The 138331-nt window shown below is 50.1% G+C and overlaps 7 protein-coding genes and 1 long non-coding RNA gene across 29 annotated transcripts in view; 4 read left to right on the forward strand and 4 right to left on the reverse strand.

Moving 5' to 3' along the window:
• The first annotated feature begins 32429 nt into the window (after positions 1-32429).
• On the forward strand, positions 32430-42194 carry ZNF683 (zinc finger protein 683). The gene is given in 8 exon segments (XM_004266645.3): positions 32430-32456; positions 36494-36621; positions 37262-37466; positions 38854-39548; positions 40659-40787; positions 41804-41838; positions 41840-42096; positions 42099-42194. Coding segments are annotated over 7 exon segments (1512 nt in total). The 5' UTR covers positions 32430-32456; positions 36494-36507; the 3' UTR covers positions 42176-42194.
• Positions 33986-40115, reverse strand: LOC125961457 (uncharacterized). The gene is made up of 3 exons (XR_007472197.1): positions 39974-40115; positions 36159-36274; positions 33986-34520 (listed from the first exon to the last, which is right to left on the reverse strand). It is a non-coding gene; the product is annotated as an uncharacterized LOC125961457 (long non-coding RNA).
• Positions 42195-42278: 84 nt separating the features above from the next.
• Positions 42279-47972, forward strand: LOC125961447 (uncharacterized). Of its 3 annotated transcripts, none has more exons than XM_049699373.1 (3): positions 42279-42884; positions 45935-46004; positions 47645-47972. In XM_049699373.1, exons 1-3 carry the CDS (start codon positions 42413-42415, stop codon positions 47832-47834), a joined length of 732 nt encoding a protein of 243 aa, XP_049555330.1. In that variant the 5' UTR covers positions 42279-42412; the 3' UTR covers positions 47835-47972. The 3 variants fall into 3 exon arrangements, with proteins under 3 accessions (XP_049555330.1, XP_049555337.1, XP_049555333.1); XM_049699380.1 differs by lacking the exon at positions 42279-42884 and adding an exon at positions 42895-43884; XM_049699376.1 differs by lacking the exons at positions 42279-42884; positions 45935-46004 and adding an exon at positions 42895-43884.
• A 121-nt stretch (positions 47973-48093) lies between these two features.
• Positions 48094-71758, forward strand: CRYBG2 (crystallin beta-gamma domain containing 2). Of its 3 annotated transcripts, none has more exons than XM_033422509.2 (20): positions 48094-48369; positions 54804-57393; positions 57805-57852; positions 57938-58050; positions 58221-58350; positions 60232-60371; positions 61196-61322; positions 61563-61598; positions 61952-62088; positions 62249-62375; positions 62655-62794; positions 62892-63018; positions 63267-63299; positions 63427-63539; positions 66610-66739; positions 68012-68151; positions 68515-68638; positions 70170-70328; positions 71325-71484; positions 71579-71758. In XM_033422509.2, exons 1-20 carry the CDS (start codon positions 48347-48349, stop codon positions 71665-71667), a joined length of 4686 nt encoding a protein of 1561 aa, XP_033278400.1. In that variant the 5' UTR covers positions 48094-48346; the 3' UTR covers positions 71668-71758. The 3 variants fall into 3 exon arrangements, with proteins under 3 accessions (XP_033278400.1, XP_033278397.1, XP_033278399.1); XM_033422506.2 differs by having other exon boundaries at positions 48243-48369; positions 54559-57393; XM_033422508.2 differs by lacking the exon at positions 71579-71758 and adding an exon at positions 70987-71039 and having other exon boundaries at positions 48243-48369; positions 54559-57393; positions 71325-71486.
• Positions 71759-73144: 1386 nt separating this feature from the next.
• On the reverse strand, positions 73145-74751 carry CD52 (CD52 molecule). The gene is made up of 2 exons (NM_001368856.1): positions 74651-74751; positions 73145-73514 (listed from the first exon to the last, which is right to left on the reverse strand). Exons 1-2 carry the CDS (start codon positions 74702-74704, stop codon positions 73377-73379), a joined length of 192 nt encoding a protein of 63 aa, NP_001355785.1. The 5' UTR covers positions 74705-74751; the 3' UTR covers positions 73145-73376.
• An 8662-nt stretch (positions 74752-83413) lies between these two features.
• UBXN11 (UBX domain protein 11) lies at positions 83414-106591 on the forward strand. Of its 15 annotated transcripts, none has more exons than XM_049699299.1 (15): positions 83418-83647; positions 87808-87913; positions 88659-88687; positions 89261-89359; positions 91806-91906; positions 92354-92408; positions 92875-92951; positions 94851-94959; positions 102134-102348; positions 102646-102723; positions 103656-103773; positions 103898-104001; positions 105250-105299; positions 105374-105488; positions 105595-105783. In XM_049699299.1, exons 2-15 carry the CDS (start codon positions 87843-87845, stop codon positions 105655-105657), a joined length of 1284 nt encoding a protein of 427 aa, XP_049555256.1. In that variant the 5' UTR covers positions 83418-83647; positions 87808-87842; the 3' UTR covers positions 105658-105783. The 15 variants fall into 15 exon arrangements, with proteins under 15 accessions (XP_049555262.1, XP_049555237.1, XP_049555227.1 ...); XM_049699288.1 differs by having other exon boundaries at positions 83420-83647; positions 105374-105514; positions 105595-106591; XM_049699280.1 differs by having other exon boundaries at positions 83416-83647; positions 89261-89346; positions 91829-91906; positions 105374-106591.
• On the reverse strand, positions 106420-108001 carry SH3BGRL3 (SH3 domain binding glutamate rich protein like 3). The gene is made up of 3 exons (XM_004266647.4): positions 107741-108001; positions 107002-107169; positions 106420-106888 (listed from the first exon to the last, which is right to left on the reverse strand). Exons 1-3 carry the CDS (start codon positions 107906-107908, stop codon positions 106823-106825), a joined length of 402 nt encoding a protein of 133 aa, XP_004266695.2. The 5' UTR covers positions 107909-108001; the 3' UTR covers positions 106420-106822.
• Positions 108002-109117: 1116 nt separating this feature from the next.
• Positions 109118-138331, reverse strand: part of CEP85 (centrosomal protein 85) — a 32845-nt gene continuing 3631 nt past the window's right edge. The window contains exons 2-14 of one of the 4 annotated variants that reach the window (XM_004266648.4): positions 135108-135181; positions 131358-131510; positions 125039-125730; positions 124083-124216; positions 123553-123670; positions 122308-122493; positions 117952-118104; positions 117574-117728; positions 116321-116435; positions 115340-115390; positions 112608-112715; positions 111228-111453; positions 109118-110836 (exon numbers count right to left, since the gene is read on the reverse strand). In XM_004266648.4, the coding sequence (XP_004266696.1) occupies positions 110676-110836; positions 111228-111453; positions 112608-112715; positions 115340-115390; positions 116321-116435; positions 117574-117728; positions 117952-118104; positions 122308-122493; positions 123553-123670; positions 124083-124216; positions 125039-125730; positions 131358-131510; positions 135108-135162 (2307 nt within the window). In that variant the 5' untranslated portion in view covers positions 135163-135181 and the 3' untranslated portion in view covers positions 109118-110675. Of the gene's footprint in view, positions 110837-111227; positions 111454-112607; positions 112716-115339; positions 115391-116320; positions 116436-117573; positions 117729-117951; positions 118105-122307; positions 122494-123552; positions 123671-124082; positions 124217-125038; positions 125731-126043; positions 126252-131357; positions 131511-135107; positions 135257-138331 lie in introns of those variants that run through there. The other 3 variants (XM_033422510.2, XM_033422511.2, XM_049699261.1) reach the window with 3 other exon arrangements.

The following is a 138331-nucleotide window of genomic DNA, read 5'->3' on the forward strand; positions in this document are numbered from 1 at the left end:
AGTCTTGAGTACCCGGGAATTGGGGATCCTGCACTTTAAGGACTCAGTAGGGGTCCCCAAAGCAGCATACAGGTGGGGGGCCTGTGGGGGGGTAGTTTTAAAACCACGTGACTGCTCCCACACACACTCACACACCACCCCCACCCCCCTTGCAGATAATTATACATTCCAGAGAGTTGGGGGAGGGAGGTGTGAGCCTGGCAGCGCTGGCCAATCAGAGACACAAACCACCTGTCAAGGGAGAAATGGATGAGCCCTCCCCCTCCCCCAGCCCTTGAGCGCCCCTCCCCCTCCCTTCCCCTTCAGGTCTCAGAGCTGACCCGGCAGCTCAGCGCTGACCCGCTCTCACCCCCACCCCCGTGTGCTTAGATAGACCTGGAGTTCAGGACACTAGGAAGCCTAGGATGGGGAAGCAGGGGGGAGGTTGGAGACCCAACAGGGCTGATCTCCACTCCTGACCTAGGTGCAGCCTCTCAAAGTCTGTCTCTGACTAACTGAATGTCTCTGTCTCCCTGCGTTTCCGACTGAGTTTTTCTGGATCTCTCAAAGCGCTCCTAAATTGATTCTTCGTAAAGAATCCTTCCTTGTTGCCTGTGTCTAAAACTGACCCCACGTGGAGTTCCCTGAGAGAACAGGAGGAACCCAAAGAGGCTTGAAGGGTGTTCCTCTCTCCACCAGCTGCCCTCATCCTGCCCCCATTCCCATCCTATCCCTATCCGTTGCTGGGATCCCGACACTCTCAGGTTCCCAGACCCTCCTCGTTTGAGCCCCATCCTGAAGTGCGCTCTCTTCCCTATCGTGAGGTTGGTGGGGGAACTGGAGTAGCGGCTCTCCTCATTTGAAGAGTTAGCCTCCCCTTCTAGAAGATAAAGAGGGTTGGCCAGGGGGGTGGCTAGTGCCCTGGTCGGAGATGGACAATGGCCCGGGGCTCAGTGCACGGCCCTGGCCCTGCCCCTTCACTTCCGGTGCTCAGTTCAAACTGGACAATGCCAGCTCCGGCCAGTTCCCCTCCCCCACTGCTACAACCCATTTAAAGAGACAGAGCCTGCTTTCGGGGGCATCCGCTCGCTCGGAATTCAGTCGTCTCCACTAAGTGTGCAGGAAGCTCTCGTGTTTCTCACCCTGCACCCGCGCGCGTGCACGTGTGTGTGGGTGTGTGCGCACGCGCGCGCACGAGTATACTTGAGAAACAGAGAACGGGGATGAGTGGGGGTAGGGAACGGGAAGATGGGGAGGAGGGCAAGGGGCTGCGAAGAGATTATTTGTCTGTCTTTCCTGCCAGGAGTGCTCTCCAAGAGACTAAAACTTCAGTATGAGATGGGGGATAGGACTTTGGGATAAAAAGGACAACAGTGGCCCTTTGCTACTCAGCCTAAAAAAATACAAATCATTAAAAAATATCACTAACAATGCCACACTCCCATCTGAGGACCCTGATTTAGATCTTCCAAGAGTTGTGGGAGTACATCAGCGAAAGCCATTTTTTATATATATAATACTCCTCACCCAAGTCTTATCTCCTCCCGTTACTAGCCCCCTTAAAATATACTCACTCTCTGTACCCCTGTTCCTAAGATTCAGGAGCAGGTGACTGAGGTCTCGCTGAAGAAAAGAAGGAATACGGGAATTTAGCGCTCTGCTTTCCCTTGGTCTGCTCTCAAGTCAGACTTGTTCCCGGCAGGCTCGACCAGCTTCTCTGTCCAGGGTCCTGAAGGCGCACGGAGCTCTGTCCACGGTGCTGAATAGAGACCCGCTCTCCTGGCTCCCAGCTCCCAGCTTTGAGAATGCCTTCTTGAGTTCTCACCTCCAAGTCCTTCCCAGAAAACCTGGTTCTTCTCAACTCCCCAATGACCCTGACACATTTGAGACGAAGGAACAGACTTTTTTGAACGCTAAAGAGAGGGCATTTCCAGACGTACATGATTCTGTGAGAGCAGCGCAAGTATCTCAAGCTCCCCTTCAGAAAAATGGGTATAACTATGCAAGTAGCCCTAGAGAGTGAGGAAAGAGGAAATAATATTTTTGATTCAAATAAAATGAGACTAGAAGAGAGACTAATCTTTTTTCTTCAAATTATTTCTCTAATTATTAGCACTTTTCATGGGAACACAGACGTTGAAATCAGATTGTCTATGTTTGAATATCTATTTATAGCTCTGACACCTGGGGCAACTTCTTTATCTTTTTTATGCCTCAGTTTCCTCCTCTGCCCAATGGGGATAATGAGGATTTAACTCTCAGAGTTATTACGAGGATAAAGCTAGATCATCTAAGTAAAGCTTTTAAAATTGTGTCTGACATATAGTTAGTTCTTAACAATGAAAATTATTACTATTATTATAGCTATTGTGCACCTGATTCTGTGATCTAGAACTTGCTGAACCATTTGCCCCCTGAGGATTTGGACCATTCATGTGTTATTTCTTTCTGCATCTTCTCTCACATCTGCATCTTCTCTCACATCTCTCACAGTGGCTGGCCCACAGAAGACACCCAAGAAGAGTTTCCTGAATAGGTTTTTTTAAAATTTATTTTTTATTAAAGTATAGTTGAATTACAATGTTGTGTTAATTACTGCTGTACAGCAAAGTGATTCAGTTATACATATACATACATTCTTTTTCATATTCTTTTCCATTATGGTTTATCACAGGATATTGAATATAGTTCCCTGTTCTATACAGTAGGACCTTGTTGTTTATGCATTCTATATATACCAGTCTGAATAGGTTTTGATTGAAATAATGAACGTTGTTACAACAGTCATAATACTTATTCTTCTAGGCTGCCTCTCTCAAGTCTAAGCAATACAAACCCAGGAAGGCTCAGGACTCCATAAAGTTGCACATGTGGAGGCAGAGGATGATTTAGGAAGGGACACATGGCTCCCAACATAACTGTTTCCTCATCTGCATTGGGTTGTTTCCATGTGGGAGATGGAGGCTCCTGACTAAACTTTCTCCCTTTCTTGGGTCCCCATCTCAGTGAAAACTTATTAGGTAACCACTATGATCCAGTCATTGTGCTAGCTCACACATTTGGTGGAGGAATCAGATACATAATATGCACTAAGTAGTGTAATGACCAAAAATGTACCCCCAAAAGTAAAGAAGAAACATTTCCTGCCATCCAAGAAGTTACAGTCTAGTTAGCGGGACAAGACATGATATAGCTAAGTATTGCAAATTTCTTGTGTATTGGTTTCTGGGAATAATATTATCTAGGTAAAAGGAAGAAAAGGGAGCGCTTTAGAAAAGACAAAGTTGTCTAGTATCAACACAAAGAACATCTCCCCTTTATAGTACTTTGCTAAGTTTCTCTTGTGTAGGCTCATATCTCCATAAAAGGAAGAGTTGAAAGAGGTCTTAGTAATATTAATAACTCATCAACATTAAAAAATATTTATATTTATTGAGCACTTCCTCTGTGGCAGGCATTGTTCTAAGTGTTGGGAGTAAACAATGCAAACAAAAATCCCACCTTTGTGGAGCTTATATTCTGATAGGTAATAATAATAACAGCTATTATTTATCAAGAATACAGGCACTTTTCTTATCTAATTCAAGCCTGTCAATAACTCTAAGTAATAGGTATTAATGTTTCTACCTTACAGGGGAGGAAACAAGCCTAATGAATCAATACAGCTTGGCTAATGTAACTCAGCTAATACATGGCAGAGACATATTTGAACCCATATGTTTAACTCCAAAGCTCACATTCTTTCCACAGTCCCAGTATGTTGTTATCATGACTAGTACTGTCCCCATTTTACCAATGAAGAACAAGACATGTGCAAACAAAATGGCTGTGAGAGGAGACTATATGTTCTATATAATTAGTAAATAGGACCCAAGCTTGTGATTCCTCTTCCCTGGGCCAGAGCTCTAGTCTGCCATTTCTACTGATCACCCTCCCCCAAACTCCTTGACTTTCTAAATCAAAGAGCTGACAAGAGCCAAAACAGGTCCTCTTTTGGGCAATCATCCACATCCAGCTCACATTTCTGAAGTGTTTTGAGAACCCTGTGGTGAGGTCCAGGGTGGTTGCTTGGAATTAAAGCCTTGACCATATGCTAATATGAGTGATGGTGTGCATTTGAAAAAAGTATTTTCCGCAATGTGTCCCTCAGGATACTAGTTCCATGAGATCATTAATACATCTTACCATTTTAAAAAAGTCTCTATAGTGAAATCATTTGGAAAATGGTATGTTAAGTAGGTTTCTTATACAGGAATTTGTAAACCCTTTAGTATGGTAGTATGCTCTGTTATTCATGAGGAAGGGAATACGATGTGTGCAGTGTTTCCATTCATTCATCGGTTCATTCACTAAGTCATCTAACAAATATTTATTGAGCATCTATTATGAGTCAGGTGGCACTGTTTGCAACACTGGGGATACATCAGTAAACAAAACAGATGAAGTTCCTGCCCTCATAGAGCTTACATTCTAGAGGAGAGGGACAGATAATAAACAAATAATTAAGTAAAATGTATAATATATATAGTTCCAGCCTGTTAATTTGTCCTGTGATCTAAAGAAAGACACCTAGGTTTATGCTTTAAGGGTAAAATGAGGGAGATGGGTTAGCTCTTAGACAAATGTTTCTTCTGTTTCTGACATTCTAAAGTGATATGATGTGTGTGTGTGAGAGAGAGAGAGAGAGAGAGAGAGACAAAGAGAGAGAGAGACAGAGAGAGAGGGAGAGAGAGAGACCCCATTCTTAACTGCTCTGAGAAACAATCTGTTTTCACCCCATGCTGTCATCTTCATCCCTCTCCAAGGACCAGGGCTTCCTACATCAAGCAGGATTGTGCACCTCTCACCTCTTAGGCCTGTTGAATTGGCAGAAGGAGGATGAGCCAAGGGAGTCCCCTTCCTTCTTTCAGTCCTGCTCCCCATGTGGGCCTTGCTTCACAGAGCAAGACGCCAGGCACTTGCTTTCACCAATAATGGCTTCATTACTTTGAAAGGAGACTAGAGTGACCTCAGTGAAATAGACTTCCTGACCCCAGCTGACCTCTGACCCTCACCCTGACAGCCTCTAAATCTTTTCCTTCTGACATATCCCCCACAAAGTACAAGCAAGAGGAGGAAATAATGAGCCTGCTATAGCCCACTGTCCAGAGACTGTAACTCACCAGGTGTCCTCCTGCAGTGGAACTTGCCAAGCCAAACTGTAATTTCCCTCATGGCTGCTGATCGTTTCAATGTTCCTCACTGTGACTCTACTCTGGCCTGTGAATCACAACTCAGCCAGCTGTCTTTCACCTGGTGTCCATTTGTATGTGTCCAATGATTGTCACGTACCATGGAGGCAAAAGGCAGGGTATCTCACCAAGTGCTGTCATTTCCGCAAGACAACTTGAGCCTAGTCCTTAACTTATTCTTCCCTGATGCTGCAGTTACTGTTTGAGAGCTGATTATATACCAGGTATGAGCTGAATGCTTTGTGTATATTGTCTCTTTCTGGCCTCAACCATCCTACTATGATCCCATTTTACTGGAGAGGGAACTGAGACTCAGTGGAGTTAAGCGACTCACTCAAATATTCTTCCTCTTCTTCTTTTTTTTTTAGCAGTTAAAGTAATTAATGCATGTGGTTAAAAAAATCAATTCATATTGAAAGAATTATAATGAAAACCAACAGTACCCTGACTACCCTACCCCCTCCACTCCCACAGGTCATTTCTTCTGGAGGATATTTCCGTGTCTCTAAGTAATAGGCATGTACCTCTGTCCCTTGATTTATCAATTTTAGATATTATCTATTGATTTCCTGTTGTGGTGGTTGAGGACTTACCTTGTGTACAGGGCCTACCTCTCCTTTCCTCTTCTTCCCAGTACAGTTAAAACACCATTTTCAACTAGATTGATGACCAGTGTTTACATTGTCATGAGTATGGAAATGTTCACTGCATTGCCAAGTAGTATACTAGGACAACGTTTCTTTTCTTATACTCTGTTTTATTTTCCCTGGACTCTCTAACCTCCTCTCTCTCTCCACAATATTTGTCATTGAAATATCCTCAACTTTTTTCAAGGGCTCCATCATATTATCTTTTCCACTAAGCCCTTTCCTGAAGCCCTCCCTCCTGGTTGCTCTCCGGACTTGCTTCACAGCTGTCACCTTCACAACCTCTCACTACAGTGGATACAGCTACTCTTTCCTGGATCTTTTTTTCTTGCTTCACACTTGATGAGCATCCTCAAGCAACCACCTAAGAAAGGCTGCATGGGGGAATTCCCTGGTGAGCCAGTGTTTAGGACTCCGCTTCCAGTGCCAGGGGCCCGGGTTCGATCCCTGGTCAGGGAACTAAGATCCCGCAAGCTGCACAGCATGGCCAAAAAAAAACAAAAGGAAAAAAAGAAAGGAGATAAGGGAGGGGGATATTTTGGACCTTACAAGTCTGAGCCTACTGCTTTTTAACATTACTTTTTTGATTGTTTCAAAGCCATACTCCTTACCACTCTGCTCTGCTGACCCCTAGCAGAATGAAAAAAGACACTTGGCTTGCTTTGAGGATATCGAAGTTGGAGATGTCTTTTCTAGATGCTGAGGTTGTGAACCCAGCGGTATCAATGGGATAAAAATTACAACCGTTGGGGACTTCCCTGGTGGTCCAGTGGCTAAGATTGTACACTCCCAACGCAGGGGGCCTGGGTTTGATCCCTGGTCGGGGAACTAGATCCCACATGCCGCAACTAAGAAGTTCTCATGCTGCAATTAAAGATCCCACATTGCAGCAGCAAAGATCCCGCGTGTCTCAGCTAAGAACTGATGCAGACAAATAAGTAATAAATAAATACTAAAAAAAATTTAAAAAAAAATTACAACCGTTAACACTTTTCGAAGGTTCTCCATGTGCCAGGCACTGTGCTGAGTGTTTTACATAGATTAGCTCATTTATTTCTCACACCGAATATATGAGATAGACATGGTTATTGTTCCCATCTTACAGATGAAGCTGAGCACAGAGGGGTTAAGTAACTCCCTGAAGGTCACGGAGTAAGTGAGAGTCAGGATTAAAACCCTGGTAGGTTGACTCTGGAATTAGCATTCAGGTTCAATAATCTACACTTCACTTCTTCTATTAGAAGAGGCTTATAAGTTAGTATCTTCAGACTTTATCTTCTCCCAACCTATTTTGTAAATGTGGAAACAAGACCTAAAGTCCAAGTGACTTGTTCAAGTTCCATAGCTAGCTAATAATAAGAACTAGAAACTCAGGTTTCCTAGTATTCCCCTTTTCAGTCAGAGAATGGGGCTTCAAATTCAGGATTAGTTTCTGTACCTTGGTTTCCCTGTCTGTGTAGTGGGGAGAAAACTAGTGGAAAGGACGTGTAAAAGATATACTGGGTTGGCCAAAAAGTTTGTTCGGAAAACCCGAATGAACTTTTTGGCCAACCCAATATATCCCATTAGATTGTGGCTGGGACATATAATAGAGACATACGTAATGCACTGTGGAAACAATGAAAGCTGACTCATTTTATATGTTATGGAAGGCTTCCCGGGGGGAGGTGGCATTGCACTGGACCTTGCATAGGAATTTGAAAGCCAGGGGAGGGCAGGGCATTACAGAGAAGAGGAACAGCAGAAATGAAAACAAGGAGGCTTGAAAGTGAACAGCCACGGAGTTTGGTTCCCACGTCAGCAAGTCCTCCCCGTCCCTGTGAAGACATCTGGAGAGACCTATACTCCCTTCATTCAATCTTCAGTCACACATTCATTCAACATTTTGTCAATAATAGAGATAGAATTGTATGGTAAGAAAGTTCTGGTTCTAGTCCTAGATCTATCACTAACTCACTGTGCGACCTTGAGCAAATCTCTTCTTTTCTGGGCCTCAGTTTCCCCATCTATTAAATGGGAGTACAGATTTATGATTTCTAAGGCAATTTCGTACTTGCTGCATCTGTGATAATTACAGAGCAAGAATAGCACAAAAGGTGTCATAGTATCTTTGACTCCCGTCCATTAGTGGAAGGAAGGAAATAACATCTGTTAACTTCTGCTGTGTGCCGAACATAGCCCCCTCCAACCACCCTATAAGGGAGATGTTATCTCCTCACTTAACAGAAGAGAAAAATGAAGCTCTGACTGTTTGAATAACTTCCTCAAATTCTCCCAGCAAGTAACAACAACAAAATAAGAGCTAAAATGTTTGAGTGTTTACCACATGCCAGGTACTGTGTCAAGACCCTACATTAGCTCATGTAATCCCCCAACAACCTTCTTTTTTTTTTTTTTTTTTTTTTTTTTTGGCGGTACACGGGCCTCTCACTGCTGCGGCCTCTCCCGCTACGGAGCACAGGCTCCAGACGCGCAGGCCCAGTGGCCATGACCCACGGGTCCAGCCGCTCCACGGCACGTGGGATCCTCCCGGACCGGGGCACGAACCCGCGTCCCCTGCATCGGCAGGCGGACTCCCAACCACTGCGCCACCAGGGAAGCCCTATCTTCATTTTCAAATGGGGTAACAGGAGGTGTCTGATGCTGTAGGCTATGCTCCTAATTACTAAGCCACACTTCATGTCAGTGATGACGTCTGAGACAGAGCCAGACTCCATATAAGCTACTCTGGAGTCAAAGCCTCCAGATAACAGGGGACCACCTCTTCCCTCTCCTCACCACTGGGCTCCTGTGGTTTGGCCATGGTGGAAGACGGGCGAGAGAAGGACAGACGCATGGAAGCTGTCCCTTCTTTCCTCCAGCTTCTCGTGAATGCAAGCTGCACTTTGAGGTTTCTGCAAAGAGATGCCCCCACTGCTGTTCTGTTAAAGGATGGGGTGTGAGACAAAGAGAAAGGAGACCCAGGATCCTTGAGTGCATGTCTCTCAGAGCCAAAAGTAACCTTACAGATCGGCTGACTCCCTGCCAGATCCCAAGCTTGGTATCAACCATTTTCTAGACTCAGCTTACAAACCGCCAGCAGCAGAAAGCTTACTGCTTTTGGAAGCCTTCTCCATCCCCTGATACTTAGGGCGCTTAGAAAGTTCTTCCTTCCGTTGAATTGAAGCTGAGGTCGATAGCCTTTACCCACTGGGGTCTTTAGAACAAGTCCCCTCCCTCTTGGGCAGACTCTGGGGTCAAGCTTTCTCTTCAAACCCCAGTCCCACCCCTCCCCGGTTGCGTGACCTTGGACAAATTTACTGGAGGCTCAATGCCTCAGTTTTGGTGAATTTCCCACTGTTCCTGTGGAAGTTAGCCTAAAGCCAGATTTACCCAGCTTGATCCTCAGTGATCCATAGCTCCTTTCCATTGTCTGTGCGTTACTTTGCACAATGCTTTTCCAACCACAAAGTGTTTTCCCATGCATTATCTCACCAGACCCTGGAAAACAGGGCTGCTGGAAAGGAGGGAGGCATGACTGGCATGTGGTTATCTCAGTTTTGCAGGTGAGACAGGTCTCTGACCCCAATACCAGACTTACCTCCAAACTTAACGCTCCTCACTCCTCTCACAGTTAGCATTCCAGGGCCTCCGAATGCCTTGCTCTCTCCTCCCTGGCGTTTCCCATGCTTACCTTCTGCCAGCAGCACCATTTCTCCTACCTCACTTTGCTGATCACTATTCATTCTTTAGGCTCCAAAGATGTCACACTTTGTCCAGGGATCTCCTTGCTTCCACCCACTCACTTACCCAACACCACTCTCATGTGTTCTTTTTTTTTTTTTTTAAAGACCCAAACTCCCCGATGGCTTTTGGGGGAAGGGTTTTTATTTTTTATTTTATTTATTTATTTTTTGGCTGCGTTGGGTCTTTGTTGCTGCATATGGACTTTCTCTAGTTGCGGCAAGCGGGGGCTACTCTTCCTTGTGGTGTGTGGGCTTCTCATGGCGGTGGTTTCTCTTGTTGCGGAGCACGAGCTCTAGATGTGCTGGCTTCAGTAGTTGTGGCACGCAGGCTCAGTAGTTGTGGTTCGCGGGCTCAGTAGCTGTGGCTTGCGGGCTCTAGAGTGCAGGCTCAGTAGTTGTGGCACACGGGCTTAGTTGCTCCGCGGCATGTGGGATCTTCCCGGACCAGGGATCGAACCTGTGTCCCCTGCATTGGCAGGCGGATTCTTAACCACTGCGCCACCAGGGAAGTCCCTCATGTGTTCTTATAGTACCCTGCGCTTCTTTAACAGACTGTTTGCCCCCACTTTATTATATTTTTAAATTTATCTTTATCTCACACTGGCTACTAGAATGTAAACTCCATGAGGACTATGTCTGCCTTATTGTTGTGTGGCTAGCATACAGCACAAAACTTGGAATAGAGTAATTGCTTATTAAATGTTTGTTGAATGAATAAATGAATGACTTGCCCAGTATTCCATAGTTAATAATGGCCTAAATTAGAATCCAGGTTTTATTTCTAAGTCCAAGAATTCTTTTTACCATCTTCTGAACCTAACCTAATTCCTACCCTAACCCCTACTGTCCCTGTTCCCACTTAATCCCTTAGAATCTTAGATTGTTTATTTGGAAGGAATGCTAGCGCTCATCTGATTAAACCCCTTCATTTTATACATCAGAAAACTAAGATCCATCCATAGAGGTTAAGTGGTTTGCCTGAGGCCACACTGCAAATTGTGGCCATCCTTCCTGACTACCAGACTGGTGCTTTCCCGCTGAGTTCACTGATGCATTCATGGACTCCTAGGGCTTTGTCTTGGGGGTGGGATTAGTAGTAAACAATTCCATCCAAATCCCTGCTTTATACTCTCTAGTTATTCCAAAATCCAAACACAAAAAGTCTGAGACATCTCAGAGGCAGAAGTGTCAGACAGGACTGGATGGAGAAGGTATGAGAGAGTGTGTGTGTGTGTGTGTGTGTGTGTGTGTGTGTGTGTGTGTGTTGGGGGATCATGGGAAGCCAAGGATGCAGACATGGAAACCAGGCTGTGCAGCACAGCCCCACTGTTGCGGGGTCTCTGGAGGCTCCCACTGTGGCCACTCCACTCCCTCTGCCCCTGAAGCTGACCTTTGGGGCCAGAGATCAATAACCCTAGCTTTGGCTTCAGCCCCCTTTAGCCCTCCAGTGACCACAGGATGCTTAGAAGAGCAAGTGGGACTCAGGGTCCTTAAGTAACTGTCACTCTTCCCCAGCCCCACTTGGGGCACTGCTGGGGGAGGGGCCAGGGATGGGAACCGTTATGGAGAGACACAGGTGTGGTCGGTTCTCCCCTCCCCACCAGAGGAAGAACGAGACCTCTATCTCACCTCGACCCCCACCCTCTTCCCCTTCTTACCGTCACCCAAGATTTCCTCCTGCCCTCTCCGTCTCCTTCCATATTTTTAGCACTGAGCCCTGACTCCCCTCACTGAACCCCTAAACTCCTATCTGAGCCTCCATCTCGGTTGCTGAGCCCCATTCCTCCCTCAGTGGAACCCTATATTTCTCCTAGCCCAAACTCCTTGTGATTCCCTCCCCGACCCCCATGCTGTATAATCTGGAACAAGTTTTTTTCTTTTTCTTTTTTTTTTTGGCTGCACCCCGCAGGATCTTAGTTCCCCAACCAGGGATTGAACCTATGGCTCCTGCATTGGAGTGCGGAGTCCGAACCACTGGACAGCCAGGGAAGTCCCAATGTGGAGCAATTTTATGCTTTTTCAGTCAAGGCAGTCGATGGGAATTCCTCATTCACCATTTTCTAAATATCTCGTCCCAAGTACCTTCTCATCCCTCGCATCCCTCCAAGAACAACCCCATTGTTCTGGCCATAATATTAGCAGGACCCTGTTTCAGAAGCACACTCACCCACCCACGCCCCCCATCCCACCAACTTTCCATGCTCCCTGCCCACCATTCCTTTCCCACATCCATCCACCTCAGTGCCCTAGCCAATCACTTCTGATTGATTGATTAGGGAGGAGGAGAAAAAGGGATCGATGGAAGAATCTGGGCCTATTCTATTGGAAGCTAAAGGTACAGGAGGGAGGGATATTAATTTTGGGGAAGCTCAGGGGATGGTCCCTGTGGAGCTGTGTGGGCTGGTCTGCCGTGTCGGGGAGGATGGGTGCAGAGCTCAGACCCTGCTCTGAAGCTTGGGAGGAGAGCTGTGGTGGAGCTGATAGAAGTGAGAGGGAATAAATCTGTAGGAGTCTTCCCAAGACCACCCCACAGATAAGGAATTTACCGTCCCACTGTTCTTCCCAGTCCAGGGAGGAGTCCTGGGTCCCTGGTACTCCACGTGTCCAGTAGGGGGCGTTCCGTCCCCACATTTCCCCTTTCCTCACCCATCAGAGTCAAGTCCTTTCTTTCCTTCTCCCATTCAAAAATACTGTTTGAGCACCACTGTGTGCCAGGCACTGTGCACCCGACAGTACGCCATGGACTGCAAAAATACAGGCACCAACGGGACGGAAGGACAGACAAACAAGGTCCTAGGCTTCGTGGTGCTGGCAGGGTAGGATTACAGTGAATAATTATTGTGATTTAATTTAAGGGAAAGGGGATCAGACAAAGCCTTCCTGAGCAACTGCCTTTTAAACTGAGACTTAACAGTTGCCTAAGTCTTGACCAGGTGACAATGTGGAAAAGAGGTGAAGGTGGGGTGTGCAGGGGTTGTGCTTCAGACAAATGGAACAATGTGCTTCAGAAACCTGAAGCAGGAAAAATCAGGGCCCCTTCAGAAGGAAGGAAAGAAGCCTGCCTTGTGGCTATATCCAGCTTTGGTCAGAGGTTTAACCTCTTCTATTGTGGAACACGCACAGCTAGAGCCCTCAGCTTTCCAAGGCTCAGTTTTCTTGAGAATTGCATTTTTAGGGGAGAAGGGGAGGAGTGAGAGCCAGCAGGTCTCTGGGGCCTTTCTAGAGTAACCAAGCTTGGGAGGGAGAATTCCTGTTCATGCCCTCCCTAAGCTCAAAACTTTTTGTCCAGAAGGAGTGGAACAGAAGTCGATTTAGTTGAAAACTCAAGGCCCCTCCCAAGGCTGTGGAGGGAGCCAAGTCATATGCTGACATATTTTTATAAAATGTGAACAAATGAATTAATTTTTTTGTTTTGTTTTTTGGCCACACAGCTTGCAGGATCTCAGTTCCCCGACCAGGGATTGGAGACGCAAGCCTCCTGCAGTGGAAGTGCAGAGTCCTAACCACTGGACCTCTGGGGAATTCCCCACAAATGAGATATTTAATCACAGTTGGAAATCTGAAATGTGAAATACCAGCCACTAGTCTGTTAAAAAGTAGGATAGAGGAGTGCTAGACAATTAGTTAATACAAATATATTAGTTAATACAAATATAATACAAATATATTTTATGATGTTAAATAAAATTTATGATTCATCATGACTTCTTTTCTCATTCTAAATAAATGTTCACTTGGGTTATATATTTGATATTTATAATCTTTTATTTCTTTTCTTAAAGCGGGCCTCCTAAACTGCAAAAGCTCCAGGCCCAATAAGACCTGCATCTGCCTGAGTGGGACCCCAGAGCCTGACTGCTGGCTCCAGACCTTAACTGGCCCCAGGATCCTTCCTCTCCCTTTCATCAGTCTCCCTGTGGCCCACATTGGGTGGATGGCTCATGGGTTATAGGAATGCCAGGGAGGGGCCCTTTGGAAAGAGGGGTGGAGAAGCATGTTGAGGGCTACAGAGCGTTGGAGCTGCCCCTCCTCAGCCCTTCCTTAGCTGGTCCCCAGAAGAGGAGCCACCTTCAACTATCCGAGGTATTTAGGCTGAAATGAAAGTCTGTGTGCATGCCAATGTCCATTCACCCACTAGTTCATTCCTTCATTACGATGACCCATCCATCAGCTCTAAGGGCCTCAGTGGCTTTGATATCTACTTCATGGATGTGTGTTAGTCCCGAGTCAGACGTGTCTCCATGGACCCTTTCCCAGGTGGTGCTGTAGACAAAGGGTGCCCAGTCCACTTGAGTTGCTTAGGTATTTTGAGATGGGCGGGGAGAGGTGAGAATGCTTTGAATGTTGTAATTTCTTAGGATAGATAGAGCCTAAAAGAGGGGCACATCCCCATCGGTACTAGCTCATACTAATCCCTCAGACCCACATGCAAGAAGCTCTGAGGCATAGAGATCTGGGTTCAAACTCTGATTCACCACTAATTGAACAGCCTGAGCCAGTACGCTCAGTTCTCCAAACTCTTGTTACCCACATTTGTAAAATAAGGATGTAATAAGACCTGCGCTTTTAACTTCTACATGAAAAGCCAATGAGATAATTAATGGTAAAATGTTTTCTTTTAACTTTTTATTTTGAGATTGTTTCAGATTTATAGAAAAGTTGCAAGAAGAATCAAAGAATTCCTGTATACCCTTCACGGAGATTCCCCAACTGTTAAAAAGTTACCTCATTTGTTATCATTCTCTCTCCCTTCCCCATCTCTCTATGTATACTCAACTATTTCAGAGTAAATTGCAGACGTAATGTTCCTTCATCCCTAAACACATCAGAGAATGTTTTCTAAAAATACAACGGGGCTTCCCTGGTGGCGCAGTGGTTGAGAGTCCGCCTGCCGATGCAGGGAACACGGGTTCGTGCCCCGGTCCGGGAAGATCCCATATGCCGCGGAGCGGCTGGGCCCGTGAGCCATGGCCGCTGAGCCTGCGTGTCCAGAGCCTGTGCTCCGCAGCGGGAGAGGCCACAGCAGTGAGAGGCCGCGTAGCGCAAAAAGAAAAATTAAAAATAAAAAAATAAAAATACAAGGACATTCTCAAACATAATCATAGCATAATTATCAAAGCCAAGATGATACACTACAATCTACAGAACTTACTCGAGTTTTTTCAATTGTCCTGTTAAGGGTCTAATAATGTTATTTCTTGTCCAGAATCAATCCAGGATCATCCATTCCATTAAATTCTCACATCTCTGTCTTTTTAATCTGGAATCATTCCTTGATTTTTGTGTTTTGTGACATGACATGTAAAAAAATAATAGGTCAGTAATTTTTTTTATTAATTAGTTGATTTATTATTTATTTTTGCCTGTGTTGGGTCCTCATTGCTGTGCGCGTGCTTTCTCTAGATACGGTGAGCGGGCTTCAGTAGCTGTGGTGCACGGTTTTAGTTGCTCTGCAGCGTGTGGGATCTTCCCGGACCAGGGGCCGAACCCGTGTCTCCTGCATTGGCAGGCAGATTCTTAACCACTGCACCACCAGGGAAGTCCAGTAGGCCAGTTACTTTGTAGAATATCCTTCAGTTTGGGTTTGTCTGATGTTTCCTCATGATTAGATTGAAAATTTGCATTTTTGGCAGGAATATCACAGAAGTTGGTATATCTTTCTCAGTATATCATATCAGGGGATAAATGATATTAATTTGAACCATTGTATGTTGAACTTGAATCACTTCGTTGAGGTGTCAGTTTCCTCCATTGCCAAGTTGCTATTTTTTTTCCCTTTGTATTCAATGAGTATCTTGTAGGGACATACATTGTGATGACATAGATCCGGTTTCTCACAAACTTTCATCCCATAGTTTTAGCATCCATTGATTAATCCTTGGCTAAACTGACTATTATTTTGAAGTCTACCGAATGTGATTTTCTAATTACGTTATCTTTCTACATTTGTTAGAAGAGATTTTCCTTCTCCATTTATTCATTCATTTATTTATAATAGAATGGGGGACTTCCCTGGAGGTCCAGTGATTAAGACTTTGCCTTCCAATGCAGGGGGTGCGGGTTGGATCCTTGGTCAGGGAGCTAAGATCCCACATGCCTTGTGGCCAAAAAAACCAAAACATAAAACAGAAGCAATATTGTAACAAAATTCAATAAAGACTTTAAAAAAATAAATTTATTTATATCAGAATGGATTCATGGATTTCTCATTTTTCAATGGGCTATGATCAATTACCATCAGTTGTTCTGATGTTTAAATTGCCCCCAGTTTGGCCAGTGGGACCCCCTTCAAACTGGTTCCCAGGTCCTTGTGTCCTCATTTTGCTTTGAGTACTTCCTTGCTTTCTGGCAAAGCAAGCTGTCCCAGGCTTACCTGTACTTCCTCAGTCCAGCACTATATCAGCCATCTCTTCAAGTGTTTTATAAACTGAAAGTATTATGCAGAAGCCGGTTCCTATTAGTCTAGTGCTTTCAGTTTGTAAAGTCCAAAATCTCATGTTTCTTAAAAAACCTTCTGCCTTATAAAGGGCTGAGCTTGAGCATGGAGTCTGCTTACTGGCTTTCTTATCTTAGGTAATAGAAAATGGGAGCAAGGATGCCCACCCTTAGAGCTGCTGTGAGGATGTAAACTCCAGAAGGGCAAGGATCATTGTCTGCTTTTGACTGTAGTGTCTCCAGCACCTAGCAAGGGCTGGAGGACAATGGGAGCTCTGTAATAGTCTTGAAGGAAGGAATGACCTGAGATGCCAGGTGTGAAGTGTTAGCATTGTGCCTGGCAGACGCCCAGCCTGCAGTCAGGGGTGGCCACTGTTATCATTTACTGGATGCGGTCTGTTTTGTGGACCATTTGCATACGTTCAGAGTTAGAGCTAACTGTCAGGAGTACATTGATGATGGGTTAGCTAGAGGCCTCTGCCCCTCTCAGAGGAAGGAAGGATTCTGACTGAACAGATTAAACCAAACAGACAAACAAAACAAAAAAAAACAACTGGCCTATAAGTGTGCTGAGAAGGAGGCCAAAGTAAAGTCCAGTAAAGTCCAGAGGAAGTTGCGGCTGGAAATCAGTCAGTGGCTCTGGAAAGAGTGTGGTGGGGCTGGACCCCTGGGTGGAGGACGGGGCAGGGGGCAGATAAGAGGTGCGGGGCAGACTTCCGGGAGACAGGAAGAAGCTTTGTGCTAGGCTTGGGCAGACAAGTGGAAGAGGCTGCATTTCAGAGGCCCTGGCTGAGACTCCCTATCTCACGCAAGATACAGAGCCCACACTGTGGGGCCTCCTCATCTCAAGGGGAGACCAGGACGCAGCCTTCAAGGAACCCCTAGGCAGGTGGGGGAGACAGACCCTCCTCTTGGGGATCTCATACCCTGACCTTCTCACCACTAACCTTGCCCCCTCCTCCTAATTCTGCTCCCCGATCCTCCTCCAAATCTGGTTGGACTTCTAGATGCTTGGCTTGTCTCCCATCTGTCCAGAAAGGCTAAGGATCTGTCCACCAGGCTTTATTTCTTAAAAGCCCCTCCTTTGTTCAGCTTCTGGGGGTTTCCTGGAAACAGCGTGGTGATGAGAATCTGCTTCAAAGTGGCCACCAGTCTCTCCTCGGGGGTTATTTTGGAAGGTGACAGCTTCCCCCTGCCTACCACAGCTCCTCCCAGAGCCTCCCCCTTCCCAGCACCCACAGTTGCTATGACAGCTGACAGAGGGAAACCACAAGACCAGAAGTTGAGCCAGTCTGCTCAGGAGAAGCCAGGGGCAGAGGATGGTGGGGAACAAGGTCCCTGTTTGGCACGCCCATGGGGGCACAAGGTGCAGGTACATGACCAGCAGGTTTTAATGCCACAAAAGCAGCCACTTTGCTATAGAATCCTCTGTCCAGGAGTCTGTCTTTAAGGGACTCTGAACAGCAGGTTCCCAGGGACACATAGGAGCTCCTCTTCCTCGCACCCATTTTAAGGTGTGGAAACTAATGAAGTGACTTGAAGAAGCTCCAACAGCAAGTGAGTGACAGGATCAGGCTAGAACCCAGATCTCCCAGCTCTGTCCTGTGTCCTCTTTCCACAGTCTCGATTATCCCTTGGCCAGGAATTCACGGAATCCAGAATTTTCCAAAATGTTTCCTGAGACTTCATGGAGTATTCTGAAAACACAATTAAGGCTTGTGATATTTATTTCTCTTAAAATGTACTGGAAAAATACTTGCGTAATAAAAACCAAACACGTTGCTATGATTGGTCTTGCTGTGACATACTTATCACCTTTAATAAATGGTATGCCGTACCCAAGTGTCCTGTGTGCCCCAACCATAATGGCCGGAATCCTTCACCACAGAATCTCTGGGGCCACACTTCCAGTGGGTGGCTCCCAGGCAGTGACTGAGTCAACAAGGACAGGGAGGTAGGGCCATCCTGGGAGGCAAGGGAGTCCTGTGATGGGTAATTTTGCATTGAGGATTCCCCATTGGCTCTGCTGAAACTTTCTTAGAATTGCACTCCAGTCTAAGACGTTTCCTGCCCAGTCTTCCCTCCTTCCTCTGTCCTCCATGGGGATTTCACCTGCACTGTGGTCTGCTGGCTCTCCCAGCTTCCTCTGGTTCCTTGCACGTTTTCCCTCTTAGGTACTTTCCCCAATAAATCTCTCCCACATCTAATCCCCTCTTGACATTTGCTTCTTGGAGGACCTGAATGAACACCTCAAGAATTCCTATGAGTTTCACGAACTCATCTCCAATGCATAAATGCATTGTTTCATTTCAACAAATATTTTCGCTTCCATGTGAATGTATTCACCAACCACATATTAAGTTGCAGTCAAGACATTTGATCATTTTACTATGTCTTGCAACTTGTCTCATAATTTCGGCTTGTGACTGTGATACTCAGTGCTTACTGTCTATTCAAAATAGGAGTCAATTTTTGATCATTTCTTGTAGCAGTTAATTTGACACCTCTGCTGTTTTGTTAGAGACTGGGCTGTCTCCTTTAATCTGGAGGTCATGACCTCCTGGTAATGTTCTGCTAAAATATCCTTACTTTATAAGTGTTCCATGGGAAACTTTGGGAAGAGCTGGCCAGAACCCGTCTTGAATGAGCGTAACTTCTCAGCTCCTGATGCTGCTCCGGGCAATGGGCTTTACACAGCTCCTTCTGGCTGAGGGCAGAGCAGAGTCTGGTATTGCCATAATCCACAGGGAACAGTCTTCCAGAATCTGTGCCTGCCCACCCTGTCCAGAAAGGAGGACACTCAGTTTTGTAAGCCACCTCTTGTTGACCCCTTTGGTCTCCTTTGATGTCTTAAGAGTGACCAAATCTAGAGGTGATATTATCATTGGATTCCTTGAGGGTTTTGATCAAGATGAGGAAAATATTTTCAAGTTAACTCAAATGGTGTCTTTAATTTACTACGAATGGTGTCTTTAATTTCTCTTGTATGCTTTCCAAAGTGTTTTTACAAGTTGCTCATTTAGTTTTTAAAATGACTCTGTGGTTCTTAGAGCACAGGCTCTGGGGTTGGGTCTGGGTTCAAATTCTAGCTTGTTTTGTGACCTTGAGCAAATCATTTAAAATCTCTGAACCTCATTTCTTTTTCTGTGAAATAAAGCTGCAGGATGAAGTGAGGTCACATACACTTTGTGGTGGCCTGGGCAGGGGCTGTATCAGATAAGGCCTCATAGGCTAAACTGGGGGTCTGAGGAGCCATGGAAGCATTTTGAGTCATTAGTGACACAGTAAGATTGCCTTCCCTGGTCCAGACAGGAAAAAAAAAAAGACTCCCTGCTCTGTGCTCCTGCAACAGTTTCTCTCTTTGTCTCTTAAAGGCTTTCATCATTATCACTTATTGGAGTCTTTTCTACCCAGTCTGGGAGATTTTGTGTGGCCAGAAGCAGGTGTGGAGTCTGCTGAAGTTCAGACATTAGGGGCTGGCATGGACCCCTGAGGCCCACGGGTGTGAGGGCTGAGGAGTTCCCTGGGCAATGAAATGGCCGTGATGCTGAGCCAGAGCCACGGGGTCTGGATGATCAACAAGCCCACTTGTCAGAGTCCCAGGAGCTGCTACCATGATGGGCTCTGATGTATGGGAGAGCAAGAGGTGCCTTTTCAGCTCCCTCACCCTCTGCTGACAAAGCGGGACCTGGGACATGAGTGGAACACCCTTCTCATCACTGAGAGCAGAACACGTCCTAAGAGTGACTTGCTGGCCCAGTGCTGGAGGAGCTCCGGAGGCAGCCTCCTTGGCTTACCTTGGAGGCAGTTGCTAGTATCCCTCAGGTGGCATGATTGAGAGCCCACCAAGCCGTCCCCAGAACCTCTCAGAAAAATCCTCTTGGCAGCTCCATTCATCCTGCCCTTACTCTGGGCGAGGTGCTGGGTTAAGAACTTTCCATGCACTGTCTGCTACCATCTTCCTAACATCCCAAGACCTCGGTCTGTTACAATTCCTATTTTGTAAGTAGGTAAGCAAACAAACTGAGGCATGTCACAGAACTTGCTCAAGGTGCAAGCTAGAGTGGCAGAGACAGGATTTGAACTTAGTCTGGTTGACTTTAGGGTCTTGGTCTGTTAACCAAAATACTCAACTGCCACAGGAGAAATAATTGAGGGCGGTTTCAAGGTTGGGTTGGAGTGAAATTTAAGTCGTTTCTATTAACATGCCCTCATTTATTCCCAATAAATGGGGAAGCCTGGGTGTTTGGGTTACATTTACATCCCAGCTGTGCTTGGCACATAGGCATCTGTAAGTGTCTGTTGTGTGACAGCTATGGCAGCAGGAGAAGCTCTGTGTCAGAACCGTGGGCCTTCCTGGTACCGAAAGCCCTAGACTCTGCTGCCAGGAGAAAGCTGTCTGACCTTGGCAGTGCCTCCTGGCCAGGGCTCTGAGGTCCTCCTGGCCCCCAGCATGAATACAGCATCATAGCATCACACCTGTCCTATATCCTTTGCCCTTTGTAGATGAGCAAAGATGGTAAAAAGCTCAACAGACTTGGCTTATGATTCAACTCTACGACTTACTGGCTGTATGGCCTCAAACAAGTTAATTAACCTTTCTGAGCTCAGTTTTTTATCTGTTAAATAGGGGGAAGAATACCCACCTCACAGGGTTGCGGTGAGGAATAAATGAAAGAATAGTTGTCTAGCACTGAACTTACTAAAACAAAATGTATCATAACAATAGAAAAGTTCTACTTCTCCTCCTCCTCTTCATCATTACTATTATTATACCGTCTCCATTCTCAGGACCATGATCTTCCTCTACTGCCTGCTGAGGTCCCCTCTCTGGGTTTGAAGGTTGCGACACCGAGCTCAGCTGAGCACCGCAGCTTGCACTGAGTCCTGCCCTCGGGGAAGCAGGTTAGAGCCAGGTTTCAGAGCCAGGAGACCTGAGTTCTCCTCTCAGCAAGGCCACCAATTTGCCATGGGACCGTGAGCCAATCACTTTTTCTCTCCAAAGATCAGTTTCCCCATCGGTGAGTAGGGAGAGTTGTATCTGCCCTGCTCACCTCACTGGGCTATTGTGAAATGGACACAGGGATATGAGAGCCTTTGAGAGGAGCAGAGCCCTGTATGGGGTTATGGTGTCCCTTGAAAAAAGAGCAAGTGATGCAGGAGCCCAGAGGAGCCAAGCAGTCTCCTGCCTCCGAGCCTCTGAGCAAAACTCTTCTTCTTTGCCTGTTTCATGCATTCATTCACATGTACTGATCAAGCATCTGCTAGGTACCAGGTAGTCTTTCAGGTGCTGGGGACACAGCAGGGAACAAAACAAAAATCTCTGCCTCCATGGTACTTCCATTCTAATGGCTGGAGAGACACAGATACTAAATGAAGTCAGACAAGGCCCCACCTCCTCCAGGAAACTTCCCCTGACAACTTTGTCCCCACCTCCCCAGGTTAGACATTCCCCACTGGATGCCCCCAGCTCAGTGATCACACTGGACTATAATATCACGCATGTCTGTTTTATCATAGCCTGTGGGCCCCTCGGGTTTTATATCCTTGGCACCAAGCACAGGGCCTGGCACCTGGTTAAGACTCAAGACACTTTTGTTCAACAAACGAATGAATGAAACAAATGGAGTGGTGTAGACCATAAGCTTCTAGCTGTTGACTCATTTAACAGGTTTTGTCAGGCAACATCTGGGTGCGGGTGTGGCTGTGGATAAAGAGATAATAAGGTCCTGCCTCTGCCCTGAAGGATGGTGTAATCTGAAAGGAAAGAGCAGGAGAGGGGCCAGGAGGAAGGAACGACCATCTCCTGAACAGGAGCCCCAGTACATGCTTACCTCTCTTTACCTCTCCAGCAAAGTAGGTATTAGTAACCTTGTTTTACAGGTGAAGAAAGAGGTTCATAGAAGCTCAGTAACAGGCCAAGGCCACACAAGTACAGTGGGACTGATGTAGGTTTGAGGTCAGCCCAGACCCCCTGTTCTTCCCACTGTAATCATGACACAGGGCAGGATTTGTTGTGTCCCTGAGGAGCGGTCTGCCTGAAGTGAGGGCTGCAGACCCTCACAGGTGGGATAGGTTGCTGAACTGGGGTCCGGTCTTAGAGGAGGAAGTTGCCCACTGAACCTTAAAGGTGGGCAGTTGGCGGGATGGGGGTTGGGGGCCCTCTCTGAAGGTGTGAAAGTCCTGGGGCCCTGGGAACGGTGTCCTTGGGAAGGTCTGAGGCCTGCTGATGGGCAGGCAACTAACAGACCGTGCCTGGGCTCCCTGCTACAGCACACGCTCCCACAGCCACCGTGGCACCTCACGCATAGCACGTTTTAGGTCGACGTCAGCCGAGTGACTAGATCTTTCTCTCCTGACTCCTTGGGTGAGCACTTAGAGTTGTCATCTCAACTAGATCCTAGCGAAGGACCTGCTGCCTCCTGAATGCTCTTCGTGGTACCCAAATTGCCCCAGTTTCCTGGAGTCGTGTTCTTGCCCACAGGGGGCTGTCTCTCGAGGTAATTTCTCATTGAAATGAGGTTGCCACCTCCTTTCCTCAAACAGAGTGGAGAGTGGATCACGTGCCAAAAGTAACAGGTCTGTGTAGTGTGCTGCACAAAGGCCTCACTCTGCAGTCGGACAAAAGTGCCTTCAGATCCATCCTCTGCCTCTGTGGCTTGTTGATCTTAAGCAAGTCCTTTATCTTCCCTAAATGTCAGTCTTCTCATCTGTAAAAGAGGGCTACCGGCACCTAGATGGTCCAAGCCCCAATCTTGTGGTCTCTCCCCTGCCTTACTCTCTCATACCTGACACAACGGGACCTACACCACTTGGCTCTGAGTTTTAAGGATGCAGAGATAGGAAATGTCGGGGTGAACTTCTGGGAGGAAGGAGGGTGTAGCCTGAGTCTGTTTGTTACCTCACAGGAGTCCAAGCTATGAGGACCCCTGAACTGAACCAGAGAGCTTCAGTTCATGAAACTGTTGTCAAGTAGTATGCTAGCTTAAAATACTTCATATTTAATCCTCAGTGGGGTATTCTTACTTCCATTCTGAAGATGAGGATACAGAGGCTCAGAATGATTACATGTCTTCATGCAAGACAACATGGGCGAAGCCGGGGTATTCCTTAAGGCTAAGCTGCAAATAAATAAACTGCTATCGGGACTTTCCTGGCGGTGCAATGGTTAAGAATCCGCCTGCCAATGCAGGGGACACAGGTTCGATCCCTGGTCCGGGAAGATCCCACATGCCACGGAGCAACTAAGCCCATGCGCCTCAACTACTGAGCCTGCCCTCTAGAGCCCACAAGCCACAACTACTGAGCCCGCATGCCACAACTACTGAAGCCCGTGCACCTAGAGCCTGTGCTCTGCAACAAGAGAAGCCACTGGAATGAGAAACCTGCACACCACAATAAAGAGTAGCCCCCGCTCGCCGCAACTAGAGAAAGCCCGCGCGCAGCAACGAAGAAGCAAAGAAGCCAAAAATAAATAAATTTATTTTTTAAAAAAAGCATATGATGGTTTAAATAAATAAATAAATAAACTGCTATTGCCAATTGGAAAGGGGTGTCATACAGGGCATTAAATCTTCCAAAATAACAAGAAGGGACTGGGAGCTGGTTCTAGACTAGGCCTCCAGGAGTAATTCCAGAACAACTTTACAGAACTGACCAGGCTGGGGAGCTGCTCCCTTTGCTTCACTCAGAAAGGTGGAGAATCTGTAAGGGCTGGCTCCAGACCTATGCCAGATCCACAAGGAAAAAGAAAACAAAAGATGCTCCAAATTTTGACTCTGGTCCTGCTGCTGATACTGTTGTAAAAAAGGCTGACCTAGAGCCTTTGACCTCTTCACTTTCACCTTCCAAATCTCATCCAAATGTGTCTGGATTAGCACAACCATATTCATAATCAGTGTCCTAGCTGCAAGGGAGTTAGGGAAATGTAGTTTTTTCACGTTCCTCCCGTGCAGTACAGGAAGACATACTAGGAGGGAGCAAGGGATGTTGAGTGCCAAGCCACCATTTCCATCACCATTTCTGCCAAAGCAGAGCTTGTGTGTCGAAATACTCTGCTCTGGGCCTGCTCCTGTTCACATACCATTAAGTTGAAGCTGTGGGGAGCCTGACATACAAGGTCTGTTGGGGTTTTTTTTTGAATTTTTATTGGAGTATGGCTGCTTTACAATGTTGTGTTAGCCTCCACTGCACAACAAAATGAATCAGCCATATACACACAGATAACCCTTCCCTTTTGGACTCCCTCCCATTTAGGCTACCGTAGTGCATTCGGTAGAGTTTCCTGTGCTATACAGTACGTTCCCATCAGTTGTCTATTTTATACATAGTATCAAAAATATCAATCCCAGTCTCCCAGTTCCTCCCACCCCATCCCTTTCCCCCTTGGTATCCATACATTTGTTCTCTATGTCTGTGTCTCTATTTCTGCTTTGCATATAATATCACTATACCATTTTTCTAGATTCCGCATATATGCTATTTTTAAAAAATATTTATTTATTTGTTTTTGACTGTGTTGGGTCTTCGTTGCTGCGCGTGGGCTTTCTCTAGTTGCGGCGAGCGGGGGCTACTCTTCATTGTGGTGTGTGGGCTTCTCACTTGAGGTGGCTTCTCTTGTAGAGCACGGGCTCTAGGTGCACGGGCTTCAGTAGTTGTGGCTCGCGGGCTCTAGAGCACAAGCTCAGTAGTTGTGGCGCACGGGCTTATTTCCTCTGTGGCGTGTGGGATATTCCAGGACCAGGGCTTGAACCCATGTCCCCTGCATTGGCAGGCGGATTCTTTTTTTTTTTTTAACATCTTTATTGGGGTATAATTGCTTTACAATGGTGTGTTAGTTTCTGCTTTATAACAAAGTGAATCAGTTATACATATACATATGTTCTTATATGTCTTCCCTCTTGCATCTCCCTCCCTCCCACCCTCCCTATCCCACCCCTCCAGGCTGTCACAAAGCACCGAGCCAATATCCCTGGGCCATGCGGCTGCTTCCCACTAGCTATCTACCTTACTACGTTTGTTAGTGTGTATATGTCCATGACTCTCTCTCGCCCTGTCACAGCTCACCCTTCCCCCTCCCCATAACCTCAAGTCCGTTCTCTAGTAGGTCTGCGTCTTTATTCCTGCCTTACCCCTAGGTTCTTCATGACATTTTTTTTCTTAAATTCCATATATATGTGTTAGCATACGGTATTTGTCTTTTTCTTTCTGACTTACTTCACTCTGTATGACAGACTCTAGGTCTATCCACTTCATTACAAACAGCTCAATTTCGTTTCTTTTTATGGCTGAGTAATAGGCAGGCGGATTCTTAACCACTGTGCCACCAGGCAAGTCCCTAGATTCCACATATATACGTTATTATACGATATTTGCTTTTCTTTTTCTGACTTACTTCACTCTGTATGACACTCTCTAGGTCCATCCAGGTCTCTACAAATGACCCAATTTCATTCCTTTTTATGGCTGAGTAATATTCCATTGTATATATGTACCACATCTTCTTTATCCATTCATCTGTTGACGGACATTGCTTCCATGGTTGCTTCCATGTCCTGGCTATTGTAAATAGTGCTGCTATGGACATTGGGGTGCATGTGTTTTTTTGAATTATGGTTTTCTCTGGGTATATGCCCAGTAGTGTGATTGTTGGGTCATATGGTAGTTCTATTTTTTTTTTAGTTTTTTAAGGAACCTCCATACTGTTCTCCATAGTGGCTGTATCAATTTACATTCCCACCAACAGTGTAGGAGGGTTCCCTTTTATCCACACCCTCTCCAGCATTTACTGTTTGTAGATTTTTATTTATTTATTTATTTATTTTGCGGTACACGGGCCTCTCACTGCTGTGGCCTATCCCGTTGTGGAGCACAGGCTCCGGACGCGCAGGCTCAGCAGCCATGGCTCATGGGCCCAGCCGCTCTGCGGCATGTGGGATCTTCCCGGACCGGGGCACGAACCCGTGTCCCCTGCATCAGCAGGTGGACTCTCAACCACTGCGCCACCAGGGAAGCCCTGTCATTGTAGTTTTGATCTGCATTTCTCTAATGATTAGTGATGTTGAGCATCTTTTCATGCGTTTGTTGGCCATCTGTATGTCTTCTTTGGAGAAATGACATGTAGGTTTTGATGGATACTTCACTAGAGCCCTCATTTCATGGAGCTCCCATTCTAGCAGGAGGCATTTATGGAAACCCCAGGAAGGCATTCTAGTGTTAAGAAGGCAAGAATAGACTATCCCATTGTATGAATATACCACATTTTGTTTATCCATTCATCAACTGATGGACATTTGGGTTGTTTCTTTTTTTTTTAATTGAAGTATATTAGATTTATGTGTTGTTTCCACTTTTTAGCTATCACAACTAAAGCTGTTATGAACATTCATATAAAAGTTTTTATATGAACATATGTTTTCAATTCTCTGGAGTATATATTATCTAAGAATAGAATTGCTGAGTCATACGGTAACTGTTCAAATTTTTGAAGAACCACCAAATTATTTTCCACAGTGGCTGCAGCATTTTGCTTTCCTGCCCACAACGTATAAGGGTTCCAATTTCTCCATATTGTTACCAACACTTGTCTTTTATCATATTTTTAAAAAAATTATAACCATCCTAGTGGGTGTGAAATAGTAATTCATTGTGGTTTTGATTTGCATTTCTCTAATGACTTTTAATGTTGAGTTTTTTTTGCTGTTGTTGAGAATTTTTATATGTTTATTGTCCATTTATATGTCTTCTTTGGAGAAATGTCTGTTCATACCCTTCGCCAATTTTTTGATTTGGTTATTTGTTCTTTATTATTGAGTTGTAAGAGTTGTTTATATATTCTGGATACAAGTTCCTTATCAGATAAATGCTTTGAAAATATTTTCTCTCATTCTGTGAGTTGTTTTTTCACTTTCTTCTTTAAAAAATAATTTATTAAGGTAAAATTCACATAACATAAAATTAACCTTTTTTTTTTTTGCCATATGCGGGCCTCTCACTGCTGTGGCCTCTCCCGTTGTGGAGCACAGGCTCCAGACGCGCAGGCCCAGCGGCCATGGCTCACAGGCTTAGCCGCTCCGCGGCATGTGGGATCCTCCCGGACCGGGGCACGAACCCGTGTCCCCTGCATCGGCAGGCAGACTCTCAACCACTGCACCACCAGGGAAGCCCAAAATTAACCATTTTAAAGTGAACAATTCACTGTCATCAGAACGCTGTACAACCACCACGTGTATCTAGTTCCAAAAGACTTCCATAACTCCCAAGTAAAATCCCTTACCCTTTAAGCAATTTCTCTTCATTCCCTCTTCCCCTCAGCCCCTGGCAATGACCAATCTGCTATCTCTATGAATTTATCTATTCTAGACATTCATATAAATGGAATCATATAATATGTGACCTTTTGTGTCTGATTTCTTTCACTTAGCATAGTGGTTTGGAGGTTCATCCACATTGTGTAATATTCCATTGCATATATATATATAATATATATACATATATATAATTTATTTATCCATTCATCTGTTGATGGACATTCAGACTATTTCTACCTTTTAGCTACCGTGAACAGTGCTACTATGAACATGCGTGTACATGTACTTGCTTGAATACCTGTTTTCAATTCTTTTGGTATATGGCTAGGAGTGGGATTCCCGGCTCATATGGTAATTCTGTAACTTTTTGAGGAATCACGAAACTGTTTTCCACAGCAGCTGAACCATTTTGTATCCCTATCAACAATGGATGAGTGTTCCAATTTCTCTACAACTTTGCCAACACTTCTTTTTTAGATTACAGCCATCCTAGCCTTTTCATTTCTTGATGGAATCCTTTAAAGCACACAAGTTTTAAAGTCTAATTTACCTTTCTTTCCCATTTTTTGGCCTATGTTTTTGATGTTGTATCTAAGAAGGCTTTGACTAACCAAGGTCGCGAAGATTTGTTCCTAGATTTTCTTCCAAGAATTTTATGGTTTTAGCTCTTATCTTTAGGTCTATAACTCATTCTGAGTCAGTTTTGTACACAGTGTGAGAATTTTGTGTGCACACAGATATCCAGTTTTCTCAGCACCATTGGTTGATCTTGTGTCCTGCAACCTTGCTGAACTCGTTTACTAATTCCAATACGTTTTTGTGGATTCCTTAGGATTTTCTATATATAAGATCATGTCATGTGTGTATAGAAATAGTTTTACTTTTTCTTTCTAATCTGGATGACTTTTACTTCTTTTTCTTGCCTAAAATTGCCCTGGCTAGGGCCTCCAGGACAATGTTGAATAGAAGTCGTGAGAGTAGACATCCTTGTCTTGTTCCTGATCTGAGAGGGAAAGCAACAAGGCTTTCACCATTAAGTGTAATGTCGGTCACTTGCTTTTTGTAGACGTTCTTTGTTGGGATGGGGAAGTCCCTTATTCCTAGTTGAGTGAGTGTTTTTATCATGAAAGAGTGTTGGATTTTGTCAAGTGCTTTCTTTGCGTCTACTGAGATGATTGTGTGGTTTTTATCCTTTATTTTATCGATATAGTGTGTTACATTAATCAATTTTTGGATGTCAAACCACTTCTGGTATAAATCTTACTTGGTCATGGTGTATAATCATTCTCTTGTGGTGCTGGATTCTGTTTGCTTATATTTTGTTGTGGATGTTTGCATATATATCCATAAGAGATATTTCTCTGTAGTTGCGATGTCTTTGGTTTTGGTATCAGGGTAATATTAGCCTCATACAATGAGTTGGGAAGTGTTCCCTCCTTTTCTATTTTTTAGGAGATTTTGTCAAGAATTGATATTCTTTGAATGTTTGATGGAATGTGGGTCATATCCTTTGGAGACAGGAAAGAGCTAGGGCTCTGGGACCTTGGGACCTTGGACAGAGGCAGCTGAATCTGACACACAGATCTGTTCTGATTGGTGGGCCCATTATTTTAAAACACTTGAACCAAATTTAAAAAAAAAAATCTAGAGATTTCACATAAGAATCCTGATTTTCAGATTCTCGAGAAAAGTCAGAGCCTTTGGCAGCACTGGCCTCTAATATGCTGAGTCATGATGAATGGCCTAAGCTCTCTGGTTTACCTCAGTCTCCACCTTTCCTTGTTAATCCTGACACCAAGGCTGTGTGTCAGGTACCATTTGCATCATACTTATTCCTGGACCACTCTTTGTTAACTGCATGGCCACTGTAGGTATTTGAGTGGATGCTACCTGGTTTACCCTTGTTGAATCTTTGTTTGCTTGTCTATAAAATGGAGACATTAGAGTTCTTACCTTGGAAGATTTCAAGGAGGATTAAATGAGATGACTATAAAGAGGTTTACCACACAGGAGGCACTTAGTAGATTTACCCTTTGCTTTTTGCTGGCTGCATAGTATTCCATTGCATGTATGTACATAATAGGTACAATTCTTCTAATGGTGGGCATATAGGTAGACTTCAATTCTTCTCTGTTTCACACAAGGCTGGATAGGACATCCGTGTATATGGTAGGCAGTGCTATATGGTGGTTAAGAGTATATTAGCGCTACTGGATTTGAATCTCAGCTGTGTGACCTCTTTTTGTCTCCTATCCTCTTGAAATGGTTGAGATAAGGGGATGGGTGGGATGATCTCAGATGTCATTTGAAGATATATCTACAGTTTTGTCCACAGAAGGACTGGAAGTTTACGGGTGGGTGCAGGGGAAGATGCAAGAATCTCGAGGCCCTTTCTGCAAATGTGAGAGCTGATGAGCCCTATCTCAGGATCTCCCCGCCCTGGGGTGTGAAGCCAAAGGCCAACTCGTTGCATCTGACTGACAGCTGGGCTGTCTCGGGAGATGAGATAAGTGGGTGTCAGGCAGAGGGAGGGAGGTGTCAACAACAGAGCGGGGGCAGGTGAGTGCACTGTGGACTGGGCTGAGCTCTCCACCCTCAACCCTGTCAGAGTCACAGAGCTGCTTAACCCTCTGAAGCAATGATGGTCCCAGACCCCCCTCCTGACCTGGCTGATCTGATGCCCCCTCAAAATTATGCATGCAACAGAGTTCCAGGACCCTGGCACTGAGCCAGCCAGGAGCTCAGCTGACTGACCTCAAGGTGGGAGGTGGCAGTGGTTATGGACTGAAGAAGTTTTTGAGGATTTTGAAGAGGAAGTGGGGCTTTTGCTTGTGGTTCCACTGTGTTTCTCTTTGTACTGCACAAGCTAGCCCAACACTCCTGGCTCTACTTTGCTTCCCAAACTGTTTAATGATAATAAGCTTTGACAGTTGCATACAACTTTTTATTTCAGCAACATCCTGCAAGCCTTCTGATAAGTGGGCTGTAAATTGCAAGGTCTGTGTCATGTTCCTATGGGCTTTATTCCCAGCAACTAGTCCAATGCCTGATACATAGTTCACAATTAATAAATATGTGAATGAATATGTGAGTGAATGAATGAATGACAGGTTCTTGGGGAACTTGCACGGTGCCAGATGCTAATTCTGCAGCACATTTCCCCAGTCCTTTACTTGGATCTCCATCCATCTTTACTTTTCCGAGGGTCCTTTGGCCTCTGGAGGGAATCCAGACTCTACTGCACCACATTTGTGGCCCTTTTTGTCTGTTCACAGGTGCCCCTGAATTGCCCCAGGAATTCTTCCCTGAGGTCTCCTTCTCTTCTGGGACATCGCAGCCCCAACTTGGGTCACGTGATCTTGGGCCAGTCACTTTCCTTCTCTGAGTTTCAGTTTTCTTGTCTGTAAAACAGAAATAATAGCATGCATCTTACCATTGTGTTGATGGAGTTAGATAAAGCTGGTCAAAGTGCTTTGCAGGGTTCCTGGCACATGGGGAGGGCTCGAATGCCAGGAGCTACTGTTGCTGTGGTATGTGGACTGGTGTGAGGGCAAGACTGCATTGGAGGAGAGCAATGGTCTCCAACCAGGGCTTAATGAATAAAGCAATAAAACTGAATGTAGTTCATGTCTCCAAGTGTGCTGCCCAAATTCTGGTCTTCCGAAGTGAGCCAGGAACATTCATCATCAGCTTTTAGGAAGCTGACTTGCAGATACTTGCCTAACTAGGCAAAGATTGATATACAATATTAACAGTAACCCACATTTGTCAAGTGCTTGCATTGGGCCCGGCACTGTCCTCAGGGCTTTACATAAATTATCTTGAGGAATCATTGAAAGAACGCTGTGAGGCAAGTGCTATTATTATCCCCATTTGACAGATGAGGAAAGAGGGACAGAGGTTAAGTGACTTGCCCTAACGTCACAGAGCTGGGATTAAATCCAGCAGAGTTAACATTCTTTAAAAATATATATATATATATATATATTTATTCCAATTCTTTTCCATTATAGGTTATTACAAGATATTGAATACAGTTCCCTGTGCTATATGGTAAATCCTTGTTTATCTATTTTATATATAGTGGTGTGTATCTTTTAATCCTATGCTCCTAATTTATCCCTCCCCCTCCTCTTTCACGTTTCCTAACCGTAAGTTTGTTTTCTATGTCTGTGAGTCTGTTTCTGTTTTGTAAATAAGTTCGTTTGTATTATTTTTAGATTCCACATATAAGTGATAACATATAATATTTGTTTTTCTGTGTCTGAGAGCTAATATTCTTAAACACTCTGCATATTACCTCTGCATGGAGATCCTTTCCAGCCTTGTGTGGAACAGGGAAAAATTGGAGTGCACCAACAGAGAAATGCTACATATTATGTCCATCAGAGGACATATAGGTGGTCCTCTGCAATGGAACACTATACGGTCAGGAAAAAAACAGGAGGCAAATGATGTGTACATTCTGGCATGAAATGATGGCCACAGTAGGTTGTTGATAGAAAGAGCTTCAGAACAGTACTATCACATAATTCATTTGTGTATAAAAACAAAATTTTAAAGTCCATTTACTTGTTTGTAGGTTCATGGATAAATGTCTGGAAGGATGAACACCAAACAATTGACACTCACCACTGGGAAACCATGAAGGAGGGGAGCTTCCATTTTTTGTCTTTATATTCTATGTTGCTTGAATCGTTGACCACTCATCTGTATTATTTTGTAATTAACAGAAAGATGAAGAAAGCAACTGCACAGTGAGCCAGGAGCCTGAAGACCCCTGTCCACCCCTCCCGCCTTTCTGCTCCAGACGCTGATTCTTTTCTGAGGCCTCCCTGGTGTTTTCCGCTCAGCACTGAAGGCTCCTCAACCCTGCTTCCCCTCCACGATCATTTCTCAAGCCCCCTCTGGTCTCCAAGGACTTGCGTTGGCCTGGGTCTCTCATCTGGGTCCAGGCATTGGTCCAGGTTTCCCAGGAGGCCATGGTCCTACCCCTTGTGCTACCCCTCAGGGGGATGTGGGACATGGTGACATCACAGTTAAGCTGGTGACATCACAGTGGACCTGGAGGCTGACAAGACAGAGGACCTGGCAAGGCCCAAGAGAAAGGAGCAAGGAAGGGATTGGCAGGTAGAGGCTGTTTCCAGTGGGAACTTGAGGGATTGTGTCCCCAGCCCTCCTCCTGGGACACTCCTAACCAGGTCTTTCAGGGATTGGAGATCTGGAAATCTCCAAGGCCATTTTCCTTTTTGTTCCTAACCAAGAGGCTGTACACTTTTCTGTGAGCTGGGAGCAGAGTGTGATGCCAGGAGGGGGCGGAGTTGGCAGATGGAAGCCAAAGGTGTGTGTGAATCCTCCTTCGAGATGTGGGTGGGGCCTTCCACAGGTACCCAGTGAGGCTCTTGCACCCTTAGATTCCAGGCAAGGCTGGAGGGGAGGCAGGCTTTGTCCTGGGAGGCTGGGAGGGCTCCAGCTTTGGGGAGTGGCGTTCTGGTTGACCAAGATGGCAAGGAGTGCCATGGGAAGGGCTGCCCGCTAATCTGAAGGATGCTGAGAGGGCAACTGGTATGTGCAGGGTTGGTTGGGGGAGAGGATGGGGAGGGTGGTCTGGGCCTTGGGAATGGCACTTCGGAAGAGAGTATGGGGGGCACAAATGAAGCAGTGGGGGTGGCACTGGGGGTGGGCTGACATTGCCAAGAGACAGTGGAATCTGAGGGTTGGCACTAGAGAGCTCTTGGCTATTTGCTGTGTGACTCTGAGTGAGTTGCTTACTCTCTCTGAGCTTCTGTTCCGTCATCATGGGGATAATAAAACCAACCACACAGGCTTATTGTGAAGATTAAATAAGGTAATGTTTACGAAGCCCCTAGCACAGTGCCAGGCACATAGTAACCGTAAATGTAGCTATCTACTCTAACCCTCGGAGTATTCCAACCTGAGCAGCCTGGTGCTTCACCTATTCTGGACATGTATAGCGCAGGATTCTTGGTTGTAACCTACAGAAACCATTTCAGGAGGATTTAAGGAGAGAAGGAGGGAATTCCCTGTTGGTCCAGTAGTTAGGATTCTGTGCTCTCACTGCTGAGAGCCCAGGTTCAATCCCTGGTCAAGGAATACAAACCACGCAGTGTGGGCAAAGGAAAAAAAAAAGAAGAAGAGAGAGCGAAAGGAAGAATTCACTTAAAAGATGCTGGGGGGGCTTCCCTGGTGGCGCAGTGGTTGAGAGTCCGCCTGTCGATGCAGGGGACACGGGTTCGTGCCCCGGTCCGGGAAGATCCCACATGCCGCGGAGCGGCTGGGCCCATGAGCCATGGCCACTGAGCCTGCGCGTCCGGAGCCTGTGCTCCGCAACGGGAGAGGCCACAGCAGTGAGAGGCCCGCGTACCGCAAAAAAAAAAAAAGATGCTGGGGAAGCTCAGAGAAGGTTTGGGAAGGCTGCAGAGCCAGGCTTGGAAAGCAGGGCCAGGACCACACCCCCAGTACCAGCCCTGAGAGGACTGGTGACACCCTCTGAACCCCTTTCTTCCCTCGGCTGTCCTGGAGGCTGGGGCATCACCATCTACGTACAGAGTGGGCTCCACCGACCTGCCACCTCAAGGCCACTGGCTTCTTTTCCTTTTTCTTTAATTAAAAAAATTTTTTTAATTTATTTAGTTTATTTTTGGCTGCACTGGGTCTTTGTTGCTGTGCACGGGCTTTCTCTAGTTGCGGCGAGCGGGGGCTACTCTTCGTTGCGGTGCGCGGGCTTCCCATTGCAGTGGCTTCTCTTGTTGCAGAGCATGGGCTCTAGGCGGGCGGGCTTCAGTAGTTGTGGCACACGGGCTCAGTAGTCGTGGCTCGCAGACTCTAGAGCGTAGGCTCAGTAGTTGTTGTGCTCGGGCTTAGTTGCTCCACGGCATGTGGGATCTTCTCTGACCAGGGCTCGAACTCATGTCCCCTGCATTGGCAGGCGGATTCTTAACCACTGCACCAGCAGGGAAGCCCCAGGGCCACTGGCTTCTGATCACAGTCTGGATGGGCACATCTGGTCAGTCTGGTCCATGCCATGTGCCCGCACCACGCACTGGAGCAAGGAGGTAGGAATTCAGCATGCGGCCATTTTGGCTTTTATAGTGGAATGTGCCTTCTGCCTCCCTCCAGACTCATGTGGGAGAAAGTTCCAGATGCCAGGCATCCAAAAAACCTGGCAAATATCTACATGGGAAACAAGAATGAGTAAAGAGTGGTCCCTGACCTTGAGATACACACAGACACGTAAGGGTCAGTTTTATGGGCAAATGATTATGACAGGAAGTGACGGGGGCCAGAGTGGAAGTGAGTACTGACCAGGGGCTGAGCTGGCAGAGTAACATGCCCCTTGCCTACAATGGAGAGTTCGAGATGTCCCTGTGCATTCCATGCCACCTGGGTGGCATGGCCAGGTGGAGTTTGAGGCCTGGATGGGGCTGCCACACTGGGCCAGACACTGCGGACACACCAACCGGGCAGAATCTGTGTGAGGCCGGGGGGTGATGCACCTTCTGCTCACAGGAACGATGAAATTGCTCAGCCTAAAGCTGTTTCTGGCCTAAAGGGTCTCCCTTTTGATATCTAGTCATGCCTTACAAGCATTTTGCTGTGTCTTTGAATTATCTCTTGCCGGTGGCGGGGGGGGCCCTCAGCATTCTATCTAAATTAGAGAAAGGATTCCCCAGAACCGAGAAATCAGAGATGGGACAAAGAGGAGGAAGATGTACTCGTTGCCTCCTAGGTGACTGCTGTGTGAGATCGGATTCCTGCTTTCTCCCCTGCCTCACCCTACGTTGCCTGCTCTTGTCTCTGCCTGTTTCTGTCCCTGCCACCACCGTCACTGTCTTCCCTGTCAACATCATTGCCCGTCTCTGTCCCCGTTGGGCCCGCATCCCTGGAAGGACCCCAGCTCCAGCCTCTGAGCCCTGCTCTGTCCCCCTCCTGCTCAGCCATCTGAGTTCTCTGAGAACCAGAGTTAACCACACCCCACTCCATCCCAGCCCGCACACTGAAATCCCAGTAGCTCCAGTTTACTGTGGCCCCAAGCTCTGGCAGTGTTGTCTCAGGTAGGTAAAGGCAGGTGGGCGGCTCGCCCTTGTCAGGTCCCACAGGGCCCCCGCCTGCCTGCCTGCCCCCCCTTCCTATTTGTGGCAACTTCAAATGTAGCGCCTTCCTGTCACCTCTCACACCCACGGGGGCCGCAAACACAGACAGAGGCTGGCGGCCCACCTGCCCACCTGCTTCCTTCCCCAGCCAGAGGGGACTTCTGCCGAGCCAGGTGAAGAGCCTCACCCAGGCCGCCTCTCCTTCTAGGGTGTTCTGAGACCCGGGGCAGGTTGGGAGGAGTCAGGGAAGAGGGAGAGGAGACCGGGTTTTGGAGGAATGAGACACCCGCGTGAGGGTGCCAGGCTCCGAGGGGCACTGGGAGTTAAGGAGGGTTACTGGGGGGAAAGGGAAGGGCCTCGGGACACTTGCCGAGCTGCGTGGTCCCTGGGCTGCACAGGCCTCAGTGAAAGCAGCAGAGAAGTGAGGCGCTAGCCGAGCAGGCAGCTGGCACAGGGCAGCCTCCTGTCAGGCCAGTCAGGACTGGCGGACTCTGGGTCCGCTCGCTCAGACCACCCCTGCTGAGGAAGCTGAGCCCGGAAAGTCTGGGTGGCAGGACATTGGGGCTTCCTCAGAGGCCCAGAAAAGTTGTGTGGATGAGCTGGGGGACAGGGGCGCCCCTCAGTGAGGAGCCTGTGTTTGGTAGAGTCTTGGAATAGCTTCTCAATTCCCTGTGGCCCTGAGGAGGTCTGGAATGTTTCCTCAGATCTCTGAGCTTACCTGGAAGTACCTCCATGAGGACCTTCCTCTCTCCTCTCTTCCCCAGGGATGGGATTCAGGCCAGCTGGGCTCTTTGCCTCTGATTGGCCAGCCTCCATTCAATCCTCTTCTTGCCCCTACCAGGAAAGCATCATTGGCTTTCATGTCATCGCTGAGACAGTCCTTTCACATCAGCCAGTCCAACCCTCCCAGTTTGCAGATGGGGAAACTGAGGCCAGGAGGGGCAGTGACTGACTCAAGGTCACACAGTGGTTTCCTGGGAGAGCCAGTCCTCGAAGACAGGCTCTTATTTGGAGGAACTTCACTGCTCACCTGTGACTGACCTGTCTTCCCAGCAGGTAGTGGGGGCATGAAGGGGGAACCCGCTCCAGAGTTGGGTTGTTGCCACAAGACTAAGCCCCTGGGGAGCACAGGAGACTCCCTGTCCCCCCACTCGGACTCCCAGCTCTGCCAAGGCGATCAGGTAAGATGCGGTCCCATCCCCAATTTTGAGGCCAGGCTGCTTCTGGAAGGAGGGGATGTTAGGAAGAAGTAGGGGGAAAATCTGAAGGGACCTAGATTCCCCTGGTCCTGAGCACCCGCACCCCGGCACATCATGGGAATGTGCCTTTGGAAGCGCCAGAGACCCTCTCCCGTGCCCCAGGGGCCCGACTCTCCTGTGAGGCATGAGAAGGGACAGGGCCATGCAGGAAGCTTGGCTGTGTGACCGTGGCCTGGGCCTTAGAGGGAGGAAGCTCAGGGCCCTCCTGCGGGGTACACAGTCTTTGATGAGGATTTTCTCTAAGTTCACCTTGGCTCCATCCAGGTAGTTAGTCTGAGGGTGGTCAGGAAGGAAGGGGAGGAGGAAGAGCAGGGCTGAGTGAGGGGTTCTGGGGCAGGGGGAGGGTAACCCTGGGGGTGGACGTGTGAGTCCCTTGGGAACGCGGATGAGGGAAGGGGAAGCCATTTGAGTGACAGACAGGGTGGAGGCAGGTGTAGGTTGGGAGTTGGTCTTAGCTTCTCCTCCCCCTTTGGAACCCAAACTAGGGGTGGAACCATCCCAAGGGACTACCCCAGGGGGCTCCCAGTCCCTGGCCCCCAAGCCCCTTCCCCCTGCCTTCCAGGTCTTGCCAGGCTCCAGGCCACTTCCAGACACAGTGGATGCCCATGGCCCGTCCTGTGCCAGCTGGCTGTACCCCTTGCCACTGGCACTGGCCAGGTCTTCCCTGCTGGCCTGCCCTCAGGGCCCGGACGTATACCTGTGCACCCTGAAGTCGGCGCCCCCGGGCACAGCCCCGCAGGGTCTCAGAGAGGATGCCTCGAGCACAAGTAAGCCCAGGGCACGGGGCTGCACCTTGGTGGAGGCTGGAGGTGGGAAGCACTGTTAGGTTTGGGGATGAGAGACATTGCGGACCCAGTGTCACTCGTGAGGACAGTGCCTCAAGCACGTGTTACTGCCACATTCTGAGCTGGAGCTCTGCCTGGGGGTGCGAGGGGCTCTCAGGTGGTGACACGTGAGCAGAGGTGAGCAGAGGAAGTGGCCAGTGGTTCTCTCAGGCGTGGGTATGGGATCTGGTGTAGGCGTAGCTATTCCCGGCGGTTGAGAGTGGCGCTTTGTCTGCCTAGAGTGTTTGAGCTAGAGGGGCCTATTTTATAAGACAGGAGCCCTGACTGGGAGTCAGGGAGCCGTGGGTGGAGTCCTGGTTCTGCCCCTTCTGGCTCTATGACATCATGGAGGCCAGTTTCTTCTTCCACAAAAGTACAATCTCACTAACCTATGTTCTACGTTTATTGCTTACGATACCCCATTTCCTTATGCAACTCAACCTGGAGGGCAGGGACCATGCTGCTGTGTCCTTTATTTCCCCAGCACAGAGTAAAGCAGCTCAGTAAAGCTGGTTGAGTGAATAAATGAGGATCCAAGCAGACAATCCACTTTTTAATCTTTATACATATTTAATATTTTACTTTCTATCACTCCCAGTTTAACTCCTACCTCACTGGCTGTTGCACCTCAGTCTCCCTTGCTTGCTCTCCACTACGTACCTCCTAAGTCTCCCCCTGCTCAGGAACTCAGTCCAGAGCCGCCGCCTCATCCCTCCCCTCCCCCTCCTCCCATGTTCCCATCTCCTCTCTTCTCCTCTCCTCTCTCTTCTTTCCCCCCTTCTCTCCTGTTCTCTTTATCTAGAGTAGCAGTTTGATAGAACTTCCTGCAGTAATGGAAATGCTCTGTACTTGTGCTGTCTGATACCATACCTACTGAGTCTTTTAAGTGTGGCTAGTGCAAGTGAGGAACTGAAGTTTTTACTGTACTTATTTTAAGCAATTTAAATGTGTCTGGTGGCTACCATTTGGGACACAGCAGATCTAGGACCACCTTTTATGGGATCTCATTTGGGCCCATGGCACCCAGATTTATGTCTCCAGCTCAGGCTGCTCTGTTAATCTCCAAACCAATGCACCCAACTGCCCACTTGACTTCCCACCTGTATGTCTAATAGGTTTCTTGAATCGCTTTCACTCTCTGAAATTATTATGCGCTGCACAAATTCTAGCCTCTTTTATTGGCAAACGCAATTGCAGACCAGGAAAGCCCAGAGAGGGGAGGTGCCGCGCAGGCTAGAGCCCTCTCTCAGCTCTGAGCCAGGCAGGTTGATGAAGAGCAGAACTTTACCCAAGTCTGTGCGGCCCTGACCGTCTTCCCTTTCCTGCTCAGGGCACCAGCCACCAAGGCGGCCCGCCGGCTCCTCCAATGGCGAGAAACTCACAGCCAAGTACCCTCTGAGCAGGGACAAGATGGGAAGCCAGCGGGAAAGAGCTGGCGAGGGGTCCCCCGGCCCATCCTTCTCTCCTCACAACAGCTCTTTCCCAAACCCGTGGCAAGATAAAAAGAGCCCCAGCCCCTTGGCTTTCTGCTCCTGGCCCCCACCCACCCCCATTTCCAAAGAACTCCCATCCCACCTCTGCCCGTTCTATCCTGTGTACCCACTTCTCCTGCCCTCACCTTACCTGATCACCTGTGGGGGCCTACCTTCTGTGCAGTGTCCGCCCCTCTTCATGCTGCCCCAGAACACCTCCTACACTACCATGGCTGTGCCCACCTTGCTGATGAATGTCTATGAGGCCGGGCACTCCAGCACCCAGGGGGAGACCCTGCACCCCTACGCAGGGGCCTCTCAAGCCTCTGGCCAAACCCAACCCTCCCAGGCCCGGAATCCAGGCTCTGCAGCTGCCAGGACTGACTCCACAGGGCTGGAGCATGCTGGCCGGGTGGTTCCAGCAAAGTCGGCCCCGCCGGGCTCCCAGGCGGGCTCTTCGGCACTGCCTTATCCGCTGAAGAAAAAGAATGGCAAAATCCTGTACGAGTGCAACGTGTGCAGCAAGAGCTTTGGGCAGCTCTCCAACCTCAAGGTATCTGCCTCTGGGCTCCATGGCTCCCCTCGGCATCCTTCAATGACCCCGCTCCCATCCTGCTTCTAGAATCAAGGACCTTACAGCCAGAAGGAACTCCTGGGCAACCTCTAGGGCCTATGACCTTGGCTGGTTCATTTGGCCCCTCAGTTTCACATCCGTAGAGAGGAGTCCTCTCCACACTAAAAGACTGTCTATGAGATCGTCTCATTTAAGTTAAAAATAGGGAAACTGAGAAAAGATTTGCCCAAGGTTGCCTTGATTTCATGGTGCAGTCAGGTCTTGATCTCAGTCTCTCAACATCTAGGGCAAAGCCCTTTCTGGAACAACCATCCTCTCTGATTCCCAGTTAAGCCTCCTCTTGTTTACTTATTTGAAGTTCAGGTGGGGGAACAGGTAGATTTTAGTGAGTCTAGACCACAGACCTGACAACCAGCCTTTTTCATGTGGGATCCTGCACATCAGCGCCGTGCTGTAAGCATCATTATAGGCATCGTCCAGCAGGGGGCAACCATGGGCACATCTCTGTGTATCAGCAAAGACCGGAAGCTAGGCGCCAGTTGGCACCTGCTGAAGTTGAGGAAAAGTTACGGTTATTGGAGAACAGCCCTTCTGCATCCTCTAGGGCATGAATTCTTAAACTTTAACGAGCCTCAAACCACCTGGAGAGCTAGTAAACATGCATATTCCTAGGCTCAGCCCCAGAGATTTTAATTTAGCTGGTCTGGGGTGGGGCCTGAGAATCTGCATTTCTAACACCCTCCCAGGTGATGCTGATGCTGCGGGACAATACTTCGAGAAGCACTGCACAAGATACACACACACACACACACACACACACACACACACACACACACACACACACGGGGTACCCCTCACCTGGCCAGCTAACCACAGCCATCTCCCCTCTTGCAGGGCAGCAGAGAGAGAGAGGGGATCCTGGGGAATGGTAGATTGGCCTTCAGGGAGGTGATACAGATGCAGGGGGATTGAGAGGCCTTGATGCCAAAAGGGGGCCCTATGGGGATGTGGGTAGAGATTTGAAGAGGATCCCCGGCTCTGCTGGAGGGCTCTGGGCAGTTGGCAGCATTTCTCCCACACCTGGCTCAGGTCCATCTGCGTGTGCACAGCGGGGAGCGCCCGTTCCAGTGTGCCCTGTGCCAGAAGAGCTTCACCCAGCTCGCCCACCTGCAGAAGCACCACCTGGTGCATACTGGGAAGCGGCCCCACAAATGCCCGGTGAGACCATCCTCCCCCTCCCCTGTACTCCTGCAGGCTGCGGAAGAATTCTAGGCCCCTGGGGGATGGCACCCGTGGCCTCCATTCCCCAACCATCCTGAGCAAGTGGAGACAGGACAGGAGGCAAGGGTTGGGGGAAAGAGGGAGGTGGAAGGGAAGGGCCTGGACGTGATATTGGAGGTCACCCCCTGGGCCTGGAGGGGAGAAAAGAGATGTATGTCTGTGGGGGGAGAAGAATGAAGTTAGGAGTCCTGGGGATACCCATTGCCTACTTCCCAGCATAGTTGGAGGAGTTAATGCTATAGTGTGTGCAAAGTATATAAACACTACTTATAACATCAGCTCAATGTTAGCTCCCTCCCTCTTTGAGCCTCACCATGTCCCTTGGGAGGTCAGAAGGGCCCAGACTCTTTCCCTGTTTTAAAGAGGCAGAAATAAAAGCAGCATAGTGGTTATAGTCTGGGCTACCTGGGTTCAAATCCTAGCTCTGCCTCCAACTTGCTGTGTGAGCTTTGGCTAGTGGCTTCACTTCTCTGAGCCTCTGCGTTTTCACTGTAATATAGGAGTAGTACTTAGTCCTGCTTCTCCAGAGTCCTGGAGAAGACTAGTACACGAGACCAGTTCCTGGCATGTAGCAGCTCCCAGTAAATGTTAATTACGCCCACTGAAGCTGCAGCCCCACGCATAAGGGTTCTATGTGATTATCTTATTCAGTCCACCATACCTATGAGGTTAGGTATTAATACTCTCATGTTATCAATAAGGAGAGCAAGGATCAGAGAGGGGAAGTCACCTATACAAGGTCATGCAGGGAGTAAAAGAACCAAGATACCAACCCAGTCTGACTGGCTACAATCTGCCAGACACTGTGGGTCCCAGGGAGGAATCATGGGGGGAAAGCTTCCAGGCTTGCATTACAGGGAGGTGGTAGGGGGTATTTTCAAGATGGGGAGAGGGAGCAGAGATCCTGGGTCAACCAGGTGGGCAGAGCTGACGCCAGTGCCCATTCCCATCAGATGTGCCACAAACGCTTCAGCAGCTCCAGCAACCTCGACTCACCTGCGCCTGCACTCAGGGGCCCGGCCCTTCCAGTGCAGTGTCTGCCCAAGTCGCTTCACGCAGCACGTTCACCTGAAGCTGCACCATCGGCTGCACGCACCACGGCCCTGCAGCCTTCCTCACACCCACCTGCCCCTGGCGTCTCTTGCCTGCCTTGCCCGATGGCTCCAGGGGGCACTAGATCTTGTGGTGGCCCCATCAGAGAGGCAGATAGACTGGGACGTGGACAAGGTCAAGGTGTCCTCAGCATCCCGGGGAAAGCAAGGGCAGCCAGCCTGAGCAGTGGTGCCAGGACTGCCCTGGGGAGGGGGCAGGGGCAGAGCAATTAAAGGATTTTCTCTATGATGAGTTGAGGCCTCCTGAGCTTCAATAGTGGAGGGGGAGGTCACCATGTATTTGCCAGACTTCACACCCCACTCCACCTGGCAGTTCAGGGAACACAGCCAGGAAGAGACTATGCTGCCCACCGCGTGGGGTGGGTGCCTGCGGCCATCTACTCTGGCTGGGTTTGAGTTCCACTCTGTTTGGGACCTATCTGGGACCAGCCCCACCATCTCAGCTCGCCGATGGACAGTCCAGCCTTCCAGGTCGCTGCAAGGTGCAGACCGTGCTGCCAAGTACAGGACACACTGCCCTCTTTTCTGAACAGATGTTTCAGCACCTGCCCAGATGCCTGTCTGCTGCTTGCCGCAACATTCTTGTCTCACAGTTCCTACGTGCTCCCTCAGCTGGTACTCCCTGCCGTGGTCAGGTGCAGCATACTCCTCCCTCTGTACATGCCAGGATCTGAGCTCCCTGTGGGAGAGGCAGGAACACAAGGATATCAGTGTCCACTCATGACCCACAAGCAAGATGTCCCCCTGTGTGTCAGGACCAGTCATCACAGAGGACAAATGGCTAAGGAGGCACCAAGCTCGGTGAAGGGGTGGAGGTCCTACAAGGACTGCCGGCAGGGAAGAACTGGCAGAGAGCCTGGGGAACTGGGACCCTCTGATGGTCTTTCTTCCTGCAGTCCCAGAGGATCCCCCAATGTGCAAGGTACCCCGCCGAGAGTTAAGAGAGGTAGCATCAGGTGGGAAAGGGTACTGCCCTTTGGGGGTACAGGAGGCCCAGGTTATAGTCACAACAGTAGTAGTATTAGTAAATCATAATAGTTGGCCAACTTCCAGCAGGGGTCGCCGTTCCCATCCCTGTGGGTTTCGGATAGGCTTCCCCACCAGGGGAAGATTCCCCCACAGGCGAGATTCCCGCTGTGTCATAGGGTCTCCAGGACCGAGAGAGAGAACTCTCATAAGGGCCCACATGGCAGGGTAAGGGCAGGGTCGGCGTCGGTCCCCACCAGTATCGAGGTCTAGGTTCCAAGCCCACCCTGTCACCCTTTTGGCTCCGCCCAACATGCCAACCAATCAGGCTAGCCCCCCAATCACGCCCATTCCCGCTCCTGGCTCCGCCCCTGCGTTCTAGCCCCTCCTTCTCCGGGGGGGCGAGAAAGACGCTTGGCTCAGTCCAGCCTCCTGGCCCCTTCTAGCCCCAGGACCCTCCTCTCCGACCTACTTTGTGCAGGCCCAGCTTGAAGGCTTCCAGCACCGGGACCCGGTGGGCCCCTGGCGCTTCCGGGGGCCTAAAGAAGTAGCGCAGACAGGGCCGAGAGCTGGAGCGGGGCGGGGGTGGGGTGGGGAAAGCGGGGGGGGGGGGTGGCCCGGGTGGGGACGACCCCTGCAGAGCGCACCCCCTGCCCTGGGGCTTGGGCAGCATCTGGATCGGTCCTCACCCCGCGCCCGCACTGCGGGCCGGGCGCTGTTTGTTCAGGGGGGCGGGCCGGAGGAGGCGTTTCTCTGCAAATGAGCTGGATCCGGGAGGTCCCCGCGGCCCGGGTCCGGTCAGGTGTCCTGACGCCCCGAGCCTGGAACCTTGCCCTTGCCATCGCCGAGGGGCGCGGGGTCCTGGGGGCCCGCATGGCTCGCCGCCTGGCCGGGCTAGGGGTCCGGAGGGAGTGCAAGGGGAAGCCGATCCCGGAGGAGGCCAGATCCCGGGATAGGTGAGGGGTTTGGAGGAGGGCCGCTTGGGGCGCCCCTGGGCCCAGGGGTGTGGGTGTGCGTCTTGGAGTGTACCTGATGTTCAAATAAGCCTGTATGAGTGTCTGGGAGCATAAAAATATACCTGTCGGTGTACCACGATTTTGGTTATGTGGACTTTATATTATAAGGTTCCTGTGCTTTTATAAAACTTTACAACAAATTTGCAATTTCCTAAGTCTGGCAGGTGGCATGCCAGGGATCCCCTGATTTTTCTCTCCAGAGATAGTTGAAAGGCAAATATGGGGATAGGCAGTCCTCCTGCCCCTGTGGACTTTGATTCTCTCATCACAGGACAGTTCAGCTTTGGTCTTCACGTCCCTTTGTCATGAGTATGACAGGTTCCTGAGTTGGCTTAGACTGCACTGCATTCGCCCTTAAATGCCATGGAGAGGTTTCCCCCTGTCATCTCAGATTGTAATAACATTAAACTTTTATTTGTCACTTGCTTGGTGCTGTACCTGGATTATCTCATTTAATCCTCACAGCAGCCAGACAAGGTGGGTATTTTGTGTGAGTCAGATAAGGAAATGGAGGTCCAGAGAGGTGAAGTCACCGCCCCAGTCACACAGCTGGGAAGTGGTGGGGCTGGGACACAGGCTTAAGCAGTCTGACTCCAGGGCCGGCGTCCTGAAGCACTGGGCTGCTCTGTTGCTGGAGAGATTTCGGGACTGCAAGCCAGGGGGCCGGAGCTCTGTCCTAACCCTAGATGCCACTGGCCACGTGACCCTGAACAAATTGCTACATCTCTCCCAGCTGGTTCACTCTTACCTGATGTCTGAGAGAAAGGGAAAAGGCTCTGTGGGTGGCCAGGCTGAATGGCTGGGACAGGCATAGCGAAGAGGACCCCAGTAGCTCACAGGCCCTATATCTGCAAAGAACATGGCATGTGCTCTCAGGCACGGGGTGTTTGTGTCTCTGTGCAGTGACTGGGCACTTTGTTCTGATCTTATCATGACAGGGCTGTCTCCAGCCTACCCTGGGAGGAGTGGAGGCGGTCGTGGTGGGGCCAGAGTGAGGGGAGGAGTTTGTGCTGCTCTCTCACACCAAAGAGAGAAGGGAGGGGAGGGCCTAGCCACCCTATACCTGGAAGCCTGGGTGGCCGCGGGGGGTGCCCACACCCTGCCAGTGCCCTCTCTGGAAGTCACATCCCCTCCCTTTACCCTGTCTGGCAGGAACCTGCCCTATAGGCCCAGATGGAACTGCTCCTCCCTTTCTTTCCCCACTTGAGAGGAGGCAGGGCTGCGGGTGAGTCAGGGACAGGAAGGGCAGGGTAGGGACTTCACATGCTCCTGGGCCAGCGTGATGATACATCCCATGTGTGCACTTGGACTTGGTTCTCACTGGCTGTGGGAATGGGACTCTGGCCCTGAGGCACAGGCCTCCGCTCCCTGCTGATTGCCTGGGTGGGGGGCAGAGTGTACGGAGAGGGCAGCCAAGGCACTTCCTCATCTTGCCCCCATTAGCGTGGTGATGCCCAACCAACCTTTGGAGTGATACCATCCTAGTGTCTTAACTCCAAGGCTCACTAGCTGTGTGACTCCAGGCAAGTCACTTTACCACTCTGGACCTCAGTTCCTTACCTGAAGAATGAGGACAATAATATCTACCTTTTAGGATTATTTGTGAGGCTTAAAGGAGATTATGTAGGCCTGATACCTAGTGCTAAACCTGGCATAGGGTGGGCCTCAGCAAATGGCAAGCTTTTGAATTATTAGGGTACTGTCCTTTTTCTGTATTCTGGCCCTGATACAGGCCTAGTCCCCATTTTGGTCCCAGGCCCATCCCATCCCTGTCTCTCTGTCTCTGGAGGTGGAGTGGACAGCTGGGGGAGGGAGCAGAGAGGAGGCTGCTGCATAGACCTCCCCTGCCCGGCCCCCCCGCCCCCCAAGATTTCAGGTGCTCATCCTGCCTGTGTGGGCCCTGAGAGAAGGGGGGGAGAGCCACCAGGTCCAGTCTGGGGGTGGGAGAGGAGGAGACTACTTCATTCCTTTCCCAGTGCTTCCTTCCCAGGCCCTGGGGTGGCCAGAGCTGCCCTGACCTGGCCCAGGGCCAGGGCAGCACCAGCAGAGTCAGCCTCAAGGTAGGAGAGAATACAAGGGTGGGGGAGTGTAGGGGAGCAGAAGCTCTGGGACGGGCTGGGCCGGCCCTGAGAACCCTGACTTACAAGTTAGGCAACTGGAGTTCTCTCATCCCTCCTCTGCCACGGATTCACCGTGTGACCCTGAGCAGATCACTTCCCACTTCTGAACCTCAGCTTCCCCATCTGCAAAATGGGAACAGTAATGCCTCTTAGGGCTGTTGTGAGAAATAACGTAACAGATGTAGAACCTCTAGTGCAGGGCCTAGATGCTCAGAAAACAGCTTCCTAATGTCGGGGCCCCTGGGGGAGCCATGTAGGGGCAGTACCTGTTCTCAGGACCCCTTTCCACACTCCCTCCTTTAGCTTGACCTTCCCCATCTTTGACCCCTTTTCCCCACTTCCTGGCATTGCCCCCAGGGGTGACGCTGGGCCAGTGCCTTAACCTTCTGCCTGCAGTTTCCCCATCATCAGTGGGGACCTGAGCCATGGATTGGACAGAGACAAGGTCCCCCACGCCCCACCCCCTGGAGGAGCAGACGGCTTCCTCTGGAGGAGGCTCAAGCAGCCATGTGTCTCTCTGTGATCCTGAGTACTATCAATCGTTACTAGCATTTAACTGAGCACTGCTGGTACTCTGCATGGATTATCTCATACAGTCTTCACAGCACTCCCAGGAAGCAATAGTTTTATTATCACGCCCATTTACACATGGGGAAACTAAGATGCAAGAGGTATTGCAGCTAGAAAGTAACAGAGCTGAGAATCAAGCCCAGCTTGCCTTGCTCCGGGCCCCCAGATGAATCATCCAACCCTCCTGTTTCTTGAGATGTTCAGCCTCTGGGGAGTGAGAGGCTGCATCTATTTCATAGATGAGTAAATGAAGGCATTTGGGATCAAGGGCCCCTGCTAGGAGGAATTTGACCCCAGACTTGCCTCCTCTGTTGCCAGGGACACAAACCCATCCCTGAAAACTGGTGTTTTGGATGGCAGTGTCCATTTGGGTCTGTGGTCCTGAACCCTCTCCCCTCACACACACAGCTAGGCTGGGCCCCAGGGGAAGACAGTGGACAGAAGTCAGTGTTGCCCCACTTAGGCGAAACCTCTTTCCAGGCTCGCTCTTGTCCCAAGAACATCTCTATGCCCAAGTACCTCCTCCCAAGTGTGTTTGGGAATCTTGGGCTGGGAGGGTACTGGGGAGTTGGCTGCAGGCTCTCTGGAAGCCAGGAGCGGGCAGAGGCCACAGGCATTTGTGGCAGGCATGCTCACAAAGCCCCTAAGGCCCAGGGCAGCTGGTGCCAAAGGGCTGGAGGCCAGAGGATTCCTGGGAAATCAGCAGTTGGCCTGAGAATCAGGAGCCCTCACTGTGTGACTTAAGTCATGTCAGTGTCCACTCTGGGCCTCACTTTCCTCGTGTGTAGAATGGGAAGGGGTGAGTTAAATGCTGAAGGGCCTTTCCAGAGCTCTGCCTCTTGGTCCAGATCTTGTGGCTTAAGAGGCAGTCTCTCCTTAAGGCAGCTCTGCTTGGTGTCAGAGCTCTGCTCAGCTTCTTCTGTGACCAGGAGGGCAGCCGGGGTGTCAGGGGTACCCAGAAGGCAGGGGAGTGATGCTGTCACCCGGCCTCTGCCTCTGCTTTCCCTCAGGCCCAAGCCCAGAGCCTCTCAGAGTTGGACCTTTCGGCAGGGAGCCGTGGCTCCTGGCTTTGGAAGCGATGACACAGCTCAGGGCGGTCTGCTGAGCCACCGGGGCGCCTACAGAGGCCAGCAGTGGGCAGCGCCTCTGACCTGGCCAACTCTGCCTCTGTGGGGCCAGAGAGCCTGGCACTGGCGGTGACCTCAGCAGAGCCTGCTGGGACCAGGTGTCCCTCATGCCCACCACCAGCTCCTGCATGTTTGGAACAAGGATCTCCAGGCTGCACCTGCCTGCAACCCCCGTACACAGCCCAGGAGATTCCTCTGAGGCCTGAGCCACCCAGCAACCCGGAAGACGTGCGGCCCCGCCCAGCATCCTCCCCTAGGGCAGAGGGGGCAAAAGGGTGAGCCTACCAGCGCAGGGCCAGCCCTGCCCGAGCCAGCCCAGACTCTACGTGAGTGTCCCTCTGCTACCACATCACCAGCACCCTGCAGGGGCGTGGGCAAGCACCTGGGGAGGAGACTCAGGAGCCCAAACTGGCCCAACCAGCTCCCCACGCCTGCGGCCCTGAGGAATCCAGTGGCTGGCAGGAGCCTCCCCAGGGCCCCCGCCCCATCACAGGGTGCCTGGTGGACCTGCCTCAGGAGCCCCGGCTGAGAGCCCCACCACATCAGGGGAGCACGGCCCAGCGGCAGGAGCTCCAGGCTGGCGAGATGCCTGGGTCTCCGCATAGATGGTGAGTCGACTTCGCGCCACATGAGGCAACGCGGGGAGGGGAAACCGGCAAGGCTGCCCCCTCTTGGGTCTCTATCTTGTCTCCGGGCTTCTCCAACTCAAGGCCCATTCATTCAGTTCCCTGGGGGAGAGCTGACTCTGCCATCCCCTCCCCTTCCCAACTCTGCCCTCCTTTCCCTCCCCTCATCCAAAGGCTACATCCTGGGGCCCAGTGCTTCCCTATTCCTCTGTCCAACTGAGGAGGGGGATATCCTGTCATGGAGAGGATGGGGGAGGGGTCACCTTATCCTCAGCAACACACCCTCATTCCCTCGTTCTGTTCCGGAGACCACATTCCCGGCCTGAGAAGAGGCTCTCAGCCAAAGTGCTGTATGTCCTGGGGCAAGTTGCTTAACTTCTCTGGGCCTTGAGTTGTCAGGTAGATTTGGTAGCGGGAGATGAGGAAGGAGGAGGTGGTTACAGGAAAATACTTTGAACTCTAGAGAGTTGGGCTGCTGAAATAGCACGGATGATTTTTTTTTATAAATTTATTTATTTATTTATTTTTGGTTGCTTTGGGTCTTTGTTGCTGCACGCGGACTTTCTCTAGTTGCGGGGAGCGGGGGCTACTCTTCGTTGCGGTGCGCGGGCTTCCCATTGTCGTGGCTTCTCTTGTTGCGGAGCACGGGCTCTAGGAGCGCAGGCTTCAGTAATTGTGGCATGTGGGCTCAGTAGTTGTGGCTTGCAGGCTCTAGAGCTCAGGCTCAGTAGTTGTGGCGCACGGGCTTAGTTGCTCCGCGGCATGTGGGATCTTCCCGGGCCAGGGCTCGAACCTGTGTCCCTTGCATTGGCAGGCAGATTCTTAACCACTGCGCCACCAGGGAAGCTCAGGGCTGCTTATTAATAAAGCTTCAGTCGCAGCAATAATTACCCCACATGGTTCTGTGTTGGCAGCCACGGAAACAGGCACTGAGTTTCCCAAGCCTCCGTTTTTAATTTGTGTTGAAATTACTCTCCTGAATCTGCCTGGTGGGCTCAGAGGTGGAAGGATGTGTCCCCTAAAACTCACTGAAGAGGGGATGAACATGGGATCTCTCTAGAACCACCAGGAAGGGCACTGGGCCTCAAACAGGGCTCTGAAAATTTCCTAACGATGATGGTGGCGGCTGTCACTTATGGTTCGTTTTCTAAGCATAATTCTATTTAATCCTCACAACAGCCCCATGAAGTTGGACTAATCCTGCTCTCCACCTTTCCACCCCAATTACAATAGGGAAACTAAGGCTCAGAGAGGTTTCATCACCTGCTCAAAGTCAACTAGAAAGTGAAGGGGCCAGAATTTGAACCCGAGTACCTGTGTTCTAACTACTTCTCTCTCCTGCCTCTAACGGAGGCCTCGGTGGCCCTGTGCAAGCAGTGGAGTGTTAAGTGTGGACTGCAGAGCTTTCTGTAACCTCGTGGAGCAGATTTGGCAGTACTGTGTCAGCAGAGGCAGCATCAGGGATGACCAGGCCTCTGGGCAGGAGTCAGGGTAATGATTCTGTGACAAGGAAGAGGGACATGTGCGACCCAGGCTGGCTCAGAGACCTGCTGCCGGGGGAGGTTGTGCTCCAGCTGGGGGAGAAGGGCTGCAGAGAGAGGGAGGGTGAGTGGGAGGGGCAGTCCTTGGAGAGGGGAAAGGAAGGAGCAGGCGGTTCATCTGGGGGACTTAGGCTCCATCTTCTACTCCGACTATTTTGGGCACAGGTGGATAATGACAGACTCGCAGGAGGCAAGCGCTCACTTAGAAAGGAAGGAAGAGGACCTCCAGGGCTGTCATCCTTCTCTGTTCCCTTTCTGGGGGAGGGTTCTCTGGGCCAGGATTGGCAAATGTGGGGGGTGGGGAGGCACAACGCAATTGGGTCTGGAAATGTAAGATGTGTATGCATCCAAGTGTGCGCATCTGTTCAAATAAGGGTGAATTTCAAGGGGAGGAGGGCTGGGGGCTGTGAATTGACTCTGTGTGTGTGTGTGTGTGTACTGTTAATGTGTGTGCATGTGTCACTGTGTTTGTGTGTTTCTGTGTATGTGTGTGACTTGTGTGTCTGCTGTGTCCCTGTGTGTGTATCCCCGAGTGTCTGTGACTGCCTCTCTGTTTGTGTGTCTGACTGCGTACGTTGGAGTAAGCATCTATGTGCGTTTTTGTGCCTGTGTGACTCTGTGCGTCTGTGCCGTGTGTGTCTGTGTGTGACGCAGCACGAGCTTGTACGCCTGTGGGCTGGTTTGACCTAGTTTGTGGGTGACTCACAGGTAAGCGGGGAGAATCCAGGACGTGTCGGGTTAGATGAGGCTCTTTCCCACACTCCCCTCGCCCCCTCCTCAGCCTCTCCCTTTCCCAGCCCCACACACCTGATTTGGAAGGCACAGGTTAACCTGTGACAAATCCACCTATGGTCCTGGGCCCTGAAGAAGAGAGGGCTCTGGAAATGGGCATCTCTGCTGGCCTGGGAGAGGCATCCTGGGTCATTGGGGTGTGTCTTCAGAGGAAGGACAATATGGGGGAGGGCTATAGGCAGGCAGATTCCTGCATAGTTTGAACAACATTCTAGCCATCACAACTATTCAGGGATGGGACAGGTCAGCTGTCAAATTGCAACCTCCCTGTCGCTGGCTAGAGGTATGCAAGCAGAAACAAATGATCACATGCTTGTGGAATGAATGACTATCGGGGGTGTTGTCCAGGGGCTGGGTTGAGAGAAGCATAGAATCATAGGTCACTGATATATCTGATCTGATTACCAATGGCTTCCTCTGAAGCTGCTCTCCTGTTGCTTTGCCAAAGCCTATGGAGGCTTTCCAAATGTGGTTCCTGTTTTTATGTCTAATTCTTTGACTTCTGGACTCCTAGGATACCACCTCCAAGAGAAAATTGGCTTTGGATGAACCTAACCAGGGCCTAGCGCATCACGTGTCACGATTAGTGCTGAATGAATGAATGAATAAATGACTTAGAACCCAGGCTTTGACCCTTACTATCTGCCGTCACGGACAGGGAATCTCAGCGAATGGTAGTTGTTATTGTTCTTCAGAAATGGAGATTAGACTTGGGACAGGGGCTCGTCAAGGGGTGAAGCTCCATGTGCGGGGGAGTCTCAGCAAGGAGGACAGGGGAGAGGGTCAGGCCTCAGGGAAGGGCTGCAATCCAGGGCCTCAGGTGTCTGAGTGTGTCGCTCTCAGGAATTCTGGCCCGGGGAAAGGATTGGGCATCCATCTCAGCCCCTCACCTCCCCCATACACAAGGCTTTTCTGGGGCCACTCAGACCCCGTCCTGGGCCAGGCCACATGTTGTCACGGCCACCAGTGGTCCCCAAGTCAGGTCAGGCTTCCCTGGGCCTCATCCCCATTCATCTCTGCCCATCATAAAACCTGAGTCACTGCTGGGGCCACAAGACAGGGCCAAAGTTCTGGGTTCTACCAGCCTCTCAGGAGGGAGGAAAATAGAGAGGGAGGAGGGAAGTTGGGGGCATGGGTCCATTTCTGGCCTTAACTGCCCTTATAATGGTCTGGGGGCTGCCTCACAGAAAGGAGGAGCTGAAGACAGGCTGGTACTGAGGCTGATGTGGAACAAGCTGACCTTTTGGGTCCTTGAGGCCTGAGAATAGGATTGCCCTGCTCAGTGCAGCCTGGAAGTCTTAGTAGCTGACTGGCCCCTCCAGTCACTGTATGGCCTCCTTTAAAAGTAAACCCCCAGGGGCTTCCCTGGTGGCACAGTGGTTGAGAGTCCGCCTGCCGATGCAGGGGACACGGGTTCGTGCCCCGGTCCGGGAGGATCCCACATGCCACGGAGCAGCTGGGCCCGTGGGTCATGGTCGCTGAGCCTGGGCATCCGGAGCCTATGCTCCGCAACAGGAGAGGCCACAACAGTGAGAGGCCTGCGTACTGCAAAAAAAAAAAAAAAGAGGTGAAATAAAAGTAAACCCCCAAACCACAGAGTCTAAGTTTACCAGATACATCAGGGAATTTGATTTGGTGGTTAAGCACTTAGGATTGGGTTTAACTCTTGCCTCTGCTACTGTGTGACTCTGGGCAAGTTTCCTAACCTCTCTGAGCCTTCCCCCCTTCATGTGCAAAGTGGGAATGTTTGTTTATAACTTTTTAAATTATTTATTTATTTGGCTGCGCTGGGTCTTAGTTGTGGCACGTGGGATCTTTTAGTTGCAGCATGCACATGGGATCTTGTTCCCTGACCAGGGATCAAATCCAGGCCCCTGGAATTGGGAGCACAGAGTTAACCACCAGACCACCAGGGAAGTCCCTTGTTTATAATTTATAAATAATTTATTCTGTTTTTTTAAATTGAAGTGTAGTTAATTAATAACAATTTATAATTGTTAGTTTCAGGTGTACAGCAAAGTGATTCAGTTATATGTATCTTCAGATTATTTTCCACTATAGGTTATTACAAGATATTGAATATAGTCCCCTTTGCTATACAGTAAATCTTTGTTGCTTATCTATTTTTTTTTTGGCTTATCTATTTTATATATAGTAGTTTGTATCTGTTAATACCATACTCCTAATTTATCTCCTCCCCTTCCCCTTTGGTAACCATAAGTTTGTTTTCGATGTATGTGAGTCTGTTTTGCATATAGATTCATTTGTATTATTTATTTATTTATGTATTTATTTATGGCTGCATTGGACCTTCGTTGCTGTGCGCGGGCTTTCTCTAGTGGCGAGCAGGGGCTACTCTCCATTGCGGTGTGTGGGCTTCTCATTGCAGTGGCTTCTCTTGTTGCGGAGCACAGGCTCTAGGCGCGTGGGCTTCAGTAGTTGTGGCTCATGGGCTCAGTAGTTGTGGCACACGGGCTTAGTTGCTCCGCGGCATGTGGGATCTTCCCCGGCCAGGGCTTGAACCTGTGTCCCCTGCATTGGCAGGCGGATTCTTAACCCCTGTGCCACCAGGGAAGCCCCTGTATTATTTTTTAGATTTCATATTCAAGTGATATCATATAATGTTTGTCTTTCTCTGTCTGACTTACTTCACTAAGTATAATACTCCATGTTGCTGCAAATGGCAATATTTCATTCTTTTTTACGGTTGAGTAATATTCCATTGTATTTACGTATCACATCTTCTTAAGCCAGTCATCTGTAGCTAGGCAATTGGGTTGCTTCCATGTCTTGGCTATTGTTAAGAGTACTGCTATGAACATTGGGATGCATGTATCTTTTTGAATTAGAGTTTTCGTCTTTTCTGAGTGGGATTGCTGGATCATATGGTAGCTCTATTTTTAGTTTTTTAAGAAACCTCCATACTGTTTTCCATAGTGAATAATTTGTTCTTTATGAGGAAGCTTATGAGCCAGTGTTTTAGTTTATAAAGTGAGTTTTTTTCTTTTAACATCCATTTCTTTTTTTAAAATTTTAATTGGGGTATAGTTGCTTTACAATGTTGTGACAGTTTCTGCTGTACAACAAAGTGAATCAGCTATATGTATACATATATCCCCTCCTTCTTAGACCTCCGTCCCCGCCATCCCACCCATCTAGGTCACCACAGAGCACTGAGCTGAGCTCCCTGTTCTATATAGCAGTTTCCCACTAGCTATCTATTTTACACTCGGCAGTGTATATATGTCAATCCCAATCTCCCAATTCATCCCACTTCCCCTTCCCCCCTCCACCGTGTCCACACGTCCGTTCTCTACGTCTGTGTCTCTATTCTTGCCCTGCAAATAGGTTCATCTGTACCATTTTTCTAGATTCCACATATATGCGTTAATATACGATATCTGTTTTTCTCATAGAGTGAGTTTTTATTCTTTCTCTCTTGCTGGATGCTGACAATAACCCTGTGAACCCAGCACATACTCTTGTTATTCCAGTTTTGTGGCTGGGGGCCTTGAAGCTTGCCGGAGAGAAGTGGCTGCCCAAGGTCATCCTGCTATTGAGTGACAGGGCCAGGGGGAACCCAACTTTGCTGGAGGCCAAAGCTGTCTTTCCTTACCTTCCTTCCTTTCCTTCCTTACCTTTCCTTACCTACCTTCCTTTATAGTGATCAGAAGCACGGTCAGACGTCACTTGCCTAATTCTCAGTTTTTCGGTTTTCTAGTTTTCAGCTCCTGGAGGACTAGCCCCAGGGCTCCTTGGGCAGAGTCCCAGCCCCATCCACAGACCAGTGGGTCAGACCCATATGCCTTTCTGCTCTCTCCCTTCTCTCTCCTTCTAGGCTTAGTCCTTAGCTTCACCCCTTGAAGGACCCTGGCAAAGGAGAACACCTGAAAGTAGGGAGAGGGGTGGGAGATCTGAGAGTATCGTGCCCAGTTTACAGATGAAGAAACAAAGGCTCCAAAGCTCACATGATTTGCCTGCGGTTACTCAGCCTGACCTTGGCAGGGGGAGTGATTCTGCACTGCAGACAGCCACCCTGACCACGCCCGACCCTGTCTCTCCTCTTCCCGGCACCCTCTGCAGTGAGCTGGACCACAGTGAGCCAAGGACACCTCAGGATCCGTTGCTGGGGCCCAACACGGAGGAGGCCAGTGGGCCCCCAGCTCGGGCCAAGGCCCGAGTGGTGAGTACCACACTGACATGGCGGCAGCGGCCCCCTGCCCAGAAAGAGAGCAAACACCGTTTTCACAAAGTGTCCCTGGTATCAGGGCCCCAGCTGGAAGTCCGCCAGGAGGAGATGTCTGAGTATGGCCACCGTCGGGAGGAAGTCAATGGCTTTGCTGCACTGGAAGAAGAGACTATGAATCACCGGGGTCCCGGGGACAGGGCTGGCTCCAAAAGCCTCCAGAGCCATGGGCCCATCTTTTCCAAAAAGTACATGCTGCCCCCCAAGGAGAAAAGGCCAGTGGGAAGGCCAAAGGAGGCTGTGGACCAGGGTGATGGCAGTCCCCAGGACCCCAGGACTGAGCCACTGAGCCCAGGAGCCACGGCCAAGACTGAGTTTTTGGCGCCGGTGCATGGGCCCCATGAGCCCAGGCCCAGCCCGGGTGTGAGTCTCACCGGCGGAAGCTCCCGGAGCCTCGAGGAACAGCAGGTGACACGCACTGTGCGGGCGACCATGGTGGTGGGAGGACACGTGCACCGACAGGTGAACAGCTCTGTGACGAACTCTGTGGGGCGACCGCTCCCGAGCAAGGCCCTGCCCAGGGGCCGCAATGCTGCCCGCGTGGTGCAGGCAGCGGTGGTGAGCCCCCGAGCCGAGGACTCACCCAGCCGCAGCCAGGCCCTGGAGCTGCTAAGTAGCCTTGTGCCTGCTGGGTGGAGCCCACCCGCCAGCCGGCTTCCCAGGCCCCTGGCTGCTGTGACAAGGAGTCCAGGTCTGGGCAGCACAGAGGGTGCAGCCCCGGGGCAGCCGCCTGAGACGGGGACAGCAGAGCCAGAGGACGGATCTGTCCTGGCTCCCGCAGGCTTCCCGGACTACGCCCACCCGCCTCAGAACCAGGATGTCCCTGCAACCCACCCGGACCGAGACCAGGACAAAGCCCCAGATGCCAGGGTCCATGAGGTCCCAAGCGTGCAGAGAGCGTCCAGCCCCACCCAGCTCCCTCTCCAGACCTCTCAGGGTCACACACCAGTACCCTCCTCTCCCAGACTCCAGACCCAAACCCCCTCCCTGGGCCTAGGTCACCCCCCAGAGCAGCCGGAAGTACCTGCTCATGCTAGGGCCCAGCTGACTCTCGAGCCCAGGGGACCCCAGGCCTGGCCCTCCGTCGAAAGGGAAGGGCATCCAGATCCCCCTGCTGCCACCAGCCTGCCCACGGTGAAGCCTGAGGTTCTTATAGTCCCTGGACAATCTCTTGCTCCATCCTCTACAAAAAGGAAGGCTGTCACCAGTCCAGGAGGTCTTTCTGCTCCATCCTCCCCAAGGAATAATGTTGTTCAGGACTCTGAAAATGTCCCTATCTTCTCCCTTACCCAGAAAGAGGTAGTGCAGAGCCCTGGGGTTCCTGCTGACTCATCCCCTAAAGCAACCAAGGTTGCCCAGGCCCCAGAAGGCAGCCCTAGCACCCAAAGAGAGGTTGTCCAGAGTACTGAAGGCAGCCTTGCCCTTCCTCTCACCAAGGAGGAGGCTGGTCAAGGCCTGACAGCTCCTGCTGTCCCACCCCCCAAACAGGAAGGGGAGGTTCAGGAATCTGAGGAGAGCTCCATCTCATCTCCTACCCAAAAAGAGGTTGTCCAGGGCCCTGGTTCTTCTACTGTCCCATATTCCACCCAGAAAGTAGTTGTCCAGGGCCCTACTGCTTTCATTGCCCCCTCCTCCTCAGGGGGCAAGGTATCCCTCAGCCCAGGAGGCCCCCCTGCCCCGAGGCTGATAGGAGCAGAGGCCAGCCTGAAGTCCCAGCTTGTCCCTGACTCCACCGAGGGCAAGACGTTCCCGGAGCCATCAAGGGAGGAGGAGGAGGTGGCCCTGACCGCTGACCTGGAGATTTTCCTGGACACCCTGCGGAGTATGGAGCCCCCCGAGATCCTCCGCACTCACCGGCTGCCACGATCCCCCCGCTCCTCCTCCCTGGCCATATACGCCACGCTGCCTGCCATCGAGGAGGACCAGCCTGGGCCGTGGGTGCTGGGACCCAGCCCCCAGGGGGTGCCCGCACTGGAAGCAAATGAAGAGGAAAAGGGAGAGGAGGAGGAGGAGGAACCACAGAACCCCTACCTGAGCGACAGTGAAAATCTCCAGCGCAGGCAGGAGAAAGCCAGGCCCGGCCCCTCCTGGGACTCCCACCCTGCCCGACCCCCCCAGGTCTCTTACTCTCTTCTGGAGATGATGAAGAAGCACACAGCAAGTGCCAAGGACGCCCACCCAGAAGTCGGGCCAGAGTGGCAGGCAGGCAGCCAGCCCACTTCCCGTCTTGGAGGCAGCCTTCTCTTTGGGGGCCTGGTGCCTGCCCTCAAGGAGGCCCCCACTTTGGAACCACTGGACACAAAACCACCCGCTCTACCATCCCACAGGGCACCAGGGCTCAAGAAGGTGCCAGGACAGCTGCCCCTGCTCTACAGGGAAAGGCCACCTCCAGAGAAGCCCGCATGTGCCCAGTCCCCGGAGGGGTGGGTAAGTGAGGCCTTGGGTGGGCAATGGAGGGGGCCTGGCCTCATCTGGGCCAGGGTTTGGATGGTGTGAAGACCATGATACTGGGGGCAGAGTCTCCAGGGGCCAGGGGCATGGGTCTGAGGTCTAGTTCAGTGTGACCACATTTCTCTGGGCCTCTGTCTCCCTATCCAAACAGCAGATTTGCACTGTAGATTCCAAAGGGCTTGATATCTTGGAAGCTGGGGAAGGGGACAGCTTCCAGGGACAGAGTGATGAAGGCACCTGGGGGTTGGGAGCAAGTGTAGCATCCTTTGTGGGCCAGCTCTTTGGGGGTGGAGGGCCATAGGGAGGATGTGGGGTTCCTGGAATGGCAGGTTGGGGGAGACAGTAAGGAGGCAACCCCATAAGATCTATCACCGCTCTCCATTCCAGAGCTCAGCATTGAAGACCCAGGGCAAACTGAACACCAGGCCTGGAAAGGTAGGGAGTGGGGGGCAAATGGGTGGGGCAGCAGGAGGTGGGTGATCTGTGGACAGGGCCTGAGGACCCCCTCTGTGCCTTCCAGATGACGCTCTTCTCGGAGCCTGGCTGCCAAGGCAGCAGCAGGGAGGTTTGGGAAGACACTGCTGATGCTTCCGGCTGGGCCCGCGTGGCTTCCATACGGGTGGTACGAGGCTGGTGAGTCCGGAGTTCCTGGCGGGGTCCTGCGTGTGAACCTGGGGGATGTGAGGGCAGTGGGAAGTGCCCAGTGAGAAGTGCCTGGCAGAAACCCCCTCAGCTACCCAGAGACCCTGTCTCGTGGGTACATCGTCTCCCCACTCAGTGACCCTAGGTCTTTGTGCCCGCAGCTGGGTGCTATACGAAGAGCCGGCGTTCCGGGGCCAGAAGCTGGTCCTGCCTGAAGGAGATGTGGAACTTGGAGCTCTGGGGCCAGCATGGAGTACCCAAGGCATTGGCTCCCTGAGGAGGGTTGTCCGGGTGAGTGGCTGGGTGTGGGGGACCAGGTTTTGCCCATCTACCCTAAGCCCCAGGCCCTGAGGAGGGAGACAGCCTCAGGTACCTAGAGTTGGAATTTCTGGGAGAGATCATATGGGATCGGTGCCTGGACAGGGTTTATCATGTTCTCCCCTGTAAAGTCCCGACCTCGGAGCCAGTGGGGAAGAAAAGGATTCTGGGTGTGCTCAGCCTGGCTTGGGGAGGCAGGGGCCAGGCAGAGGCCAAGCTCCAGTAGCTCCAGCTAGTGCTGGAGAAGGATTCAGTCAGGGCAACAGAAATGGGTAGGGGTGAGCACTCACCTCCCCACCCCGGGCCCAAGCTTTCAAGCCCACGGCCAGAACCAAGGTGCCATGGATGTATGCCGATTCACGTGCTCACAGATGCTCTTTCATGTCAGCTGTGTGCCGGGCACCGTGCCAGGCAATGAGTAGGTTGGGAGATCTGCTCTCTGCCCTGTAGGACTCACGGTCAAGCTAGGGTATGAGGGCTGGGTTTGAAGCAGAAAAGCCATATAAACAGATTAGAGATTTAGAAACATCCCTCTGGTTGCCAGGAGGAGAAAAGACAGGGATTCTGGAGACAGGAAGACCAGGAAGGGCTGTGATTTCCAGCCAAGGGGAGCCTCTGAATTTTGAGGGAGGGGTATGTGGTTTGAAAAGACATAGTCTTATTATAGTTACACATCTGTAAAGTGGGGAAAAATAATATTGTTTTCATAACACAAATTTACAAACTGCTAAAATTAAGCTTGACAAAGCCGTCCTGGCCACTAGGGAGACCCAGATGAGAACACAAAGATCTAAAAGCAGGGCCTAGCCGACGTTTTGGTTTTTTTTTTTTAATTTGTTTTTTTTGTTGTTGTTTTTAATGGAAGGACAAATAACCCTGAGTTCAGAGCTGTTGAAATCCTCCCAGTAAGAGAGGATGAGAATCTTAACTAGGGCAGTGGCCCAGCCACGCAAAGGAGGGGACAAGAATTTTCAGAGCCTCTCCAGAAACACACAAATATTTGTGGACAATTTACTGTGGGCTTCTCACAATAAAGTCATCTTCACGTGGGAGGTAATGAGGTACAAGAGAAAAACAAGGGCTTTGAAGTCCAGTGGACCTGGGTTCCTTTGATTCATTCAGCACTGATTGGGTGCCTAGTGTGTATCAGGCACCTGGGACGTGCTGGGTTGCAACGGTGAAGAAAAACTGCAGTGCTCTGTTCTTGGTCTTGCTACTTACAGGCTGTGTGCCCTGGGGCGGCCCACTTAACTTCACTGAGCCTCACTTTCCTAGCCTGCGAATGGCGCGTAATAACTCGTTGGGAAGACCAAATGAGAAGGGGTAGGACAGCCCCTTATATATATGCCTTGCACCCAGTAGGTGCTTCATAAACATTTGATGGAGTGAGTGAATGAAAATGGCCCTAGTGAGGAAGAAACATCCAGAATGCGGAGAGGACCTGCAGCTTCCTGGGATGAGGTGCAGCTTCCTGGGTTAAGGAGGCCAGTCTGGACAGGCATAGAGATTTGTATGCAGTCTGGAATTGTATACAAAAGAAGGGTCAAAGTGAGACCTCAGGAAGTGGCTGTCTATCCCGCCCCTCCCGCCACCATTGCCTTTCAAGGCAAAGGGCATGGCACTTGGCAGGCTCCTACTGGGAATTTTGGCCTCAGGTCCCAAAGGGCCAGTGCGGGACCAGTGAGGGCTTTGGTCCCAGGCTTGTCTGGCTGACCTTCAGAGAACACTCTAGTCATTTCTGGCTTCTGGGGAGAAGTCCCCAGCTGGACAGACTTGGGGAAGAAGGTGTGGGTGTGGCTGGTCTCTGAGGACTGTTGTTTTATACTTCACTTTTCCACCCCTTTCCTTCCGTAGGACTACATTACCCCAGAGATCAGCCTGTACTCTGAGGAGGGCCTCAAGGGGGAGCAAGTGAAGCTAAGCAAGGCCTTGGAGGACCCCCAGGGCCTGGAGAGGCCTCTGCAGGTGGCATCTGCCACTGTCTCCGCAGGACTGTGAGTCTGGGCTGTTCTGGGAACCCTACATTTAACATTCACTGTGCTGGGTGCTGGGGACACAGAGGTGACAGGACATGGTTCCTGCCCTCAAGAAGTGCTCAGTCTACTGGTGGGGCCAGGCAAGCAAGCAGACAGTGGCAATCCAGAGTTCCAGGATGGAGAGACACGGGGCTGTGGGAGTACAGAACAGCACCAAACCGGCCTGAGGTCAGAGAAGCCTTCCTGGAGGAGGAGACTCCTCAGCTGGGACGAGTCAGCCCCAGAAGAATCTAAGCTCCATGAGGGCAGGGACTTTGTATGTTTTGTTCACTACTGTATCTCTGATGCCTGAAACAGGGCCTGGCATGGGGTAGATGCCCCTAAATATTTGTTAATTGAATGAATGGGGAAAAGAGTATACTAGCACCTGCAAAGGCCCAGAAGTGAGAGACTGACTTTGAAAGTTCACTCTGGCCAAAGAAAGCAGCAAGTGGGGAGACGTGAGGTCCAGGAGGAAGGCAGGGGGACAGGACAAAAGGCCTCTTTGTGTAGCTGGACTGTATTGTGAGGCTAATGGGGAATTACCAGGAGTTTTTAAGCAGGTCCGGCTGCTGGAAAGAACTCTCAGCCACTGTGTGCAATTAGAGAGGGCCAGGTCGGAGGAGGGGAGATCAATGGAGTGGCTGCTGCAGGAAATTATGGGGGCCTGAAATGTCCTCCAGAGTCCCCTTGATGGGGGCCTCTCCCCCAAAACTTCTTTCCCCCCTCTACCCCTTCCACCCCATCCACTAATCTGTGTTCCCAGGAGTCTGGGGTGCAGCTGCCTCTCTGCCTCCCCTCAGGTGGCTTCTATACCCCAAGCCCTTCTTTGAAGACACTCCCTGCATCCTGGAGCCTGGAGAGTACCCCACCCCAGAGGCCTGGGGTGCATCAGATCCCAGTGTGGGCTCCCTGAAGCCCATGAGATTGGTAAGGAGCAGGTGGTCCCAAACAGGCTTGTCCTGTAGTCTGGGTGAAGAGGCTGGGCCTGGGAGCTCCTATTGGGAATGGGATTGGAGGAGAGGGAGGATTAGTCCAAGGGTTGGGGGAGAGGGAGGACATGGGGTTGGCCATTTTTAGGGGCTCCAGGAACAAGTAAACCCTAGGTCACCAGCCCCATCTGTCTTCCCGCACCTCTGGGCTGGTGTCTCAGCTCTGTCTCCTCTGCAGGGATGCCCAAGTGTGGAGAAGCCAGGGGAGCCCAAGGTAGGCATCTGGGCCTCAGGGTCAAAGAGGACCTTTGGGTGGGGTGTTTGTATGTGTGTGGCTATCACGGCCTGGACTAGAAGGTGGGAGAGGTGGGAGCTGGGGGCTAGAGGCTGGGCTGGGGAGGGGCGGGGTGGAAACCCGATGGGCTAACTGGGAACTGGCTTTTGATGTGTAAGGACCAGGTCAGAGGTCAGAGAAGAGACAGGAGTTAGGTAAGGGCTTGGGGCTCAGTGAGGGAGTGGGAGGGCTTAGCTCTGGGTTGATGCTGGGTAGAGTCATCCTGGGGTGGCTGGGTGGGTCTGGGTCCAGATCACTCCCCACCAACCTCACACAGCCCCTCTCCCCCGCAGGCTGTAGTGTATGAGGCCCCAGGCTTTCAGGGCCAGAGCTGGGAAGTGAGCCGAGACATCTACAACCTGCAGCAGCCAGAGGACGGCCAGAGCCCCAGCTTGGCCTCTGTGGGGTCCCTGCAAGTTCTTGGGGGCTGGTGAGGACTCAGGACCCTTCCTTCTACCTCATCCTCCCCACTAGCCTCTACCCTCCGGGATGGGAAGTGACCTGGTCTGCCTAGGGGTGGGGTCAGCTCTCTTACACATCCATGTGCTTCCTGTAACTGAGTCTGATTGTCTGCCTCCCCCTTCCCCCAGCTGGGTGGGCTACGAGAAGGAGGGTTTCCGGGGTCACCAGTATCTGTTGGAGGAGGGAAAATACGCTGATTGGTCACATTGGGGAGGCTATAACAAGGTGCTGACCTCCCTGCGAGTCATCCGGACGGTAAGCAAGAGCAACTGGGACATCCCTCTGCCTCTGGCCGCAGCCATACTTACCCCAGCACAATCTGTTGAGGGAAGAATTTGCGCCTCCTCTCCCTGTTCTCGAGAGCACCTGGAAGTGTTCCCTGAGGTCTAGCCTCTCTCCCTCCTAATGCCTTTCCCGAGCCCACACTGATCACCTCACCGCAAAGTCCCTTGGTGGACTGCGTCCTTGGGGTCTGGGCACTCCCAGGGGTTTCCGTCGGTGGGCGGGAGCAACCTGACTGTCCCTGGGGCCCAGGACTTCGGGGACCCGGAGGTGGTGCTGTTTGAGGCCATGGACTTTGAGGGGCATGGCGTGGAGGTGAGCGAGGCATTGCCGGATGTGCAGCTGGCGGGACACGGCCCCAGAACGCAGGCCATCCACGTGCTCAGCGGCGTGTGAGTGACGGAAGCTCCGGGAGCTGGGCCGGCCGGGGGCGGTTCCAGCAGAGGTACTGGCTCCTCCACGCTGACCCGCGCCCCGCCCTTCCTGCAGGTGGGTGGCCTATGAGGAAGTGGGTTTCTCCGGGGAGCAGTACGTGCTGGAGAAGGGCGTGTACCGCAACTGCGACGACTGGGGCGCGAGCAACAGCGCCCTCGCCTCTCTGCAGCCGGTCCTGCAGGTGTGTGCCCGCCGCAGGAGCGGGGCCTCTTAGAGGGGAGGGGCTTGGCGTCCCCCAGCAGTGGTGGGCGGGACTGGAACAACAGGGCTTGGAGCTCCTGGGGGCGGGGCCTCCTGGAAGGGGCGGGGCTAATACGGACCTGGAGGGTGAGGGACCTGCGGAAAGGGTCGGAAATACTGAAACCAGAGGAATTGAGGCTGGGGGCTAGCACACCCCTTAAATCTCGAAACTTCGGTCCCTCCCTTCAGGTCGGGGAGCACAATCTGCACTTTGTCTCAAAGGTAAGGAGCTGGTGGGGGGCCTATGTCTCCTCTTCCTTCATTTCAAATCTCTCCCCCACTTCCCCATTCTCTCTGTCCCACTCCATCACCCTCCTTCACTCTCATCTCTTCCCGTGTCTGCCGCCAGATTCAGCTTTTCTCCGGTCCGGACTTCCTGGGCGACCACATCTCCTTTGAGGATGACCAGACCTCTCTTCCCCCTTCCTTCCAGCCCCAATCTTGCCGGGTCCACGGCGGCAGGTGAGGAAGTGGGGAAGGGGAGACGGGGGCGGGAGGGGGGCGGGGGGCACCTGCACAGAAGCACTTAGCTCAGCTTGGAAATCGAGGCTGTAATTAGAGGTCTTTGTTGCAAATGATTTCCTTCCTTTGGCTTTCTTGAGATTAGCTATTCTATCCCAAATCATTCAATCTTAAAGCAAACAAAGCAAAATAAAGTTTTAGTAGAAAATGCAAAAACTGTAGACAGTATGGTGTAAATTAACAATAATTTATTATTACCTAATACCCAGTCCATGTTCGAATTCCTCCCGTTATCTCAAAAAATGCCTTTGTGAAATTGGTTTGTTTTTCTCAGGATCCAGACAAGGTCCACACATTGCATGTGGTCCATTTGATCTATAATGTATAACAGTACCTTTCCCTTCTTTTTATTTTATACCATTTACTCGTTTAAAGAACCCAATAATTTGCCCTGTAAGTTTCCCATCTTCTGTATTTACCTGATTGCTTCCTGGTGGTGTTTTAATTTTGTTCCTCTGTGCCCCATACTTCCTGTAAACTGGTAGTTAGATCTAGAGGCTTGATGAGATCCAGGGTTTTTTGTTTTGTTTTGCTGGCAAGAAGACTATTAGAGGTGGTATGTATACTTCCCACTGTATCACATCAGGAGGCGCATGTCTAGCTGTCCCATTTTTAATGATATGAAGATCCCTACATTATAAGATTCCTCTCTGACCTTTCACCTAAAGATTTTTAGCATCCATTGATGATAATTGCCTAGACCCATTATTTCTTTAGAGGTTACAAAATGATTTTCTAAGTTTTGTTATTCCCTATACATATATTGGCTGGAATACTTCTATAAAGAAGAACTTTCCCTTTTCAACTATTTGTTTACCTGAAATAGTTTATACAAAAAAGGCAGTTTGATCTTTTCCCAAGAATCAGTGTTTGCCCCTTGCTATCAATTTTCAGAATAATTTCTGAATTGGTGCCCTAGCAACCTCCAGAGCTGACCAATGAAGATTTTTTAAAGTATTGTTATGAACTCACGGGTTTTTTATGTATATGAAATGCTCCAGGCCCTTGGAGTCACTTGTTCTTTTGTGTACTCAAATTGTTTCATCTTTGGCAAATGGGAGCACCTCCAAATTGCTTCCTGGGTATTTTTTATATGACCTCAATAGTTTTTTTTATAACTTCCTTGTTTTTCTGGTACAGTAAGATGTTCCAGGATCATTTTGTACATTTTTTGCCTCAAACCGGGAATCATTTCCCAAAGAATCCTGGTTGCTTTTAATGCATAATGCTCTTTGGAGACCAAAATCTGCACGCTAGGTGTTTCAAAATTATAATACTGATATTACTACTAACAGTAAAAACCAGTGAATGCTGTTTGAGGTCTCTCTGTTGTTCTTTTTGTCCTCAGAACATTCACCTACATCCCATTAGGTATGTACAGTTCAAACTATTGTGTTTTTAAGACATTTGAAATAATACTTTTTTCTGTGCAGTTATGCCACCAACCTGATACACAGTTAGGTTCATTTATTTTGTTTATTTTAATTTTTATGAATACTTCTCATTTTTACTTAATTCTGTTTTCTAATTACATAAAATATTTGTAGTGTTCCTGTCTTAGTCAGCTTGAGCTACTATAACAAAATACCATACATTGGGTGGCTTAAACAACAGGAATTTATTTTCTCACAGATCTGGAGGCTGGAAGTCCAAGATCAAGGTGTTGGTTGATTTGGTTCCCTGGTGAGGGCTCTCTTCCTGGCTGGCAGATGGCTGCCTCCTTGTTGTATCCTCACATGGCTGAGAAAGAGAGCTCCTATCTCTTCCTCTTCCTATAAGGACACTAATCCCATCATGGGGTCTCTAACCTTTTGATCTCATCTAAACCTAATTACCTCCCAAAGACCATCACGTTGGAGGTTAGGACTTCAACATTGGAATTCTGGGGAGATACAAACATTCAGTCCATAATATTTCCAAAGTCAAGACTTAAAAAAACAATAGCTTTCATCTCTGTCCCTGCTACCTTTTCCACTCCCTCCCCCTATAGGTGATCTTTTGTGCGTGTGTGTGTGTGTGTGTGTGTGTGTGTGTTTAGTTTATTCATCCATTGTTTCTTTTTGAAGATATAAGCAAATATGCACTCATAAATTTACATATAATATAGAAACCAAATATGTTTGGTTTTCCTCCTCCTCCATTTTCTTACACAAAAAGAAGCATACTACAACCTGGTAAATATACTAAAGACCACTGAATTGTACACTTTAAAAGAGTGAATTTTATGTGAATTATATCTCAATTTTTTTAAAAGGAAGCATACTGTAAACACTGTTATGCACCTTGGTTTTTTTTTTTTTTTTTGCGGTATGCGGGCCTCTCACCACTGTGGCCCCTCCCGCTGCGGAGCACAGGCTCCGGATGCGCAAGCTCAGCGGCCACGACCCACGGGCTCAGCCGCTCCGCGGCACGTGGGATCCTCCCGGACCGGGGCACGAACCCGCGTCCCCCACACTGGCAGGCGGACCCTCACCCACTGCACCACCAGGGAAGCCCCACCTTGATTTTTTTACTTAACAGTTTGGATATCACTTTATATCCCTTTAAGAACTCTTCCTCATTCTTTTTGACTGCGATGTTACACTCCAGATTCTTAGTTTATTCAACTAATCCCCAATTGATGGACATGTGGCTGCTCCCACTCTGCCACTGCAAACAGTGTGTAATCAATAGCCTTATGTATGTGTCATTTCATGTTTTTGAAGGGTTAGATTCTGACCCTTGGGATAGATTCTGAGAAATGGGATTGCTGAGTAATTGTGCATGGAGTTTTGCTTGATGTTGCCAAATTTCCCCCGAAGGGCGGTATGATTTCATTCAGTCCTTTCTTAAGTCTGACCTTAGTCCCTGCTGCTGCAATGCCCATTTATCCTTGGCCTCCCCTGGACCGGGGGATCCCCGTCAAGTCTGCATCCACTCTGCTGTATCTCAGGGGGGCCTGGGCAGGCCAAGGAGAGGGTGGGCTCAAATATCTACTCACATCCCCCTACTCTTCCCCTTCATTCCCCAGCTGGATCCTGTTTGATGAGAAGAACTTTGAGGGTGAGCAGCACATTCTCTCTGAGGGCGAGTTCCCCACTCTCACAGCCATGGGCTGCCTGGCCTCCACGGTCCTGGGCTCTCTCCAGAAGGTGCCCCTGGTAAGTGCCCTGCTCCAGTTCCAGGCACCCCTGAGGCAGGGGTTGCTGCTGGGGGAGCCCACACACAGAGCCTCTTCTCCCTGCTGAGTGGGCTTTGGGGCTTAAACCCAGTCTTCAGAACCACCCCAGGTCCCCTTGACCCCAGGGCTTCAAAGCCAGGTCAGCTTACTAGGGATTTATTGAGCCCCTGCTGAGATAGGTCCTGGAGCCCTGCAATATATCAGACATAGCCCTGCCTTCAAGGAACCCAGAAAGATTACAGCTCAGAGTGCTGTGTCCTGAAACTGAGGTGGGACAGGGCCAGGAGGGACTAGCACTCAGGGGTGGGCTGGGAGCAGGGGCGACCGATGAGGTGGTGATTCTGGGCAGGGAGGAGTGGAACAGCAAGGTGGCTTTGCTGCGTGGGGGGAACGGTGGGTGGGAGGAAGGCAGTGGGGCTGCTGCTACAGTGATCCAGGACAAATGATGATGTCCTGGACTAGGAAGATGTGGAGAGAAGTGACATGGGCTGATGAAGGACCTGGAGTCTGTAGGACTTGGTTATGGACTGGGTGGCCAGTGGGAGTGGCACAAGCAGAACAGCTGGTGTTTACTGTACCATGCTCTGGGCAGTGTGTAAAAGGCTTCCCATGCACTAAGGCATTTAATCCTCACAACAGCCCTATGAGCCATATAACTATTATCTTCTCCCTTTTTCTGACGTGAAAACTGAGGCACAGAGAGGTCACGTGACTTGCTTCAGGTCACGCAGCTGATAATAGACAGAGCCAGGTTCTGTACAACTACATGCTGGGCTCTGAAGACAAACAGACCTGGTTCTGAAGCCTGGCCTTAGGGCCTTGAGCAAGTGATTTACCTTCTCTAGCCTCAGTTTCCCTCCAAGTGGGGATAATAATAGCACCTGTTTATAGGGCAGTTGAGAAGTTATAATAAGATCAGGTAAAGCACTTGGCACAGAACCTGGCGTGTAGTAAGCCCTGAATACATGAGAACTGCTATAATGACCAGTATTATTCTTGTCACTCATCTTAGAAGCGCCATTTGCTGGGGAGGAGGTTTGAGGGGCAATGGGGGTTCTATCTGGCACATGCTACATCTGAGAACCCGGGGGCCACCCAGCTGGCGGCATCCAGGAGTCAGGGGCCCTGTGGGGTGGAGCTCAGGAGGGAAGAGAACCTGAAAGACCATTCTGGGAGTTGGGGTGTCTGGAACTAGAGGGACTGAGTCGGGGACTCTCGTGGCCTCACCCCTTCTCTGTGCCCCCGGCCGCAGCACTTTTCAGAGCCATCCATTTTCCTGTATGGCCTGGAGTGCTTCGAGGGGAAGGAGATCGAGCTCAGTGGGGAGCTGCGGAGCCTGCAAGCCGAGGGCTTCAACAACCACGTGCTGTCTGTACGGATCAAGGGGGGCTTGTGAGTGTGCCGCGGGGATGCGGGGGCTGCGAGGGAAGAAGGGAGGTCGGGGGCCTCCAGGTCTTCCCCCACTTCTACTGCACTCCCCTCCACGCCAGGAGGGAGAGGGGGGAAGGGTCACTGGCCCTCAGGGCTTGGACCCCAGCCCGAGGTGCTCTCCAGGACCCTCCTCTGCCCTGCAAACCCCAGAGCTCCCTCCCAGCCTCCCTCTCTACCCCCTTCCGGGACCTGAACCCCAGGCAGAGGAGTCCGGGCATGAGAGAGGAGGAGGTGGAGAATGTTCTGACGGCTGCTCCTCCTCTTCTGCCTGCCTGTCTGCCTGTCTGTCTTCCTCGCTGTGTCTGCGGCACTTGCGGGGCCCAGCTGGGTGCTGTGCCAGCACAGTGACTTCCGGGGCCGCCAGTGGCTGGTGGGCAGCTGCGAGATCACCAACTGGCTGACGTACAGTGGGACCCAGAGGGTGGGCTCCCTCTACCCCATCAAGCAGGTAGGTAGCATGTCGGGTTGAGCACGTCTGGGCCAGTCTGTCTGGCTGTTTGTCTGTCTGTGCGTTTCCCATGTTTCCCAAACTCAGCCTTTGTGTACTTTTGTCACAATTTTTGTCACACCATCATTCCTTCTGAACCATTGTCTCCTTAATATTTTCCTCTAAACCAACTCACTTTTTTTTTTTACTTTATCCTACCCTAAGGAGTCATGTCTATAAGATCATGGGTTTGATGTGTATGTATGATTTTTCCTTAATAGACATTGTGATAAATTCATTACCGTTAAATTTTTAACAATAAGGCTTATCCACATAAGCCTGAAAATTATCTCCTGTACCACCCACCAGTGGTAAGCACACTTCACTTTGAAACACTGTGTCTGTACTTGTGTTTCCGTATGTCTGTGAGTGCATGTCTGGACATGTGTCTCATTTATGTGCATGTGCATTTATGTGGAGGCATGGCCACAGAGGGGTGTGTGTGTGTGTGCGCGCGCACACGCGTGCCCATCTGAGGGCGTTTCTGTGTCTGTGATATCACTTGTATGCATGTGTCCTCTGGAGGTGATCTGTGGGGGGATGTTTGTCATCCCCTCACCCTGTACATCTGCGAGAGTATATTTATGACTGCACGTGCCTGTACTTGTGACACCGTTGAAAGTGTGTGTCTTTGTGTGAGGAAACTTGTGTGGTCCCTATTTCAGACTCATATAACATCATTGCTAGAAGGAATCTTGGAGATTATCTCCAACCTTCACATTTTACAGATGGGGAAATAAAGACCCAGAGAAGTGGACAAGAATTTGCTCTGCAATCTTCACAAGTATTTTACCTCCATGGGCCTCAGTTTCCTCATCTTTAAAATGGGGGTGCTATGTACGATAGAGTTGTTTAGAGGATTGAAGATAATAATGATGTAAAGCCCTTAGAACAGTGCTTGAATGGTTAGGCACTCAACAAACGTTAGCCGTGATTATTATCATTACTATTATTACTGTCACCACCATCCGAGACCCCCAGGTGATTTGGGGCCGAGCCAGGTCTGATGTCTGACAGCCCAGTGTCCGCCCTGCTGTGGTACCTCTTCAGCATGGGTAGTGCGTGCATTTCTCTCTGTAAGTGTGTGTGCACATCTGTATTCCTATACACATCCAAACTTTTGGCAAACATAAGCTCCTGGCGTGGAGTCGGCTGGGGGAGCAAATAGTGTGAGCGTACATTTCGATGTGTATCCATGTGTTTGTATCTGCGGCACTCTTGTACAACCATGTGGATCTTGGGTGTATCTGCCAGTGTTTCTGTGTGTCTCTCTACAGATGTGGAACTGTGTGCGTGTGCACTGTGTATGTGCCCCCGGCATATGTGTGAGAAAGAAGGGGTGACTTAGAAGCAGGGTCGAGGATGGTTTGGGGCAGGAGGGAGAGCTTGGGAGCTTGGGATACTGGAGGGTCCAGAGTTGAGGGCATTGGGGGCCCAAGTGGGAGCATCCCTGCCCAGAGACCCCTGACTCTCAGCTCCCCCCACTCACCAGCGCCGGGCTTATTTCCACCTCTGGAATGCGGCCCTGGGGGGATTCCTGGCAGTGCCGGACCACGTGGAGGACATGAAGGCGGGCCGCGTGGTGGTCTCTGAGCCCCAAGCTGGAGGCAGCTGTATCTGGTACTACAAGGATGGGCTGCTGAAGAACCAGGTACCAGTTTAGGGACTGGGACAGGGTCACCAGGGCCCCCAGACCCTCACAAGCCTACCTTTGGGACTCCCAGCCTGTTCCCAGTCAGGAACAGGACCCAGCCTTTGGCCAGAGAGACAGAGAGATACACAAACACCAGGACCCTGGTGGAGGTGGAGAATGCAGGCTGTGTACCCCTGGGCACTTTGGGCTCTTCTCTGGGCCTGTCTCCCGTCTGCAAAACAAGAGCGTTGAACCAGATGCTTCTAAGGGACCACTCAGCTCTGATATCCTGTGACAGATTCGGATCCTATTAATAATGATAGATCTACTCCACAAACATTTCCTGAGCACCTGCTACGTGCCAGGCCCTGTTCTAGGTGCTGGGAATATAACAGTGAGAAGACAGAAACAACTCCTGCCCTCCTGCAGTTTGCATCCTAGTGGGGAGAGAAACAAATGAGTAAAATATCTTAGTACCTTAGGTGTTAAAAAGTGCAATAGAGGAAAAATACAATAAGAAAGGAAAATAGGAAGTATCAGTAGCTCTGACAAGGGGAGCCCTTCCCGAGAAGGTGGCATTGGAGGGAGGCACCTTGCAGGTTTCTTCATGTGAATGCCTCATGTAATCCCTAGAGGGCACTAGGGAGCAAGTTCTATTGTACTTCCCATTTTATAGGTGAGGAAACGAGCACAGAGAAGTTAAGTAACTGGCTGAAAGTCACATAGCCAGTAAGTATGTGGAAGCTTGTCTGCTGCTAAAGCCTGTGCTTCAGGAGTCAGTCATGGAAGGCTTCCTGGAGGAGCTCATATTTTTCCAGCCCTTTTATGGTTTCTCACATTAAACCCTCACAACAGCCGTCCCCAAGGAAACCAGAGCTCAGAAGGATTAGGAGATTTGCCCAGAGTCACAGTCCATACAAGCCAGGGTTCAAAGCTGGGTGTGTCAATGGTGTCTTGGGTTTGGTGGAGTCTCTGTGGGGAAGGCCAGTGCCTGACGACCTCCTGGGGCCTCAGGTGGCCCCCACCATGAGCCTGCAGGTGATTGGCACCCCCAGCACCGGCTCCAAGGTAGTGCTGTGGGCTGAGAGCCGCCTTCCCCGCCAGACGTGGAGCATCAGTGAATCAGGCCATATCTGCAGCCAGATGTTTGAAGGCCGGATCCTAGATGTGAAGGGTAAGTTGAGCATGTGTGTGGGAGAAGGCCCCTGCAGGCAGCAGAGTCCCCAGCTCTCTCTGACCATCTCCCCATCTCTTACCCCCTCCCCCAGGTGGCCAGGGCTACGACCGGGACCACGCAGTGCTGTGGGAGCTGGCCAAGGACAGGGCATCCCAGATCTGGACTGTCCGTGTGCTTTGAACCTCCCCCCACCCCCCAGCCCTGGAGGCGCTCCCTGGGATGAAATGTTTTTATAGGGTTTTTTGTTGTAACATAAACTTTTATAATATGCTCCCAGGTACCCTCATCTCTGTGCGCCTTGGTATTTGGGGGTGGGAGTGAGGATTTGTTCACCTGCCTTCTTACTTGCCTGCACTCAGGTGGGCTTCTTCCCTCCCAGCTCCAGTTCTGGGGCCCAGGTAAGGCCCCCGTCTGCCACAGAGGGAACAGTGGGACCAGGCTAACCGCTGAGTGTGGTCTTGTATGCAGTCACCCCAAATGATGTGTTCTCAGGTCCTGCTCTGAGCCAGGTTTGGCACTGGGCTGTGGGGACACAAATATGAACCAAGCCCCTTGGTCCCCACCCTCAAGCCACTCAGAGTCCAGTGGAGGATCCCGATGGGAACGGTGATACACTCAGTGACTGGGTGAGAATGGAAGTGGAGGGATGCACAGGGGAGGAACCTAAACCTTTTAGGGGCACAGGGCAGGGAACACTGCTCGAAGGAGGGAACGCTCAGCTAAGATGTGGAGGATGAGAAGGAGTCAGCCAGGCTAGAGGGTGGCAGAGGGATGCAGACAAGTCCAGGGGCGGAAACTGGGAAGTGCAGTGCGGTGGGGACTCAGTGGGCGGGGTGGGAAAGGCAAGTGGGAGCCACACCTCAAATGGCTTTGCCCACCCGGGCTCCTCTCAGTTTCCCCCAACTCTGGTCTCAAGTCCTAAAGGTTTGGCCCCCAAGAAGCCAGAACAGGGGGTCTTGGTCCCTAACCCAGCTCAGAGAGGGCAGGACATAGTCTTTCAATCTGGTAGACACTTGTCCCCTTGGCCAACGCCCTCCAGGAAGAGGCAGATGGTCGAGGCCCTTGGGGGCTTCTCCAGAGTTCCCTTCCTACTTTTCAGCTCCCAGTTCCACCAGCCCGCACCCAGGAGGGTTGTCCTTCCTGCCTTCCCAGCCCATGGGTAGGCAGGGAAGAAATGGACAGTGGCCTCTTCGTCTTTTTCAGTCCCCAGTGGTTGGGGACTTGAAGACAGGAGGATGGCTGTGAGGCTGGGAACCCCTATAGGCTGGTGGTGGGGGGGCTTCTCTCTGAATCTGTCATTCTGAGGACACCGAGGCAGTGGAGTGGGGGGCTCTCTGAGCCTCCGCAACTGGGGATGTCCAGGGTCTGGGAGGGGGTGGGGGTGGGGTCCTCTGGGACCATCATTCCCAAACTCGCAGGGACAGGTAAGCAAATGCAACTAAAGGGAGGGTGAAGATGACAGGTTCTGCGTCGTGTCCCTGCAAGGGGATTCGAAGGGGAAGGGCCTCCGCATTTGGACTTTGGCGCAAGGCAGGTGAGGTGTGAGCTCGCTGGTGCCACCTCGCCTACTGATGGGGCTATAGGTGGCCCCTTGGTGCTGCTGCAGACCTGGATCTTTGGGCCTGGTGACGTCCAGTGACCACACACGGGACCCCACTCCAAGTACATGACAACTTTATTGAGCCCCGGCTGGGTGGTGCTTGCCCCTCCATGTCAGTATCTCGCTGTGTCGGCCATGGCCCCCCAGGCTCTACGTGTCAGTTCCCACAACCTGCTCATCTCTAGCATCAGCCCCTCCCAAGGATGGGGCAGGGAGGGGCTTCTCTTGCTAGTGATGGTGGCAGCTGTCCTGGGGGCACGGGGCTAGGGCTGGGCTGGGGCGTGTCACCTCATCTGAGGTGGAAGAGCTGGATGACGATGTTAGTCAAGAAGACAAGGGTGCTGCCGCCGCCCAGGCTGCCGAGGGCTGGGGCCCCATTCCTGGGTTTGTGGGTGGTGGTCTGGTTTCCCAAGACTCCAGTTTGTATCTGCAAGAGAAGTGTGGCAAGCTCATGGGGGGTTGAAGTTCGTGTTCGTTGTTTAGAGACAGTGCCCCCACCCCAAGTAGTTCTCAGTTCCCTGCCCCAGTGACCACAACTTCTACCACAAGGTCCTGTGAGGATGGGTGGCTGCTTCCTGCCTCAACACAGGCAGGGTCAGAGGCGGTTACTGGTCCACGTCCCACAGAACCTTCCTTTCACGTCCACCAGACCACCAGCTCCTCCAGCATGTAGGAGATAGGGGAGCCTGTGCCCCCAGCCCTTGACCGTCCAGGGCCTGAGCCTCCCTGAACCTCAGTTTCTTCATCTTGTGAATGGGGAGAAGAGCCCGTCACAGTCATGGGGGTCACATGAGACAGGGCTGGCGAGAAGGCACCTGGCAAAGTGTAGGTGGGTGGGGAGGGTGTGGCTTCTCCCCTGAGGAGGTAGCAGATGGTGATCAAGCTGTTCTCAATGCTTGATCAGGCTGCAACCAGAACTGCCCCTCATGGAGATTAAGCTGTTCTTGACGCTTGATCAGGCTGTTCCTGATCGAAAACTGGATGGTTCCCATGCCCCGCACCGACTAACGTGTGAGATGCCGCCAAGCTGCCTCTTGGAATTGCAGTTGGTGTCGAGCCTCTACCTGTTTCCGGAGTGGGAGATTTCTATCTTAGCATTGCCGAACACGCGGGCTCCTCTCCCGGGGGGTTTCCTGCCACCTCCAGAACCGGATCAGGCTCCATTTGAACATTTCCCGGCCCCCTCCCATAGGACCATTTCCCCAGGTTCCCTGTGGGTTGATGCCATCCTCTCTCAGGGCCGTCTTCCCAAGCCTCTTAATCCCCTGTTATTCCATAGCACCCCTTGGGTGCCTCAGTATGCCTGGCACCCTGTAAGTGCTCCCCAGCCTCGGGTACAGAAGACAGTCCTGCTCAGGGGCAGCCCTCAAACGGGCTGCTCCCAACCAGAAGGACTGGAAGGCTGGGAGTCAGGCCCCCTGAGCCCATGGTTCCCCTGCTGGAGCCTCTGCTCCCGTGGAAGAAGGCTGGGTGCCCAGGAGCCTGCATGCCTTCTCCCCCATGCCGGGCAGATCTGGGGAGTCCTGGGTGATGGTGCCGGGGGCTCTGGGGTGCTGCTCTTACCTGAATCATAATCAAGAGGCTGACGGTGAATAGGAGGAAGAGGAAGCCTTTCATCTTGGGAGTCTCTCAATGGCCCTCTTTGTAGCAGCTTTTGGAGATGAACGCAGGGCTGTCTGCAGGCCTCTTCTGGCTTGGCTGCTTTTGAACGAGAAGGAGGCAGGGAGGCGGGGTGGAGGGAGAGGAAGGAGGGCCTACAGGGTGGGGTGGGGTGCTACTGCTTTTCTACAGACCTTGGGGTGGAGCGTGCCAGGCCCTAGGTTCTACAGCCCTGGCAGATGGTGGGTTCTGGAGAGGGACTGAGGCACGTCCCAGGGGATGGGAGGTAGGCATCCACGAGGCACCTGTGGGGCAGTAAATAGAGCCCTGGGCTTGGAGTCATGCATAGCGGGGATTGAATCTTGGTTTAATCACATATCAACTCCGAGACCCTGGGCCAGAAACTGTCCGTCTCTGAGCCTTTAACGAAAGAGCTGCCAGAGAATTAAATACAGTATAATTAAAAGGAGATTGGGGCCGGGGATAGGCGCTGAAAGAGGAAAGGCTGCGATAAATTTAGGTTTCAGGATAAGGTTGTAGACTGTTCCACAGGTTCAGAATGAAGGCTTGGGGAGCATGAAAATTTGGGGTGGTGGGGGAGGAGAGTCCTGTGAAAACAAAGGAGCACTGTGTTAGGAATCCAGAAACCTAGCTTCTAGGTAAGCCCATTCCCCCTGGGCCTCAGGTTTCTCATTTCAAGTGAGAAGACTGAAGCGGATTATTTCTGAAGTTTATTAAGACCTAGCATCTTGTGATTTGGATGAAGAAAATAACAGATTGTGTATGTCAATCTCAGATGGATAGGAGGAGGGCTAGTGGAGGGTCGAGAAGTTAACAAACTGCTGGGGAAGGGGTTTGGGGTGGGGTGGCTGTGAAGTTCTAGCCAGGGGTGGGGGATGAGGTGAATCACAAAGGTGCCTGGACAGTGCTCCATTCTTTATACATTTTATTCTCTCAGTGGGGTTCTGCAGTAGGTTTCATAATTATCCCCATTTTCCTGATGAAGAAACTGAGGCTTGGATATTAAGTGACTTGTCCAAGGTAATAAAAGGTGGAGCCAGTTTCATGTGTAATTGAATCCAGGTATGTCTGAAGCTGCAGCCATGTATGTAACCTCTGGGGCTTTCCTAGAAGTCACCAATTAAATCTTGGTTCCCTGACTGGTTCCCTCCTGGAGGACCCAGGGATTGGCTCTACAGCCCAGCTCCAGCCCCACTTACTCTCCCTTCCTTAGTCTATTCTATGTCTCATTTGCATGCCAGATAGTGAAAAAAATAAAACCTTTCACTTCCCTTCTATGCTTTTGTGTCTCATATATCAAGCCTCAGAAAAACCTGTGTGGGCCTTTAGGGCCTCCAGCCCCGGCTAAAAAGAAACAGAAAAGAACTGAAAGTCAAGGCTGGAGAGAGAAAGCCAGGAAATGGCGAGAGAGGGGTAGGAATCTCGCCCCCGGGGAGGTGGGTAGGGAAGGAAGTGGGTGGAGCCCTCAACTACCTGTCACTGCCCACCCCCATCAGCTCCTTCACCAGAGGCCTTTCCTGACCCTCTGTTCAAGTCTCAGCTGCCTTTGGTGCACCTGTTGGGGTGGGTGATTCTGGGGGTTCATGAGAGTCTGTGAGGCAGGGATACCAGAAGGGCACTGGCCCAGGAGACAAGAGGCCCATGTTGAAGTCCAAGATTGCTCTGCTGAAAATTGACGCCATCATACTGGGCAGTCTTCTCCCTTCTGACAAAGAGGCAGCTAATGTGGGCTAGACCCTGGGGCCAGCCAGGATGCCCTTTCTCCATGCTGTGGATTCTTGTGAGGATACTTAAATGCCAAGCTCATATTTGCAAAAATATTCTTAGAAACCTGAGAAATTTCTTTTCCATGTCCTGGGTCTCTGCTGTCATTTGAGCTTGAGCTGCTAGTGGTGGGGGGATCTGGGTGCTGGAAGGGTTTTTAGGGTCATCAGGACTTGGGGCATGAAGGGATATCTGGAGTCTGTCAGTACCTGAAAGAAGTGGGGCTTCAAACCTTTTCCTCTCCTGCCCTCTGAGCAGTTTGATTCTGTCTTGACACCATCTGGATAGACAGAACCCTGGTCGCAAAGCTTAAAGAGCTTAGAGAGACCCCCATTTTACAGATGGGAAAGTTGAGGGCCCAAGAAGGGCAGGTTAATGGCAGAGCTGGAGATAGAACCTAGTCTATTTCTTGACTTCCCTGTCCTACTGAACACCTTCTCCAAACCTGACTTGATGGGAAATCTCAATCCACACCCCCTACAACACCTTCAAAGAGAGGGAGTTCCTCAGTGTTCCAAGAGCTCCTTCTCTTGGTCACTGCACTAAAGGTTGTGCCTGCTAAGAATATGGTCTAGTAGTTTGACCCAACACCAGGTCCCTCTAGGTCTCATCACCTCTTTAACTCAGCAGAAAACAGAATATGGGACTTCCCTGGTGGCGCGGTGGTTAAGGATCCGCCTGCCAATGCAGGGAACACGGGTTCGAGCCGTGGTCTCGGAAGATCCCACATGCCGCCGAGCAACTAAGCCCGTGCGCCACAACTACTGAGCCTGCACTCTAGAGCCCACAAGCCACAACTACTGAACCCCCATGGCACAGCTACTGAAGCCCGTGCGCCTAGAGCCCATGCTTGGCAAGAAAGAGAAGCCACCACAATGAGAAGCCCGCGCACCTCAACGAAGAGTAGCCCCCACTCACTGCAACTAAAGGAAGTCCAACACAGCCAAAAATAGATAAATAAATGAATAAAACAAAACAAAAAAACAGAATACGGCAGTTAGGCTAGCTGAATGAATGGGTGAATATAAGGTAATCACTCCCACCTCCACGCCGTGCATACCTGTATTCATGCAGTCAATAAATGCTTATTATGGGCCAATAGCAGACTAAGTACTGGGGAGTTACCAACGAAGAAAAGAATTAAGGGGAACAAAGAGGTGAGCTCTTTGGGGCTGCTTTTCCCCTAAAAGTATTTGCCACTTCCAGAAGAGACAGCTGAGAAACTGAGCAGAGCTTTCTACAGATTTATGGGGCTGGGGGAGAAAAACTGTAGTTCAAGACCTACTAAGAAATGGGGGCCCTGGTAAACTCCCCCACCCTCCACTAGGCTTTGGGTTGGGACCATGAAATGTTACACCTGAGGAGTAAGAGTAAACAGGAAACAACAGCCCAGCCCGTCATAGAAACTGAAGACAACGTGATCAAAAAACAAAAAACACCCCGAAAAAAACAAAGAGGAACAACAGATAATAGAAACAATTACACAGAAGATCCAGATAATGGCATTATCAACCAAACTTTTAAATAACAATGCTTAGTGTATTCAAAGACACATAAGACAAGACCACAAACTAGAAATTATAGAAAAGAACCAAATGGAGGGGCTTCCCTGGTGGCGCAGTGGTTGAGAATCCGCCTGCCAATTCAGGGGACACGGGTTCAATCCCTGGTCTGGGAAGATCCCACATGCCACGGAGCAACTAAGCCCGTGCGCCTCAACTATTGAGCCTGTGCTCTAGAGCCCGTGAGCCACAACTACTGAGCCCGCGTGCCACAACTACTGAAGCCCACACACCTAGACCCCGTGCTCCACAATGAGAAGCCACAGCAAAGAGAAGCCTGTGCACTGCAACGAAGAGTAGCCCCCACTCACCACAACTAGAGAAAGCCCACATGCAGCAATGAAGACCCAACACAGCCAAAAATAAATAAAATAAATTTATTTTAAAAAAAAGAACCAAATGGAAATTCTAGAACTTAAAAATACAATAATAGAGGGCTTCCCTGGTGGCGCAGTGGTTGAGAATCTGCCTGCTAATGCAGGGGAAACGGGTTCGAGCCCTGGTCTGGGAGGATCCCACATGCCACGGAGCGGCTGGGCCCGTGAGCCACAACTACTGAGCCTGCGCATCTGGAGCCTGTGCTCCGCAACAAGAGAGGCTGCGATAGTGAGAGACCCGCGCACCGCGATGAAGAGTGGCCCCCGCTTGCCACAACTAGAGAAAGCCCTCGCACAGAAACGAAGACCCAACACAGCCAAAAATAAATTAATAAATTTTAAAAGATACAATAATAGAAATTAAGAACTCACTGGATAGTTTTAACATCAGATTAGACACAAATGAAGAGAGAATTGGAGAAGTAGAAAATGATACTAAAATATTACAGCATAATATAGTTGTTAAGTATCTGCTGTGTGCCAGGTACTGCACACACTGGGGCTACAGAAGTGAAAAAAAAGGACATAGTCCCTGTTATTATGGAACTGACATTTGAATGGGGGATAACATTAAAAATTATGGTAATTTAAGATTTCAGTAAATGCTGTGAGGAAGTCAAAAGGGTGGTGTGAGAAAAGAGAAATGGGAAGAGGACATATTATAGGTTAGTGTTCAGGGAAGACCACTCAAAGGGAATGTTTGTGCAGAACGAGAGGGACCTGGGTGAGCAAAACACCTCAGGCCACTCCCTGTCCCAGTTTCACAGTGTTCTTTAATGACTGTTCCCAGGGCCTTGCACAGTCTCACACTGGGCAAGTGCTCAATATGTACTTAAGCTCAGTGACAGAACGGAACACAGCAAGGATGGGAAGAAAGGAAGGGGGTTGCGGCACATATTACAGTATGATCTGCCCTGCAGCTTTCACCCCCACTGAGAGAGGGCTGTGATCCAACAGCGCCACAGAACATTCCAAGGGAAATCTTCATCTGTTTGTTCATCCATCCAGCCATCCATCCATTCATTTCAGACAATTTATTGACACCTACTGTATATCAGGTAAGATGAATTCCCTTGAGGAGTTCATAGTCCAAGAAGGAGACACATACAGAAAAAAATCACAAAAAGGATAAGGAATGTTATAATGGCAGCAGGCCTACTAGAATGTAGAGTGTAATTCCATTTGGGGGGAGTGGGGGTATTCATGGAGGAGGGGACATTTGAACTAGTTCTTGAAGGATGGAGGGGGATTTTCCCAGGGGGAAAAGGCAAAGGAGGATGTTCCCATTGGAAGGAGAGGCCTCAACATAGGAGAGAACATGATAGTTTCTGGAACACTGAGAAGGGTGAAGGGCAGGACACATAATATGAAGGTCCTAAATGTCAACAGGATATAGGGAGGGCTTGACCCAAGGCGCCTGTGATGTGGGTGGAGAAGAGGGGGAAGGTGGGAGAGATAGCCAGGTTTTTATTCTGAAGGAATGCTTGGACTGAGAAGACCTCTTTCTCCATTATTATTTACCTCTCCCTCCTGAGCTGCTAGGAGTTGATAAACTCTTTAGCCCCAAAGGGGTCATAACTGATAAGGGTTTTTCAGGAAATGACCTAGAAGCAAAGTGGACTCTATTCTCAAGAACAGAGGCCTCCAGAACCCTCTAACACTCTAACCCTGTAACCCTCTACTTCCTCATCCCACAGGTGAGGAGCAGACCCAGAAAGAGCCTCCCTCCTCCCATTCCAGGGCCTTTGCACCATTGTCAGGCAATGAGCATCCACCCCAGGATGGAATCAAGAAGAGGCCAAGTGGCCCCCACCCCAGAAGTCCAGAGGGAGTCCTGGGTGAGCTTGGAAGCTGGACAAATTTTCCTCCAATGTCCTTCTAACACTTAAATCTTTTTTTTTTTTTTTTGGCTGCACTGGGCAGCACGCGGGATCTTAGTTCCCTGACCAGGGATCAAACCCGTGCCCCCTCTAGTACAAGCGCAGTCTTAACCACTGGACGGCCAGGGACGTCCCTAACACTCAAATCTTATGTAAGTCTGGAGACCTTGGAAAGATTTCCAGAACCATCTAAGATGGGAGATAGAAAAATATAAGTCAGAAAAATAACTATTAGGTGAGCTTAGACTCTTGTTTCATTTTCATAACTTTGTTTTTGGAAAACATCTTTTTAAAAAAAATATGACAATATTATGAGAAATTTAATTTGCATGATAAGGGTTATCATGCAAGGTGGGTTCTATTAGAATCTCTATTTTCCAGATATGGAAACTGAGGCTCAGTGGAGTAGCTGGAGCAGAAACAGCCAGCTAGTAAGTGACAGAGCCCAGCCCCATAGACTTGTTAAGTATTGGTGGCCCATCATATTTCCTCAATAAATGATGGCCATCACTATTTTCCAAGTTTCTATGATGAAAATGTATACTTTTATAATAAGGCCCTGACTTCCCCCAATAAATGTTTTTTAAAAAATAATAAACTGGGGACTTCCCTGGTAGTGCAGTGGTTAAGAATGTGCCTGCCAATGCAGGGGACACAGGTTCGATCCCTGGTCCGGGAAGATCCCACATGCCGTGGAGCAACTAAGCCCATGCGCCACAACTATTGAGCCCACGTGCCGCAACTAACAAAGCCCGTGTGCTCTGGGATCCGTGTGCCACAACTACTGAGCCTGCGTGCTGCAACTGCCGAAGCCCAGGCACCTAGATCCCGTGCTCCACAGCAAGAGAAGCCACTGCAATGAGAAGCCCACATACCGCAACGAAGAGTAGCCCCCGTTTGCCGCAACTAGAGAAAGCCTGTGCTCAGCAATGAAGACCCAACGCAGCCCAAATAAAATATATATATATATATATACATATAATAATAATAAACTGCCCGCCAGGTTAGAGGGCTCCCACCTCCCTCACAGGAACGAGATATTTGCTGAATGTCTGCCTACTGCAGAGTCTCAGGCCACGCTTCCGGCCCTGGGTAGGAGGGAGGTATGTTGTAAACTCTGATGCTTGGGTAAATGCCAGTTCACTCCCCAGTCTTGCTGAGGTGGGAGGCAGCGGGCACACCAGGACCCATGAGGCCAGAGCCCCCTGCCTCCCATTGCTGTTGGTCCTTGCTTATCTTTTTTTTACATTCGTTTTTTTTTTTTTTTAACATCTTTATTGGAGTATAATTGCTTTACAATGGTATGTTAGTTTCAGCTTCACAACAAAATGAATCAGTTATATATATACATATATTCCCATATCTCTTCCCGCTTGCGTCTCCCTCCCTCCCACCCTCCCTATCCCACCCCTCCAGGCGGTCACAAAGCACTGAGCTGATCTCCCTGTGCTATGCGGCTGCTTCCCACTAGCTATCTACCTTACGTTTGGTAGTGTATATATGTCCATGCCTCTTTATCGCTTTGTCACCGTTTACCCTTCCCCCTCCCCATAGCCTCAAGTCCATGCTTATCTTTAAGAGCAGAAGGAACATGAGCAAGGTGACAGTAAAAGGTTGCTAGTCCCCTGACTATGGCTCCAACCCCCCAAAACACTTGGCCCCAGCATGACCTCGAACTTTCTCATCTATCTCAAGCCTCTGAGAACTTTCTGGGAGCAGCTTAGTGGCAAGAGAGCTCTCCCACCTCCAACTTCCAGTCACACTTTCCACCTGAACCCTTCGCTTGGCCATAGACCTGTACCACCTGCACCTTGGCTTACCTTTGCCTGCCTGTTTTACTAAAGTGGGAGCTTCTGGAAAGAGCACAGATTCTGGAGGCAGACAGTTCTGGGTTTGAATCCACTTTTCTGCTTTCTACCTGCATAGTCTTGAGTAAGTCACTTTACTTCTCTGAGCTTCAGTTTTCTCATCTGTAAAGCTCATAATTTTGGCATCTGGCACTTGCAAGACACTCATTAATTGGTAGCTTCCTTCAGTCTTCAATTGGTGCGTAAAGAATGCCTCAAGGAGCCTGCCCTCCCCTAAATGCAGAGGAGAAGGTCAAATGGAAAATATTAGTAAGTGCAGTTTGAGACACGCAGAGAAGGTGCTTTGGTGGTTAAGCCAAGGCATAAGGAAGTGGGTGCCAGAAATCATAGACACCCAGATCACAGCTGGAAGACTGAGATAATGATAATGCTAGTTAAAAGCAGGAAATGTTTTGAAAACTTATTCTGTATGGGTATTGTGACAGGTACTCTGTATGCATTATCTCATTTAATTCTCATGGCAACTCTGTGGGGGTGGGTATTATCCCCATTTTACAGAAGAAGAAATTAAGGTGAGGAACTTGCCCAAGGACGTACAAGTCAGGATCCACGACTTCAGAGGCCTAAGTCCATGCTCTTAACTAAACTATCTCTAGTTTTGTTTTTTTGTTTTTTTGGTACGCGGGCCTCTCACTGTTGTGGCTTCTCCCGTTGCGGAGCAGAGGCTCGGAACGCACAGGCTCAGCGGCCATGGCTCACGGGCCCAGCCGTTCCGCGATATGTGGGATCTTCCCAGACCGGGGCATGAACCCGTGTCCCCTGCATCGGCAGGCGGACTCTCAACCACTGCGCCACCAGGGAAGCCCTCTCTAGTTGCTTTAATCCAACACCTTATTTTTTCATGTGAGGCTCAGGAGGGGAAATGTTTCACCCAAAATCACACAAAGTGTCTTATCCAAAGGCAGGGGGAGTCTCACCCAAATTTTCACACAAAGGAAATAGAATATGAGCGTCCTTTCAGGGCGCCGTTTGGTCAAGAAGTTAGCAGAGAAATTCAGATTTAAGAAACATTTATTAAGTACTTGCATCATTTCCATTCATGCTTAAAAGAACTGCCCCCTTAGTACTGTACTGATCAGATGAAAAAACAGGCTCAGAAGGATAAATGTAATTTCTCCCAAAATCATTGGGAGGATTGGCATTGTCGGGATTACACATTCAGGTCCAGAGGCTTCCAGCAGCTTCGTGAATCTTATCCCAGGTTCTCCGCTTTCTGTGCCTTGGGTTGACATGAACGGGCCCTCCATTTCTCCAGACCCCGAGTCCGCTCAGAGCGGTGGATTCTGGGACTTGCAGTATCCAGTGATGAATTGAGACTCTGTGGGCCAATAGAATTCGAGCACAGACGGCTGTACCCGCCTCCGCTGCCTGCTGGTTGCTCAGGTACACCCCTCGAATTAGCCAATGAGAAGCGCACGAGTCCTGGTCGCCTGGGAAACCGTGTAACAACAAGATGGCGGCGCCGCGGGCGGCTCTGCAACCCTGCGTGGTGAGTCACGGCCCTAGACCTTTCTGCCCATGGAGCCACACACACAGGCTGGGGCCCTCACCCCGAGAACCTCAAGGACATGCGAGACCCGCGGCCCGGCTCCCCCAGCAGACCCCCCCGCGCCCTGGGAGCAGATTCGGGCACCCGCCTACCATGGCTACGCGTGGAGGCAGGGGGGCGGTGACGCGGCTCCTAGGGCGGGACTGGTGGTAGAAGTCACGTGGTGAGCGCTTCCAGCTGGGGATTTAGGGGTAGAAGGTGTACAGCCTGCTGGTCCTTGTCGGCGCTGGAGAGCACTGGGACCTGTGGGGGGATAAATCTGACTCCCAAAGATGTAGAGGCATAAGACAGAACTTTCCTCTCAAAACTTGAGTCTGAAGGGGCAGACAGCCTAACTTTTAGCCGCCTCCGGCTTGAGGCGGAAGACACAGTCCTCCCAGGAGGACCCCAAAGTGAAGGGAGTAGACGTGGCTTTGTCCTCAGGGTCCCCGGTCTGAGGGAGGAGACACAGCCCTGCGCTCAGGAGTCCCCAGGCTGATAGGAAGATACAATCGTCGTCCTCACGGACGACGATAATCCTGTAATCCATGGGAAAATGGATCTGGAGACAGTGTGTTGGATTGGCCTGGAGTGAGACTGGAATGGGGAAGTCGGTTTGGGGCCATTGTGACAGCCCCAAAGAAGGGCAGTGAGAGTCCCACTAGGATGGCCAACAATGGTCATGGAGAGGAGGAGCTATGTGTGAGAGACCTGCAGAGTTTAACCTGCAGGATTTAGTAACTGATGGGATTAAGAGGGAAAGAAGGAGGGAAAATTTTTGTGTTTGGATGATGGGGTCCCATTAAGAAGGGGGAAGTGGGAGGAGCTTATTTTGAGGGAAGATGTTGGTTTTGGTTTGGAGACCAGGTCCTTTTCTTTCCTGTGATAGCTTTATTGAGATAAAATTCATATACTATATACTTCACCCCTTTAAAATGTAAATTTCAATTGTTTTTAGTATTCATAGAGTTGTGCAGCCCTTACCACAATCAGTTTTAGAATATTTTCATCAGCCCAAAAGGAAACGCTATACCCTTTAGCAGTCCACCCACACCCTCCCCGTCTCCCTTTAGCACCTCCTACCCTAGGCAACCACTAACCTACTTTGTCTCTATGGATTTGACCATTCTGGACATTTCATATAAATGGAATCATAACAATTGGTGGTCTTTTGTGACTGACTTCTTTCCCTTGGCATAATGTTTTCAAGGTCCATTCACATTGTAGTATGTATTTCATTCCTTTTTTGTTGCCAAATAATATTCCATTGTAAGGATATACCACATTCGTTTATCCATTCACTGGTTGATGAACACTTGGGTTGTTTACATTTTTTGGCTATTACGAGTAATGCTGCTTATGAACAGATATACAAACTTTTGTGTGGATGTAAGTTTTCATTTCTCTTGGGTATATAACTAGGCATGGAGGCCATAAGATAACTCTGTTTAACCTTTAGAGGTACTGCTAGACTGTTTTCTACAGCAGCTGCACCATTTTACATTCCAACAAAGGTTCCAGTTTCCCCTCATCCTTGCCAATGCTTATTAATTTCTGTCTTTTTGACCAGTTTCTTTTGAGGGGTCATTATGGTGATGAGAATTTGGAGAAAGGAGGGATAATCAGGTCTGGTGGGAGTTCATGCAGGGTAGTTTTCACTACTAAAGGCACAGTGCCTGGGGCTTTTTAGTGTGATGAAAATGTTCCAAAACTGATTGTGATGGTGGTTTCATAACTCTGAATTTATGAATATACTAAGAACCAGTGAATTGTATACTTTAAAAGAGTTAAGTGTGTGAATTATACTTCAATAAAGCTGTATTTTTTTTTAAAAAAGGTCACATGCTATTTGATTCCATTTATATAACATTCTTGAAGTAAGAAAATTATAGAGATGGGAAACAGAGTAGTGGTTGCCAGGGGTTAGGGACAGTGGTGAGGAAGAGGATGAGTGTGATGCTAAAGGAGTAGCACAAGGGAGATCTTTGTGGTGATGGAATAGTTCTGTACATATCGTTTTTTAATATAAATTTATTTATTTTTGGCTGCGTTGGGTCTTTGTTGCTGTATGCGGGCTTTCTCTAGTTGCGGCGAGTGGGGGCTACTCTTTGTTGCGGCACGTGGGCTTCTCATTGCCGTGGCTTCTCTTTGTTGCGGAGCATGGGCTCTAGGCACGCAGGCTTCAGTAGTTGTGGCACGTGGGCTCAGTAGTTGTGGCTCACGGGCTCTAGAGCACAGGCTCAGTAGTTGTGGCGCATGGGCTTATTTGTTTCACAGCATGTGGGATCTTCCCGGACCAGGGCTTGAACCTGTGTCCCCTGTATTGGCAGGCAGATTCTTAACCACTGCACCACCAGGGAAGTCCTCTGTACATATATTGATTGCAGTGGTGGTTACACAGAGTCTGTACAGGGGATGAAATGGCATCGAATGACACACACAGATTATACAATGTCAATTTCCTGATTTTGATACTGTGTACAATAGTCATGTAAAATGTGACTATTGGGGAAAACTGTGAAGGATACACCAGACCTCTCTACTATTGTCCTAATTTCCTGTGAATCTATAATAATTTTAAAGTAAAAAGTTAAAATATAACTAAATAAAAGCAAAAAAAAAAAAAGAAAAAGAAAAGGAGTTAGCCAGCCAAGGGAAGGGTGTGGGTAGGAGTAGGGAGACCATTTTGGGGGATCGGGTTCCAGGCCTGAGGAGCCATGTGTGCAAAGAAAGCCCTGGTGCATTTCAGGGCCGACAGTTCAGAGTGGCTCAAGTGGAGGGTGGGATGCGGGGGGACCGTGGGTGATGATGGGTGAGGTCCAGAGACACAGGCAGCGACCAGATCATCCATGATTTTTTTTTTCTGTGGGTGAGAAGGAGCCACTGGGAGTATTGAGCAGGGAAGTGACATGTCAGCTTTGGGTTTAAGAAGATTCCTCTGGCAGTGTGTGGAGACTGGTGAAGGGAGCCACAGGGGCCGTCACACTTGGCCACACATACCCTGAGGATGCCCGGACAAGACGGCAGGAACCAGGCAGGCTGGGGGCAGGTTTGGGAGGCTGGATGCCGGATGATGGAGATCAGGAAACTCTGGACCTTGTCCTTGGAGGGCACCTCTGAGAAAGGGGCGGGGCATGAGTCCCAAACTCCAGAATTAAGACCAAGGGAGCTGCCTGCTGGTGATGCAGGTCCCCTTGCTGGGCAGATTCAGGGGTTGGTGGAGGCCAGTGCCACACATCTCCAAAGTGGAATGGAAGACTTGATTCAGGCCCTGATGGAGGCCGTTTGATTCTTTGATTTCTAGACATTAGCCACGTGATATTTAATTCACTGAATAGTGACCGTTAATTGCATCCCTGATGTTCATTCATCTTTCCAGAAGGAAGAGGAAAGGAAGGGAAATCAGCATTTATGAGGGCCTTCCGTGTGCCAATAACAGCGGTAGCCACAATTCACATTTTTGAGTAATTCCTTCGAGCGTTTCACTGGGCTAGGTGCTTTACGTGTGTTACCCCTACCTGGCTGGTACTATTACCATCCCCACTTCATGCTAAAGGAAACTGAGGCACAGGCTATACTGGAATGGCAGAACCTATCCAGGGTCTGGGCTCTTGACCTCCCTGCCATGCAGGTGGTGTCTTGGTAGAATCCTGCCTTGGGGTTGCCCCTCTCTGGCTCTGAGAAGTTGGAGGTGGCCCCTGGTTCTGGTAGGAGGGGAGGGGACACCTGGGCATGATGACCAGCTCCTTGGTAGATAGACAGAAGCCCCAGGCCTGCTGGGTAGTCTTGTGCCAGGCTTGAAGTCTGGGGAAGTCCCAGGCTTCCGGCCCACCTCTGCACCCCATCCTACCCCCATCGCCCTTTCCCAAGCACTGCTAGGCCAGAGACCTCCAAGAGCAGAGCAGAGAGCTGGATATCCAGCGGAGCAGGTGGACATCAAGCATAGGGATCCTGAGGCCAGGCCGCCTCCAGAAACTTCTGCAGAGGCAGTAGGAAGAAGTGAGGGGTGCCACTCCCTGGACAGTGCTCCCTCCTGGGAAAAGTAGCCAGGGCAGAGGAAGTTTCAGGCCGCTCCCTGGTCCTGAGTGACTGTCCCCAAGGGCTGACTTCTTTCTTCTCAGGGAGTTCCTGACAGCTAGAGACTAGAAGTAGAATTATGAGCTCACCTTTGGCCTCCCTTGGCAAGACCCGGCGAGTACCTCTGCATTCGGAGCCTGTGAATCCGGGGTAAGGAGCTGGCCTCGTGGGATCTTTGTGTCCATGCCCCTGCCTCCTCCCGGCTCCTCCCATGGACTAGGAGATTGACTCCTAGTGTCCTGAGGAAAACGATAAGAAGTTATGTATCTCTCTCTGATCACCTTATCTTTCTCGAACCTTCTTCTGGGAGGCTCTCCATGTGTCTAAGCACACACTGGGCTGTGCCATTTAGCGAGGTGGCGGCATCCGTCTGTTTATTCACTGGTCATGAATTAGTTCTTCAAACACTGCTGGCCCACCTGTTCCAGGCTCGGCCACATGCTGGGCTCTCAGTGAAGAGAATCCTGTTTGTTCATCTATCAGTTTCATCTTTTCAAAGCATTTTTTTACCTCTCTCCTTGCTCTTCTGAAGCCCACTTTGAGTCATTTGCATCATGGCCAAGGAAGTCCAGAGAGGTTAAGTGACAGGCCTGGGGTCCTGCAGCCATTTCAGAGCAGAGCTGGGGCTGGGCTCCTGGGCTTGGGGACTCTTGTAATCTTCTCTCCAAGGCTCTGCCCTTCAGCTCTTCACCATCCTTCTTTGTTGGGAGGAGTCGGACACCCTGAAGCCTGCCCCTTGGCTCACCCCTGGGCCGGGATGGGATTTGGGGGTGGATGTCCTCAGGAGCCACCTTCTTTAGGATTGATGGGGGACCTGGTGCCAGAGCCTCCCCCAAGGGCAATCCAGGGGGTCCTAACTTGTCTGTCTTCCTTCTCCTTCCTGCCCCATTCCCAGGAGGCGAGATATAAAAATGTACGGAAATGGTAAGTGTGGGCTCTGCCCTCGTGTCCTCCTCATGTCCTTGCAGTTGGGCAGATGGAGAGAAAGAGCGTGATGAGCTCCCGTCAGCCAGAGTGGCTGGCCAACTGCAGTGCTATCTGAAGCTCTCGGATTTGGACACCCCACACCCTTAGTGGAGATGTCATCACTAACATTTGAACCCCTCCACTCACCGTGGGGTGGGCCATGAGGGGGGCAGACCCCAGCCCTCCTTCTCCGACAGCCACCTGCAGCCCATTACAGCCTTTTCTCCCTGAAGCCCAGTCCTCACGTTGCTGCCCTGCCTCCCACAGGCTCAGACCTTTGCATCCCAGCCCTCCTTTAGCCCCCACCGTGGTGCTGGCATTGGCCACCCAGGTCCCCCCAGGGAGCCAGGTTGGGAGAACTCCAAGAAGAGGCCTGTTCTGGTTGGATCCTTGCTCTCCAGCGTCCCAAGTTTTCTATCCTCATATGCTGGGGGACAGAGAACAGGCTGCTTCATCTTGACCAGGGCCCAGGGCCCCCATTTCGCCTGGGCTTCAGCCCCAGAGCAGTGACCTGGGCATCCCTGTCTGCAGAAGATGAGGTGGAGGTGCTGAATGACGCGCACGGCTCAGAAGAAAGGATCTCTGTTCCTTCCTGCTATGGTGGCATAGGTGCCCCTGTGAGTAGGCAAGGTGAGTGCAGAGGCCCGAAGGGGTCTGTGTCCCTGGCAGCAGGAGAGGCCCCGGGGAAAGGGAGGCCCTGAGAGGCATGGCACCTTCTCCCACCTGCTGGGTCAGAGGAGCTGCTTCTACTCCTGGCTGACTGTGGCCCTGGGCCTGCACCCCAGACCTGTTCAGAGCCTGGCTTGGCGTGAAGCCACACACAGGTCCGGCCGTTAGCTCAGGAGGTCTGGCAAAGCCCCAGGGCGGGCTGTGGCTGGCACCTCTGGAGTACACCTGGCTGGAATCCCCATCAAGAGTGATGTCAGTGGCTCTAGGATTCAGGGTCCAAGAGGAATGAAGGGCCTGAGGGGGAAGCTCAGCCTCCGGGCATCTGCTTCCTGCTTCCGCAGGGCTCTGGACAAGGCCCAAGTCCCCTAGACAGTCCCCCTAGCCTGACCCACACCATCCGCCAAGGGCTGTGGCAACACTGCAATCGTGGAGGTGCGCAAAGTAGGATGGGGCTCACTGGGGCGGCTTCCCAGAGGAGGTAGGACTGAGCAGTCCTGCGCACAGGGGGCTCATGGGCTGGCAGGGTGAGCTGTGTGGTGCACTGGGCAGGGGCAGGGTCTGAGCTGGGAGTCTGGGGGAGCTGGGGATGAGGTGAGAGTTTTCCACTAGCTGTGATATCTTGGGTAAGCAGCTTCCTGTCTCTCTGTCTCCGTTTCTGTCTCTCAGTCTCTGATCCTCCACCGAATGCCCCCTCCCCTGTACAGGTAGGGAGGGGTTGAGGTGGAAAAGGAGACCGGAAGAGCCCGGCCCCACAGCCATTCGGTCACAAAGCCAGGATCTCCATCACCCCAGGGGGGATGCTTTCAACAGCAACCACAGAAACTGGCTGTTCCCCAGGTCTCTCTGCCTCTCCCCCGCCACCACCCCTCAGCCCGCTCTCAGCCAGGGGCTGCCCCTGCCAAGCTCACAGTCAAGGGCTTGCCTGTCCTGTCTCACTTCTCTGCAGGGAAACATTCCACACAGTTCCCTGATCCCTCTTCTCAGGACACCCCGGGCTCTTGGCCTCCATAACACGGCCTCCCTGCCATCCTCCTGCCTCCTAGGCTCTTCCCTCTCAGCTCCCTGCCAGCTCCAGCTTTTCCATGTGATGTTCCTCCTGCCTGGGATCTCCTCTCTCTCTCCACTCTGCCTCAAACATGTGCTGTCATCCGTGTGCTGACAGTTCCCAAATGTCTATATATCAGTTAAGAAGATTTTGACTAAAGTCAACGAAAACCCTGATTCAACCAAGGAACATCAGGGGGCTTTATTATCCCACATACTAAGAAGTCCTAGGGAGACAACAGCTCAAAGACATTGTCAGAAGTTCAGGTTTCTCCAGCTTTGCACTGAACCATCCTTGGGCCTGTCAGCTCCACATGGTCACGTGGTTACAGCTACACTTCCGGCTTCACACAGAGAGAGACAACATCCAGGGGAAGAAGGGGGCCTGTTTCTTCCCATGTGTCTCTCTTGTTTTCTTTCACAAATGTTTTAATTTGAAAATTTGTCAGCAAACAGAAAAGTTGAAATAATAGTACGGCAAACACCCATACGTCCTCAGCCTAGGTTCAACAGTTAGTGACATCTTGCCATATTTGCTTTCTATCCATGTACACATATGTTATGAACACAAGTGTATGTTTTGGATGAGCCATTTAGAAATCAGTTGCAGATATCATGACATTTCAGCTCTAAATACTTCCCTTTGCATCTTCTAGGAGTAAGGAAGTACATAACCACGATGCTGTGATCTCACCTAAGAATATGAACAATCCAGGAACTCTCTAACATCCCAGTGTTCCAAAATATCTCTCATAGCTTCCCCCCCACCACGATTTAGGTTCTAATTGAGGGTCATGCACTGCATTTGATTGTTATACTTCTTTAGAGCAGAATCCCTGCCTCTTTAAAAAAATGACACTTTTTGAAGCGTCCGGGCTACTTGTCCCACAGGATGTCCCCCGTAGTGATTTGTCCGGTGCTGTTTAACTTGCTCCTCTATCCAACGTATTTCCTGTGAATTAGGGGCGAGATTAGAGAAGTGATTCAACTGAGAGTGAACATTTTTTTTTTAATATTTATTGGAGTATAGTTGCTCTAAGGGTGAACTTTTTGACAGCGTTTCAAGGTGATGTAACCCGTATGTTGTACCACTCCCTCGTATATACATCTTCGGTGCATTACAGAATCTCTGTGCCTCAGTTTCCCAAAACAGTTCATTTCCTCAGAAAAGCTGACATATGAAAAGTGTGTAGAACTGTCCCCATTATCTCGGTGGCAGCAGTTGTTACCACCCTTATTTCTGCTGCTGGGGAGCCCGCTACCTCTCCCTTCCCCTGGACCCCCCTCCCTCTCCCCTCCCCTGGACCCCCATACCTCAGACTCAGCTCAAGGCCCAGGCTCTAGGACTTTGTCTGGTTGGCAGTCCCTGTGTACCACGACTCGGAGTTGATGGCCACCATGGCGAGGAAAGTGCAGGATCTGGAGCGGCAGGTGAAGGCCCAGGCGGATGAGATGCTCTCCAAGGTGGGGCCCCAGGGGGGAGAGGGCCAGGGTCTGGTCTGAGGGGTGGAAGGGCCAGGGCTGGGGAGGCCAGTGAGGCTACTATTGCAATAGACCATGGTGGATGGGTTCTAGAACCATCTCCCTGAGCAAACCGCCCAACTCGAGGGCCAGGTCTGGCCCGGGACTGACCTGGGTCCCTGTGACCTGAGCAGAGAGGCTAGGGGTCTTCTCCACACCTGAGCAAGGCCCGTAGACCTCAGATTGGGTGGCAGCGGTGGCTGCTGAGTGCTGGGCACTTGGGGGTGCCCACCCCCTGCCCCCACCTCAGTGGGACCACAAGGGCCATCTGAGCACCGGAGCAGTGCCAGAGCGGGGCAGGGGCTTTAAGCCGGGTCTTCCCATCTGGAAGGGGCTCCCTTGGGCTCTGGGAACCACCAGGTCTGCTCCCCTCCTGTCTCGTTGCTGCAGGATCAGAAGATACGGGCCTTGGAGGAGCTGGTGGAGACCCTCCAGGAGCACCAGGGTAAGAGGCCCTCTGTGGGCTGGTCAGCCCCCCTTTGTACCCCCTGGGCCGGCGACCTCTGGGTATCAGGGCTCCGAGAGCATCAAGCTGAGTCCTGTGGTGGAGTCTGGGCAATGGAGCCCAGAGAGGAGCAGTGACACCCAGGGCGGTGCCCTTCTGTGTGGGACTGAGTCCCCCGAGCGCAGCCCTAGCCCAGCCCTGAGCACAGGGCCTGCCAGCCAAAGCCTGGAGGAAAGGCAGCCCCGTCAGGAGCCTTGCTCGGTGGGCTGGTGGCCTCCCGAGAGTCAGGGCCTCCCCTCTCAAGGTCAGGGCGAGAGGCCAAGAGGTGCTTCTCCGGGGATCCCTCGAGTTCTCGTGGAGCAGCTTCTCCAGATGACCCTCAGGCCAAAGCTCTTGTCATGGCCAGAAGTGGCCTGGCAGCCTCCATGCGGGGGGCACAGGAACCCCTCCCCGTCTTTTCCTGAAGGCACGGTGACCCTGCAGCGGCAGGAGGAGCTGGAGACCACGTGCGCGCAGCTGCAGCGGCAGGTCGGGGAGATGGAGGTGAGGGAGGTGCCGGCCCAGGGCTGTCTGCCCCCAGGGACTGGGTCAGAGCCCACCTCTCTGGGGTCTCCTCACCGCACATCCCACACAGGGGCCCGGGGCACCCCCCATCCCATTTCAGGCTTGGGCTAGCCCCTCCCCCTTCCTCAGTGTCGGCTTGAACTACTCTCCCCTCCAGCCACGGGGACCTGCCTCTGCTTCTTTGACCACATCAAGCTCTTTCCCACCTCAGGACCTTGGTCCGTGTTGTTCCTTCCACCTGAAATTTCTTTTTCTACCTTCCCCTGGCGAGTTTTCACTGATCCTCAGTCTCAAGTCAAGGTGGGAGCCCTTTCCCAGGGGACCCCCTTCACCTGTGACCAGGGCAGGTGCTCCACTCTCTCTTCCTCTGGGGACCGTGGACCCCACGAGGGAACAAGGGAGGGAGCACTTTTCTCCTGCTCGTTGCTGCGCGCCCAGGACCTGGCTGTGCGTGTTTACTGCGTTGGTCATGGCCATTCCCTGCCTCTGGACGTGGCATCTCACTCACCCAGTGTCACCTTTGTTGCCATCGTTCACACAGCAAGGCTTGAGCTGGAGGGACCCCAGGCTCAAGGGAGGGTCCTAGGCATGCATACATCCTCAGGGCCCCCCACTGCCTCACCGGCCCCACCAGAAGCTCCTCCTGGGGTTCTAGCCTCTCCCTCTCCACACCGAGTTGCTTTCCAAAGCCCCAACCTAATTTAAGACCACAGACGCAAACCCCCAAGCAGCAGCTGCAGCTGAGGGCCCTTCCCACCCAGGCCTGTGCATACCCCAGGGCTGTGGGTAAACAGCTGCTCCCTGAGCGGCCTGCTAGGACTGCCGGCAGCCCGTGGGGCTTCTCTGAGCAGCTGCCACAGGAGTCAGGGCTGCCCCCTCAGGGCAGAGGGCATTGGGGCTCCCATGTTCACGTTGTTCACACGTTTATTGCTTCGTTAATTTAGCAAACTCAGACAAAGTGTCTCCTGTGCGCCCGGCACCCTGCCAGGCACTGGGATGCAGAGAGGGTCCCTGCCCTCATGGCACTGACAGTCTAGAGGGGACACACATAAACAAGTACACAGGAAGAGACACAAGTACGGAATATGGTGAAATATTTAAAAGGGTAACACATTAGAGACTAGCTGGGACGTGGGCCACTCCCCGCCTTGGGAGGTGGGAGCAGGGAGGCATGGCTGTTTGGGCCAAGTTCATTTTGAGGTGCCTGTTGGACATCTAAGTGTAGATGGCTAGAAATTTGAAACTGAAAAAGAACAACATATGTTGCAAGAGATGAAGGCAGAAGTGTGCCCGCTGGGTTAGGCAGCAGGCAGGTTGCGGGGGGCTGCTTGTTAGCAGTTGCAGTCAGTTGTGGAGATGGAAGCCGGGCTGGAGTGGGTTGAGGGAAGGAGTGGAGGTGAGGAAGCAGCAACAGGAAGCATAGACAACTCAGAAGTTTTCCTGTGGCAAAGGCGCTGGGCGGCCAGCCCTAGAGAGGCCACGTGTGGGACATGTGGGGGGACATGTCCTCTCAGACCTGCAGAGCAGGTGTCCCTTCCTCTCCTCCCACTCGGGCCAGACCCACATGGCTCCCCGCCGCCATGATGGCTGACTTACGCGAGTTCCTACTTGTGCCAGGCCCTGTGCTAAGGACATGACGTGAGTTACCTTAGTGAGTCCTCACGAGCTTCATTTTACAAGGAGAAGCCTGAGGCTCTGGGAGGTGAGGTGGCTTCCCAAGGCCACAGCCAGGAAGTGGCCAAGACCCCCGGGCCCATCGCCCCATCCAGTGGGCTGGGAGCGGAGGCCTGAGGCTGGGGGCTGGGCTGATGCCGCCTTTTCCCCTGGTAGGGGCTGAGCTGACAGTGCCCCCGACATCTCCCTCTTCTCTCCCCACAGCGGTTCCTCGGTGACTACGGCCTGCAGTGGGTGGGTGAGCCCATGCATGAGGAGGACTCGGAGGATGGCGAGAGGGACTGGATGACAGCCAAGAAGTTCTGGAAGCCAGGTAAAGTCGGGGTCCACCCCGGACCCTCCTGCAAAGGGAATTCCCCTACAGCTCCCGATGGCCCACAGCTGTCCAGAGGCCAGCTCATTCATGCCCCTTCTCCCAGCACAAGGTGCCCCAAGGCCTCCCACGCTTGCCACTGACACAGGAGCAGGAGGGAAAGGCCTCAGCCTCCATCCCTGACCACCTAACCCTAGACTCTGCTTGCTCAGCTTTCTAAGGCTCCAGGGACCCAGGGATACAAAACGTAACAAGACCTCATTTGTCTCAGGCACCATAGTTTACAAAATGTCACCCATTTAAAAGCTGTGGCCTTTAGAAGCAATCCCCCTGCTTTGGAAGCTGGCCGTCAGGCCAGGGGCTTGGTCCCCTCTGTGGACTCCCTTTCCAGGTTCATTTGTAGCAAACTATTGAAATCTACCTGCATCTCTGGGCCTCCACCACGTTTTATTTTTAACTCAACTGCTAATATCCCGAGGGATGCACTCCAGAGATTTGGGGCCATAGAACTGGCTACTTCCTTTATATATATATACTTTTTTTTTTTTTGGCTGCATTGGGTCTTCGTTGCTGTGTGCGGGCTTTCTCTAGTTGCGTTGCGGCGAGTGGGGGCTACTCTTCGATGCGGTGCGTGGGCTTCTGATTGTGGTGGCTTCTCTTGTTGCGGAGCACGGGCTCTGTGGCGGGCGGGCTTCAGTAGTGGCTCGCGGGCTCAGTAGTTGTGGCTCGCAGATTTTAGAGCACAGGCTCAGTTATGGCACATGGGCTTAGTTGCTCTGCGGCACGTGGGATCTTCCCAGACCGGGGATCGAACCCACGTCCTCTGCATTGGCAGGCAGATTCTTAACCACTGCGCCACCAGGGAAGTCCCAGAACTGGCTACTTCTGAAAGCTGGGTCCATTCTCTTCAAAGAATGGAGGTCATTGCCTGGAAGGTAGTTCTCCAGGCTCTGTTGGTCACACCTGGGTCCTGATCACCACCGCCTAACCCAGGTGTGACTTGGGTACTCGAGTTCCGTTCTCTGAGCCTTCAGTTCCTCATCAGTAGATCAGTAGTTCCTCATCAGTGTATTCTTTCCCATGGAGTTACTACGAGTCAGTGGGTTGGACGCAACACCTAGCACTCACCTCGCATGTCATCAGCCCCGCAAGTGGGAGCTCTCATTGTTTTCCATGGTCAGAAGGCAGTGGCAGTCTCATGGGAACATGAGCTTGGCTCCCAGGGGACTGTTTGGAAGACAACTGTACTTTCTTAATTTCATAAGTTTCCTGCTGGGTAAAAACCCAGACTGAAAACATGAGAGTCCCACCTGCTGCACATTGGCTAGCTCCCCCTAAATCTCAGGGGAAAACCCCCTCACCTTTGTTTCAAAAACATCACTTTCCATTTGCACCAAATTTGCCACTTTTAAAGCATTTTCACAAATAGCCTTGGCACAGGCCAGGGGTTATTCCATTTTACAGATGGGGAAACTGAGGCACTTAAGCAGTCTGTTGAGTGAAGGGGGCAAGACTTAAGGCTGGGAGCCCACTGGGAGATGGTTACAGTCATCCAGGCCAAAGATGAGATGATGCCCAGCATAAGGGTGATACTGGTGGGGCTGGTGAGAAGGGGCAGAGCAGAGAAATTTAGGAGGGGAATCTATGGCCTTGGCGATTGCTCGAACATTGGGGGGGCGGTGGGAGGAACCTGGGATGACCCTGGGGAGCACAGCTGTCAGGGAAGATGTCCCATTTAGGACACGGCAAAGCTGGGGAGCTGTATGGCACCTGGGCCATGCCAGGAGCTGAACCCTGGGCTGAGTGCTATGGGAAGTTCTCCCTGGGTGAGAGGCGAGACCCTGCTAGGCAACTGCCAGAAGCTGTAAGGATGTCCCTTCCTGGGGTCCAGGGCCAGAGGCCTGCCAGCACTATGGACACACGCACGCACGCATGCACGCACTCACACACACACACACACACACACACACTGCCCCTGTGCGGTGAGCTGGGCTCAGGCCTCATGTGGCCTTGCTGACTAGTTGGAGGGCAGACTTCCTTCTGGCCAGTGGGGCCCTCCCTGCTCCTTTGGGGAAGGGGTGAGACCAGACAGCTGGTTTCTGGACCTGGTTCTGTGGATTCCACCCCCTCCTCCCAAAAAGAGAGCAGCCCCCAACTGCTCTGTGTTGTTTGTTTTTGCTCAGAGTACGGCTGTTCTCAAGCCCCTTGTTCTAAAGCCTGGCCACAAGTTCCTGATTTGTGTCTTTTTCTTCTTTTGCCTTTTGATTCTTCAACATGGAGGGGGCTCAGTTTAGCTCTTCTGACAGATGAACAACATGTTTTTCATTTCTAGCAGCTTTTCCTCCTGGGACTGCCCGCCCCCCTTTCCTGGCTTTTTCCCTTCCTCTCCCTATGGCCTTTTCCCCACGTGCCAACCTGCCCCTGCCCCAAGGGCCCTTGGGTCCATGAAGCCAGCCTCTGGCTGACCCTGATGCTCTGGCTTGTTTCTCTGGATCTCCCTCTGTTGGGTACCACTCCCCACAGGCCCTGGGGCAGCAGGCCAGTGGGTTGGTGAGCTGGGGCATCTGTATTAGGCAGACTGGGGCTGATTCAAACATTCTAGAGCCTGGGACTCTTAGGGAGGAGGGTCAGTTGGGCCCATGAAGGGGCTCAGGGGAGAGGAAGCCTTGCAAGGGCTTGGCCTCAGGCCAGATCATTCACCCCTTCCCACCAGTATGTTGAGTAGCAAACAGGATGCCGTGCCAGGTGCTTCAGGGTATGCGGAGACATGAAAGGGACAGTTCCGGCTCTGGTCCTACCACCTTCGGGTCAGGTGTTGAGCCTCAGGGCTGAGAGCTCCAGCCAACTCTGAGCTCCCCCCACCCTTCACCTCTGAGCTCCTCACCCCCCCCACCCCTCATCAAGTCCCTGCCCTCTCTCTACATCTCCCCTTCCCACTCCCAGCGCCCACCTCCCCAACCCTTTTCCCCAAGCCCAGGCTCCGGCATCTGTGTGGGAGCCTCTTCCCTCCCCTGCTCAGGAAGCCAGGCTGACTCCTCCATGGGCTGTCCCTGGGCTGCCCTTGGGCCCCTGGAACTGGCCTGGCCTAGACCCCAGGCAGGCTGGACTCCTGCCACCCACCCTCCCACTAGCTCGGTCCTGTGCTGTGTCCCCCAAGTGCCTTGCCCCCTTTTCTCCCCTCCTGTGAAGCTCAGCTCAAACCCCACCTGCTCTAGCACATGTGCGTGGAGTGCCTGCTCGGCGCCAGGCACTGTGCCGCCCTGCAGCTGCCCCGGGCGCGTATTTAGGGGCTCTGCGTTGCAGTGAAAGCCTTAAAGGCTCTGGCTGAAGAGGGGGGCCTGGGTCAGATCGTACCCTGTGTGGGGAACCTGCCTCACCTCTGAGTCCACATCCTCATCTGTGAGGTGAGGAGATGGTACGATTGACCCCTAGGCCCTGAACTGAGAGCACTGAATACCACAGTGTAGAGTACGTGGAGTGTTCTCTCAGGCGGACATGCGGTCGGTGAATGATGACCATGTCCATTTACTGCTCCGCCCCTGCTGCGCTCCAGAGTGCCAGCACAGGGCGCGACCCGAAGGCCAGGGCACGTGCACATGCAGGCGATTCGCAGGCATTGCCTGGGTGCCCTTGGCCTGGATGGTCAGAGCCCGCTGGGACGATCCTCTACAGGATGAGGTGGGGAAAAGCAGCGTGATGATCAAAGCAAGGGCCAGAGAAGTCAGCTCCTGCCGAGTCACAGGCTGGCTGTGGCCCTGGCGGTGACCAGACTCTCGGAGCCCGTTTTCTCCCCGCCGGCTCCTCTGAAGAGCAGAGTGAATGTAGGTGAAGTCCCCAGAGCAGGGCCCGGCGTGCAGGTGGGTGGAAATAGCAGGCCTGTTTCCTTTCAACAGCCTTCGCCTGCGGTGCTGGGACGGGCCAGCTGGGGCACGTCGGACACTGCCGGGATTTCACGGCAGCAGGTTGTCCTCCCGGTGAGGGTGCGAGGGGCCAGCCCAGGGCAGGCTCACCACTCAGCTGCGCTAGGGGCAGGGTCTGGCCCTCCTCTGGGCCCTGCAACCCCACAGTGGCACTTAACACATGCCACTGTCACTCTTTGTCACCCTGTCTCCTTCATTCAAGTATGAGCCTGAGGAGGGCAGGACTCTGGGCATGGGCGTGGCCATGCCGCTCAGAGCCTGGCAGGGCACGGGCGCTGCGGACGTACTTGCTGGATGGCGGGGTGGTGGGATGGAGGGACGGATCCAGTGCGTCTTGAGCACCCACTGTGGGCCAGGCCCAGGGCTGGCTGCTCTTGCCTGTGTTCAAGGAGTGACCGGTGTAGCTGGAAAGACCAATAAGCAAACAAAATGACAGCAGCCTGTGATGAGGGCCAGGAGTGGGCCCAAGGGCTCCAGAAACCCAGGAGGAACAGAGGCCCAGGCTCAGGGGCAGGGGCTCCGGGCAAGGCTTCTCCACGGAGGTGGTGAGAGGGCACCTGAGCCCTGTGATGATCAAGAGGGTGGGGTGTTAGTGACAACAACAGCTCTGTCTGCCAGGCACTTCCTGTGAGCCTCACAGCAACCCTGTAAAGTGGGGCTGTTATTGTCTTCATTTTATAGAAGAGGAAGCTGAGGCCCAGAGATGTTGGCCCATGTGCCCGGGGTCACACAGCTTGGAAGTGGTAGCCCGGGCTGTATGGCTTCAGAGTGTGAGTGGGGGAGCTTGTTGAGGGCAGGCTGGGGAGCCAGGGCTCTGAGGGTCTTGGGAGTTGGGCCAAGGAGCTTGGACTTGATCTCCATGCCTGTTCACTCCCCTTTTAAATAAAATCATGGGCTCTCAAAAGTTGGATGAGGCCTCAGAGATGATCTCCCTGCACTGTACTCCTCCTTGGAAAGGAACCCCAGTGAGCAGTATCTGAAGAACCAACACTGAGAGGCAAGCCTGCGTGGTCACTGAGGACAGAGGCTTAGAGTCGCCTGGGCCCTGCAAGCTGCGTGACCCGGGGCATGTCACCTTACAAGGCCCAGTTTCCTCATCTGTAAAATGGGAGAAGACGACCTGCCTCTTGGTGCTTGGCATAGTAAATGCTGAGTCATCATCACAGTCAGTTCACCCCTGGATCTTGCGGGCAGGATGAAGATTTCTGTTATCTACCCATTCCCTGGAAAAGAAAGCTGCAGCTCAGAGAGGAAATGCCTCACTTGACCTCTGACCTGCCTCATCCCATGTGACGTGGCTGCACGGGGCCAGGCTTCTGTTGAGCACTCCTGGCTGTGAGGTGGCGATGCCAGGCTCTTCCTGCCTTATTCTCTTAGCCCTGGTTTGTCCAGAGCGGCGGTTCCTTCTCCCGGGCCCCTTGTGTCACCTCCATTCTGCTGCATCTGATACCTGCCAGGCCCACCCTGCTTTCACTTCTCCACCCCCGAGCCCTGGCTGAGAGCCTTCCGGGCTGATTTTCTCTGCCAACTTTCCTTTTCTCTTTCATTGCTTCTTGGCATCCTCCCCTGGGTTTCCACCTGCCCCTTCCCCTGTCGACACCTCAGCTCCCTGAAAAGCCCAGTCCCCAGGAGGCAGCTGGATTAGCAGTCCGCGCGCCTCTGAGTCGTCCTGTTGGCCGTGCTGTGTGGCCTGCCTTGGCCGAGTCATGTGACTTTCTAGGCCTCACTTTCCCATCTGTAAGAATATAGCGATGGGGGCAGATGTTGACAGTGATGAGCTTTTCTGCTGTTATTTTCAGGTTTACCTGGGTGTTCTGAAAGTACTTAGTTAGCTGTTAAAGGAAAATAGTGTCTCGATATTGTTCTGGCTCATATCAGGGATATCCAGGATGTTCTGTGAGTTTTTCTTGGGACTCTCAGGGACTCCAGGGGACCCCAGGAAGAGGGGGGCGCAGGTGCAGCCCCTGCAGCAGTAGGAGATGTAGGGGAGAAGGGAAGGCCAGCTGGGGCCTACCGTTTCAGCAGCCACAAAGGCAACAGGAAACAGGGCCGCCCACATCTGTACTTCCCCGGTACAGCCATTGCACCACTGTGGGGAAAGGAATTGGGTCCCCAGAGTCCTGACCCACATCCTGCCTCAGCCTGGCTGTCCTGGTGAAAAACAGCTTCCAAGAAGGCCCAGAAAGTCACCAGTGTTTTATAGGGTTACACCCTAGTAGATGACTTAGTTCGGGGTAAGATCCCTTCAGGACTGAGAACAAGCTCCTGGCCTGTCCCCTGGCAGCACCCCACCTGCCCTGTATCCTTTCTGCTCTGGCATCTGTCTTGGCTGCCTCATCACCCCACCTGCACCCCGTGAACCTTATGAACAGCTCTACGGACAACACATTTGTCAGAAGAGGAGGCCAAATACATGTGCAACCCAAGGTCTCCCATGTCCTGTCCAGCAGGTGTCCCGACCCTCACCTCTGTCTCCTGATGGTGCAGATGGGTGGAAAGAACAGACTCCAGGGTCAGTCCCCTCTTCTAACTTGCCAAGTGGCCTGAGGCAAATCATTTTTCATCTCTGTGGGCCTGTTTCCTCATGTATAAAATGGAGATAAATAACCCCTGCTGCGTGGCCTCTGGGTTGGCCTGAGGTCCATTTGTGCACAGTAGAGCTGGCAACAATAACTAACACAGACAGATGCTTGTTGGAATTCTTACGTGGTCATCTTGGACCCTCACAGCCATCCTGGTCCTATCATCGTCACCTTCTAGAAGAGAATGCTGTGGTGCGGAGCGTTAAATGACATGACCAAAGTCACACAGGTAGAAGTGGAGGAGCTGGAATTTGAGCCCAGACCGCTGGGAACTCTGCACTGTGCCTTTCAGCTGCTAACACAGTGCCTGGCACATCTGATCTGGGATCTGATCCCGCTCTTGCCACTTACTGTGTGTGTCCCTAGGCCAGCCATTAACCTCTAACCCTTAGTTTCCTAATATGGAAAATGGGGATGTTTATAGTCCCTACAGCATAGGGTTGGTATGAAGAAATGGGATAATAGATGTTAAAACCCTAGCACAAAGTAAATGCTCACTAAAAGACAGCTATTATTATTATCTAGTGTTAGCTGTCCTTCCTCCTCCCCAGGTGGTCACTTAAAGAGATGCTAAGGCCCCTGCCCAGCATAGGAGGGGGCTGTGGAAGCCAGGGATCTGGAGCACACAGCAGCCATGAAGAGAGGCTCATGGGTGTCAATCCTCTTTGCCAGGAGACTCACTGGTACCCCCCGAGGTAGACTTTGACAGGCTGCTGGCTAGCCTGAAGGATCTCAGTGAGCTGGCGGTAGACAGTGACACCCAGCTGACACCAATGCCCAGCAGAGTGCCACACTGTGTCCTTGAGCCCATCCCACTGAAGCTCTACCGGAATGGCATCGTGATGTTCGATGGGCCCTTCCGGCCCTTCCACGATCCCTCCACACAGGTAGGAGTGATGGGGAGGAGAGACAGGCCTGTGCACCCTCAAGCCACTGTGGTGGCCCACCCCCTGCTCACCATTAGTTGGAGATGATGGGCCCAGCTCACCCCCAGCACCCAGGCTCATGCAGAACCTCCAGAACCGCCCCCCCCAACCATGTCCTGGGACTCTGTTTCCAGAGTCTGATCCAGAGAGTAATTGGCCCCACGATCCCAGGGCCCAGAGCCTGCCATCTAGACAGGAAGCAGGGTGTAGGGCACTGCACAGGGCCAGCCAGGCCTCACCCTACCTCTCCCCCTGCAGCGCTGCCTCCGAGACATATTGGATGGCTTCTTCCCGTCAGAGCTCCAGCGGCTGTACCCTGACGGGGTCCCCTTTAAGGTGATGGGCTCTCCTCAAACCACTCACTCCCAGTGTGGGGATTTTGGAGGGGGTGGGAATGCTTCCTCAGGCATCACCTAGGGGCACTGCCCCACCTCAGAGACCCCAGTCTGATGACCTCCAGAAGGAGGGTGAGCCTGAAACGGGGCTGGGAAGGGAGCGGGAAGGCTGCCGTAGCCATACTTGCCGCATCAGCAGTGGGGAAGGTATGTAGCTGAACAGCAGGCAGCGCCCCCTTCTGGCATCCTGAAAGCAGAGCCCTCAGCTGCGTGGCACCACTGCCCCTCCTCCCCAGCATTCAGGACACCTGGACAGCCTGGGGAACGTGAGGAGTCCACGTAAAACTGTCCTGGCTCCCCCCAGAGGCTCCTGGAGCCTCCTGGTTGGGGTGGAAAGTAGTGCCATTGGGGGGCAAACGTTGGGACTAAAGGACTTGAGATGGAGCCGGCCCCCTGCTGTGGGGGCAGTCGGCAGTGAGATGAGGGTGCTGTGATGGGAGCACATGAGGCTGTGTCCCAGAGGGTGGTGCGTTAGTTCCACAGTGAGAGCGTGTGAGGGGGAAAATAGCGTGAGTCACGACCAGGGGTGTTTGAGGTAGTTCATGCCAAGCAGGGCTTTGCCCTCTCCTAACACCCTCATCCCTCCCCTCCTGGTCTGCTCCCGAGAGGGACTCTGTGAGGAGGATGTCAGTACTGTGGCTGCAGCTGGAGTGATGAGGGGAGCTTGCAGGAAGAGCAGGGCTCAGGTGGGTGGGAGCAGCATGAACTGCAGCTCTCCTGCTCTTTCCCAGGGCCTCGGTTTCCTCATCTGTAAAATGGGGATTGCATCAGACCATCCCTTGGGCCTATTCCTCTGTTTGGGCAAGTAGGGGTGGGCATGGAGCTCAGGGCTGAAGAGCTGTGCCAGCCGCTGTTTCCCTTCCTTCTTGACAGGTGAGTGACCTGCGCAATCAGGTCTACCCAGAGAATGGGCTGGACCCGTTCCCTGGCGAGGGCCGAGTGGTAGGCTGGCAGAGGATTCGAAAGCCCTTGGACAGGATGGAGCACCCAGGTGAGCTCGGCCCTGAGGCTGAGCCAGGTGGTGGGGGCACTGGGCAGGACAAGCTCCAGGTAGCCTCCTCCACCATCACACACAGTCTCTGCCCCGGCCAAGGCTCCCAATGCCCTCTCTGCAGGCTCCAGGATGACCGCCGAGAAGTTTCTGAACAGGCTGCCCAAATTAGTGATCCGACAAGGCGAGGTGATTGACATTCGAGGCCCCATCCGGGACACCCTGAAGGTGAGTCCAGCCCTGGCTCCCCCAGCCTTATTGGCGGGGTAGGGGGGCGGGGGGGCGGCTTTACCATCAACCCTGGCCCAGCCTACCGAAGCAGCGGCTTACCTGGAGGCTCAGGCTTGAGGGCCCCTGAGGATGGCCTGGATGGAGAGATGAGTTCCTCAGAGCTGTTCCCCTGTCTCCTGGAAACGATGGAGCTGGTGAGCTCTCAAGACTGTCTCCTGGTCTCTCTGAGCTGGGACCAGAGAGCAACTGGCCAACGCAGGAGTGTGGCTGTAAGAGTGGGAAAGTCGGGAGTCTAGGTTGGGGGTGAGCCCAAGTTCAGGCCACCCTCTTGAGGTCCAGACCGAAATACACCTTCCTGGCCTTCACAGGTCTCATCATCCTCTCTCCTCACTCACTATCCTGCTACTCCTCCCTCGTCTCCACCTGTGAAAGATACCAAACCCCTTTCCCAGGACTCTGCCTTCACCACAAGTGGCCAAGTCCTGTCAGATCTGTCTATCCCCAGAACTGCTCCCGAATCCATCTCTTCTCTCCATTCCCCCCGCCCACCATCCTAGCCTAGGCCCCAGAGTGTCTCCCAGACAACTGCAGTGGCCCCTCACTGGCCTCCCACTTCCACTCCCGCCCTGCCAGCCATCCTCCCCCAGCAGCCTCTGTGCTCTTTTAAAAATGCAAATTGGATCCTGGCTCTTCCCTGTTGAAACCCTCCAGTGGTTCTTAGGTAAGGCCTGTCATTCCTTTCCGGTCCTCTTGCCACCTCTAACCTTTTCTTTTTTCCAGTCCAACCTGGTTTCCAGCTTCAGCCACATGAATGCTGACACTTTCTCAAATATATCACCTCTTCTCAGAAATCTTCCCTGACCTATGCTCTCTGGAATATCCTTGCCCCCCATCCCATTTCTAAGGACTCCTCTTCATCCTTCAGTCACAGCTCAAGTGTCATTTCCCCAGGGAAGCCTTCCCTGGGGAAGCCTTCCTAGGTTAGGCACCCAGCCTGGTCACTGTGTGGGGTTCTGTCTCCCCCACTAGAATGAGGGAAGGGAACGATGGGGCTACCTCCCAAAGCTTCCCTTCTATTTCCTCTCCTTGGGCCCCCATTTACACAGAATACCCCCTCCCGCTTTGGCTCACTGGTCTCATCCATCCCTGGTCAGGAGAAGTCCCCGGTAGGGGTTGGGGGGAGAGTGTGACCGGCAGGGCCCAGGGCTCTGTCCACTCCATCGATGCTGCCCATTGTGTGTCCAGATCCAGGAGATCGTGGTGGAGACGCCTGCCTTGGCTGCTGAGCGTGAGAGGTGAGGGCAGAGTGGAGAGGTGAGGACCCTGGGACTGGGCTACCAGGGGGTATTGACGGCCTCTGGGTCCACAGGAGCCAGGAGTCTCCGGAGTCACCCGTGCCCGCGCTCTCCACGCTGCGCATCAAGTCTGAGAATGGCGAGCAGGCCTTCCTGCTGCTGATGCGGCCGGAGGACACAGTCGGTGATGTGCGCACCCTGCTTGCACAGGCCAGGTGGGCGCGGGGCTCAGCTGGCGTCCGCAGCGGGGCTCTGGCCCCACGACCCGGCCTGATTCGTTCTTCCCTGTCCCCAGGGCCGTGGAGGCCACCACCTTCGAGATCTTCAGTACGTTCCCGCCCACAGTCTACCACAATGACGCTCTCACGCTGCAGGCCGCGGGCCTGGTGCCCAACGCCACGCTGCTGCTTCGGGCGCGCCGGGCTCCGCTGCCCGCCCCCGGCCCCGAATAAAGCGCCCACCCCAACGCCGGCTGCTCTGCAAGGCTCTCTTGGCAGGGCAGCCCAGCAGCACTAGCTCCGCCAAGGAGGGGGCGGCGCCGCCCCTCTGTAACTCGAGCCCCATCTGGCGGGCCTGGCCGCTGGGTCTTTGTCCTCTAGGTTCCTCTTTCTGCCCAGAAGGGCTAAGCTGCTCCAGGGGAGAGAGGGCCCGCCCCAGCCCAGCGCCTCTTGTGCCAGTGTGCAGATCCCTGCGCACAGACACGCGCAGGGCCACAAGCACGTGGGGACACTTCAACACTATGCATCAAAGCCACTGCCCCAACGCTGACAGAACTGCATCTGGGCACCCACTTCCATGACACACCCACACCTAGCCGAGCTGTTGGGACACAGGCAGGTGGCCACGAGGCACAGCCGCGTTACTGACTGGCATGCAAACGTGCAGTATACACCAAGGTAATGGACACCATCACGTGCATGTGCACTGGAGGGTGACCCACCCACACTCTCTAGAAACCGTTGGTCCACACAGGTATGTGTGTGCTGGACATATATCCAAACACACGCACTGTCAATCGCACACAGAGGTGCCACACGGGAGCACAGCCTCAGCACAATTACATCTACCAGACTTGCTCAGAGCAGGGACCCGGGATGTCCACGCAACACCAAAGACACGATGCCAATGGAATGGAACATTTAATTGTTTCTGCGGTGCTCCCGGATGGGGATTGCGGGGCCTTTGGCAGAGCCCTGGCTAATGGAACCAAGAAAGGTGCCTATCAGCCAGTGCCAGGCAGGGTGGCAGCCTCAGGGCCAGGCTGAGGACAACCAGCACTTGGGCTGTTGCTTAAGACAATTTCTGAGACTAGTGGGTAAGGAATGTTGCCTTTGAGACTAGTGGGTAAGGAATGTTGCCTTTGAATAGAGAAGAGGGAGCTACAGTTAGGGGAGGCGGTAGGTCTTGGGTTGGGGGGAGGGGCTCCAAGGTCGGAAGGTTAGGAATAACGGAGTTGTCACAAGGTCCTTCATGGGTGATGGCTGGGGGGAACGTGGTGATGGAGTCCAGGGGGCTGACTCGGCTCAGGCCAGTTTCAGGAACTCCTGCAGTGTGTTTTGCTCCACAGCCTCCACGAAGAGCTCATAGTCCTGGGGGAGGGGACAAGAGGTGGTCACCTGAGTACTGGTGCTTTGTCTCAGGTCTGACTCTGGCTGGTTTCCTCCTACAACACTCCCTCCATCCCCAACCCCCAGGCCCATACCCCACAGTACTGGTCCCCGTTGACAATCTGGGGTGGGGTGGCCTTGGGGTTGCCCGCCAGGGCTCGCATCTCATCCCGCAGGGCGTTGTCTTGGGAGATGTCCACTAGCTGGTACTGGATGCGCTTCCCATCCAGGATGCGGGTCACCTCGCTCTGCTGGGACTTGATCTGGGGGCAAAGGGCGGGCAGGGGTTAGTGAGCAGACTAGAGGGTTTATGGGGGGAACCCTGGGCAGAAAAAAAGAGAGTGTGGCCAGGAGCTTTTGTCCCCCTGTCGCGCTCCACGCCCTAGGGGAGGGTTCTGGCCACTAGGAGTTGGGAGGAGGAGTCAGGAGTGTGGAAGGAGAGAGGGACCACCAACCATGAGGAGAGGAGTCAGAGTGAACATAAGAGATAAATTAAGGGTGGGGAGAGCCAGGAGCTCGGAAAGAGAAAGCAGGGCAGGCCTGGGTGGAGACCGGTAAGGCGCCACCTCCGCCCCCAGGTACACACACACACACACAGTGGAGGAGAGGAAGGGCAAGATAAGGACATGGTCAAGGCTCAGCCTGATAGTGGGTGTGCAGACGACCCAGGATGCCCGAAGGTGGTGTTCAGGATGGGGCCGCGGAGCCTGCCCCCACCCAACTCAGGAGGCCGTGTCCAGCACCTCGCCGCCCCCGCCCTGGGGGCGGGTCCCAGGCGCCGGGTCCAGAGCAACAGGACCACCACCAGCGCTCTACCCCAGGGCGCGCACTCACTTCGCGGGAGCCGGTGACCGACGTGCTGTAAACGCGCAGGCCGCTCATGCTGCGGATGGGCCGACGGGCCGACAGGCAGACGGGGTAGCGGTGGCAGCAGCTGCACGGCCTGGAGACGAGGCCGCCGCGCTCGGGAGCGGTTTCCTTCCTGCTCAGCCCGCGAGTCATAGCTCTCGGGACCAATGGGCGGCACGGACAGGCGCGCGGCCGGGGCGGGGCCTGCGCGACCCCGCCCCACGCAGCGCCGGGCCCCCTCCCGCCCCCCTTGGGGACCGGGCGCACCGAGGACCCCTGTCCCACGCAGGGCCGCCCTTTTCAGCCTTCCGAGCTGGGGCTGACAGTGTGAGGCTGGGGAGCGAGCTGACGGCAGGAAGGGCCGGGGAGGGCGTGCGTGAGGGTTTGGCAGAGGCCTCCCCTTCAGCCTCGCGCGGGTTTGCTGCACCCAACTAACTACCCACCCCCGGTGCCACGACAGCGCTGCTCCGCTCCGGGCTTTGAAGTCTTGGGCTGTTTTCAAACCTAAAGTTCCCCCGCTAGGGAGCTTCGCTTCACGGGATGCCCCCCGACCCCAACACGCATACACTGCCCCAGGGGCCACCCACACGTAGCTAACCCCGCGGCACACCACAGCACGGAGGGCCTCTGATTAGAGATTTCCCCAGAGTTCATCTCCGCTCAGATCGGCAGGTTTAGACAAGTGAGGGTGGTGGCAGGAGACGGGGCCACACCCTCACAGAGCCAGATGGAGGCCAAGGTATGAAAGAGGTTTCTAGTTCTGGACTGGGTGGAGGTAGAGGTTGGTGTCAGGACTCCTGAGAGTCTGGGCCCTTGTTAAAGATACACTGCTGGTCTTGGGGTGGCCCCAGCCCCACCCCAACTCCTCGCAGAAGATGGCACAGGGTGCAGAGGAAGCAACCAGCCCAACATTGGACCCCCAGCCATCTGTCTGGGGTTGGACATGACACCCCTCATTAGTCCTCCCAGGTCCAGGGCTCCGAGAACAGCCCAGGAAGACAACCCTAGCTCCTGGAGGCAAACACAGAGTCCTGCCTTACCCTGGGGAAGCCACTTCCTTACAGCAACCCACAGGCAAAGACTTCCTCCTCAGAGGATTACTGAAACTCAATGACAAACTTGCTCTGTGACTCAGGGCAGCTTCACCCAACAGAAAGTGCTGTGGGAAGAGATCTTATCTGTCCCCACAGAAAGACAGAGGAGCAGAAGTGGTAGAAACAGACTTGAGGCTGGACCTGCCAAAGTTCCCTCCTTGCTGCTGTTTGGAGAACTTGGCTAAACACCCAGGCTTTGGCTCCAACAAGCCAAAGTGAGGGGTGGAGTACGAGCTGATGGTGATGGAAAGCAATGGGAAACCGAGAAGTCTGTTAAATTTTTATTTTGTAATCAAAATAGGCAATACAAACCAGTTGACATAACAAGGATTCATATAAATAACTGCTTATAAACTTTATGAGGAAAAATACCCGTGAGCATGGTGGCTGGGCTGCCAATACAGGGTGGAGACCAACCAGGCAGCTCTGCCTTTAGGAGGCAGGAGCCCAGAGGCTGAGGGGATGGCTGGGTGGGGCTGCTCTGAATGGAAGGGATAAGTCACTCCATAAATAAAACACAAACTTGTAAAAACACTTATGAAGGAGTCTCATTCAGGCCAGGAGTGAGGTCCAGGATGCTGCCCTGCCAGCCCGAAGCTTAGCAAGAATCTCCCAATGGCTGGCTCTGGACTCCTGAACTACTCAGTGCTCCCCCTTCCCCACACACAGCCTGGCTTGGCCTGGCTCCAGATCTAGAGGAGGCCCGGGGCTGGCCCAACAACCAGATACAAACAACTACCAGATGCTCCCTCAACGAGGAGGCAAGAGAAACCAGAAAGCAGAGGGTCCAAAGGCCCCGGAGAAACAACGAAAAACACTGAAAGTTGTACCTTAAAGCTGACCTGTACTGGGTACTCTGAACTCTCAAGGAGCCCAGAGCAGGAAAGGGAAAGGACCCCCAATCCCAAACACAAGAGAGGCACAAATCAGAAGGCCAGGCACTGGCCCCAGCCCCGGGGGGAAGGGGGTGAGCAGCTTGATAGTTGCCCTGCGGTATCCTGGGGGAAAATCCTGCCCAAACCCAGAACCATAGAGGAGTGAGTTTGCACTCAAGGGGGCTACCTGGCCAGCCTGAGAACAAAGGAGAAAGGGCTGTGCTAACCACACGACCAGGGCCCCAAGGGCACAGGGCAACTAGAGTGGGGTCTCCTGTAAACGGGCATGGTAGCACAGATGAAGAAGCCCTGGTTATAATCCCTGGGCTCCCAATTCTAGTTAGTACTTTGCTAAGGAATAGATCACCCTGAGGCATCTATGAGAACAAGAGCCCTGAGGAAGAAGCAGTGGGACTGGGCCTAGGAAAACCCAGAGCCAGCTCAGGTCCCAGGAAGGCTGGCACATGGGGCCTGAGAATTCTCAAATGGCCATTGTTACTGGTACTCAGCCTTTCCTGGCCCCTCTAAGGAACTCTGGGCATCAGCACGACCAAGGTATGGAGTGGGAATGAATGTGGAGCCATCCCAAAGGATGGAGAAAGGAGGTAAGCGGCCTGCTTGCCTTTGACGTCAGCCAGCAACTGGGAACAGTCTGTGAGGACTTCCCAGTCTACCTGCAAAAGTTAATTATTAACTCACCCTCAAAGGGTGAATCAGGATGACAGGACAAATGCAATCCAACAAGGCAAAGCCAGAGTGGGGCAGGGCAAACAAAATTCTCTAATCAGCCCTTGGCCCCAGATGCAGCGCATACCTCCCCTCCATCCCTTCTCTCTGGGAATAGCAGCAGACAGGAGGCAAGAGATTGTCAGGGCAGGACCTGCTGGACCGGGCTCTCAGCAGACCAGATTCTCCCTTGGGGAATACAGCCTGTCCCACCCCCAGCATTCCTCACTGTGTGACACAGTTTTCTCCCATGTCCTGGGCGTATCTGTCTGACATGGTGGTCCTTAAGTCCTCGATGTCACGGCGTAGCTGTTGAACCTCTTCTAGTTTCCTCCTGATCACATCCGGCTTCTGAAAATCTAGCTGAGTCCCTGCGTGCTGTGTAGCTGGGGAGGAGAGCATTTCGAGAGATTATTAGTAAATCACTCAGGAGACACTTTCCTGTGGAAAGCGCAGTATGGATATGCAGTGCCATAAGGCCTGTGGTCTTGGAACATGGCACTTTTTAAAAAGCACCTAGGAATAATGGGCTGAAATCTTGCTGCCTAAGGGCCACGTTTGTGTTTGTCCTTCACCCAGGTACCCCATAAGGATGCCTGTTTCCAAAACAGATTTACTGAACGTCTACTTTGCAAAACACATAAACTCCCAGAGGGTGGTGACCAGGTCTACGGAGCCCAGTTCACACATTACCAGTAATGATGGGAAAGGTAGATAGGGGTGAGAGGAGAATGAAAGCCACTCTCTCCTGGGTCCCAGACTGGCCTGAGGACTCACAGTGAATGCCCAGGAGCAGGGAGAGACTGGGGTCATGCCCCTGGGCCCTCTGGGTCACAATGCTACAGACAGCCTGCAGATCTTGAAGGCAACGGGCCAACTCCTGATGCAGCTCAAATGCCAGCTGGGCCGTGTCTGATGAAGATGGGGACCCTGATTGGGCCTGGCGCAGGTGTTCTTGGAGCGTCAGATTCTTCTCAATGAGGTCCTGGTTCTGTACTGAAAGCTGAGCAGACAGAGAGGCGAGCACATTAACCCAGGCCCAGGGAAAAGCAGAGTATCTGTGCATGAGTGTGGATATATGTATATATGTGCGTGGAGGGGAAGCTATGAGTCAAAGGCGATGTCCCCCCTCCTTGCACTCCCCTCTTCCCCCTCAATATCAGGCCTAGTTTCTCCTGCAGGTAGGTTGGGCCCACAGGGCTGCAGCATTGGAGGGGAAACTGCACCCCAGCAGACTGAGTCAGCAGCCTCCAGGTTTCTGTTCAGGAACCAGAGAAGATACTCCCGCCCCTCGGAACTCTATCTGAAGCCAGTCCCTCAGCCAACTCTGTTAGCCAGGCTATCAGAGAAGGTTTAACGTGAACTGTGAAATCTGAGGAGACACTGGTTTCAATCTCTCCCTGCCACCCTGACAAAAGTGGCCACCAGCCAGCCGGATCAGAGTGTGTCAGAGGAATAAAGCAGGCAAGAAAGACAACAAGACAGCTAGTGGCCACTGGGTGGGTTGGGACGAGGCAGGGCTGAAGCAGCTGGGGACCTGGAGGACATAGTGCTGAAACGTGTCCTGCCTTTTCAATCCTTCACCTCAGTGGAGTCAGGCTTCACTACAGAGATCAGCTATTCATGTCTATCTGTGTCTCTTTCCCTCCCTTTCCCAGAACAGCTTAATGCACACTCCTTCCCTTCCTACCTCTATTCTGTTTTAAAGACACTGAATAGACTTTCTCCTCCAGTCCCCACCCTTCACCCACACTGGGCCATGTGACAATCCTAGTTCTGGGAGACTCCTTCCTCAGCACTTGGGCAGTGACCTTGGCCGCCCCCTGCCGACAACTCTGTTTACTCCATGAGGATCACCAAACCTTCAATCTTCTTGAACCCTTCATCCCCAACCCCACAAACCTGTGGCTGTGGGAATACAAAATAAGAGAGAGTGATCGTCCATATCCAAAAAGCATTCCTGGGTAATTATGGCCACTCAAAGGCTTAGGACCTCTAATATAAAGGATGATGCAATGTCCCTTCTTACTCCTCTGCCAAAAAAGCTTAGCAGGGACCTCCCAAACGTGGGGGCTCCTGTGGGAGAAGGGATCGGGAGGATACAGAGAAATCAGGTTTGTAAAGACAGTACCAAGAGGCCTAGCTGTTGCTGCTCACCTCTTTCACAGCTGTGCGCAGCTGCTGCAGGGCTGTCTCCCTCCTTTGGGCCTCCTCTTTCAGGGCCTGGCTTGTTCCTTCTTCTTGAGCCACTTCCTGCTCTAGGCTCTGCATCCCATGGCAAGGAGGGTGGGAGAACACATCAGGGGTAACAAGTCTACTTCAGACCATATCGCCTCTGGTCTGGACTATATACATAGTAAAGCTCCACCCTGCCCACACACTGCTGCTAAGAGATTATTTTACAACAGCCCTGGTCTGTGACTTCGCATCAAAACCCTTCTCTAGCCCTTGACCATGTAGCAATAGAGGCCAGCTCCTCAGCAGGGCATTCTAGGCCAGTCTGGCCCTTACTTACTTTTCTATCCTTATCTCTTTCTACCCTCCACACAGCCTCTACTCCAGTCACACTGAACGACTAACTGGCCTTCATCCCCAAAGGTTACAGTTCCAATACTGTTGCTCACTCCTCTTTCCCCTTTGCCCAGAATGCCCCTCTGCTCTGCCAAAACCTTCCTTAATCTGCAAATTAGCTCCAATTAATCCTAATATTGCCCTGCTACTCATACCTCCATCATGGCTCATGAGTACATTTGTTGGCTGTGCACATGATTCCTCCCTCCACTAGACCATAACTTTCTTGAGGGCAAGGAACGTCCATTGAGTTGAGTTCAATTATTTATCGAGCAATTACTGTTGACAGGCACTGGGGATACTAAAAAGAATACCAAATCCCTGTCTTTGAGGAGCTCACAGCCAAATGCCCTTGACAATACTGTATATTAAATGTTTTTGACAGAGATGAGAGAGCACTCTCTCGGGCACCTAATCTAGTTATAATGCGTGCGTGCGTGCGTTTATGTGTAGGGGTAGTCAGGGTCAAGAGAGGGAGGTATTTATATTTGTTATCTTCTGCCTCTCATTCTGGTTCATTCCAATTTCCCCCCAGTTTTGAAACTGACTTGAACAAATAAAGTATAAGTAATATTTCTGAACTTTTCCATTTTGTATTAATAAAAAATTTAGCAGCCAAGGAAAACGTCTCACCACTATGAAACACCCAAGGTGACCATTTTGAATCCACCTAATTCCACCAAAGTCTCATCATGGGTAAATATACTATTTTAAATGCTGTGGAACCTCAGAGTTCCAAGAAACATACTTTGAGATCCACTAAAAACTACTAAAATCCTGGGATTTTAAATGGATGTAGGGAATTCCCCGGCAGTCCAGTGGTTAGGACTCTTCACTTTCCCTGCCGAGGGCCTGGGTTCAATCCCTGATCGGGGAACTAAGATCCCGCAAGCCGAGCAGCGCAGCTAATCGTCATAATAATAATAATAAATGGATGTAAACACTCACTAGGCTTGACTATCTCCTTACAGGACTTGAAATATGTGAACTAAATAGACCCACATAATGACAAGGGTAGGACTGCAGCTTTCAGTTCTTCCTCAGTGGACGTGCATCTCTCCTGTTTGGTGTGAAAACCTCTATTAGAGTCCAAAGAGAATCTGTACCTAGGATTTCTTGGAGAACCCAATTAAGGACACTCCTACTCTGGCCCAAAATAGAAACCAGGAGTTGTCTTTTTCCTTATTCTTCAACCTCCTACATTCTATCAGTCACTGATTCCTCTCAATTTTACCTCCTAAAATTCATTTAAATTTGTCCCCTCACAACTCCTTCTTGCAATGCTGCCTTATGCATCATCCTTCATCATCTCTCACTAGGATTTCTGCTACAGTCCACTGGCCTCCAGCCTTGTAACTCTCCAAGTGCCAATATTCTTCCACACTCAAGCCTGAGTTGCAAACCTGACCACATCACGCCCCAATTAAATACTAGAGTAGATTCCCATCACCTACCTAAAGAATAAAAGCTAACTTGGTTGAACAGTCCCAGCCCTCCCATAGCCCAGTTCTCCATTTACCACCTTACTTCAACAATATCAAACTGCTTGCAGCTCCATGTGCAAACCCTGCTGTTTCATGCCTTCATGTTCCTACCCATGCTGTTCCTTCTATCAGGAAATACCATCCTATCCTGTGCCTCCTCATCGACTGGCTAACCCTTCCTCCTCCTTCAAGAAGGCTCATGAGTGCTTCCCTGGTGGCGCAGTGGTTAAGAATCCACCTGCCAATGCAGGGGACATGGGTTCAAGCCCTGGGCCGGGAAGATCCCACATGCCGCTGAGCAACTAAGTCCGTGCGCCACAACTACTGAGCCTGCGCTCCAGAGCCCACGAGCCACAACGACTGTGCCCACATACCACAATTACTAAGCCCGTGTGCTGCAACTACTGAAGCCCGCGTGCCTAGAGCCTGTGCTCCGCAACAAGAGAAGTCACTGCAATGAGAAGCCTGCACACTGCAATGAAGAGTAGCCCCCGCTCACCCCAAGTAGAGAAAGCCCATGTGCAGCAACGAAGACCCAATGCAACCAAAAATTAATTAATTTAAAAAAAAAAGAAGGCTCATGATCTCCAGAAACCCTTCCTTGACCTCTCTACTTCCACTGACTCTTCTACGCTCCCCCAGGATAATATGGATGCTCTAACAGTACTGTGCTAAAACCCCTTCCCAACAAGAATGTAGGCTAAAAGCACTGACTGGGTCTCATTCTTGTGCTCCTAACACCGAGTAAATTGCATGGCAGAGAATAGTGTTGGTTGAATTCTAGAAATTCCATCATTAAGTCCTGCCCACCATGTCCCGAGGACTCCAGCTCACCTGTACTTGTGAACGCAACTGATCAATCTTCTGCTGTTGCTTCTCCACAATCTGAAAGGCAAAGTTATCAAGGAAGGCTGTAAGCACATGCTGATAGTGAGGTCAGAGGGCAAGAGGCTGTACTAGGATCTGTGGTCTGGCTCTTAGCCCAACTGGCTACAGCCAGTCAATAGTGAGAACAGAGTGAAGACAAGTTAGCTCTACCTACAGAAAAATAACCCAGACTCCCTATCCTGGCTAACTAGCTTCACACTCCTGTGCTCTAGTCACAAAGAGATTTAAACAAAGAGGAATGTAGTGTGGACCTATGACCACCATGGGGAAGTCGGGTGGAGAGAGACACCCTCACCCTGATGATTGTAGGCCAGTAGAATCAACTTCATATACAGCCAGTGTATATTCTGGTTCTTTGGTAAAGGACATGACTGAAAATTCAGTTTAATGAAGCTTGTCCTATCCAGGGCTATGACAGTTATCATTACTTATAGCTTTGGTCACACTGACTGTTCGAGGAGAGAACCTGAACAGGCCTAGTTTCCTGTCCTTTGAGACCTCAGGTACTCTCTGAACCATTTCTGGGTCTTCTTTTTTGCTGACCTTCAACCAGTCTCACTGCTAGGCCCCGAGCTCCTTCTTCTCTGCTGAATTAGAGCCCCCTCACTGGGTAGAACTTTGCCCAATGCAAGAGGTTCTGAATAGGGCCTGAGCCATGAATGAAGTGCACCAAGCTTCAGTGTACCATTTTGGAGCATATAAATTTGGATGTTCAGAGGCATGTCCTTCCCTAACGTTGCTTGCCAGTCATAAGGATGAATATCTAAAATGCAAATTTATTATGCAGGGATGACTTCTCAGAAGGAGAGGAAAACTCTGGGCAGCAGATCCTAGAGGGTTCAGGGTCAGAAATTCATGGTTCCCTACCAATACCCAATCTTTTCTTTCCTAAGCCTACCCCGTTACAGCCTGGACACCCTCAGTCACCTTTCGAAGGGAATCACATTCCTTCTGCCAGGACTCCATTTCCACTTGGGGACCTTCTCCCCATTGAGCTGTATCTTCTCCACTGGCCGCCTCCACACACTGCTTATCTTGCAGGCTGAAAAACAGTGGCCTCTTAAAGAACTCTGAAGTTAGAGGGATGTGGCTTTGATTCCTGATTCCGCTATTTACTGTATGTTTTGGGGCAAGACATTTACACCCTTCCAAGCCATAGGTGGGGATAATGTCTTAGGTCTGTATAACGTAGGGAGTGCCACACAGAAGCTGCTTGCTCAGTCTATGCTAGTTCCATTCCCTAGAGGTCAGCATCTATACAATGTGCTACCAATTCTCTACCTGCCCAACGTTTTTTTATTCTTTGTTTTGATATTTAAAAGTAAACATTCATCACATGTATTTAAATTATAAAAGTCACATGTATACAATGCAGAAATTTTAGAAAATACCAAAAAAATCTTTTTTCTTTGCACATACAGTCTGGGGCAGACCCAGCTATGTCCCCTAACCTCGCTTCTGACTCCCTCCAGTGGTCTCCTCCCATGGATCCCCACAATCACTTTCATCATGGCCCATCTGCTGAAATAAACAACAGGGTCACTGTGGTTGAATATGGGATGAGAAATCCAATCCATCCCATTAGCAGCTGGATTTGGTCCAAGAGGCTGCTGAAACACAGCCACTACATTTTCAGAAACTTCTATTAACATGGAGGAGGCTCCCAAGACACCCTGAGAGTACATTATGGCATCCTGTTTTGTTCTCAGAACCTGCTGTGGCAATCGAGAGCAATCCCTAGGGCTGAGGAGAAGAAACAGATGCTCCTGGTAGGCTTTACCTTGCAAGATTCAAAATGTGGATAACCTCCAGTCCTCAGCACCAGGATCTACTTTTGCAAATATAGAGATACTCATTTTCCAGTTTATGAAGTGCTCCCGTTCATTCAACACATACATATTCAAGGATTATTATCTAGTATTATTATGCCAGGTACTGGATTGGAGCCTTCCAAAGGATACAGTGACAAATCCCACCCCACTACGCCACTATACCCCCCACATTCCATCTCAAAGACATAGTCCTTGTCCATAAACAGCTTTCCTATTACTTACAATCCAAAGAAAATGAAGCTCAGAGAAGTGAAGTGATTTGCCCAAAGTCACACAGGTAATGAGTGGGGTAGCCAGGACCAGAACATAGCTCTCCACTCCTTTCCTCAACCCCACAGGGGTATTTACCTATGTCTAGTGGAGGAGAATTCTGCTTCCCTCTGTCTCAGGCTTTCCAGTTGAACCTCCTTCTCTCTGCAGGCTGCCTGGGTCTCCTCGAGCAAACTCTCCAGCTCAGTCACTCTCTCCTGCAGCTCTGTGCTCTTCAACTCAGAATCCTTAAGCTGAAAGACAGGATTCCATGCTTAGGTCAACAGGCCAAGGAAGACTCTGTCTGGGTATCTCAAAAAATTTGCAGTTCAGTTGTGATATGAGTGTGTGGACATGACTCCTTTGGGATCTTCCTTTCAGAAAGCCACAAGGTAACTGCATGCAGCAGAGGCTGAGAAAGCCCCCCTGCTTGGCCACTCCCTTCTTGCCCCAGGTATGCCCAGACATTGCTGCTACCTGCTGGCTCTGCTTCTGATGGTCTTCCAAGGTGGGCAGGTCAGCCAGGTAGCGTTCCAAGGTCTCAATACGCTGCTGCTTCTCCCGGTTCTGCTCTGATTCCTTCTGACATTTCTTTTTCAAATTATTGATATGTTTATCACGACCCTTGACCTGTTGGGAAGAAATGTCGAGAATCTGTCTCCATTGACTCCTCTACAACCCCGAACATCAACTTTTTTTGAAGTGATGTCTTTGCCCTTAGGGCTATGAATGTTTTCCAGTACAATGAATGCAGGAAGCTGATAAAATTTTGCCATTTGAGATTAGGGCATAAAATGCAGAGTTAACACACAAGAACTTTCTAATCAAGGGCAAGGAAGGGGGGCTCCTTTGGCAGTTTTCAAAAATTGGTAGCTCTACCATATAATAAGGAATCTGGGACTTCCCTGATAGGCCAGTGGTTAAGACTCCGTACTTCCACTGGAGGGGGCTTGGGTTCAATCCCTGGATCCCTGGTTGGGAAAATTCCACATGCTGCACAGTGCAGCCAAAAAAAATTTGTCTGGTCTTTGTCCAGCTTCCTGGGAGGTAACTTCTAAACTCTTAGAATATCCCAAATAATAGAAAAGGAGTATCTTTGTTTTTCTTAATGGACCAGAGCCCACCATAAATGCATTTATGCTAATGAGATGACCCAGAATGCAGACTGGTCACTATAAAGACCGATGGAGTTGAGCCCAACTCCCTGTGAAGAGGGGACAAAGACAGGAGATTGAGTTCAATCATGCCTACATAATAAAACCCCAATTAAAAATTCTGGACACCGAAGCTCAGTGGAGCTTCCTGGTTGGTGAACACATGGATGTGCTAGGAGGATGACATGCTCTGATTCCAAGGGAGAAAAGGTATAGAAGCCCTGCTTTGAGGACTTTCCCAGACCTCATCCTATTTGTCTCTTTATTTGGCTTGTCCTGATTTGTATTTTTATAATAAAGCTGTAATCCTAAGTAATCCTGAGTTCTGAGTTGCTCTGGTGAATTACTGAACCTGAAGGGGTCATGGGAACCCCTGGATTTATAGCCAGTTGGTCAGAAGTATATAGGCAGTCTAGGGAACCCAAAACTTGCAGCTGGCATCGGAAGTAACAAGTAAGCATAGTCTTTTGGGGGACCATGCCCTTAAACCTGTGGAATCTGATGCTAACTCTAAGTGGTCTGCATCAGAACTGAATTGCAAAACTAAATATAACTGTATATACAGTAGACATACAGCCGGTCTGGTCTGTTCTGTTGAGATAGGTAATGCATTATTCCCTAAGCACCACATAGGATATAAAGCTAAGCAATCATCTGGAAGGGCTAATGAGACTCTAAACTCCTTGAGAGGAGGGGCTGTGTCCATTTTGCTTACTATCATATCCCCAACACACAGCACAATGCTTGGCACTGAGCAGGCAATCAATTAAGATTTGTTGAATGGGGCTTCCCTCGTGGCGCAGTAGTTAAGAATCCGCCTGCCAATGCAGGGGACACGGGTTCGAGCCCTGGTCTGGGAAGATCTCACATGCCGTGGAGCAACTAAGCCCATGTGCCACAACTACTGAGCCCGCGTGCCACAACTACTGAAGCCCACCGCCTAGAGCCCATGCTCTGCAACAAAAGAAGCCACTGCAATGAGAAGCCCGTGTACTGCAACGAAGAGTAGCCCCCCTTTCACCACAACTAGAGAAAGCCCGCACGCAGCAATGAAGACCCAACACAGCCAAAAATTAATAAATAAAACAAATAAATTTAAAAAAAAAGATTTGTTGAATGGAAACTTTTTCTTCACTATTATGGCTTTTTCTTTGGCTCATGAAAAAGGAAGCTGGAGGAAGTAAGAGAAAGCAGAGAAAAGGTAAGGCAGATCTACTGATGCCAAAGAGGCACAGGCCTAATTTAATCCAAAGATAACACAGTACTGAGAGGGATCCCTGAAAATCAGTCAAAACCTTTACCCCAGGTACAATCTTTAAGCTCCATGTGATTCTCCAGATTCTCACATTTTAATATGCATCAGAATCACCTGGGAAGCTTATTAAAAATGCTGATAACCAACTGTGAATTAAAAAAATGGTAGACTGGCCAGAGATGTTTATCTTTTCTCTCTTCCAAAACATCTCTAAACAACAGGAGAAAAATAAAGTACTGATTTTTAAAAGTCAAAAGAGGAGACAAAAGTATACAAGATATTTCAACATGTTTTCAGAAGATAAAAGTAATTGGGGGGATAAATGACTTGGAGCAAAGGAGTTATAATCTGCAGTAGGAGTTACAGACAACTTGGAAAACAATGTGCCCTTCACAACCAGCAAGAACCCCTGTACTTGAAGCACCAGATACCTGAGGGAGGTATGTATCAGCCATAGACCTGAAAAATAGGGGGATTCACTAGAAGTCTATATTCAGGTTAGCTGGATACCATTCTCAGCCTAGGTTTCCCCAAAAGGAGACTGGAGATTTATTTTCCGGAGAAAGCAACTGAGAGAGAGTCAAGCTCAGGGATATCAGTCACAGCAGAGAGAGAGAGAGAGAGAGAGAGAGAGAAGCACTGTGTTGAAAATCAGTATAAGTAAAAATCTATGTATAGAACTGTGGGACTTTAAACCTAATCTCCTTCTCAGTGTTGAGAACCCAAAGGCCAAAATCATTCCTGTCCCCAGTCTCTCCACCAGGCAGCAGGCTGAAGATTCTTTCCTAGACAGAGTGAGATGAGACATTCAGATACTGATATTTGAGGGTTCCCAAGTGCAAAGGGCAGACTAAGTCTGATCATCCCACAGGGAAGCCCACCGGGCCACTACCATGAACCCAGAGCTTCCACGCAGCTTTAAAATACTACTGATACGTTGTGGGGTTTTTTTTGTTTTTTTCTTTTCTGGCTGCAGAGCACGGCATGTGAGATCTTAGTTCCCCAACCAGGGATTGAACCTGTACCCCCTGTAGTGGAAGCGTGGAGTCTTAAGCACTGGACCACCAGGGAAGTCTCTAAAATACTACATTCTTAAATATGAGCACTCTTTCGTTCAAGGATCACCAAGCCTCTAACATGAAAGACACCAAAATAAAAAGACCTGAAGGAAACAAGAAACAACACTATGAGCAGATGCAGATATCCCAAAAGGTATAATCAATATCATCAGAGAAAAGATATTGCATTCATGAAACAAAAACAGCAAAAAATTCAATAAAAGAATACTATTCAGGGCTTCCCTGGTGGCACAGTGGTTGAGAGTCCTCCTGCCGATGCAGGGGACACGGGTTCGTGCCCCGGTCCGAGAAGATCCCACATGCCGCGGAGCGGCTGGGCCCGTGAGCCATGGCCGCTGAGCCTGCGTGCCGCAACGGGAGAGGCCACAACAGTGAGAGGCAGTGAGAGGCCCACGTACCTCAAAAAAAAAAAAAATACTACTATTCAGAAATATAGAGGTATATATCAGGAGAAAGAAAGAAAACAGTTGAGGACAGATAATTCTGTGGAGTGGGGCTGGGCACAGAACCACTAATTTTTACTATAAATATGTTGATATTTGATAACATGTTGGTTATTTAACTTAGATACATGTATTATTTTGATTAAAAGTTTCTTTTTTAACAAGCCTCTAAGTCTATGCTGTACCAATGGCACCAACATCACCTGGGAGCTTATTAGAAATGCAGGATCTCAGGGCCCCCTTCCCTCCCACAACTACTGAATCCGTATCTGTATTTTTATCATGATCTCCAAATGATTCTTAAGCACATTAAAGTTTACGAAACACTGCTTTAGCTGACTTTGATGCAAGTGGTCCAGAACTAAACATTATTAAACTGGTCCCCCAAGAATGTCTGCATTAGTGCAACCTGTGAACAGAACCAAAAGATTTAGCTCCTTCTATGATAACCAATCTCACCCTAAGCAATTCTAAGAGCACTGGCAAAAATGTTAAAACTCCCAAAATATCTGCATATATGGGATTCTTCACCTACTTTTTAGGTAGAGTGAGGAGAAACCAGGCTGAATGATGTACCACAGGTACATCTTGCCACAGCACAATCTCGTATGACTGCCCAGGCTGATTTTTCCACCCAGGCCAGCTGGTAGCCCATCACAACCTGGGACAGTGAGGGATTATACGGCTTTCCCTCTCTGTGGTAGTTTTGTGCAGATGAAGCAGAAAGGAGGGGTTCCATTTCTAACAGATCAATCCTGCATAAGAAGTCAATGTAGGGGGTTTCACCCAATTGGCTCCTCCAGGTTCCAAGAATAGGGGCCAGAAACAGCTTAGGGTCTGGCAGGAGAGGGCTGACTGCCAACTCCTTTGTGAATTAGAAAGCTATCAGCTCCTTAGCTCACCCTTTCTTCCTGTTTCTTCCCCTCCTCTGAATGCTTCTGCAATGCCACTTTGAGTGACTCTCTGATGAGCTGGACTTCAACTTCTGAAGCAGAGAGTTTCTTTTCAAGCTCCATCTTTTCTTTGCTCAAGGCTTCTGTCTTCTGTGCAAACTGTGCACGTAAGAAAGTGTTCTCTCGCTGCAATTCCTGCAGAGAGATTCTCAATATATAACTGTTCATTACCCTGACAGTCCCATACACGTTACTTATACCTAGTATACTTTGTGGTCAAATATCACCTTTCTCTAAGAATTTCTTTAAGCAGTGCTTCTCAAAGTGTGGTCCTAGAACTAACAGCTTCAGCATCACCTGGGAATTTGTTAGAAATGCAAATTCTTAAGCCCAACTCCCAGGCCCAGTGAATCAGAAACTCTGGGGATGGGTCTCAATAATCTGTGTTTTAACAAGCCCTCCAGGTGATTCAGATGCATACTCAAATTTCAGAACCACTGGCTTAAAGCAATACTTGATGAGTTGCAGTGTAACAAAGGAATACAGGACACTGTATCAGAAGACCTGGGCTCAAGGCCTGGTTCTCCTCCACTCATTCTCTGTATGACTTCAGGCAAATTCTTCCTCCTTCTCGGGCTTCAATTTTCTCATCAGTAAATTAGAGGACCGAACTAGATTTTATCTAATGGCCCTTCTCACACTAACATTCTGATTCTACAAGATGGAACACTATCTTAACAGGCCCACTAGGTGGCAAAGCCAGTACAGTACTATAATCTGTCTAACAGACATCACTCAAAAGCCCAAATTACAGAAGAAGCTTGGCCAACTTCTTTTAGGGCTACTGACCTAAGTGAGAGCATGGTTTCCTTCAGCTGCTCCTAGACATGGAAGAATAAAAGTGGGAATGGTTCTAAATCCTGCATTACCTCTGCTTCCCCCTCCATTTGGCCAGGGCTGGTATATTAAGACTTCTCAAAACATCACTCAGTACATTGCTCTGCCTTCCTTTTCTCCCAAGTATGTCCTGATACCAAGGCACCTGGACTTCCACTTGATCTACCCTCAAGCCTTTTCTGCCCCCACAAGGGCAGAACAGGAGATACTTTATAATTAAGATGTTTACTCTTTGAGGGCAGGGACACCTTATATCACTTGGTTCATTTTCTATCTCCTGGATGCCTAACAGTGCCAAGCACAGGGAAGATACTGGGTTATGACAAGCAGAATGCCATCCTGGCTGCCAAGGCTTACCTGCAGCCTCAGCAAGCAGACATCCCCAAAGGGGGCAGGGCGGCCCAAAAGAGCACTGTGGACTTGTAGTTCGCTCTCTCGCACTTTCTGCTCCAGCTGAGAGATATGTTTCCTCTGCCTGCAAAAGCCGGAATAGAATGAGGTCCAGGGTCCTGACACAAATCCACTTGCAATATAAGCCCCCACTTCCCTTAGGTACAAACCACACTTTGTAAGCAAAGACCCTGGATTCTGGTCAGTGCTGTTTCCTGAAGGAGGAAGAGCAAATGAGAAAACTGACAGGGGAAATGAAGAAAGATCAGCTGCGAAGAGTCAGCTGCCTCCTTTAGGCACTCCCCACAGCCCCTGCAGAGATATGCAACTGGCCTATCACATTACTCACATACTGGACTAGGCTGCTTACTGACCTAGCTCTACCATGAGGCAAGGCAGGGTCCTAAACAGAGGAAGATGCACTGCCCTTGGGAAGACCTCCTTAGTGGGGGCTGGGACAGCAGAGGCTAGCCCTATGACACCCCTTGCCCCCTTACTTGTCAATAAGGAGCTCCTTTTCCTTCAGAAGGTTTTCATTACTGTTCAAGATGCTGATCCACTGTGCTGGGTCTAATGTGGGCAATGAAGGAGAAAAAGCAGCAGGATGGTGGCAGATGGCTCCATTCTGAAGCTGAAAGACAAGCAGGCCCAGAGCAGCTTAATCTTGACCTATAGGCACCTGAAAACACCTGAGCTACAGCTGGGTCTGCAGTCAAGGCTTACTTTGGCTCAGTCTGAGAAGGCCCACTGTTTATGAAATAATTTTAGCTCTGATGTATGACTGGAAAGAACCTGCTAGGGAGAGTTCTGCCAGCTGGACACTCCCTGCTCAGAAAGGCTCCAGTTTCTAAGAAAAGGTCAGTTGTCTTTCATTATCTGGCAACAGAAGCTAAACAGGAGCTAAGATGTCCTCACCAACCAGGAAAGGAGAATGTGTCCTGCTTCCTTTCTTCCCATTCTTAAGCAGCACAAGGACTTTTTTTTTTTTAAACCCAAAAGTGTTATAGTGGAAAGAACCTGGGATTCAAAGATAGTTTTTGAACCCTAGAACTCTGCCACTCACCAGCTCTGTGACCCTGGACAGATTACTTATTCTAAGAAACTGGTAAATTTCTACATTTACCTCATCAGAGTGCTATAAGGATTAAATAAGATTCTGTATGTTAAAGTACCTAGCCTAGTGACTGGTACATAAATACATACACACACAGTCAGTGCTGGTGTCCTAACTCTGGGTTTCCCTTTATAACCCTCTGCTTTGGAGAAACTATCTGGTGTTTAATTAGACCACCAACAGATTTGATGACATTCACAAGACTTCATTTCCTATCTACAAACATCTTTCCTCCTTTTTACAAATGCTTTCTTTGGAGTCAAAACTTATAGGACAAAACCTATACAGTTCTATGATCAGCACAGAAACTGCAAAATCCAAGGGAAGAAGGGTCTCTACCTGCATTTGTTCCATCTGTAAACGGATCAAATCCAGCTGCTGCTGACAAGTGCTGAGCTCACAAGATCGCTCACGGGGATGCCAAGGGTCAGGATTCAGTTGCCACACCTGAGAAGGTAGAGGCTTGGAGAGCCCAGGAGCAGGCTGGAGTCCCAAAGGAAGAACCCCGCTGCCACTAGGGTGTGGTCCATTCCGCTCACATACCGCCCCACTGCCTGGTGCCTTCTTGGTCTCAGGCAACACTCTGTATAACTCCTTGTTTGTGTCGGTTCTTGGGTTGTGGAAGGAGGCTCGGTAGTGGGGATCTGAATAAAGCGTCTCCATCACTGCCGACTGATTGAGAGTAGACTCCATATTGGGAATATCAAACTTCCTTGCCTCTTCTTCTCTTTCATGGCCCACTGCTGGAAACCAGGACTGCTCAACTCCATTCTCTCCAGGAGCACCACAAAGATACATGAAATCTCTAGATAGGCCTGGAGAACGTTTCATTGCACCGAGGTCTCCATTTCTTGTCATCCCCACACTTTCAGTCAACCCTGACAAAGGAAGTTTGGAAGAAGAGGGTCCGGCAGGAGAATTTGGCTTGGCAGGAGAGGTCCCCAAAGTAGAAGGCATCACATGGGCTGTTGGAATGGTTACGTGGCTTTTGATGGGCTGGAAAGAAGGACTGCTACTCGAGCTGCAAAAATCTGCGGAGAGAACAGTCTTCCGTAAGTCAAAATAGAGGCAGCAAGCTTTCTTGACTTTGGCTGCTATGCCAGACATTCTCTGCTTGTCCTAAGACCACGCAGAAAGGGCACTGTCATCACAAGTATCAGGCAAAAAACACAGCAGCCTAAACAGGAAATGTGTGTTCTAGGACCTCAAATGCCATTCACAAGGCAAACCAACAAAAGGCAACACTGGCTTCACTTTTAACTTATACTCTGTCCTTTGTATTTGAATAAAAAATCCTGCCAGTCAACAAAGCTGAAAATGGAACTTAAAAAAAAAATCACTTACTTAAGGGAAATGGATTAGATCCTACTCTTCTAAGAGCTGGGTAACTCTAAGCTATAATCCAATCTAATAAAAATGTCTTTTCCAAGGGCTGCCAGAATCCTCTGTGATCTCCAAAAGCTCCCCTGTGAAGGTGAGCAATGAATCTAAACTATCCGAAAAATAAGGCGAACTGGATAGTGCTGCTTTGTATCTAGGGCAGGGAGCACAGCATCTGAATCAGGATTCTTTTCTCTCTCCCACACACCAGACCTGACTGCCGGGATATGTGAAGTTATTCTTAGTAACTCTCAGGTTTCATTCTAGCACAGTGAGCACTCTCAAGTGGTAAACAGTGAAATCCTCTTTTTTATATTTTGCCTTTTATTTACCCACTTGTTTGTATACAACTGTGATTTTTCACTTTCCTTCAGACTGGACTTATGTTTCCTTTAGCTCCTGCCTAGTCTTGGGAGACAACTCGCTGATTGGCCCTGCTGTAGAAGGTTCATATTTCTACATATTTCCAACTTTCAAGTGCTACTCTGAAGAGGACTACAAGGTCACAGAATTAACACAGGACAGTGGGCTGCAAGTGAAGAACAATACAGGAATATGAGGAAACACACGTTACCTTCAGCAGGCAGAAAACTGAGTGAGGGGGACAAGGAATATAAACGTCTTCCTTTTTCAACTATGTCTAGTATTCTTTTCCAAACTAAGCATGTCTACCACGGAGAAGAGTAGACGTCCGATTTGTTTCTTTTCATTTTCCATCAACCAACACAGAACACACTCAGCTAATGAGGACAGACACTAACCTTTTCCAGAATTATATGAGTATAGATCAGCTATCATCTTCTCATATGGGTTTGTAAGCAGCTCTTTAAAAACACAGGCAAGAGCTTCCCTGGTGGCGCAGTGGCTGAGAGTCCGCCTGCCGATGCAGGGGACATGGGTTCGTGCCCCGGTCCAGGAGGATCCCACATGCCGCGGAGCGGGTGGGCCCGTGAGCCATGGCCGCTGAGCCTGTGCGTCCGGAGCCTGTGCTCCGCGACGGGAGAGGCCCGCATACCGCCAAAAAAACCAAAAAAAAACAAAAAAAAACCAAAAAAAACACCCAGGCAAGCCAAATTATCCCTTATAATATATGCATAGTCTCTAATTTCCTCTACTCAGATGATCGTGCGATATATAAAATGCCATACTAAGAACAAACAAGAAACAAAACCACCAGTAATTTTTGATGACATGCATCAGTTTCTCAGGACCAAGAAAGGACATTTCAGAGTCAAAGGACACAGTTTTTGATGTCCCAAAACTTAAATACAGAACTAGTCAACAGGGTTAAGGTAGACTGGTGGTGATGAAGACTTCTAAGACTAGTAAGGTCTCTATTTGAAATCTTCCATAATGGCACCATAATATCCACTCTCACCAAGTGTCCCCACTCCCAAAATATAATTATGGAACAGAGGACAGTAAGACTGTGGTTGTGAGGGCTGCTACTATGCTGAACTCAGCAACACCTCCTTCCATTCTCCATCCACAGCCCCACTCTCTCTAAAGACTCACCAAATTGTTTTGAGCCCATAATGCCTAGCAGTAATGGCAAAAACAAAGCCAAGAAGAAAGGTACCAGCTGCCCAAGAGAATATGGTTTTTCTAATTTTCTGGTGAGTGTGGTCCACCTACGGATGATGAAGTGAGGTCTTTGGCAGCATTTGTCACTTATCTACTGGGTTTATCTATTTATATTAAGGAAACTGTAATCCTCAGAAAGTGCTATAAAATGTCAAGTTACATCACACTTGCTAAGTCTGGTTTGTGTTTTAGAGCATTCTGAAACGAAATAGCAACACATTTTCAAAAGGGTCACTATCATCTACAATTTTCAAAGGCTTTCCAAATTTAGTGTATGGGATATGTGATTTTTATGAGAAGTTTACAATTCCCCAAATCACTGGGTTTTTGCCACTTCAAGGATATATTTCTAAATCTCTCCTTTCCTCAAACACACTCCCTGCCCCTCAACCCCCATCCCCGCCTAAAGCAATTTGTTCTTTCTAGCAACCTCCCTTTCTTGGTAAGGGTAGACTTAGCTATTGCTAAATTTTGATCACTTCTGCCTACATCACTTACTGGTTTATGAAGTATGGTAGTCTGAATTAAGCCAGTGACAATTTCAGTCTTTATCAAAAAACTGAAAGCCTTCTGAGCTCTCCAGTACCCACCTCTATCCTGTCCCTTGAGAATCTTCAAGGTAAAACACCTTAGAGAAGGGTAGAATCAAAAGCCTAAATGGGTAATTCCCTGGTGGTCCAGTGGCTAGGACTTTGCACTTTCACTACCATGGACTGGGTTCAATTCCTGGTCAGGGAACTAAGATCCCACAAGCTGCACAGTGAAGCCAGAAAAAAAAAAACCCTAAATGTCCATTGACAAATGAATGGATAAAGATGATGTGGTACATATACACAATGGATTATTACTCACCCATAAAAAGAATGCAATAATGCCATTTGCAGCAACATGGATGGACACAGAGATTATAGTACTAAGCGAAGTAAGTCAGACAGAGAAAGACAAATATCATGTGATATCACTTATATGTGGAATCTAAAAAAATGTTACAAGTGAACTTATTTACGAAACAGAAAACAGACTCACAGACTTAGAAAACAAACTTATGGTTACCAAAAGGGAAAGGTGTGATGGGGAAGGGATAAATTAGGAGTTTGGCATTAACATATACACACTACTATAGATAATTAATGGGCTTCCCTGGTGGCGCAGTGGTTGAGAGTCCGCCTGCCGATGCAGGGGACACGGGTTCGTGTCCCGGTCCGGGAGGATCCCACATGCCGCGGAGCGGCTGGGCCCGTGAGCCATGGCCGCTGAACCTGCGCGTCCAGAGCCTGTGCTCTGCAGCGCGAGAGGCCACAGCAGTGAGAGGCCCGCGTACCGTAAAAAAAAAAAAAAAGAATGTACTATGCAATTAATATATATATTTCCCCAAAGGAATAAAAAGCACACATCGAGTCACACACAATCTGTGTAACAATTTGACTGAATGAGATATAGCCAGTCAATTCAATGGGGGGGAAAAATCTAGACCATTGTTTGATGTTTGTAAGTCCTATTATTTAGTCAGAATGAAAAAGGTCCCATGACTGCACATGTAGACAAAACCTTAACAAGTCACAACTACCTTGACAGTTAACACTTTTGATTACACAAGTGATGGAAAGAACAATACAGGTGGGAGATCTGAATCTGATAACTAGCTGTGTGACATCAGGCAAGTTACTTAACCCCTCAGGGAATTTTTGCTACTCACCTGCAAAAAACTGGATTAAGTGATTTTAAAGTTCTGTCTACCTTAAAGTCTATGATTCCATTAACTCAATATTTATTGACACTGGGCCCATATACACACAGCTGTCAAACTATTAAAATTAAATCCCAGGGACTTCCCTGGTAGTCCAGTGGTTAAGACTCCCCACTTCCACGGCAGGGGGCGTGGGTTCCATCCCTGGTCGGGGAACTAAGATCCCGCATGCCACGTGGTGTGGCAAAAAAAAAAAAAAAAAAAAAAATTAAATGCCAGGTGTCCAGGAGTCAGTACTAGTAGTAGATGTAGTTGATGTGTTTGTTTTTCTCCTTTTCATTCTTCTTTTATTTTTTCCAAACATTTTTTTTTAAATGCTTTACTGAGATATAGTTCACATACTGTACAACTTTCATCCACTTGAAACATACAATTCAATGGTTTTTAGTACATTCACAGAATTATGTACCCATCACTACAATCAATTTTAGAACATTTTCATCACCCCCCAAAGAAATGTTTTTACCCTTTAGCAGTCATGCTGCATTTACTCTAACTTCCCTAGCCTTAGGCAACCACTAAATCTATTTTCTACCTCCCTACAGATTGGCCTATTATGGATATTTCACACAATATGTGGTCTTTCGCGCCTGGCTTTTTTACTTAGCATAGATGTTTTTAAAGTTAATCCAGTTTGTGGGGGGTATTGGTACTTCATTTCTTTTTACGGCTGAATAATATTCTATCATATGGATATACCACATTTTACTCATCTGTTTGTCAACTGATAGACATGGGGTTGTTTCCAATTTTTGGCTATGAAGAATAACACTGCTACGAACATTTGTGTACAAGTTTTTGTGTGGATGTATGCTTTCATCAATTCTCTTGCGTATATATACCTAGATTTGCTGAGTCATAAGGCAACTCCATGTTTAATCTTTTAAGGAACTGCCAAACTGCTTTCCAAAGCAGCTACAACATTTTACATTCTCACCAGCAATGTACAAAGGTTCCAGTTTCTCTACATTCTCACCAACGATTGTTATTATCTTTTTGATTATAGCCATCCTAGTGGGTGTGACATCTTATCAGATGCACCAAGTACCAAGGTAATTAGTTTTGTGACTTTAATCAGCTCATTTAATCATTTTGAAATTCAGCTCTCTCATTTGTAGATTGGAAATAAAATATTTCATAGAGTTCTTAAAGGTATTAATGAAAAAATGTAGAAAAAAATTTAGCACAGTATGCATCATAAAGTATTTGATAAACAGTAATTAATTATTATCATTAGGTTTTCTGCCCTCCTAGGAACCCACCATCTAAATGAAGAAACAAAATACTCTTGTAAAGTACAGTCTGACAGTTAATACTTAAGTGCAAAAACAAGTGACAGAAAAAAATAAAGATATAAAATTGCAAAAAGGAAGATCAGTAATGGGAGGAAGAAATTGGAAAAGCTTTTTCATACGTGTCATTAAATCATAAGATAAGATAAGCATAGCTAGGAGGGGCAAGAGGAGATGAGAACAGCATAAAGGGGCCCAGATTAAAGAAGGAAAGAGCTCAAGTAACAACAACAAAAAAAGGTTCTGCACGTAGCATAGTTAAGACAACATACCTGGTGACAGTAAGAAATATGTTTGAATGGGATAGGGCCATATCACAGAATTGGGGACTCTGACCTTTATCCTCCAAGTAAAAGAAACAACTAAGGATTTGCAGGAAAGGGAAACTATGAAATCAGGCTTTTAGAAAGATTAATCTGGTAGGAGAGGGAAAGACCTGATGCCAAGAAACCTATTAGAAAGTTGTTTCAGACAGGACAAACAGTAGAAGTTGAGAGGAAGGGACCGGCTGTGAGGAGCATAGGATAAGAAGAATCAAGAAGACTCCTTGACTGAATGGATTGGCTTATGAATACTCTGGAAATGACAATGTATGTGGAATACAATTTGAAATTGACAACACATTTTGGTAATCAAATCATTAATCCAAACTTACCCTCCGCAATGTCTGAGCATGATGTGCCAATGGCTGTGTCCCCACTGTCGGCTATACTTGAACAGCGGCTGAAGCGGCTTCGAAAGGCCTCCGAGATAACTGGGGTCTGCCATTCAGTCCCCAGGGAACCACCCCTCTGAATCACATTGGAACCTGAAACAAGTGGCATTTCCCACCTTTAGTGTGAACCTGCTCAGGTAACCCCACAAGACTTTTTAAAAAATCGCTTAAACCTATTAGAGAATAGTGGCACCCCACACCTTTCTTTCTCCTGTGCCTATTTCAGCTACTCTGAATTAGTTAATTTTAGGGAGTTTTTTTTTTTTTTTAATAAATTTATTTATTTATGGCTGCATTGAGTCTTCGTTGCTGCGCACAGGCTTTTCTCTAGTTGCGGCGAGCAGGGACTACTCTTCACTGCAGTGCATGGGCTTCTCATTGCAGTGGCTTCTCTTGTTGCAGAGCACAGGCTCTAGGTGCACGGGCTTCCGTAGTTGTGGCAGGCAGGCTCAGTGGTTGTGGCTTGCGGCCTCTAGAGCGCAGGCTCAGTAGTTGTGGCGCACAGCCTTAATTGCTCTGCGGCATGTGAGATCTTCCTGGACCAAGGCTCGAACCCGTGTCCCCTGCATTGGCAGGCAGATTCTTAACTACTGTGCCACCAGGGAAGCCCAGTTAATTTTAAATGGAAATAGCATAAGAGGTGAGAATGTTCAAAGACAGAAATAAAAACTACCAAGAATCCAGGGGTACTGGGACAGTAATAGTTAATAGCAGCTCCATTCTTTGCAATCTAGAAGCCACAGCACTTTACAAACATGATCTCATCTACCTACTCACTGAAAAGTATTATAACCCCTGTTTTGCAGAGGACAGAGCTGAGATTTGAACCCAGGCTGTCCTGATTCCAATAACCACATTCTTTCCTACAGGATTTCCTACAGGTGCTTTTGGCATTCTGGGCCTGACAATTCTTCAATGTATAGTCTACATATTACAGGATGGTTAAGCATTCCTAGTCCCTCCCCGTCAACTAAATGCCAGCAGCAGCCCTCACTCCATCCCACCATCACTATAAAACCTGAAAACATCCCATATGTTCCCAAATGCTCTGCAAGGTAACAGGCAATCCAGTCCCCTGCTGAAAACCACTGCTTTGACTGCATCAGGGTACCCTTGTGGTTAAGGTAAATCCAGATCAAGATGAGTCTTATAAGTTAATCTGAAGAGTTTGTGGGGCGGGGGCAATGCAAAGAAACTACTAAAGTTTCTGAGCAGGTAAGATGAAACAAGACTGATGAGATTTATTTGACTTTATCAGCTTGCTGTTTGAGGGCTGGTAGATACAAAGTGTTCAATAAATACTTGATTTACTAATATACTAGCAAAGAATTAAATTCAAATTATTTTTTAAAAACCACTGTAATTTTTCTAAACTTTATCTGATGATCCATGTAAACAAACAGGTAATGGTAGCTACTTATCCATTTAAAGCATCAGAGTTTGAGCTGAAATCAGAAAATGTGGTTCTACAGACTCTATGATTTAGCGGGAAGCAAATGATATTTGAATTTAGTGCTTCTCTCGTCTTTTTTTTTTTTTTTTTTTGTGGTACGCCAGCCTCTCACTGTTGTGGCCTCTCCCATTGCGGAGCACAGGCTCCGGATGCACAGGCTCAGCGGCCACGGCTCACGGGCCCAGCCACTCCGCGGCATGTGGGATCTTCCCAGACCGAGGCAAGAACCCGCGTCCCCTGTATCGGCAGGCGGACTCTCAACCACTGCACCACCAGGGAAGCCCTTCTCCCATCTTTTGAACCTACTTTCTTCTACAGTTGCTCCTTTTTTTTGCTACCCTTACTTCTGCTTTCTACTGAAGACAACCTCACTTTCCCCAAGAACTCCTTTTATTCTTTGGGTCTCAGTGGACTGCCTGATTTGAAAGAATCTATATACACACAGTAATTGGTAACAATTTCTTTTTTTTATTAAATTTTTTGGCTGTGCCGCGTGACATGTGGGATCACAGTTTCCCCACCAGGGATCGAACCCGCATCCCCAGCAATGGAAACCCGGAGTCTTAACAGGTGGACTGCCACGGAAGTCCCTGTAACAATCTTTAATAGAAAACACAGCCAAAAATCACAGCATCTGATCAGCATAAGATTAGCCAGTGTTACTATACTAAATTAACATAATTCTAGCGAGAAGCAAAGAAATTTGCCCTCCTGGTGAGTCTATATGGCATTATCTCTCTAGTCAGTGTACAATTTGTCAGGTCTTTTGAAATAGTGAAAATCAATGGAGGGTCTCGACTACCATGTTCCTGGCCTCCTACTGGAAATCACTCCCTGTTACTACTACTAATCTTCTTCACCACTACCACTTCTCTGTTCACCCACTCCATACATCAATTCTAAAAGTGATATTTGCTAAAATAAAAATATGTTTTGGTGTAGTTATAGAGACTATGATTATTTCAAAATTCAAGTCTGAAAGCTGGTATCACGTCCTATCAGCAGCATCCTTATCAAATATTAAGACCATTATCAATCAAATGAGAGACTACTGGGCTTCCCTGGTGGTGCAGTGGTTGAGAGTCCGCCTGCCGATGCAGAGGACACGGGTTCGTGCCTGGTCCGGGAAGATCCCACATGCCGTGGAGCGGCTCGGCCCCTGAGCCATGGCCGCTGAGCCTGCGCGTCCGGAGCCTGTGCTCCGCAATGGGAGAGTCCACAACAGTCAGAGGCCCGCGTACCGCAAAAAAGAAAAAAAAAAAAAAGTAGGAAATGAGAGACTACTGAAAACAAAGCCATCAGAAAAGCAGTAAGCTTTGTTAGGAATTTCTACATTCCAAGAAGGTGCACTATACACATAAGTGTCATAAGAAATTGCATAATTCAATCCTAAGACAGTGCGTGGCACATAGCAATGTTCAATAAATATTTGCTGAATGAACCTTGAATTGATTCAACAAATGCTTTTACAAGTGCTTATTATATGCAAGGCAGTATGCCTAGGAGAACATATCTACCAAATGTCTGCTATAAGGCACTGTGGGATTTTTCAAGTTAAAGAAAACATACCATTAGTTCCATCAAATGTACTCTTTCTTCATAAATCCCCCCAAATTCAAAAGTTATTTTTCTAAAATGCTACTTCCTATTTGAATATACCATATCTACTTAATATTGTCTATTGAGTATATGTATATATTTACATGTTTTAATATATATATTAAATACATACACAAACTTTTAACATATCAACTTAGGATATCTACTGAGCTTTCAAAACCCTGTAAATCCATTCTAGAGATAAATTCCTGAGTCTCTAGTGACAACACGAGTGAGACTGTTGGCATCCAAGAAGAATTCCAATCTTTGTGGGCTAACAGATGACTGACCCACCCACAGGACTACAAAGACAACATAGAACACAGTAATTTATGCTGTGTTTTTCTGATTTCAAATGGAACTATCTTCCAAAGTCACTTTGTTCCAATCCTTTATGTGTCCTCCTCTCCCAGTCAATCACGTGGTCTTGTTGGAAGCTACACAGGACCAGAGATAAATAGTTGTTCTCTCAGAGAGACCTATTTTTCTATTCAATGTAGCCCCATGTCATTTTTGTTCTTTAAGCGCCAGCCTTTCAGTGAATGCTTGTTTGTTCAGTATTTCCTTTTAAGGAAATTTCTGTTATAATATAATAGAGCAAAGGTCATAATTTAACCCAGAAAACTCTGACTACTCACCTGGTGATGTGGCATGAGAGAACCGCTCACTTGGGTATTTCTCCTGCATGGCCATCAACAGTTATTTGAGCCAGCTGTAGAATGAAGGAACCAGTCAGATCTCGCCACTATCTTTTAATTCCCTGTAACTTGTTCTCATTCAGCTGAAACTGTCAAAAACACACAGAATATTCAAGTATTCTTCCACATGTTTTACTCCTGAGGATGTTTTTTTAAGGCAAAGCAACTCCCAATATTCCACTCTACTTCTCCTGAAGCAAGAAGAAAAAACCTAGAACCAAATAGAGATTCCCAATACTGATCCTATTAGGTCTAGAGCCCATCCAATCGTTGCAAAAATTTAAAATAATGTTACTTTTAATTAACAAACATTGCCATGGATCTACTTACCCATGGGAACAGGATGGAAGAGTGAGGTGGGAAAAAAACTAAATAACCAAACCAACAGTGAAGTATTATAACTTCAATTATGATTAACGTAAAATGAATTCCCCGATTCCTTCCAGTATTGAAAGTTAGTCATATGATGTACAAAGATAGATTTTTTGGTCATAAGCAGAACCTCAATACTCAGCTGGGAACATGAGGTTTTCTTCCCATTACCTCATTCCTTAAAACATTTATATTTATTCTAATGGTAGGTTCTGAGAATTCAGCATAAGTCTGATTACTATCTATGTAAACAAAAGCTTTAATTAACTGTAACTAATAATAGCAAATAATAATAATATCTTGTAAATGCACAGTAACTGAGAGGCAGTACAGAGTAAGAGAAGTGGTTCAGAGTATTGACTTTTTTTTAATTATAAATTTATTTATTTATTTATTGGCTGCTTTGGGTCTTCATTGCCGTGCGCGGGCTTTCTCTAGTTGTGGTGAGCAGGGGCTACTCTTTGTTGCAGTGTGTAGTCTTCTCATTGTGGTGGCTTCTCTTTGTTGGGGAGCACAGGCTGTAGGCATGCAGGCTGCAGTAGCTGTGGCATGCGGTCTCAGAATGTTTGTGGCTCGCGGGCTGTAGAGCACAGGCTCAGTAGTTGTGGCACAAGGGCTTAGTTCCTCCGCAGCATGTGGGATCTTCCCGGACCAGGGCTTGAGCCCGTGTCCCCTGCGTTGGCAGGAGGATTCTTAACCACTGTGCCACCAGGGAAGTCCCCAGAGTATCGATTCTTGATCAGACAGTTCGGGTTTGAAGCCCGACACGAGCAACGTATTAGCTGTGTAACCTTAGGCAAATTTCTTAATATCTTTGTGCCTCAGTTCCTTCATATAAAAATGAGGATAGGGGCTTCCCTGGTGGCGCACTGGTTGAGAATCTGCCTGCCAATGCAGGGGACACAGGTTTGAGCCCTGGTCTGGGAAGATCCCACATGCCGCGGAGCAACTGGGCCCGTGAGCCACAACTACTGAGCCTGCGCGTCTGGAGCCTGTGCTCTGCAACAAGAGAGGCCGCAGCAAGTGAGAGGCCCGCGCACCGCGATGAAGAGTGGCCCCTGCTCGCCGCAACTAGAGAAAGCCCTTGCACAGAAACGAAGACCCAACACAGTCAAATAAATAAATTTAATTTAAAAAAAAAAAAAAAATGAGGATAAAGCCAGGACCTAATTCATTCTAATTCATTTATAATTAACTTACAATGGTGCCTGACACATATTAAGTGCTTAATTAATGTTTTTGTTATACTTGGCATATTAACAGTTTATGTTAATAAAAAGTGACACAGTACAGTCCTCAGAAGATAAAGTACGAATTTAGAAACTCTGAATTTATAAGAGCCCCAGAAGAGTTTGGGATAAACCCTGTCAACAGAACACAATTCTGAGAGGTGAAATTTAACTTTGGAGAGGTGGGGGGGGGGGCAGGAAAAAAAAGCTATATGGTACTATTTCTCTGATGTGCTTTACTGACCTCTATAGTCTCCTCTTAGTAACAACAACACAAACCCTCACTAATTCACTGTATCTACAACAGAAATTGTACCATCCCCTGAAATCCCAGGTCTCTACATACTGGGTAAGAGAAACTTTGTTCAGTTAAAAAAAGATTCCAGGGGCTTCCCTGGTGGCACAGTGGTTGAGAGTCCGTCTGCCGATGCAGGGGACACGGGTTCGTGCCCCGGTCCGGAAAGATCCCACATGCCGCGGAGGGGCTAGGCCCGTGAGCTATGGCCGCTGAGCCTGCGCATCCGGAGCCTGTGCTCCGCAACAGGAGAGGCCACAACAGTGAGAGGCCCACGTACCGCAAAAAAAAAAAAAAAAAAAAAAAAAGATTCCATTTATGGCTAGTATTATTCAGTGTTTTATTCGTGACACAGAAGGATGCCCTACCTGCTAGTCATACCGAATCATCAATATCAAAATGCTTTTTTTAATCCCTTTCTGTTTTTTCTAAAGGGTTTTTTCCTCCAGATGTGATTAAATTAAGGATCTTTTATTTTATTTTGGTCTGGCTGCACCATGCAGCATGTGGGATCTTAGTTCCCCCACCAGGGATCGAACCCATGCCCCCTGCATTGGGAGCGCAGAGTCTTAACCACTGGACTACCAGGGAAGTCCCCCTTTCTTTAAAATATAACAAAATGGTAGGCGCATTGGATTCTGAGACCTTTCCAAGTTCAGAGGGGTTGAAAATGGGATGACAAAAGAACTCTCAGTTAAAGATGGAGTTATCCTATGACTCTAGTTCCACTCCTGGGTATATATTCAAGAGAAATAAAAACATATGTCAACACAAAATCTTGTACATGAATCTTCATAGTAGCATTATTTATAATAGCCAAAAAATAGAAAGAACTCAAATGTCCATTAGCTGATAGATAAATAAAATGTGGTACATCCACACAATGGAATATTATTAGGCAAGAAAAAGGAACGAAGTACTTAGGCAACAAAAAGGAATGAAGCACTGATACCTGCTACTGAAAACATTATAGTAAGTGAAGGAGGACAAACACCAAAGGCTACATGTTGTATAATTCCATTTATATGAAATGTCCAGAATTGGCATATTCATAGTGACAGCAGATTAGTGGTTCTCAGGGACTAAGAGGAGGGCAGGGAGAGGGGGAAATGGGGAGCAATTGCTAATGGTATGGGGTTTCTTACTAGGATGATCAAAATGTTCTGAGATTAGATAGTGATGATGGCTTGTGAATATACTAAAACCTCTGAATTGGGCATACATAAAATTGAATTTTATGGTATGTGAATTATACCTTAATTTAAAAA

Source organism: Orcinus orca, chromosome 1, assembly GCF_937001465.1.
Source record: "Orcinus orca chromosome 1, mOrcOrc1.1, whole genome shotgun sequence".
Lineage (NCBI taxonomy): Eukaryota > Metazoa > Chordata > Mammalia > Artiodactyla > Delphinidae > Orcinus > Orcinus orca.

What these genes read in the sequence shown, in the direction of transcription:
- UBXN11 (XM_049699270.1), top strand. Translation starts at nt 87,843, where the DNA reads ATGAGCTCACCTTTGGCCTCCCTTGGCAAGACCCGGCGAGTACCTCTG. An exon ending in GACCCTCCAGGAGCACCAGG is followed by an intron (nt 92,409 to 92,874) that starts GTAAGAGGCCCT and finishes CTTTTCCTGAAG; the next exon opens with GCACGGTGACCCTGCAGCGG. An exon ending in CTGACGGGGTCCCCTTTAAG is followed by an intron (nt 102,724 to 103,655) that starts GTGATGGGCTCT and finishes CCTTCTTGACAG; the next exon opens with GTGAGTGACCTGCGCAATCA.
- LOC125961447 (XM_049699373.1), top strand. Translation starts at nt 42,413, where the DNA reads ATGGACAGTCCAGCCTTCCAGGTCGCTGCAAGGTGCAGACCGTGCTGC. An exon ending in AGGATCCCCCAATGTGCAAG is followed by an intron (nt 42,885 to 45,934) that starts GTACCCCGCCGA and finishes CTTCCTTCCCAG; the next exon opens with GCCCTGGGGTGGCCAGAGCT. An exon ending in CCAGCAGAGTCAGCCTCAAG is followed by an intron (nt 46,005 to 47,644) that starts GTAGGAGAGAAT and finishes GCTTTCCCTCAG; the next exon opens with GCCCAAGCCCAGAGCCTCTC.
- SH3BGRL3 (XM_004266647.4), bottom strand. Translation starts at nt 107,908, where the DNA reads ATGACTCGCGGGCTGAGCAGGAAGGAAACCGCTCCCGAGCGCGGCGGC. An exon ending in CGGTCACCGGCTCCCGCGAA is followed by an intron (nt 107,170 to 107,740) that starts GTGAGTGCGCGC and finishes CTTTGCCCCCAG; the next exon opens with ATCAAGTCCCAGCAGAGCGA. An exon ending in ACGGGGACCAGTACTGTGGG is followed by an intron (nt 106,889 to 107,001) that starts GTATGGGCCTGG and finishes CCCCTCCCCCAG; the next exon opens with GACTATGAGCTCTTCGTGGA.
- CD52 (NM_001368856.1), bottom strand. Translation starts at nt 74,704, where the DNA reads ATGAAAGGCTTCCTCTTCCTCCTATTCACCGTCAGCCTCTTGATTATG. An exon ending in GCCTCTTGATTATGATTCAG is followed by an intron (nt 73,515 to 74,650) that starts GTAAGAGCAGCA and finishes CTTCTCTTGCAG; the next exon opens with ATACAAACTGGAGTCTTGGG.
- CRYBG2 (XM_033422506.2), top strand. Translation starts at nt 54,661, where the DNA reads ATGAAGAAACAAAGGCTCCAAAGCTCACATGATTTGCCTGCGGTTACT. An exon ending in CTGCAAGTTCTTGGGGGCTG is followed by an intron (nt 62,089 to 62,248) that starts GTGAGGACTCAG and finishes CCCTTCCCCCAG; the next exon opens with CTGGGTGGGCTACGAGAAGG. An exon ending in ATCCACGTGCTCAGCGGCGT is followed by an intron (nt 62,795 to 62,891) that starts GTGAGTGACGGA and finishes CCCTTCCTGCAG; the next exon opens with GTGGGTGGCCTATGAGGAAG.